A 144,179-nucleotide genomic window follows, 5' to 3' on the forward strand; every position below is an offset into this window, starting at 1 on the left:
TTACAATAAAAAAGAAAAAAAAGAAAGTATACTATATGAAAAAATAGGATACAGATACAGATTAGATAAGATATGACAAAATAAGATAAATAAAAGAAAAAATGCAATATGAAAAAAGATGTGATACGATATGATAAGAAACGTTTTTTAAAAATGCAATACGATATAAGTTACATTACATGATGAAAAGATGCGATAAGAAAAGAAACTGAAAAGAAAAGAAAAGACACAATACAATAAGATAAATAGGAAAAGAAAAGAAAGAAAAAAAAGATAAGAGAGGATAAATACGATACGATACGATATGAGAAGATACTTTATGGTGAGTACACACTGAAATTCATTTTGCATCCTCGGGCAGCCATTCAAGAGATTACACAAAAGTTAAACATACAGAACACACAATTTCCACAATTGTACAAAACACGTCCAACATGACAAATATACATATCACTTTTTATCATTTGGATTCAGAACTGAGTTAACAGTGGACTGACTTTGATTCAGTAACAGGATAGACTGAAGTATAAAAGATAATATAATTCTTTAGTTGTATTGCATTAATGACCGTGTATAACTGTTAAATCCCATTGTGTTAATTTGGGCATATTAAATTATGATCTTTACTGTGTAAAACAAATTAAATGATGCAGGACATAATAAAAAAAAAAAAGCCCAAATGAATACAACCCTATCCTCTACAACTCTGAAATTTCAACACAGCCAACCACACAAGCGTATTTAAGGGGCTCATGTTACTGCCTGACAGTTGGCATGACTGTAAAAAAAAGGCATGTGCCAAGTGGAGCTGCCAATGCTCAGCATGGCCGGTTTTAATATTTTAATGTGTTTCATTACAACAGTATGGGCCAGATAGCCTTTCTGACGTCCAGACAATTGTCTGCAAATGAACAAGATTACATGACAAGCCCTGAATGACAGAGCTACCCACTGCTGCCTACCCTCGCCACTTATCTGATGGTAGCCTAGCAACAGATCCCTGACCTGGCTTTGACCTCCACCCGATAAGGTCAACACCTGAAGGCTCTCCCATTGGAGGGCTGGCGAAGGGAGAGGTGGAGCTTGGGGATGTAGGGAGACAAAGGACTCACAGAGCAAGGGCAGCCTCCTCTGCATAGAGTTCCCTGCTCCCTGCTGACAAAAAAATGTTCGTACAAAAGCGTGCCAGACCTCTTTGGTTCGTTATACCTGTGTGCGTGCGTGTGTGTGCATGTGTGTGTTTGTGTGTGTGTATCAGAGGCAAGCCAATCATAAAAGAAAGCCGGTACAGAATCCCCCCGTAGCAAATTCAGATAGCAGTGCCTTATTTTACAAAGGGTCAAAAATGTTTCCTCCCTGAACGCAGCATCAATGAGAGGAAAAACAGCAGCTGTAACTGTTCATAATGAAAACTATTGTGGTGACAAATAGAAGAGACACATTATGAAGGAGGTGGTGAATGTAAAATTAATCGACCAGAGCAGCCCACCCTGATAGACATCCCCACTTCTCTATCATTTTGTGTGCGCACACACATACAAACCCTCACTTGGTTTAACAGCAGCGATATGGAAGTTAATCCAAATTGTGATCGTGGCAATATCCTATTAGACCATGGCAGTAAAATCAAGCTGAGACTGGTAACACATTACAGATATCAGAACATGTTCAGCACGCTCCATTACAATATGAAGTGACATTAATCAGCAGGGGTCCTCTTACACACACATAGAGGCATAAAACAAACATGCAAATCATACACACGGACGTGCACGAGCTTTAAAGTGCAGCGCAAAAGGACACACGTTCAAGTGTTGAACTGCTCTTTCATCTGATATTATTTTTAAATGGTGAAAAGAATTTATCACTGGCCTTTTGCAAGATAAATTCAGACATATTGTAAAGGAAAAAGATAGTCAAGCAGCCAAGGGCAGAGAGGTGGACAAATGAATGGCTGTTCATAACACTTTTTGTAATTATTTTTGCTCAGCCAGCCTCTGGAATAAAAAGTGATTTAGAGGCAGGTGACAGTGTTACTGTGCTTTGTGACTTTCTGTTGAAAAATGCACTGGATACATACTGCTTGATGATAAAAGCGGGCACTTTGTTTTAAGAACTGCTCTCACAAAGGGGTGTGACACTGATAAGCTCACTGATTCCTCTCAGTTTTTCAGTTTTTAATTTAATCGGCTTTATTGGCATGACATGATTTAGATCAAACATGTTGCCAATCCAGAAAGTCACACATACACAATACAATGTAAATAGTGAATAATACAACAAAAGTATCTTACACTGAAACATGTCTTGCTTTATGACATGCAATAGCATATTCCCCTGCCAGTTCTACTGTAGTGCTGTCAGAAGCCTGGGATTTTTTGGTTGCATTTGAAAAAGAAATCTCAAATTTCTTTGTATTTTTGGCAGCTTCTGAGAAAATGAATTCTCAACCTCTGCTGTTCCACACTGCATCTTTATCTATATCTACAAAACTCAACAAAAATATTAATGAAACACTTGTTTATGGTCCCATTTTTCATGAGTTGAAGTAAAAGATCTAAGACAAACTCTGTGCGCACAAAAGGTTTATTTCTCTCCGATTCTGTTGACAAATGTGTTAAAATCCGTGTTAGCGACCACCTCTCTTATGCCACGATAATCCGTCCACCTGACAGGTGTGGCATATAGAGATGCTGATTAAACAGCATGATTATGACACAGATGTGCCTAAAAGGACACGCTAAAATGTGCAGTCTTGTTTTGAAAAAAGACATTTATTAGGCCCTGACGTACAGCTATATCACATAAGGCTACAGTTACCACAGTTGTTCCAGGAGGGCAAAGTCATGACCTGCCCTACTCTTCCTCTGATTAGCTAGAACTGCATGTCTTTGTTGGCTGGGTTAGTTAGGTTTAGGCATGAAGAGTGACTGATCAGGGTTATGGTGAGAATGTCAGGGTAAACCAATCAGTTTGCTGGTGAGGCAGGTCATGACTTTGCCCTCCTGGGGAAAAAAATATCTGCAGCCGTATGACAAACAGCCATAGATTTTTTTCTAATTGGCTTACCCTGATACCCTGATATGCGTAAGCCCAACGAACCCAACCAGCAAATGCAACATGTACTAGCTAATCAGAGGCAGAATAGGATAGGTCATGAGTTTGCTCTTCTGGGAAAAAAAATATATCTGTAGCCCCTGAAATACCCCTAGTTCAGTGCCTAAAAATCTTTTTTCAAGCTAAAAGGGCTTAAGGTCTGCAGACACCAGTGATTCATTATGGTTACGGTAAGAATATCAAGGTATGATAGTTAGAGGCAGAGTAGGGCAGGTCATGGCTTTGCCCCTCTAAAGAAAAGTCTGTAGCCCTGTGTGAAATAGCCATGGTTCAGTGCCTCATAAATGCCTTTTTCTAGACAAACCTGCACATTTTAGAAGGTCTTTTTATTGTAACCAGTTCAAGACACACCAGTGCAGCGTTGATTTCTAGTCGGAAACTGGTTAATATTCGGTCTTAACATCTAAGATCCCTTTTCATAATTTGTTCAGTTGTAGGTTGAAAGAGAGACGATATTGATTAGTGTGAGGAAATTTCTTAAAAGCCACATTTCACTGGTAAACAAAGTGTGGTCTACACAAAGACATAATTTAAATGCATAAAATGTTTCATGTAAAATGTTACAGACTGGAACAATTTATGCTGTGTGCTGTCAACAAGAATCTTCCAGGACATTTCATTAGGGAAAGTTCTGAATGTAAAATACAGAAAATGCACTTACTGTTATAATCTAATAAGCATGCGCAAGTACAGGTGTGTTGGTTACACCTTCGACTGCTCAGAATATATAAGGAAGACATGGTAGATCAGTGGGTTGAATACAGTCAACTTTGGTTTGAATCTTGTGATCCCCTGTGTTTTTTTGTGGGGGGCTTTCAACTGAGAAATTTGGATATAGTTTCTCAGTGAGGGTCCAAAGTGATAAAAGGCTATTACACATTGTTGTATGACAACCTCTTCAAATAGTTGGTGAAAAAACTTTCACTTTTTAACTTATTCTGAATGTCTTTTCACCTGTAAACATGTTTTGTTTTTGTTTGTTTTTTTACTTATTTTCAATGGCATCTCTATATGCCCGACCTGTGGAAGGATTATCTTGGCAACAGAAAAGTGCACAATTTTTAACAAATTTATGAACACATTTTCTGAGAAATTTGGACCTTTTGTGTGCACAGAAGTCTTAGATCTTTTACTTCAGCTCATGAGAAATAAGAGCAAAAAAAGAGAGCTGCATTTATGTTTTTGTTGTGAGTAGTCAGGGTTTGTCTTTATAGGATGTTCTGTTTTTTTGGTTAAAAGTCAGTTTTAAGTCTTTTTTCTAAGTCACTTTTAGTAAGTTATTACTTAGACAGGGTGGCATTTCATTCTGTATGTCTCTCTTTTTTTGTCTAATGACGCATATTCACCGAGGTGTTGGCACGGCGGGGACGATCATTCAGCCTGTCAGGTTTGGCACTGCTAAAATAACTCTTGTCCATGAGTCGAAGGACCTTCACTTCCCTCCAGGGCCTTTTTGCAAGACCTCTGCCCCAGTTCACCCAGGGCAACCTAGGCTCCTCCTCTGACTATGTATGTATGTGTGTGTAAGCGTGTGTGTGTGTGTGTGCATGTGTGTGTTTGCACTGTCTCCTTACTGCGGGGAAACTGTTGAAGGTCAAAGGGCAGGAAGTTGGCCACCTGCCTCTGTCACACTAGTAAAAGTAGTAGAGCAGAGAGAGGAAGTGGTAGCAGGAGAGTAAGACATGGCAGAAAGAGACACAGTATGAGTTAATATACAGTATGTGTGCCTGCACATGAAGGTCAGATGGGTTGTTGCAGCATAAAATCCTTGAATAAGTGAAAAGCATTGTCATGTAAGTCACATCTGATGTTTTTTTTTTTCCACTGAGTTTTTTGTTGACCTTTGTGAAACTTAGTTTATCTGATCTGCAGACTTTATGCCTGATTAAAGGAAACGACTGCTATAGGCTTTTGAGCTCCCGAGGACCACCGCTGAACAACCTGGTGCAGAGATCTCTCCGTTGGTATTTGCTAGAGGCGACAACCCTTCTCGCTCCCTGCATAAATGTGCCAACCGAGGACGAGAGCATAGAAGGCCAGAGGGCAAAAAGGGAGTGAACCACCTGCTTCTGTCACACTGTCAGGATGAAGGCGGACGAGTGCAAATAGGGTGAAGTGTGTGTGTGCGTATGTGTACTGTAGGGGTTGGGTTGGGGATATTGTGTAGGAGGGGGGGACAGGTGGCACGCCGGACAGCGCTGGCACCAGCCACCCCAGGATTTATCACTCAGCGACAGTCACGGCTGGGCAGGGGACAGATGTTTCTGTTTACCCCAGGGCAACATCTGACTGGCCGAGCCTAACGTTAGCCCGACCAGCCTTGCCTCGCCCGCGCAGGACAGGGCCTGAGAGGATAGCGGAGGAGAGGAAGAAAAAAGAGACAGGGAAAAGAAGAAGAAGCTGGAGGATGTTCTGTTTGCCCCCAAGGCACATAAGCAAGTTAGCTCATTTCTCTCCAGTCTGTTCCATCCTCCACTGAAGCACCTGAAACTCATTTAGCCCCCACTAACTGTTGTGCCACTATAGGGAATCATTTTAATAAGTAGTAATAATGCCAACTGACAATATAAGCTGTTTTCAAAGTAGGGAATCTGCAACAGTTATTGGGAAGTGAAACCACTGTAATTGACCTCAAGTTTATTCTACATCTGAGCTGAATGATATTGCTTATAATACATATATTTTAGGCTATTCCACAATATTCAATATAAATGAACATTACATACATGACAAACACATGATAATCTTTTAGAATATGATACTATATATACTGTACTGCTGTAGATTAAATTACCACACAGTATGTAGAGTAGTTAAAATTAGCTTACCTTAAACATCACACACACACACATTAGTGCAGCAGTATTAATCCACAAACATCACATGCACTTTGACTACTAGTTGACTAGTGTGAAAGTGAGCTAGCTAGTTACAATCTGTGACTCAGGTTGAAGACAATTAAAGCTATATGTAATGTTTCCATGTTAAAATGTCTTTGTGTAGAAAGGTGTATTTACATGATCCCAAATGTTTCCAACAATGTTCAAATGAGAAATCTGTAATTTATTCAAGGTAACGGTGTGTTTCCCGTTAGTTGCTATAAATTCCATGAAAGACACTACATTTTAATGTAGAAATGTTACATATTCTAGCTTTAATTCATATGCAGATATACTGAATGTATTCAATATATCACACATGCCTACTACATCTTCACTTAGTTAGAAAGTCAGACACAAACGCACAGCACTTTTTGTGGCGTTATACTCAGTGAACACCTTTTTGCATTAATGTATAATGTACAGTGTGTGTTCCAGTGTGTGTTCAGGAAATCTGAGAGCTGTCACTGGTAATATAGCTGCAGCGCTCGTCCCCCGAGCAATGAGGAATGACCTTTAGGTTCAACCCTGAGTGAGGTCATGTCAGTGTTGCCATGGCTACTATCAGCAGACTGTACTGCTGCCAGCATTACCTCAGCTGCCTGGCATTGTCGGGGTCAGAGAACAGGCTGTGACCTCCCCGTGGTGACCAAACTCAACTGGGAACAAAAACACCACCAAGACAAACACTAGTCGTCTAGTATCACTTATTTATCTGTTAATGAAAATGTTAGCGGACATGATGGCAGCAGATGCAGAAGTTTTAAATCTCAACACTGAGGTATGTCTGGAATAAGTCAGCCTGGTAAAATGAGTTTAATATTACATGGAGTTTGCTATCATTAATTACCATGAATGTGGTGTGATAAGCAAGGGGTGGACACACAGAGCAAGACTTAGCACTGAGGAAGCCATACAGCATGAAGAAGCTTCAAGAATTTCAACCAGAACCAGAAATCTGCCGAACAAAGACATTTATCTGTGGTTTCATCAGTATGTACAATCCAGAGCTGCATTGTTTTGTGCTGCACTGCATTTTAAAGACATGGTAATTGATCTAAACCAAATGTCTATGTATGTGCTCAAATTCACCTTTTCCATCTTTTAAAACTTTTTTCCTAGCATATTTGTGCACTCACACAAAAAATCAAATATGTGTTGTACAAACTCTTTGTCGAAGTTGAATGTTTTACAAGCGGAACTATAGTATCTGAGTACTTTTTTCCCTGAGGTAGTTAGAGAAATCGTCTAGAGGTCTTGCCATATGGATATTTTGTGCTGTACACAAAAATATAAATAATGTGCTAGAAAAGCAGAAAACAAAAAGAATTTAACCTTTTCCTCGTAGCAGCTCATCCACTCTTTGGTCAGAGCACTTGTCCATTTGCAGGTGCAGGTAAGAAACACAGCTGTCTGCACACAATGAGTCTATTAAAATTGTAATGTAAACCATTATAATATTCAGCACTGCAACCCCACATTATCCCCTCCACAAATGAAAAACCTAATGGGATGTCTTAATCATTTCATGCAGGACATGCAATAATATATAACTCTTTTCTATTTGTGGAACATGTTTGTCCACTCTCCTCCTGATAGGCCCCATTTAATCATGTTGTTCTGTTTCCTAATTAGCAGAAATGCAAAGTGTCTTTGTCACCTGTGGACAGCCAAGAGGGCTAATTTGGGCTTTTCACTAATTGCCACGGTAACGAGCCTCCTGCGCCTCCGCTGGGGGTGGGTGGAAGGCATGGCAGGAGGAGGACTGGAGGATGGAAGGATGGAGGGATGAAGACACAGCTCTCCTCACACACGGCCGAGGTGTGAAAGAACGCGGCAGGCCAACAGAACGCAGCCTGGAGGAGTCCAACAGCAGGGAGTGGGGGACAGCCTGCGCTGTGAAAAAGCCCCAACACCCAGCTGAGAGGGAGGAGGATTCAGCTCTGGCCAGTTTTGGTCTCTCAACTTTGATGAGGAGATGACTACATTGGGTTGGATAATTGTTGGACATTTTTCTGACACTGACACCTGTTATTGCCCCCACCTGATTTAATACTGGTTCCCACACAATGTACCTTTTTTTTTTTCTGCTGTTCTTTTAATAGACAAATTTTTAGGTATAACTCAGCAGGCAGTTTTTAAATTAGCAGCCTGACATGTATGAAGCCTGTGTGTGGGTAATGGGGGTAGGAGGAGAGGATGATAGAAATAAAGCAAATTAAAATAAAGGATTTTTGATAAGGATGATCTTCATTGTTACTAACGTGTTGATTTGACTGTGAGTTTTATAGATTTTTTTTTTTTTTTTTAATGTATGTATGTTTTTAAATGTGGAGCCCAGGAAGACTAGCTTTGCTTCAGGGCACAGCTAATGGGAATTCTAACAAATAAACAAATAAATAAACCAATCTATACTTGGAGTTGCAGCTTTTAGTTGTTTTTTTCGTCATACAACTTTTATAAAGTTTTTAAATTATGGTGAAATGCCTAGTAGAAACTTTTCAGAGGAGAGAGTGGGTATAATAAGTCAAAGGCAAATGTCTTTCTCTTTGGGTATATAAATACGCTGTATGTACTATAGTGGTGCAACTAACAGTTATTTTCATTGTTGATTATTTTTTTTCAATCAACTAATTAGTTGTTGTAGATCTAGAAAAGGGTAAAAATGTCCATCACTGTTTCCAAAAGCCCAAGATGACGTCCTCAAATGTCCTGTTATGTCCACAACCCAAAGATATCCAGTTTACTGTCACAGAAGTGCCAAGAAAACAGAAAATATTCACACTTAAGCAGCTGAAATCAGAGAATTTTGAGTATTATTTCTTTAAAGAATTACTCAAACTGATTAATCAATTATCACATCATTAATCAGTTATCACAATAGTTGTTAATAGTTGACAACTAATGGATTATTTGTTGCAGTTTTCATGTACTTAATATTATTTATAGCCAGTTGGATAATGGATCACATGTAATTGGGATTATGTAATCAGATTACAGAAAATAACAATAATCAGACCAGATTATGTTTGAAAATGTGTAATTAGATTATAGTTTCATTGTCAATGATTACATTTTCATTACAAATATGATACATATGCTGAATATATTAATTATTAATGTTTTTATTCGTTTTTATTACTTATGATATATATAACAAATATTTACAGCTGTGTAACTAAGTTACTCCTCACAGGTTGCCAGTTTAATTAAATGTGACCTGACTAATTTTAAATTTTTTAAATAATGATTGAGTTTTTATTCCTTTTATTTACATTAAAAGTGGATGTTAAACATTTTGAGTAAGTCCTCCATGTGGCCTTTGATTAAAAAACATACACAAAAGAAACCAGAATTCACACTACACCTTTACTTTGTGGCAATACGGTTTTTGTGGGGGTTATTTAATTTGCAAACTGCATTTTATTTGCACTGAAAACATTTTGAGATGTTTAAAGAACAAAAAGAATATTTGTGGAACTCAAATGTTTGTGACTGTGACTTTTCTTTTTTTAGAATAAGGTGCAATATTTTCAGTGTTTGATTTTGAAGTAATTCTGATTAGATTATGTTTTTTGGATGGATTATGTTACTATTTACAAAAATAGCCATGTAATTTGCTTTTAGTATCTGACTGTATTTCAAAGTAATCTGACCCAAACGTGCCTACTAATATACTAAAAAGTTCTAAGTATCATTAGGATTAAACATACCAGATTTAATGCATAAATCAACATGTAAAAAAACATCCTCCAGTCAATATTAGCCTACTAATGTTCATTTTCAGAATTTAAATTGGACCATGCTGGAAATTATTAATATGTTTAATTATAATAAAGATTTGTAGAAGAACTGATGGTAATTCCTGTTATATGTGCCTCTGCTGTATGTATCTGATGTGTCTAAACTGATCAGTGCATTCATGTTTGCATCATTCACATAAATTATTATGGTCACTCACTGTTATATTACCTTTTCAACAAAATTAAATAGATTCTGTGAAGGCTTATAAATACCTTTGGTGTACTACAGGGTGCAACTAATAATAATAATAATAATAATTTCATTTTCAATTAATCTGTCGATTAATTTCTTGATTAACAGTTGTTTAGTCTATAAAATATCAATGACTGTTTTCCAAAGATGTCCTCAAATGTATTGTTTTGTCCACAACCCAAAGATATTCATTTTACTGTCACAGAGAAGTAAGGAAACCAGAAAGCATTCACATTTAAAGAGCTGAAATCAGAATTTTGACCTTTTCTTTTCTTAAAAAATACTCAAACCAATTAATCAAGTATCAAAATAGTTGACAACTAATTGGTTAATTGCTGCAGCTCTAAATAATATTAACCCTAGCCTAATGTCCTAAAAGTACAAAGTCCTAAACTAAGTCCTCCAGTCAATATTACAAAGCTAATATTAGTTTTCAGCATTTAAATATTATAATGCTGCAAATGGGATACCTATTTTTACTTTCAGTACAGGTTTGGTGGCAGTAAACTGTTTAAATTTATGTTTAACATGCCTCTTCTTTATGTATTCCATAGTGTCTAACTTGACATGTACATTCAAGTTTGCATAGTGGACAACTCATTGATTAAATTGTTGCAGCTCTAATGTACTATAATTCTATTCATAGTTTACTGCTATACTAAAAAGTCCAAAGTATTATTAGTATTGAAATGACATCGCAGCATATGGATTTAATACATCAATAAGTGTAAACTAAGTCCTCCAGTCAACATTTGCCTACTAATATTCATTTTCAACATTTAATTTTGACCATTCAGCAAATGGCACACTTATTTTTAATTACAATTACGATCGATATCGTTGAAGTGTTTAAATTCATGCTTAACGTGCATCTTCTTTATGTATTTCATAACGTCTGAAATTGACATATACATTCATGTTTGCATCACTCGCATAAATTATAACGATCCCTGACTATTATGCCTTTTATTTCTGAAAGAAATTTAAAACGGATTCCGTGAACGTGACTCGACTCCACCGATACGCTGAATTAAACCCTCTTTGCTTTTTTCTAATACATTTTCTTTTCAGTAATACACCCTGAAAAGCTCGGGGGCACCTTGTCCGTACGCTGCTCCTCTCGGGGGCGAGCTCCTCGAATGTGTGCGTGCGCGCCAAGAGCGTGTTTGAGTGTGTGCGTGAGTGTGTGTGAGAGCGTGTGTATGTGTGTGTGTGTGTGAGAGAGTGTGTGTGTGTGTGTATGAGTGTGTGTGTGTGTGAGTGCGTGTGAGTGTGCGTCTGCTCTGCTGTTGCTGCCCTTTGATCCCTGCATTAGTGTTAGTTAGGGGCTCGGAGACACACTTGCACCGAGAGCAGCCATAGTCAAGACACGGCAACAACAACAGCGGCACCTCCTCCGCCTGTGTTCCCATTCCCCAACAATACACTTTAAACCGAGCAAAGCCAGGTGCACGACCAAGTCCCTGCCATCACTGGCGCCTCCAGTCTCAATGGGAAAAACCTTTTTTCTTCTTATCCCTAAACAAGGACGAGAATGTGATTAAAAACGGGGGAAAATGCCAAGGAGGAAGCAGGAGCAACCCAAGCGCCTGCCTTCACGTAAGTCGTTCACTCGATTTGCTCAATTTTAACGGCTCTCCGTGTGTTTTGCGCAGTAGTTTAGGGTTAAAGAGGTGAAACAGACAAAAGACTCGGCGTAGGTTATTTCTCCCTTTTTAGGTCCGAGCGAGGCAGCCATGTTGTTGGCGATGGGTAACGTTAGCCAGGCAGAGAGTGGATAAATGATACGTGGCTTTATTAAAAGAGTATAATCGATAAAAGGTCCGATTCCGCTTTAAAGGTTGCGGTCAGTTGGCATATGTGTCGGTTGTGTGTGTGTGAGGGAATAACGGCCGAGCGTTTTCGGTTATGTGTTCGCCTCTGCTTAGGTCGCTTTTCGGGTAGAAAGGGGAGGATCTGGGAGTCTGGCCGCAATAAAATGAAGGGTCAGTCGGATCAGACAAGCCAGAGTCTGGCTACCCGTACCCTAGTGTTCCTAGTTAGCAATAGCGCTATCTAGCAACGCTCGGTAAACTTCATTTCCTCGGCGATAAACGGCTAACTTTCGCCTCATAGTTTAGTGCTTCCAAGCCGCGGAACCGAATTTGTTCGCGCTTGTTTGTCGTCGACTTTAAAAAGTGTGGAGAGATTTTTTTTTCCACAAGCCCCAGTGTAATTTTCTTCTACCCCTCCCAGTCTGCATGCAGGCAGGCAGGCAGGCAGGCTATGTCAGAGCCATGGTCGGTCACCTGAAGTTCAGGGTTTTCCCCCCCTTCCCTTTGCAGCCATTCATTGCAGACAGACTACGATCAATAACGCGGTTAGAGAAGGGAAACGACAGTTGTGCTCTCCTACACAGCTTCAAATAACACTACACTGCAGCAGAAACCTATTGTTAATCCCGTTGAGTTGATTTTTGGAAGGAGGTTGATTCACTTGTGTACATTTGACCCACCGTATCTTCTTGGATGTTCGTATTGTGCCTTTATCAGTCAGTCCAGATAATGAAAAGCTGCGATAACACACTCCGGCCACTAGAGGATTGCTTTAGATAGATGGTAGTGGGCAATGACAACCATTATTATTAAAGGAATTATCCCAGAGTGACATTTTTTTTTGCTCCTGATCCTTTTTGCTCAATACATGCGTAAGCAAACAGCTCAATTAGTCATATTGGTATGCAAATGTAATGAATAATTGAGTGATTCATCTTTAAATCAACCACCGGCTTGGTACATTTATCTTATGACACTATCTTCTTCATTTCTTAAATGTCACACCATGCCAGCTGTTCAGCACAACCAGCCACGATCACTTTAAGCCGTCTCTTTTACTCAGTTTACTGACATATAGTTTTCTTTTCAGTTGAAAAGGGGTTAGAAGAATGAATGAGCTCCTGCACCTGTCACAGCTTAAAGGCACACTATGTAGGATTTTCAAAAGAAAACCCAAAACAGTGTATAGATTCATAAATATAATCCCTCTCAATCATCACTTATGACCCACCAAAAGTGTGTGCTGGTGTCTGTGTCTGCAGAGACCCCACTCTTTGCCTGTATTTCATTTCTTTCTTTTTTTCTGTGTTCAGGACACTTTCCCAACCCAAAGCGTCACTATTTGACAACCTGGGAATGAGACTCAACAATGAAATATCTTTATGATGCATGTATAAACAGCAGTTAACAAATCCTGCATATTCTGCCTTTAACATTTCTGACATATAAATCAAATATGTATCAGAGTACTTCCTGCAGCTACACAACATATACATAAATGCAGTTTTTCATTTTTTAGTGCTAATATTCACTGATCTGCTGCTCAGTTGTTTGACCTAGGGTTGAACTTGGGAAATTGCAGCGGTTGGCTGGGAGGCATAGAGGTGGAGACTGGGTGACAGTGGTGACTGACTGTATCTCTGTGTGTGTGCGTGAGAGAGACTGAGTGACAGGGGGATATTTGGACAGTGAGCCCTCCCTGATATGCTGCATAAGGAGTATGTAAGCCACATGGCTGGACTGCACAGAACAGGGTCATGATGTATAACTGATGGTAACCCATTGCAGCTTTTTTCCTTAACACTCTGCATACCTTGGCTTCTTTAAGAGACCCTCGTGTCCACTGAATGCATTTTCCTCATCGTTAGCCAGAATCTGTCTCATGAAGTGTATAAAGTGTACAGTGTAATCAGTAGTTTGTCATTTCAACCCCTGAAACAGGTTGCCTTTTCCTGAATTTCCTTTCTTTGTTAGTGACATTCATCTCCTTGTTTCCAGGCTGCTTGTACTCTTGTTTATTATTAGGCTGTATTCAGGATACAGTATGCAGTACAGTGTGGCTCATTGATACTTTGATAAGTTGTACATTTTCCTTCCAAATAAGAAAAAGTGTCTTGTCTTGGGTAATTGGAGTGACTCATTGTGTAGGATTTTATCACATGTCACCCTGTTAACAGGGACACATTTGTATTAATAGTTTTTGAATATTTTTGTGATGTGAGTCAGTAGTCTCAAAATATAGCAGAATTGAAATAGATTTTATGTTTTTGTGCAGCAGACATAAAATCGTGTTTTAGCACCTACTGTAGTTGCTCAGGGAATAGCAATTGATTGTCCATTTCAACATCCAAATGTACCCTGGAGGTGAATTTTCACTACAACAGGATAGAGCCGCTTTGTAATGATTGGAATATTTAAGGACATGCTTTGTTAGTTTCAAATGTAAAATAAAAAACAGGGTAAACCAGTTTATGATTTTTTGAAAAATCATTGAAACATATTAGAAAAATTGTTGACAAATAATAAAATAGTAACAAACATCCAACAATTAAAACTAGGACTGTACCACCTCCAAACAGTTTGAAGCCTCATTCATAACATTGACAATCTAAATCAACATTTGAATGCTGCGTGCTTTTTTCGTCTGTTCGTTCTGTTTAAACCTGGTATTTCTGCAATTTCAGATTAAGATCAGGCTGCACTATTATTATTATTATTATTATTATTATTATTATTATTACACTATTTGTAAAATTAGATTCCAGTGGCTGCTGTGAGAGGTTTTTTGCGATTGTGATCCAGACTATTCCAATAACTCCAGAGTGTTGTGTGAGTGTGAGTCCAAAAGTCAACATTAAGTGAAAAAAGATCAGTGCAATCATTTCCAAAATTCTCAACATGTTTTTATCTAAGGAAATAATCTGCTTCAATCAATATTTGTTGGTGTTTATCCCTTAACTGCAATCACTTGCCACATACAAACATGGGCACGCACCTGTATTCATGGGGTGGTCTGGCAGCCATCTACCAGCACAAAAATGACACTTATGGTGACAAAACTGATAAATTATATTCTTTAAAGGATAATGATTAACCTAACTCATTTAATCCAATAAATCATTTTATTTGAATCGGGACTTTTGTTTGAGGATTTAACATTTCTTATTGGATGATGACGTCATAAAATATGACAAAAGAAATTTGTTTCTTTTGTTTCAAATGTAAAAAAAAGTCATTAGGTACAGTCCTAATTAAAACACATGAGGATGTGTTCACTAAAGCCCCCTGATATTCAACAACGTTTTTCAAAAGATGCACAGTTTATGTGTGAAAGCTGTATTTCCCACAGTGTCATCATTATATTGTTTGGATCAGTCAAACATGAGGTCCAATATTTTCCATCTTTTGGCCAACAAGACCAAAGTTAGCCAATGCCAACCTTTCAATTAAGCTTTGTAATTGGTCTGCAACAAAAATACTCTTCACCCACGTTTCTGAAATCATGTACTCCTGTGTAGGCACTGTACCGGAGCACTGCTGTGCCTGTGTTCCTGGGCTTAAATGAAAGCCTTTTCTGATTTAGGAGTTGTTTCCCTCCTCAGTCAACAAACTGTCACCGAAAAGTATGAATTTGTCAGAAGCTTTTTGCGCTTTGTTTTGGATCTTCCCACTCTAGAATGGAAGTGTCACCTCATGCCATTCGCTGTCAGTCTGTGTGTTTTCATTATTCAGCCAACAACACCCTGGTGGTGTGCCAGCCAACAAGCACAATATCGAGCTTCAAATCTCTTCATCTGTGGTGAAAAAGGGCAAGCTAATACACTGGCTTTAATGCTGGAGGTGCTTTATCTTAGCACAGACCCAGATATATGGGCTGTGCAGCCCAGTGTGCACTGTCCTATTGTCTGTGGCACAGCTTGTGAGAGGAGACTATTCTTTAAGTGTGTGTGCACGGCACGCACATGTGAAAGTGAACACGCAACCCTTGTGTGTTTGTGTCTGTCTGTCTGTGTGTGTGTGTGTGTGTCTGTGGGTACATAAGCTGGCTATGGAGGTCACAGTACAGTATGGCGCCTTCACTCTGACAAGTAAACATGACCTTTGGTGCCACAATGAAAACTGCCATTCTTTATGACCTTGCAGTGTGTTATTGTTTGTGTAATTTTGCTGCCTTATTACTCACTCTTTAAAGTTAGGGTTAGTTAAAATGCTTACAAGGTCTAATATTTTGTGCATGTGACTGTGATTTCAAGTGACATGTTGGATTAGTCAGAATAGGGTGAAATATTCTGTATTATTTGGCATATTCGATGCCAAAAATACACATTAAAGGCTACAGTGTTTGTTGTCATTGGATTGAACAGTTCCCCTTAACATTTCTCAGCCTGTCGTCATCCTCGTCTTTAAAGCCTTTTAAGGCAAATGGGTGAGTATGTTAAAAATACAGACTGACTGAGAGTCCATATCATAAAGAGCACAACCTTAAGTGTATTGGGAATAACATGGGTATTCTGCTCCATTCTCCCCTGGCTGTATCTACATTTGAAAAGGAGAGATTTTTAACATTTCTGGACAGATTTCTGCTCCTCTTCATCAGCCAATAGCTGACTGACTGGGTGGCTCTCTACCTTACTGTAATGGCGGGTCACTGGCTCCCTTCCACTTGCTATGATTATAATGACCTTGGTGGGGCTGGGGCTTGAAAACATTGGTTTAAGGGGAAAGGAAAATGAGAGGAGGTTTCCATTTTGCTCTTGGCATAAAATTTGTGGGGAATTTCTGCCAAGAATCCCCCACCTCACCACCACCACCACCACTACGTCGCCCCCCACCTCAACTTGATGGGGCTTGGGTGCTCTGGCGGTGTCGAGCGAGTGGAGCTCAAGCGAATAATGATACACAGGCTTTAACTTAGAAATGAATTAAAGGGCAGGGAAAAGGTGGTAGATGCCTCGCTCACCATCCACTGCCACAGAGAGCATAGAACCTGCTTTTAGTGAACATCCGCACTCAGCGACCAAACTGAATTCCGTTTTTGTGATTTACTGAAGAGTAAATGAAAACAGCGAGTCTAATTGGCGTGGTTTCAGAGAAGTGGCTAAGCCTCAGGGTGTGAATCTTATACGCAAATGTTAACTTTATTCTCTGCTACTTTAGACAATTGGCAAGGCTCATTTGCAGTATGGTTGTTTATCATGTCAGTGATAGGATTCAGGGTTAATACGACTTTAAAATAAATGTTTACTAAGAATTAAATGTCTGTTGGTGTGTATGTTCTCCAAGAATAATCATTTTCTCAAAATAACTTTTCACATAGTAATTGAATGATTCATTTGAATTTGTATTTCCATTTATTTCACATTTACATAGTACATCTAGAAATTAAAAAACCAACTCGCAACTCAAAAATAATGACTGAATATTTGTGAGTGTACTGATATCGATACTGATACTGCTTTTTGATACTGATACTTATTAGTACTCTAATTGATAGTACATGCTATACTTTGGTGCAAAAAATATATGTTTTAAGCAGTTATTTTATTTTTGTTGTAGAAATTACTTATTGTATTAAGTAATTTCTGAGTTATTGCATTCAGCTGCATTTTAATCAGATTTAATAAAGTAAGCCCACACTCGTGAACATATTGCCCTGTCAGATATTTAGCCTACGTAATGGTTCATAAATATTGATAGCAGCATCTTTTGTCCAGGAGCTTATTGATATTTCAGTACTGACATGTTAGGAACCAGTACTGCTTTAGCACTGGTTTCAGGACAATAAAACTGAAGATTAGCAACTGTATTGTTTCAGGGTGTACATTTAGTACAAGTGGTAACAGTATATGTCTTGATATCAAATTGTTCTGTGGAGAACTTCAGCCTCAGTATGCCCTGTTAAGTGATGAAGTGCAGCCTGTGATTTTTAAACGAATGAGCTGTGATGATTTTTTTCATGGAAGTGAAAATGATGGATTGATAGTCATTATGACGTCAGTTATACCAGCAACATTACATGTTGACTACAGTGTCAGTGGTCTATACCTGTAGAATGCAATACAATAGAATGTTTGACAGACATTTAAAAAATAGGTGAACACTTCCTCTATCCATATCAAATTAAAAACCCTCTAGCATTTCTCTGGACAAAATCTCTTAATTTGTTAAGGTTTTTTTTGACAAAGGCAAGAAAGATAAGGTTGGCAGAAGCAGTGGACATTCTGTCCAATACACTTAGGAGATGCAGCAGTTGAGCGAGGTAGCAGTCATGCACTAGTAGAGGTAGGCGGCAGGGTACTGGATGTTAGCTAAGCTATGCTAGTCAAGATAGCCTAGTGAAGGCTAGACTGTTGCAAAAGTAAATAAGAAGAGAGAGCTCGAGTACGTTCCTATTTCATTCAGATCTTTTGTCAAGAAGCATTGTGGTTTCCAAGTGAATTATAGACAAGTAGTGGATCAGACAAAACTTCTCTGTCTTCGTTGTTCAACCCAAGTTAGCATAAGATATGTCTCTGCAAAAAACAAAAAAGTACTGTTGGTTGTGTCCAGGCTGCCTTAATGTTGTATTTACGATCCAACATTTCACTATAATGTTCCTTCATGTGTGTGTGGTGTTGTAGTTAAGGTGTAGTAATACTGACATGTTTGTTTGTTTTTTAAAAAGTACTTATTGATCGTAATGCACATATTTGTGTGATTTATGTGATATTAAGTATCATTTCACAGCAGAATTCCCAAAAATTTCTACATTTTCTGCTAATTTTCATTTCATTAAAACACACAAATACATGTCTGGATTTTTTTCTTCAAACAAACCAAAAAAAGTTCTGAGACCTTAGCAAGAATTAAAGCACATGTCTTTGTTTTCTCTCTGTACTGAAAACATGTGTAACCTTGACCTGACACCATGTGACACTGTGGAATATTGCATACTGTTCCACCCCCAAATTGTTGCTCTTATCTTGTCTTATAAACCACAAATTTTCTTGATTAGAAAATGTTTGAGGTCACTGCAAGGAGACCAGAGTGTTTAATAATTTAGTATTCAGCAGAAGAGCTGATAAAGTGTTTACATGTGCATGTAAGAGGCTAGTTGTGCCCCAGAAGTCTAAAGTAGCTCACCCAAAGTTTTTTTAAGAAGCTCAAGTATTTAATGGCAATGCAACAACTTAGTGAAAGCATCTTTATTAAAAGAAAACTAACACTTCGGCTATTTTTAATATATGTATATGTATTTATTTGAAATTGATATTGTTATATTCTTATATTCCATAATAATGTGTATGTCAAAAAATAAATCGAGCAGGGAGTTTGAAGTTGGCGAATACCAACAAGATAACCAACAATTTCAGATTTTTGTATTTTAAAAAATAAGTGCATGTAACCTGTAATTTATGCACACCTGAGGGTAAGAAAGAATAATATGTAGTGAGCAAAACTGGATGATTCCATAAATCTGACCTAACCAGATCTAACTGACATCACTATTACAATTATAACAAAGTTCAGAAACAATCCCGACTCTTCAAATTTTCACGTTTTTCTTTAATTCAATTCGAATGAAATGCTTCAACATAATCTGTCAAATCAGACGTTATTATAGTCAATATTTATCAGCTATCATTTCAGTATTGAAATAATAAATAATCATATTAATTTTTCCATTATCAACTGACAATTTTTTGGCCCTGATAATTATCCTACTTTGAATGTCAACTGAAATTGTTTTGTGGCACCAGTTATCAAAGACTCTCAAACAAAAGTTGCTACTAAATGCTTAGTCAGATTCTCGATGCATTTTATTTGTTCTTTTATTCAAGATTTCAAGATTTAGTTTATTGTCATTTTCTTGTGCCCTTGTGTACATAAAAAAAGGAAATGCTGTTCTTCCTAGCCCAGCGCAGTTCATCAACTTTTCCCTAATGTAAAACATTAATTTTGGCAATTTTATACAAGCACATTATTCATTCAATAGTGTAAACACTATTGAATGAATAATAATGAAATAAATGTATGGGGCTGATAATATTGGTTGGCAGACTCGTATTTCTACTTAACCTTGGGTATTTTCAGTGCAACTAGCAAAAACTTTCACATGATCTTGTGTTTACCAGTGATGGTAGAAAAACATTGAAAAACTTGCTCTTTCCAGTTTGTGATTCATTACTTGTTTGCTGGCATCTTAAAAAAGTAAATCGTGGGACTCTACACCACAGTCTAACTCAAACTGTAGCAGTAAAAAAACTTGAATTGGTCAACTTTTAAAATGTTGAATCTGTGATGAAAACCTCTGATTCGTCTTGATCAGTATCTGTTTACAAATTACTTAGTTCTCTATCAATAACTAAGTTGAAATTCACTTCAGATGTTTGTTATCTAATAACTTGAAAGTGCCTTCTCTGAGCAGAGGATCTTCTGCAGCACAAAAGCAGGTAACAGTAGTTGTCCTAATACCTCCAGTACAGTACCTGCCTGTCTGCCTGGTCTCAATCAGACCCCCTCTGTGTGGAATGGAAGTGCCTCAGCCTTGGTAACGATTTTTCCCGTGTTGACAAGTCACAACATGGAGATCTACAGCTCGGAGAGCAGCCCTTTGGCTACGCAGAGCCCTGCTTGCACTGAGTAATAGCAATCTCACAGGAGTAGCAGGCTTTCAGCTGGCAGCAGTTCATACGGAACAGCTCGCCGGTGCAGCTGGGAAAGACAGAGCAGAGTGGAAAGGGAGAGAGGAGCTGGTGGTGGTGGTGGTGGTGGTGGTAGCAGTGGAGAGATGGAGGGAGGGAGGAAGTGGAGAGGAAGAGCTGTTAAGAGCTTTGGGCGGTTTCTCTGTTGTTGTACCACACAAGTGCATCCAGGCCCTGCAGGACAAGCCTTTAACAGGCATGAGGGATGGAGAGCATGAGAGGAGAGGAGGAGGAGGAGGTGGAGGCGGCGGTGGAGGAGGTGGTGGTCTGGGGAGCTGAAGCCGGCCAGTCGTGCCAGACGCCCGCTCTAAACAGGGATGTGATTTATTGTTGGACTCTGTCTCACGTTTCACTCCTAGAAAGACACTAAAATTACATTGTACAGATATAAAGAACTTCTGCAATTGTCTTAGAAGAAAGACCATTGCCTGTGGGCTGTGAAGAAATTTTGGAGCATGTGGTACATCTTTAACTAGCATGTGAAACTGGGAAGTTTTGGGCATGAGGGGGGATATGATTTAAGTTTTTTTTTTGGCTTTTTTGACTGTCCCTACACACTCACTGCTTTTAGCATTATACATTAACGCTCCATAAAGCTGCTTTTTGAAATGCAGTAATTCACTGTAGGTCATCAGTGGATGTATATTTTGCTAGGGGGCTTAAAATGGCTTTTGGCCAACACGTTGATCTTTGTCGCCCTCCCTGAATGCACTCTGCACGGCGCAGTGCTATGAGATGACCTCACTTCCTGTGTGGGTAGAGGAGGGCAGGAGGCCTCTTGCACACACATGCACACAGATATTCTCTCTCAAGCACAGCGTGGCTCTAGTTAGCCTTTAGTGCACTAGCCAGGCTAACCCCTCTCTCCTCTCGGTGTGGAAGTGTTTCCACATTGCACATTTAGGCAGTCAAGAGCAAGGCACAGGCTAATGTCTTTAACTAGCCGGGCTAACAGCTGTGTGTCTGCAGCTTTTTGGGCTGTAAGATCGGTTTTATAGGCAGATTAAAAGTACAGAGAAGGGGGGGGGCTGTTACAGACACAGGATAGTAGGACCATAAGGCAGTGACAGCTCTCTAGGGAAACAATATATCATCTCTAAAAGGAGAGTGGAAGTGTTTGGCTGCGGGACAAAAAATCCAGAGAAGTTAAAATCATTGATGTGATGTCATCTCTGAGAAAGCCATTGTCAGTGCAGTGTGAGGTTATTTATGACGCTGAAAATGCAGGTGAGCGTCTTGACTAATTCAGTGTTGTGGAGGAGGCTTCCCCATTTGCACAATGTAGTCATAGCATCCTCCTAATGCATTAAAAGAACAATGTGACTCAGGGCTCATCCTTTCATTGTTTACCAAGGGCATTTGGTCACTTGATTTTGCCCTTGTGGTGCTAATGAGATTAACCAATCAATGGATATTTCATTTTCAGTGAGGAGCTATGTAGTTTATAGCAGTGGTTCTCAAATAGGGGTCCAGGGACCCCCAGGGGTCCGTGGCACTCTATCACTAGTTCTGTGAAAGATTTTCTGATTCATTTAAATCATTTAAATTATCATGATATGAAAATTTATTTATTTACAAGAGTTGCAATTTAGTTACAGTTTTAAATGTAAAATAGTTCATAGATTATACTCTAATCTAACAATCTCTCTAATCAGGCTGCATGATTAATGGTAAACAAAATCGAGATTCAATTCATACATCTATGGGATTTCATTTCTAAATGACGATGATTCACTTGCTCCTAAAGGAGGAACAAACCACATCACAAAATCCTAGCCAACAGACTACACAAACCTTAATAATGCAAACATTACACAGTGCTTCTGCATTCAGTATTTTTATGTTCATCAGCATTTCAGTTAATCACTTTGATTAAATGTTTTAAAGTAAGAGAGGAAGTGTAGGTCCAGCACTTTGATGTGTCAAATCTGTTTAAAGCCCTGTCTAGACAGCAAGTGTCTCAGACTGTTTTTCTATGACTGCTATAAATATTTATGTTGAAAAAATCAGAATTGTGTTAGAGAATCGCAGTTTCAAAAAATTGCGATTCACACTTTAGCAAAAATCATGCATCATTTTCCTGTTCTGCAGGAAATTCTGATCATCAAACACTTATTTTCCTGCATTCTGGTGATTTTTATGCATTGAATTTAGTCTTTTCTACATCAATTTATCTTGGGAATGTTTTTATTTGTCTAAAAATGAGGCTTTCAGGCAAGATATTGAGGGGGACCTGTTCTGCACCCCCCCAAAATGTATGGTGTATGTATGTTACTGGTATTTTGTGTTGACATGGTGCAGGTGTTTTTAATATATTTCTAATACATTTATCTTGTGTTGTTCTTTCACACAACTAATTAGATGTTTAAAAAAATAGGAAATACATGAGCGGTCCCTGTTATATTTTCTGTCTTGTAAGGAATCCTTGCCTGAGTAAAAATTGAGAATCTCTGGTTTATGGCACCTGTAAGAACCATAACCATAAGTAGAAATGAATTAAGCAGGACAAATTAGCAGAGCAAGATAATGAATGAATGAATGAATGGATGTAGGTAGGAAGCTATTCTAAAAAGACCTCAATCAGATGGCTCAGTAACTCATGATTGCCCGTATGTTCCCACTGCCCACGAGTGTGTTGAATGGGGGCCATGTTGGTTCAGATTGCCATGTCATTAATCCCTCGTACTCTACAGGGGAGTGGTCAGCGGCAGATGTATTTGCACTTCCTCCAGAAGGTTTTCTAGATTAGCACAAATCCTCCCAGAAAAACCGTTTAAAAACCTCATTTGGCACGCACAGCCAGACTTTGTGCTCATACATTGCTGGCCAAAGACAGGCATCCCTCCCTCTACATCTCATTCTCTCTGACTCCCCTGATTTTTTTTTTTTTTTTTTATACCCCCCACCCCCACCTTGTGGTTCTCAGAGCTTAGCCCCGTGTCGTTTTTGGACAGGCCAGTGTAATTGTTTGGAAACTCGGTTCTGTCATTTGCATGTAGCAAGCAGCCACTTTGCCAGTTTCAGTGGTTTGACCTTGTTGTACCTGCCAGCCAGAAATGAGATCATCAGAAGAGTAGACGAGAAGCTGACATCTCTCCTCCACCTACCCGTGGCTTTAAGTGATGGTTGTCATAGCAATCATTATGCCACAGAACAGACTCAGTGGGTGAAGGATGGCTTTGAATGCGGCAGCCTCAGGTCACAACCTGGTTATGACAGAACAGATAGACCTATGAGGGTTGCAGTGCGTACACAATCTGCACAAAGTAAACAGCCGCATACATTGCACGTCAGGTTCATATAGATTTCAGGTGAAGATTGAAATTACTAAGGCAATGTCTCCTTTTTATACCTTGAAGAAAGCGAGGCAGGTATTGGTGTAACGGAGAGGGAAAGAGCAGCATGGGGCGAACAATGCCTCTCATTCCCATCAGCTGCCCTGGCCAGCATTTAACATGGAGATTGGAAACGGAATAAGCTCTCCCCCCATTCTCCCTGGACCTGCATGTAAATGAGGTTAGCGGTTAGCATTTCCTGCTGTGCCACAGCAATTCTTCCCCCTCTCTTGCTCCCTCTTTTTCCTTTTTTTTTTTTAAATAATGGCCTGAAAGTGCTCCCCCCTTTTCCTGGGGTAGGGACCGGGACCAATGCTGATTAGTGTCCCTGTCCTAAGTGACAGGCTAAAATCCAAGCAGGCACTGCCTTGGGCGCCTCTGCCAAACAGCCGTCAAAGCAATACCACCATAAAAAAAGGCATCTTCCCCACCGCCCATAGTTCTCAAGATTCCCTCCCTCTTTTCTTCTTCCTCGGCTCATTCTCCCTTGTCGTCCTTTCTGAGCATCTCTAATAGACACTGCCCAATTTCTCTAACACACTGTCTCCACACATACATACATACATACAAACATGCACATATAGAATTACCTCTCACTCTACCCCCACCTCCCACCGGACCTTGCTTTGTATCTCTGGGTGGACTGGCTGCTATAGAGCTGAGTGTCCCTTTTGCCAGTAGGGCGATTTACAAACAATACATGGACGCTGTACACACTCCCACCTTCCACCCTCCTACTCTCGCTCTCACTTCTCTTCCACAGACACACAATCACCTCTGTGAGGAGCTTCAGTATGCCAGAAAACTACACAGCGGGGTGATGGCCTGTTCTTTTCGCACTTGTTCCAAAGAATGTACCCTGTCTACTTGAGAATGCTAGCGCGACATCCACGTCTTGCTTGAACGAGGTTACTTTGTCAACCGGAAGGAAAAAAAATGACGGGATCTGACTTGTATGTCAGGTGGCTTATAATTAGCAGTTTTCAAAAGAACATGAAATGGTAATCTGAGCTGTATTCATGACAATTTTGCCTGATATAAAGCAAATACGCGAGGGAGTTAATGTTAGTTGAACAGCGGGCATATGCTAATTACTCTGTGTTTGAGAAGAGGAAATGATGAAAAGTAAAAAAAGCACTGAAAAAAATATTACTTTTATGTCTCCATAGCTGTATTAAACTGGTTATCATTGTGCTGTCTTCTGGAAACCCTGCACACACAATACCCTGCATAACAACCACTGCAGCATGGCAAATTAACCAGGTTATATCAATCAAAATGTAGTACCCCAAAGTACATTTTAAGTAAGTAATCCAGCATTGGGCATGTATAGAAAAACAATTTGTGTTTTTGTGAGCATCATTTCTTGCAGTTTTTCACACATGTGCATGGAAAAACACAAAAGTTTTTTTTTCTACCATATGTGGTGTTTTTAAAGTGTGCTGCATGTGTTTGCCTGTATTCAGTTTTTACAAAGAAGGATGCCACCCACATATGCCTATTCCTATGAGATGGAGCGGCTGAAGTCTTGATGAATATGAACAGCTCTTTCTCACAAAATCAAGAGATTGGTCTGTGTTGTTGTAGTCTAGCGTTTAGACACTGTGCTGGTCCCTTTTCAAGCAACCTATTATTAATTGTTTTCTCTTAATTTGTTTACAAAGATATGTTAATGTGCATCAGCAGCAGTTTCACATGTCCCCCAATATATGGCATAAATGAATCAGTTAAAAAAAGAAATTTAAAATCAAAGTGTTACCTTTTTAGTAATAACTTTATGAAAATGAAGGTCAGTAATTCTTAATTTGTCTGAGGGAGCATTCATGCCATCTCAACAGCATCTTCCTGAGTAGCCTACTTCTTTTTAAAAAATGAAAGGATTGTGTTTTGGCTGGTTGCAGACAGACTTGGCATCTGGCTTTTATCCACAATAAATGGAGTGTTATATTATGATTCATCATGAATAGCAATGCAAATCATTACAAATTTTGGATAGACTACGTCTGCACTGTATTGAAATTAAAGCCATGTTGTGTTGTGTATTTAGCCCACAAGCAATGTACAATAGAGCAATTAAAATTAAGCATGAAGGCTGAAAACATTTAACTAAAAGAGGTACTTAAATAGACTAAGGAAATTAAGATTCAATTGCACAAAATGATACAATGCAACATGAAAATACAAGAAACTAGATATTCTGAACCCATGTGACCAAATGACTTTTTTATGAGCAGAGTGGCTGGTCAGCAGTTTTAAATGCTGGGATTAAATTTCTGCTGCTGAGTAAAACCCCTCACAGACACCTCGCTGTTAAAGACCCCAACATGCTCATCTGTTTTGGGGTTATTCTCTTGCATTCCTTGAATGGAAACCTTTTGCCGCCAAACATTTTCTAAATACACAGGCAGTTGTAATTTTATGCCAAAAAAAATGTTCATTCACCTATCAACAAACCAATATATGATACCCAATGAATAAAGGACTCGCTGTGTGACGGTTGTCAATACTTTTTTGATACCATACAGGGCTGCAACTAGCAATTATTTTCATCATTGATTGTTTTCTGTTTTTAATGGATTTATTTATTGGTTAATGAAATGTCAGAAATGGTGAAAAATGTCAAGCATTGTTTTTGAAAACCCAACCTCTGTTATTGTTACAACTCTAGAAGGAAATACGTATTACATTTGACATGTAATTGAGTGTTCACTAAGCCCCGCGTCCAAAGCTTAGCAACCAAAACTAAAGTTGTCAAGCTTTCCATTTCTCTTCATGTTGAAGAGTTGTGCAGTATGCTCTGAGAACAGTAATACTTGGTTTTTCATGAATCTGGACGGTGGCATCTTTTTTTGTAGTCTCTCAAAAACATGACACATAAGAGCTTATATGTGGTGAATAGATTAAACTCTGTCTTCATCTGCTCTAACATCAGCTACGAATGTTAGCATGTCTGGCTAATGCTAGCTCGCGAGCTGCAGTAACTTTACCTCCAGCCAAAGTTAGATACCGCTGCATTTGCATTTGTTATGTGGAGGTTTGAGGGGGAGGATGTGTACTGATGCATAATCAAAGTGGGTGACAACAATGCATCTCACTCTGGTTTGCTATCTCAGGTTTAAGCCAGGTTAGCTTAGCTTTTATTTCAGCTCTCTTCCATGATCGTGGTCCGGCTGATCCTGCTGGGTGACCCGTCTCAAGGTCCGCTGCACTAATCGAGTCCCTGCGCTTCCTTTTTCCTTTTGCTTGCCCTTCCACATTAATGAGTGTATTTCTGTCATCTATCATGCAGATATTGTATTTCACCATCCGACCAGTGTTTGCTGAGATGTAAGATAGCTTTAGCCTGAGTCTTTTAGCATTAGCGTTATATCATGCTATGCAGCTGTAGGGCAACTTTACATGCACACTTTCACAGGGTTCTTGTTCTAAAATGTGTCAGTTCTAAACATTAAAACATCACCTGGAGTTAGCAATAGCTGACATCAGCCATCTCCACTTATGAAATCTGCTTGTGAGTCATTATTTTAGCCGACACAATCCACTGTCGTCAGCTACAAATGAGAGGCTGCTTTTGTTTACTTCTCTAAGTATTCAAAAACCTTGTATTTCAACAATTATTCCCAATTTCAATGTTAAATCTGCCACCGTTATCACTGTAAATTGCATAAATGCAGTGCAAGACTGGAACAACAGTAACTAAAGAGGGCGGTGCATAGCGGAGGGTCAATTCTTTTTAAATGATCTTTTCTGATTTTTAAAAAGGTATTATCAGTTTTGTAGTTGTGATTGTCAGTCTAATTGTATTTTTTCTTCTATGTTCATTAGAAAGCTGTACATAAACTTTCTTTCAAAGATAAGAGGAAATGTGTCCAGCATTGTCAGACATGAGGTCTTCTTTTCTAATGGCTGCTTAGATTTACCAGTTCTTGTAAAGCAGATTTAATATAAAAGCATGACTCATCATTACCAAAAACAGTGCACGCAGTGAATAAGTCATTCATAATAAAATAAAACATTTTGGCACAGATTTTGACAGTAAAATCATCCACTAACATGCCGACCCAGAGCCATTTGATTGTTCAAACCAGTGCCTTGGGAATACCAGAATGCTAGTTAGTGTTTCTCACTTTGTAATTAGCCAGTTAATCCTTGCCTCTTTGCGGTGGCACAGGTCCACTGTCATTTTGTGTTTTATGTACCCAGTCACAATCAGTGCCACCCCAGAGCTGGTCAGGGATCCAGCAGCTTGGAGAACTACTTAGTGGCTCATGTCATGAACACATGAATGGACTTGGGATTTATCATGCATATTATATGCATGACAGTGATATTAGTGAGTTTAATTTGGCTGTTTATTCAAACAGCACCTTCACTTACCACAAACGCTCACAATATCTGTGACCGGCGCTAGCATCAAATTCATCCAGTACACTAAGTGAGCCACCCTGTGTGTCAGTCATCTATTCAGTCAAAAAGTCAGAACAATGCTGACTTCCGGTTTGGCCTCCAAAAATACATCATCCCTGCAGTCCTGAAGGGATGAAGGGGTTTATCCTTGATATCGATATGTCCAGAAGTAACTACAGTTATCCCTGTGATTGACAGTTAGCATGTGCATCTTACATTCACAACTGAAATCAACTTACTACAAACTGCTGAAGGCTAAACAGAAGTGACACAAGGTGAGATGATACCTTCTCATGTATCAGTTCACTATCTTCCGTTTCACTTGCCACAAATGTAAATGACATGACCGGAGCTAGCAACACCAAGCCTGTTTGTTGGCAAAATGGCTTACAGTTTTGATCTGGTCCTAAAAAAAAATCAGAATTTTAATCATGTTGGGCTGCTGTTGATAATCTTTAGTGCAGTTGGGTATTTGTAGTCAAATTTGTAGACAAACTGTAGACTTTATCAATGGAAGTCACTTGAATAACATATGCAGAGGCTGGCCATGGTCACATCATCCTGAGTGACAGCCAGCTTTTTTCTTTTTACATTCATAAATTGGGTAGATTGTACAACCCAATTGAGAAAGAATTCAGGCATGCTATTAGAGGCTGCCAAAGGTGAAATAGAAGAGATGCACAGACCTTCACAGAGGCTGTATAACAACTAAGCACACCGATTTCTCAGTAAAACATAATAAAATAAAAATAGATTTTTACAAGTCTGTCCTCAGACAAGCAGAATCTATCTGTTGAAGTTATTTTTTTTGTTTTGGGCAAGCTGCTGTTGTCTATATGCCTCCAGGCTTTTTTGGCCAACATGTACACACCACTGACAGTCTATTACATTGGACAGACCATTGTTGATTCTTATAGCCTCTAGTTATTACTTTATTTTCCTGAGGTGTCGCAGTTCTCCCCATTTATAGAAGTTACAGCGTGCTTTGTCACTTGGGTAGCATGTGAAAAGGTGACATTTTTAGTCAACATTTTGAAGAAGAAAAATTGTGGTTTACAAATTAGAAACTGCCCTTTGAGTTTAGATGGAGAGTGGTAAACAGATGGGATTTGAAGACTTGCGTGTAAGAGATGTTTCAAACATTTTGATGCTGTTTTGGGGGCTGTGACAGTGAACATTGGCCCATTCTCACTCACCAATTAGTGTCATTAGCTGTGTAATGCAGTTTGCTTGAAGCCAGGGATGTAGATTATTGCTAGAATGATAATCCTAATCATTTAGTTAGATACTCTGCTCTCTGTGTTCAACTACAGAAGGTGCTCTAAACTTAGATGAAAAAATTCAAAAATTTTAATATACATGTCTCTTACTGGGTGATTAGTTACTCAGGCAGGGCTTGCTGTAACAGTCTCACACCATATTCACACATTTGCATCAGGATGCTGTTGTATGAATGGGGACTGACTGTCTTTTCAGGAATGAGGGAAAACTTTTAAATAGCTCACTGCAGTTAAACTAAATTCATACACTGTAACACATGGCAGCAAATAAATCTGAATTTAGAGAACAGGTCTGTTAGTCCAAGTCTTTAAAGGAATGCAGTACTTAATCTAACACTCATTTTCAGATGTCACAACAGCACACAATAAATTATATTTTAGTGATACAACTACTGGCCACTAATTTCCCTGCTGATAAAATAGAAATTTTCATTAAGATCTAATTTTGTTTACCCACAGCTAATGTTAGCTGCTACACAGTGTGGCTAATGTTAGCAGTGCTAGCAGCTGCAGCCTGCTCTCCTTCCAGGCTAACATCATTAATTAATAAAATATTGATAAATAGTTTAACCAGCTACGGCTGTAGTTAACCATGCAAAAACTTGGTTAGTTTAAATTCTACCTACTCTTCAACTATTCGATTGGTCAGCGGGGAAAAAAAATGCACATTATCTCTAGATTGATCAGCCACAGTGCAGCTTACAAAAACAGTAAAACAACATAAGAAATGTCAAAACTTAGTTTTTTAAGTTCGTAGTCAGGTCACAGACAGCTCAATGTTTATCCATTATTTTGCTTGAAATGTTACGGGCCCTTGTTGATAAAGCAGTCCAACGGAGTAAAATCCACACTCATGTTGTCATCAAAAATAAACTTTTTACCCACTCAGCTCTTCTGTCATCTGAGGCAGAGGGCCCACGTTGTGATTCGTACTGCTTCTCTGACGTGTTCTCAATTAGTTTGGAGTCAGTAAATATTCAGTAAAAAGCCTGTCACTCAGAATTACAATACATCAGGTCTGCATATATGTCTAATCCCCAACAGCAATTAAGAAGACTGATCTCCTCATTAAAATGATCTCCTTATTGAAATAATACCAATGACTGTCCGGCCAGTGAGAATTTTGTCAGATAAGATCATAACAACCAACCAATCGACCAACTAACTGCAAGGTTTCAGCCCTATAACCAACTAGTATTTCTGCTGCCAATTAGCGAGAGTGGTGACCCATAATTATTTAGTTGACTAATTACACACATCCCTAATACAAACACATGTATAACACAACATGTTCTGTCCAAAGCATGTTGAGAAGCACATAAGTTGCACATTAACTTCCAGTCCAGATTGAATCATTTCAGTGTTGGACAATAAAGTCACTAATCAGATTCAGTTTTCTTCTCTTATCACAATCTTTGTAATGTGTCAGTATATGCAACAAAGATGCAATAGACATAGCACTTCTCTCCCTCCAGCAGTTTAGATCCATAGCTTTGATGACACATTTGAGGTTATGAGCAAGTATTTTTTTTAACACAAGATGCTAAAAATGGAAGGGAAAAATAAACAAGGGGGTAAAGTGCACTTCATCTGCAATGAGGAATTTCAGAGGTCTGGGGCTCTCAGTCGTCTCATTCTCTTCCAAGAACACTTCTCCTTCCTGTTTCACCTCTGGCATGCCGCCCAAAGTACCCACAAACCACGGAGGCCAAGGCCGAAAATACACAGATGGTAATTTGCACTACATTTCAATACGACTCAACCGCCATTATATATAGCCCTGCTGCCTGAACCCTGATCCTCACTGAGAGTATCACCTCACCTCAGATTCCAGCTAAAAGATGGGCTCTTTATGTCTTTGTCACAGACTAGCAGTTGGACGGGGCAACAGAGATGGTTGGAGTAGAAATGGAGCAGCTGAATTTGAGTTTTCATAATGTTTGAATGTCTAACATGAACCTCGATCAATACACAGGAGGATTTTTTTTTCCCTGGATCAAGGCATCATGTCAACATAATTAATTGCTAGAGGGATGTTTAATGGCTTAGCTTACTCTTGCATAGAAGAAAAATAGGTGTCAGTTTTTCAAGCCACTAAAAGGAAAGGCCTTGTCAATGACTATATAATTGACTGCATATATAGTGTTGGGATGTGTAAGGAAGTACTGCTCCTTAGACTACAGTTTTCATTTGAATAGGTCAGTTTAAAGGTCCAGTGTGTGAGATTTATGGGGATTTATTGGCAGAATATAATTTGATAAGTGTGTTTTCATTGGTGTATAATCACCTGAAAATAAGAATTGTTCTGTTTTCGTTAACTTTAAATAAGGTTTTTATGGTGTCTACAGTCAGTTTATTGCTGCCACACAAAGCAACATAGATCTAATAAATTTGGGTATGACATCAGATTTGATGTACGACACCAACTAAATCAGAGGCTAGAATGCAAGTCAGTGTACAAGAAAACGTCATCAGTGTGTGTCATCCATCTGCACCACTATAGTGATAAACAGTGAAGCTCATCAAGAATTGGGCCCCTACATTAGTTGTATTTATGTGTATGGGGGAAAAAATCCAAAGAAGAGGAGGAAAAGAGAATGTGGACCCAATTGTGACTAGGGGAAAGAGTCTAATTTTGGACGCCAAATTTACAAAGGTTATGTTACGATTTTCGTTGTATGCTAATTACCTTAAAATAGCATAAACATATGTTTAAGCACTGTAGCGTCTACTAATATGATTTGTCTTTGTCCATCACAGTAGCGATGGGTGACATGTTAAAATTTTCCAAATGATCATCATCAGCCCATCAATCAGCAATTGGCGATGTCTTTGTCCCCCACACCCACCTCCTCCAGTCCTCTCAGCTGGGAGATGTGCGCAAGCAGCAAATTTGTTACATTATGTATGCTGTGTAGGTTCACTACGCCCAATAAACAAAATAAACTCACAAAGAGTGATGAAATTAAATATTCTCATGCTCATTTTCCTTTTTAAAGAAAGAAATACACCCTTTCACCTTTTGAATTATGAGCCTAATTAGCTCGTTAACTCCTTGGAAAATATACTTCATTCAAACTTGACAGAAAAACATGTAAAACTTACCATAACTGTCATTATTAGTCTGTCCACTCTTCCAACAACTACCAACTCTGGTTTGATTCAGCGTATAAGTTACACATTTTTACAATAGGAGAATGTATGAAGTTTTTTTTGTCAGACTCATAGGGAGTCACTGGAGAGGGGCTAAAGAGCTGCATGCAGCTGTAGAGCCACATGTTGCAGACCTCTGTCCTACACACATGGAAGGAGAGAGTGAGGCTAGGTGTTTGCAGTCTGCAGTAGCAGTAGTAGGTCAGTCACTTCAGATTAAATTGAAGAACGCTTGCTTTAATTGGCTATGAGTAAAACCATACAAATAACCATACAAAAAGGATTGACTGCAGGTATCATTTCACTGGAGAAGTTTTGACACTTGACGAAAGGGTCAGTAAGTAGATTTAGTCAGTTTTTGTCACATGAGTTAGTTTTGATTTAGTTATTGTCTTGTTTTCATCAGTGAAATGTAGTTGGTGAGAGCTATGATGAACATAATTCATCAACAAAATTGACACTGGGTCACAGGTCATCACACCAAGGTTTTCAAAAGTAAATAAGTTGCCTGCTCCACTGTATGACATTTTGCTTCAGTGATCACACGTCTTGCCCGTAACCTTGTTGGTTGTCATGTTTCATCAACTTCCTAATGGAAATAACATGATGGATAAACTTTGGAGCAATTATCATGTTGCTCCTGCAGAAGAACAACAGCATTTAACAGATTGATGGCGTATAATTTTATGTGAAGGAGGAGGGAGGGGAGTATATGTCTGTGAGCTCCCACACATCCAGCTGGATTTATTTAGAGCATCTGTGTTTTATTTATTTCTTTATTTTTAATATTTTCATTCCCAGTTATGAGGAAGGATGAAGGGAGACATATATAAAAGAAGAAAAAAGAGCATGTGGGTGTGAAAGAGATCAAGCAAGTGAGAGATTATGGAAAAGTGAAGGGAAGCGATCCTGATCCAGTGTGTCCCAATTAATGGAATTACCTTCCTCCTCGGGAGGACTGTTAGTCATTTGCAGAGACGTGAGCCCGCCAGTAGAGCGTCTCTCCCACCATATTGTCCAGCAGGCGCTAATAAGGCAGCCCTGACCGCCGGGCGTGCTCATTAGCATAGCCCGCGGCCGTGGCAACCCCCGCCAGGGCCCAGCCGGACACTTAATTACCGCCGTGGCTCCTTCCTCACTAAATCCATACTACTGCCTTCCTTCCTATGTCCTCACCCCCTGCTCTACCTCCTTAACCCACCCCCACACACCACCACTGTCTCCCCCTCCCAGTCATTGCAGGGAAAGATGTAAGACTAATCATTTTGGCGATGTGGATGTGATGGCTTTAGTCTTGGTATGTTGTGGCAGTCTTTTTATGTTATCTCTCTTTTTATGGCTTTGCGGTCAGCAATCTTTGAGATTTTTAGCGATTCCCCGACCTGCGCTACCTCTCTCCAGCTCCTGCTCCCTCTCTCTTGGCCTCTCTTACTCTCATTGCTATATTAGCTCATGGGCATGACTCTCATTTTGACATCAGCACAGTATCGATGCACCCCTGTCCAGCCTTAATCGGCTAATGGCCTCCTCTCCTTTCCTGCCTGGCCAAATCAACCCCTCCCTCAACCATCCCTCTATCTGTCCCTTCCTTTCCTTCGCCTTCCCGTCTCCTCTCCCCCTACCCTGTTCAGGCCTGGGGTCAGTGAGGCCAATTTTCATGCCTGGCTAAGTCACAGAATAGCTTTGTATGTGTGTGTCTGTGTGTGTGTGTGTGTGTATGAAAAAGAGGCAGAGATGTTAGTCAGCAGCCTCACACAAGTCATGTGGTGGCTGACCTCTTAACCTACCTTACTCCATTCCTTTGCTCTTCCCTTTACCAGCGATCATTCTGTGTGACAGGAAAATTTGGCTGACTCCTGTACTAAACTTGTATGTACAGTATGTGCACGCGCACACACATACATGCGCCCCTCTCTGACCTAGAAAAGCCACGGCCAAAATAATCCTGCCAAGTTCACAAATGGAGATTGTTGACAGCCCTGCGTGGTGAAACAATGAACAAGCACACTACCTGTAACATCCAACTGTTTTTAGCTGTAGTTACAGGCTGCAAAGCTCTTTTTTGTGACAGGTTAACACAACACACAAGGTTTCCAAACACTGTAAGTCACAGAGGTGATACATCAAAATATTTTTAGCTGCTCAGTGTACACGTCTGGTCAATCTCAAGGCAGTTTATTCAAGACTTCTCTTTATGTAGCCTCTGCTTGCACTTTGACTTGTTATGGCTCTCTCTTTGTCTATAATGTGGTGGCGCTATACATCTCCATGGCCCAGAGAGAAAATCCCCTGCCACTGCACCACTGAATCACCCATGTGTGAGTGATAACAGATCCAGACTGCTGAGCACCCCGCAGCTGTTTGTCTCAACATGCAAGTCATCCCCGCCATTACACCGCTAAATGGTTCCCTTTCAGTGGCAGACGCTTGCCGCCTCGGCCCGTATCTCCATGCCTCCATCACTTGGGGGTGGGGGGCGGGGGGGGGGGGGCTGCAGTTACTGTCGCCAAGCCAGCCACCATACCGGAGGCAAAGCAGTTGAATGCGTGTCAAAAAAAAAATGCAGTGTGGGGGGAGGACTCCAGCGTTAAATCACATTCTTGGCTGTGTAGTTTAAACATATGTGTGCACGTGCGTATGTTTGTCCCCATGCGTGTGTGTTGTGGGCATGCAGCGGCAGCCGTGAGTACAAAGCTCAGACGAAGCCCCCTTAGAGCTTGGGCCGGAGACCATGACCTTGGGAAATGTCATTCCGCCTACGGGGGTGGTTCGCCTGTGACACACAAAGCCCATGGTAGTGGAGTGTATCAGAGCACTGTAGCTCTCTTTGGCAGAAGCCTAGCGGTGTAGTGTTGCGTCCAGTTGCACCTAACCCTGAGGTTTAAGAGTGAACCTTGGAAGCAAGAGAGTTCAGCCTCAAAGCTGAGACCTTGGGTCAGCAATCTAGCGATTTCCCTCTAACCACATTACAGCCATTAGTGGCTCTCACTGCTTTTCGCATGTCACATGGAAATGGGTCAAGCCCTGCCCTGCATGACTCACTGGCTCTTTCTTCATCTCCCTCGCTTTCTTTCCTGTTAACCCTACTCAGGTGGCAAAATGGCTTCAAGGAGCATGGGAAAATTGGGTTCACAATCTGTGCATTATGGCGTTTTCATTCACCTTTGTAGCAATCATAACAAATAAGAAGGGTCATGTATGTTGTTTATGCTCATCAGTGTCTTACATCTTGCATTGTTTGTCTAGGTGAAGTCTATTAGACATGGGTTTACACTAGAGCCCAACAGATATAACGGTTGACAGATATTATGTGCCAATATGGGCCTATCACAAATATATTGGTATCTGCACATTTGTTTTACAGTATGACCTGATATGAAAACTTTTTTGTACAGAACCTATAATGCAGAAAACAATGCTTGAGGTGCTGTAGATTTAGCACAATGGGAAGCACTTAGGAACACAAGAGGCGCTCTCTTGCTGGTGTAAATGCTTAAATGCTTCTTGTTTTACAGTCTGCTCCTAATTGACTGACTTTATTAAAATAGTAAGAATTTCACTGATTCTGATAGTTATTCAGCTGTTTATTTTATTTTTATTTTCTCAGAGTTCATTGACAATGTATATTAAATTTGGGTTGTCACAATATCAGAAGGTTAAACTTTGATGTAATACTAGTATTAAAATAACGATAGTCAATACCCTTTGATACTATGGCAAAAAGAGGAAGGAAAACGTCACCGAACACTGTCTGGCTTTGCTGCAAGCCAAATTTCAGGCAGAGAAAAAGGCCTTGAACGAGCACTAAGATTTTTTCTTTTTTATATCTTAGATACGTTTGATACTATCAGATGTGAGTATTATGCTGTTTTAATTGAAAAGTATTATAAAGTATTGATACTTCTGACAACTTTACTCTGCAACATGCTGAAGAATATTTAACTTAAATGCTCTTCAATAAAGTAATTTGTGCAAGAAAGCAGCCTTCTGAGTACCTTCGCATAGTCATGTTGGTGCACAATTCACACAGAAAAGGTATAAAAATCCACTATATCAGCTGCCGTATCGGTAATCTGTGAATTTTTGGCAACTAAAATCTGCATCAGCATCCAAAATTTCATATCAGTTGGGCTCTAGTTTATAGACGGTTTGCAAAGCCCTGAGGACAACATTATAACATAATCGGCTGTGTTAGTTTTTGGCATCTGACATTTTCTGTCAGCTTTTTGTTATGTGTTACTGAAAAATGTAAGACCGGAGTGTGTGCGTGTGTGTGTGAGATGAGAGATGAGAAGATGTTGGGAAGTGTGTAAGCCCTGTTTGATATCTGTTGCAACAGGAGAGTAGCGGTCATAGCGGGTTGTGATCGTGGTCACCTTTGTGGACCACGGTGAGCCACGCTGGCCAGATGTCAGCCAACTCTAATGATCCCAACAGGTTGCTGGGCTGGGTTGCTTGGCAACCGTTTTGCCTTTGCCTGTAAACAGAGAGCAGACCCAACAGGCCTCTGTCAGGGTCGCGAGGGTGAAGACGGCTTTGGTGTGTGTGGATATATGTATGTTGGTGTGTGAGACACTTTAAATAATTCTTTCGTAGCTTCATGTTTTTGCAACTGTATGAGTGCTTATTTTTGTCAGAAATCTCAGCCAGTTCCTTTTTATTAGATGTTTTTGTGAGGTTGTGTACAGTAACCCAAAGTGGAAGGAAAAAAAAAGTCCATTTTGACATTTTGCTTTGCCCAGGCTTGGTGCTTTTGACATATTCTTATGGAGGTTTGTTAATATGTATCAGGAATATTCACTTTTCTTTGTTCGCCCTTGTCTGGCAAGCTGTAATGTTTTGCTTATGAATATTGATACATGAAGTGTATATTAATGACCCTTGGTGACCTTAACCCTATCCTTATTGGCTCCCCGGTGGTATCTGCAGGCTCATGAATATTAATCTAGTTCTGTAACCTCCATTACCCTAATCTTTGCTGTCTAGCCTCCCAGAAGGACCCGTTGTCATGGTAACCCCTTTACTAGACTCTTCCAGACCAAGGGTGGGAAAAATATGGTTAAAAAAGGACAGAAAAATCTAAATTACTCAAACATCTTGGATGTGCCTTGTGGAAAGCTGCCATTATATAAGAAAGAGGTTGAATTTGTGTTGGAAGTCATTTTAATGGTCTCCTTGCTGAGCATTTAACTTGGGTTTGGGCAGGCAATTGTGTTTTTGAATGTTCAAAATCGTAGTCTCAGTTAGGTTTCCACTTGGTACAGATAACCAATTGCTCATTCATCTGACAACCAAGGATGGGAAATAATAATAGTGAATAGTAAATCGTAATTTCCAATGTTAAAAGCTATCTACAGTCAGCCAGAGGCTACAACTATTCCCTCTGCTTAACTCTAAGTAGCCTAATAAGTGTTTGATGTGCAGAATTCCTGCTCGGCATTGGTGATTCACTACAGCAACATGCTGATATCTTTGCCCAAAATATTTGCACAGCATTTGTTTCTGTTCTTTCCTGTAAGGCTGCACCTGACCCAGAATTTTGTCAGTTGAATGGGATTTAGCTGTTCAATATAAAGATTCAGCAATTTGTTCCTTTTTTTCCAGTTCAGCACCCCACTAAACTCAGCCTACATGAGTGTGTTTTACCAGTAAGACTCATGTTTTAATGCCTGCCTGTCATTTGTGATGTTAAAACACTAGATTTCCACACAGTCAGAGAAAGGACAGGTGTGGATCCTCCAGCACATTGTTCAGGTATAGAATCCCAGCGCACAGCGGAGCATCCATTTCTATCACCATTTTTCACTTCCACCACAGTTAGTTTTGTGGTTTGTGGTGATCTAAAAGAACACGAGATGAAACTTGTTTACCAACCACTTGTTTCACTGTCTCTTATCAATTGATCACCAGTGCATGTTGTCACATGGATTTTTTTAAATAAGTGTGGCAGCTAGTAAAACTATATTTATGATACCCCATGTTTATAATTCCCCATTGAGGTGTTATCCATGTGCATTCTTGTAAGCTTAAATCTTTTTTATCCTGTTATTGTGATGAACACTCACTGACAAAAAAAACCCAGAAGGACTGCTCAACTTGAGGAATCTCAATAGACTGAGGTGTCTCTGACTGACTGGCTCGAATCTTCGACTTTCAGGTGCAGTCCTGCTCTCATGCTTAATGGTATGTTCTCTCTCCTCTTCCAGATGTGGACAGCAACGAAGAAGGAGGGCCTGATGACGGTCCTGTGGAGGAGGAAGGCTGGTTTGGGAATGCTTCTGACACACGCTCAGAGTCGTCGTCCTACGGAGACACCCAGGATGAGCTCCTTCTGCCCAGGGGCTCCTCTCCTGATGAACGGCCTGGGGTCAGCACTGGTTCCGGGGACCCCGACACCTGCGGGGGTGAGAGCTCATTGGGTTGCCCCACACCCGTCCATCATGCCTCTTTGGAACTTCTTGGACTGGATGGAGGTGCATTCTCGGCCCAGGACACGCTCTCGTCTGTGGTGTCATCGCTGTACGGTGAGGCAGCATCTCGTGCCCTGGGGAAACCCCTCAGCAGCAACTTACGGCGCCTCCTAGAGGCTGGGTCGCTGAAACTTGACACTGGGGAGCTCCTGGGTCGGTCATCCAGAGGAGGTGCTGGGGGAGAGTCTCCTCCAATAGGTCTAGCCCCACCTTTGACCCTCTCCCCGTCTTCCCACCATGCCCAGCAGTTAAGTGCTCTTGCCCGAAAACTGGCCAATAACAACAACAACAGCGGCTCAGCCTCACCAGCCTCCTTGGCACCCTCGGTCACCAACATTAAGCAAGAGCCCCTTGACCCCTTTAACTCTGTCACCCCTAGCAACGGCAGTGGCTTCGTATGGGCAGGTGTTGCAGATAAGTGGCCGCCGGCCAGCTGCTCCACGCCCTGCGGTTCCAGCCTGTCCCCGGACTCTGCAATCCAGAAGTTAAAAGCAGCAGCTAACGCTGTACTTCAAGACAAGAACGCTGTGGCCTCCTCCTCGACAACTTCCTCCTCCTCCTCCTCCACCTCTGCCTCATCTGCAGTGCCCGCTCTTGGAGGGGGTGGTCGGGGAGATGATGTGGTGCGCTTTGATGCCTTTAACTCTCCGTTCAGTCCACAGTCAGCTAGCTCCACTCTTGCTGCACTTTCCAAGAAAGTCAGTGAGCGGAGCCAAGCCTCGTCAACGGCCAGTGCCACCACTGACCACCAAGCCTCAGCCAGTTCCTTTCTCTCACTCGTGTCAATGACCTCCTCTGCTGCCTTGCTCAAAGAGGTGGCAGCCAGGGCAGCGGGAAACCTGCTAGCAGAGAAGAAGGATGGTTCCTCCTTGGCGACGGCCGGGGTCCTCCAAGAGGATGTGAAGCCCCTGCTGGACAAAAACCAGAAGGCTCCTACGCCCTCTACACCCACCCAGAGCCTGGAGTTGTTGTTGCCCTCTACTCCTAAGGGCAGAGGCAAACCCAACAGCCAAGCAGGTATTATTCATTAATAATTAAAGTATAGCAATCACTAGAGCTGCAACAATTAGTTGAATAATAGTTATAATAGTTGTTGTCGGCTAGTAAATTAATCTGCAACTATTTTTATAATCGATTACTCATGTCAATTCTCTAATTTCAGCTTCTCAAATGCAAATATTTTCTGGTTTCTTTGACCCTCTGTGACAATAAACTGAATACCTTTGAACTGTGAATAAAAAAGGATGGCAGCTTTGACTTTGGGAAACATTGATTGACATTTTTATCATTTTCTGACATCTATGGACCAAACAACTAATAGATTAATTGAGAAAATGATGATAATATTAATGTTAAAATGATTTTTAGTGATTTAAGAATGATTTTGTTGCTCTGCTGGAATCTGTGATCACAACTGCATCCAATAGCAATGGTTTGTTATTCACAGCAACAGTCTGTTATTTAGAAATAACAGACCTTAGAATGCTGTAATTGACCAATCAGAATCGAGTATTTAACAAAGCCCTGTGACAGAGTAGTAGTAATACTGCATTAGTCAAAATAATGTTTTCACCAATACAGATAATAAGAGCAGAGCATAGGTTGGGTACATGTTTGGACATTTTCCCAGTTAAAAGATGAAAGTGATGTTTCGATAAATGAAGATGTTTTTTCTTTAGTGAGACACAGTTACAAAACACCATCACACTCAATTGTTGCCTTGTGTTCAACAGTGAATCAGGCTACTTAAGCTCAAACAAGGTTGCTACAATGAAGTAAAGTGACCTTATGTCTGTGCAGAAGAAAGAGACTACGAAGGTTCAAGATCATCTCAGCTGCAATTTATTTATGTAAAGTTTTCTTTTTTCCTTCACCATGCCCCTTCCTTTTGAAAGATGTACCTGAAGTTCAAGTGAACTATTTCCCCTGTCATTATACCTCTTCCCATTCAGCATTTACAAAAAAGTAACAGCACTTATACAATGAAATGCAATTAGAACACTTAGCACTAATAAATTAAAACTAATATTGCTCCAAAAAGATTAAATGTCTTTGCTGTCATTGTGAGGGGGAGTAGCAGGTTTACTTGTCACTGAAATCAGAAAAAGCACATTTCTGAACTTCCATGGCATGTTTTCTCTAGTTTTGCAATGGTTTTGTTCTCACCTCACTGGCGCTGAAGTAGCGAGTAGCGCAGCCTCGGCTTAACTGTCAGCCGAGCAGAGAGCAGAGCCGAGAGAAAACAGCCCTGGCTGGCCTTCTAGTCTGGGAAATGGTCTGTGGGCTCGACGGGGGGTTCCGACTGAGACCTCACTGCCTTCCCAGACCAGCTCGTTTGTGCTCGGATGTGCGTGCTGCCAAAAGGGGGCCGTCAGTGTGTGCTCGGCACAGTGGGGAGCCCTGGAGTCCATATCCATCTCGGCAGCCTCCTCCTGGCTTCAACCCCCACTAACCAGAGCCCTCTGCACTGATCAGCACAGCAGACTTAAGGCCAAACACATCATACTTTCCACTGACTGGATACAGATGCGTGCACACAAACTCTCCCTCTCATGCTCTCTCTGTTACTCACAAATGGCCATGCAGTATATTCTGTAAGTGTGTACTCGGATGTAGACATATAACCCAAACAAGGGTGCACACACACAGATCTCACTCTTGCACAGGCAGAGAGAAAGCTTCAGAGTGCAGGCTCTCGCTAAGTAGCCTTTAGGGAGAACAGAATGTTTTCAGGGAGATGGATGGGCACTTTTGAGGGATTGTGTCGCAACCCCGCCAAATCTAAAATGGCTGGATCAAATTGACTTCAGACAGATGAGGCAGTCGATGTAATATTCTGTGATCTGCATGCTAAAAAGGGGGTCTGCTCTAACCCGAGAGCCGTCAAGGTCGAGCAGCGCTGTAAAAATGCAGGTAGTTGTTTGGTCGCCAGACTGAAAAATGTGACCTTGATTATTGACTGTCATGTCTTGTTTTATTGTCGTTCCTTGCCAGTTCTACTATAAAACTGTACTGCACTGGTATGTTGTGCATTTTGAATGTATACGGAAAGCGTACTCCCTTTCTCTAAAACACGGCTGTGATTACATGGGAAACAGATATGTTAAGTACTAAGACGAAGGCACTAAACTCGCACACATTTCCTCTCCCCTGTTTTATTTCCGCTTCACTCAGCTCAACTCCGAATAAGCAGAAGTCATTTTTGCATTGTGATCTCTGCTGTGCTTGGAGAGGTTGGGCCGCAGATGGCGGTTTATTGTTGCAAATAGGCAGTCTCGAGGTTTTACACCTCAGGTCAATGAATGGCTGAGCACAGTAATTTCACCAAACACTGATTACCAGATGTTTTTCAAGGAACGGCACTGGAATACTTATGAAGCCATCCTGACAGGCCCTTGTAGAATTTGTAATGCAATCATGCCTCTTTCTAATAAGACCAATTAAACAGTAATGGATGCCGGATATGAAGCCAACAACAATAATCGAGATACTAAAACATGCTTGAGTTTTTACTTCCATTGTTCCATTGCTTCCAGCTGGCATTTCCCTTGATAATTTTCACCATTAGGTGTGGAGTCGTTGTCTCTTCCAGATCTGTGAATACTGTACCCTTTCTTTTTGGAAGGGCACAATTTTTATGTTGTAACAGTAAGAAATGTGCATTTCAACAGCAAAGTACATATTTCCACACACTAAGGCTTTGCTCAAACTGAAAATCAGATTGGTTTATCAAATCAGACGTTTTAGACAGACTGGCCACACTATTTAGTTATATACAAGTGATCAGATGAGATTTGTGCTCAGACATCACCAACCTATCTCCATGGGTTGCTGTGGTAACAACGTAGGTGTCAGAAACTTTGGACGCTGGTGACGTGGCTTTCCAACACAGAAACAAAAGTGGAGATCTGTCACCTTGCCCTCCAAACAATTGTGCTGTCAAGTTAAGGTGCAGAACTTCTCAGCCAAGCATCTGTAGGGCTCAACGGTAATGTTATTTTCACTTACCCCGTCAGCCAAATGGGCCAGAAATCAACTTGCCCTAAGTCAATTTTACTTTCCTGAGTGCGAATTGTTTTATTTATGAGTGACTATCAAATACCAGCAAAGATGAAAATTAATTGTCATGTTTAATCCAGGGCTTCAACATCTATAAAATGTCAGAAAATAGTGAAAAATGTCCCTCCCAATTTCTCATAGTCTAAGGTGATGCATTTAAATGTCTTATTTTGTCAGTCCAAACTCTACATATTTAGTTTAGTATGATAACAGACTGAGAAAATCAGGACATGTCCATATTTGAAAACAGAATTTTCTGACATTTTGGAATGTAAAATTACTTTAAACATTAATTGATTATCAGAATAGTGTGATAGTTTAATTATTTTTTCCTATTTGAGCAAGTGATTTGCTCGATTCTCTAGCTTGATATGACATTTTACTTGTCCTGAGCAAATGGGCGATCGTTATTGTTGAGCCTTGGCCTGTCCACAGGCTGTGTACCGATACCTTGGCTTTGATACCAGTTCCTAAACAATACTTTTTCCCGTCCATTTCCTCCTCTCTGAGTGTAACAGTTTTTTTCACGCATGCCTCTAGGATGTCTAACGGTCGTTCACCTGCATTATTAGATGATGGTACAAACATGCTGTGTGTGTAATGGTTCACTGACGTGGAGATTTACTCTTTACGTATTGAAATGATCAAACCGGTATCAAATGATTTTTTTCAATACTCTACTGAAGCAATTTGGTTGGTGCCATTAAGGTATCATGGTTCAATATCCAACCCTAGTCCAGACTTTCTAAAATTAATCCAGATGCAGTCTGGATATGCCAAAAAATGGATTGGGCCTGGCAGTCTGAAAAAGGTCTAAAAGACTGATGACTGGCTTATAAAACTCTTGAATGTTCTTTTGTAAATGGTAACAATGCTCTCTGGTACCCTCAAGGCTCTCCTGAGGATGGTGGCAAACCATTCCAGTGTCCTGTGTGTGGACTGGTCATCAAACGCAAGAGCTACTGGAAGAGACATATGGTCATCCACACAGGCTTGAAAAGCCACCAGTGTCCCTTGTGTCCCTTCCGCTGTGCTCGCAAAGACAATCTCAAGTCCCACATGAAGGTGAGATGATATGGATTTTCTTCATCTTGTGACCCCGCAACCCCTGTCACCCTCAACCACATCATCTTTAATTAGTGCCTATTACGACTCTTGGATTTTAATTGTTAAGATTAAAGGATCTGCATGCTTTAGTTAAACTTGTAATGTATCGTCTAGATGGCATAATTAAGCATGACTGCATGTTTGTTGTAGCACCTCATGGATAAACTTAACTAAAATGAAGCAAAGAGTCCTGTCTTTCGTCTTGATTTCCTGTAGTGCTGGAGAGAAGCAGTGATTTGACACTTAAGCCTGTCCTCCTTTTCCAGGTACATCAGCACCAGGACCGGGGTGAGACGTTTCAGTGCGAACTTTGCCCCTTCACCTCCTCCCGTCACTTCAGCCTGAAGCTTCACATGCGCTGCCACCAGCACTTCCCCCGCACAGACGTCAAGGTGAAAGAGGAGCTCACCACCGACACGGAGGGCGAGGGCTCCCTGATGGGTGACAGCGGCTCCGCAGACCTGAGGGGGACAGAGGTGTCCCCGCTGCATTCAGACACTCAGCAGCAGACATCGCCTCCGGTCGAGGCCTCCTCCAATCACGTCCACATCAAGGAGGAGCCGCAGGAGAGAGATCTGTCAGTGCTCTCCCCGTTCAGCATGTGCAGGGACCGTCCCAGCAGCAGTGCCAACTCCCTGGACCTACCTGGAGTTGGGGTAGGAGTCGGAGTCCGGTCGAGTCCGAGTGGTCCAACCACAGCCTCCCTCTTCAGCCCTGACATCAGTACCAAGACAGCCACTGACCTGCTTATGAAGCTTTCAGGTTAGCATCATTATTTTTATGATATCAAAAATGCAGTTCACTTTAGAGCAGTAACTAATGATTATTTTCAAAATTGATTAAACTGGTAGACGTATGTCAGTATGTCAGCCACTGGCAAAAAATTACCATAATTGCTGAAAATAGTTTGGTATCATAGAAGACCAAGAAAAACAGAAAATATTAACATGTTTTATAAGTTAGAACCAGTGATTTATTTTGCCATTTTTGCAAAAAAAAAAACAAAACTTAAATGCTGAGTGTGTAACATTTATTATTTATTGATAAATATGACAGAAATGGAACATAATATTCAAAAATATGTTTTCGTTATTGTATTATCACTGGAAAATAAAAATCATCGAGTAGAATGAGCTTTTTTTAATCTATGTTAGAGCTTCTCACTACCTTTTTTTTAACCACCGTCCCTAAACTGTTCCAAAAATCAAAATGTTTGTTTACTATCATCTGTTTTTGTTAGTTGTTAAAGGCATAATAATTAAAAGGTTGAGGAAGTAATTACATTTATTTATTTTGAGTTCACAGCTGTTTCATACTATAAGTACTTTGTAATCAACAGCTGCAGACACTTTTCTGTTATCCATAAGTACCTCAGCTCCCGTACTTGAGTACAGAACTCGCATAAATATATCCTCTTACTTTCATCTCATCAAGTTTTGCAAACGTTTGTGATTCCAAACTCAAAGTACTTTTACATTCAAACTGCGCTCCATTGAAGTACTTCAGTACATTTATTCACTATAAATGTATTGTCTTTTCACATTAAAAGATAGTTCACTATTTAACACTCCATGTTACTCGCAACAGAAACTCTCTCCTGCTGTGTTAAGCTCTGTCAGCTGTTTGGTCCATTAGCTCCATTAGCTAAACACATCCTTTTAGCTAAATCCTACACACTGGTCCTTTAAATGATTAATTGATTATCTAAATAGTTGACATAATAAATTAATCGACTAATAGTTTAAGCTCAAATTTGGTCAATCCATAGATGTTTAGTTTTGCTAACTTGTCAGTGTGTGTATAATGGCAATAGCTTGTAAGAGCCTATAGAACTTAACAGCATAACACCAATGTTAAGTTTGTTTTCTTTATTGCCGTTATTGCTCATAAAAAGGATAAACACAGTGTCTTTTCAGTTAAAAGTTACTGCTCTCGAAATGCAAGACAGATTGCATCAAGTGATGTGGTTTTAAAAAATACATGGAGAAACAGCTTGCGCAGACACACTACCAGCTTGACTCCTGTAATCCATAATTGTTTTGTTTATTGTGCTGTTTTCTCAACTTGACTTTGTAACTCCAGTCAGTGCAGTTACACTTTTATCAAAAGCGTTTCGCTTCTTTTCAGACTTGAACGTGCAGACATTTGTTCTGATCTTCAGCTAGATGTTGTCTCCCCTTTGCCTTAAGTTTTGTTTTGATTCTTCGCTGTCACCAGAAATAACATTCGTAAGAAGTGTAAACAGTTTTATGTTTATCGTCTCAGGTCAAGGCTGCAGTGTGTCTCTGTGAGCTGTTTTTAATGGATTTTAAAACAATGGGAGCCTAAAATGTCTGAGAGTTGGTTCAAACCTTTAATGAATAGACAGGTTCAGCTTTTGACAGTGGCAAATACATTAATGTGTTTAGACATTTTATGGGTATTAAGGTATGGGGAAAAAGCAAAACTCACACTGGCGTTTCAATAGAAATAGTTTACAAAATATGTGCCGAGTGACGCTGTGAGGGTCTTAGGTCCATCTCTAGACACATACTATACGCTTGAGCTGTTGTTTTTCAGACTTTAACTATTATTGTGCACATTGAGAATATCAAGCATGCCTTCACTTGTACACAGGGTTATTCACAACCTTGGTGTCTCTGTTTTTCCCATGAGCAAGGTAGTGAAGTAGGCCATGGACTTTTAGCCTTTTCATAAGTACCACATGCCTTTTAAACTGGGTAGGACAACACCCTAATAATTCAAAACCTGTCCTCAGTACGGGAGACATAATACTGTATATTTGACTAAATAGATTTGGTATGTTTTCATTGTGGCTACAAGAAGCCTTTAGAACAACAAGATCAAATATAAATTGATGAGTTTCTTAATAAATAACTGTTTAACAAGTATTGAAATATTGAATTGACAGTAAAAATGATAAGTAGATCAGATGCACTCAGCACTCGAATTGTCCAGTAGTCAGTAGGGCTGCACACTATGGTAAAAAAAAAAATCATATTTCATTAATTTGATGATATTGTGATTGCGATATGGTTCATGATTAGTGACAATGATCATTTTTGCATCACAATTTTAATTTGAACTGGAAAAAAAAAGCTAAAATCATGACGATGTAACATTTGTCGAGGTCTGTTCCAATCAAACATGTTTTCATACATTTGCAGAAAAAGATTTGTAGGCCAGGGCATCTCTGCAGCACTACAGTGCATCAGCGTAACAGTGTTTTGACACACATTTTCCTTTATTAAAAAATTGCAGCTTTTGCAGTCTGGATATTGCACTTGGCCATATTTCAGTTTCAGTTATATTTCGATAAATTATGAAGCCCTAGTAACCAGGGTTCAACATTAATGTTTGTATTTGTTTTTCTGACTGGTCGGGCATGTGGGTCAGAAATCTACTTGCCCGAATACAATTTTTACTCACCCTTATACAAATTGTTTTATTTATTAGCAGTTATCAGGTGCCTTCAACAGGCCATGTTGGTGTGGCATGGAATACACAGGTCAGTCCCATGCTACTGCTGAGGAGCAATTGTACTGGAGTATGCAGTGCGTTTTTTGAAACATGATATCTTGTGGTTATCAGTTTTGTCATTACCTGACTCGCCTCAGCGTTCATCTTTCATAAGATTTTTCGTAAGTTCATGGAGATGCTGTCGGCTCTCGTTGTGGTACTCCAGCTGTGTTTTCAGAAACTTGACTTGCCTTGGAAAAACGTCCTGTTTTATCTGCCATCTTCTCATGCTTGCTGCAAACTGTGCAATACATAGTTGGAGTTTCATGCACATCCTCTAAAGCAACCCAACTAAACTCCCGTATCCAGGAAGATTAAATTGTTTGCTTGCACTTCAGCTTATAACCTTTGTCTTTACCCACTGTTCTATCAGTACTGCACATGCTCTCAATAGAGATGAGAAGGAAACAAAATGGCTCTGGAAAAAACAGTGTGTTTTTTTTAAATTCTTTTTACCACCTACCTCACCAGGCAAGTGAGTTGGCTCAACCCCAGTTCCAAAAAGGTTGGGACACTTTGTAAAACGTGAATAAAAACAGAATGCAATTATTTGCAATTCCTTTTCTATCTTTATTCAATTTAATATACAAGACAAGATGTTAAATGTTCAGACTGATGTATTGTTTTTTTGTAAATATACACTCTTAAAGAATTTAATTGCATTCTGTTTAACACAACATCACAACTTTTTGGAATGAGAATTGTAGATTTAGTAGCCAGATTCTGATCTTTAGGACAAAATTGTCAGTACACATATTGTGTGTATACAGCATTCTGAATATTCTTACCGGAAATTATAGTAGACTCTCACTGACATAAAGGCTTGAAATATTCCAATAACATCCCACAAAGCCTGCTTTGCTGAGATAAACACCAGACTTATGTCACCTGTGAGATCCAGTTTAGCATAAATATATTCAAAAGTTGACACATCTCAATGATTGAAGTTCAATCTATGTACAAGTGGTAGAATCTGTTTAGCATAGCACGTCTAACTGATTTACAGTAGTGACACCCTCCTTGTGTCATGTGACTTTTGTGTACGATGAAGGTGTGTTGGAAGAAGCAGAAGAGCAGAGACATTCTTCAAATAATAACAGAACATTCTCAGGTTTCTTACTCCTTCATGGAACGCTTGGAATCTGATATTGAGGTTTTTTTTCTTACTTTTTGAAAATAAGACTTGAGTGGCTTCATGCCTTTAAGCATTGCTCTGCGAAACGGTCAATGGGGATTTTTTTTTTAAGCTATTCATCACTGAAAGTGCACCTCATGTAGAAACAGTGTATTACTGTGTGTGCACCATTATGATTGGTAGCAGCAGAGTAGAACATGCACATAAAAATCATCTAAAGTACCACTGTGCAGCACTGAAGTCATGACCTAAATCAGAGCAGTACAGTATGTTCATATGTTATCTTATAGATAAATGGTCTCTTTTGATCTACATTACTATACCCACATAATATTACATTCTCTACCATTTTTTGTGGCTATTTATCCATCCAAGGATGAATCCTGTATGGTAGATTTCTTTTGCCCCCAGTTGAAATGACACTTGGCGGCTGCTCAGTAGCAAACCCTCTGTCCTCTGCGGTTGGCCACTGATTAGCTTAGTTCCCCAACAGCTTGAAGCCGTTGAGGAGCTAAGTTATTTGCTCAAGGGCACCTCGACAATAGTTGTTGGAGGGATTAATTTTTCTCACCCACATCTTGTCAGTTGTCAGGGGATTTAAGGATCTGTAACCTCTAGGCTTCTTTCCCCTGTGAACAATTCTCTTTCTGTGTGTGTAAGTGTTGTTATGACTGAGAAAACGGTGACAAATTTTATTCTGAAGGTGTTTATGAAACTGAAAATTACACACAAGTGGAAGAAGTTGGTCTGCATTAAAGAGGGTTTATATGGAGCTACTGTACTTTTGATAAAAAAAAGCCTAATTTAAAGGAATAGTTTGGATGATTTGAAGTGGGATTGTATGAGGTACTTATTGATAGTCGGTCTGTTACCTACAGCAGCAGAAGCAAAGAGGGGCACCAGCACGGAAGCTAAGAAATGTACTGCTGTGGACAAAGTCAACATCAAAAGTTATTTTAGCCACTTAAATATACAATCAATATCAGTTTAATTGTGTGCTATATTTGAATATTTTCACTGCTTTGCTTTACTGTCAAACAGTCTTTATCTGATGGGAAACAGATACAAAAGCCAAATATATCTCTCTCCAACCAACCAGACTTCATTGGCAATATCAGTAAACTTACCTCACAGAACATGGATTGCTTGTCTTGTCGACTGGGAAGGTAGTTTGTGTTACTGTGTGACTTCAGTGCTTGAAAAGGAGAATTAGGTGTCACGCAAAACCAAAACCACAACCACACAAAACAGGTCAAAGCAGCGGAAGACCAGCAACTCCTGCTCTGCGAAGTAAAAATTACTTCTTCTTTTTTTTTTATCAGTGGAGTCTGGTGGTTTTGGCGAGAGCTATATTTGGCTTATATAACAGCTCTTTCCTGTTAGAAAACGCTGTCTGACAGCAAGGTAAAGCAGGAAAAATATTCTAAATGTAGCATACGCTTAAACTGATAATGATATTTTCTTGCTGACCCAGTCCACAGCAGTACATTGCGTAGCTTCCATGCTGGTACTCCTCTCTGCTTCTTCAAACTGGGGGCATGTTGACTGGGATCCTCGGTAGCTAATACACTGACTTATGACAAGTTAGTCACCTCATGCAACCCCACATTAAATGATCCAAAATCCCTTTAAAAATTAATCTGTATCCCAATTCTTGCCTTTTTTTGCAGTTGATGTACTAGGTAGCCTACATTTCCATCCCTATGGCTTGAAACAGTAATATTTTCCATTCATGACACAATTTAAGACTTAAAACTTCTAATGTAATTCAGTATTTTCTGCCATTGGTAAAGGTTGCAATGTGACATATAATTTTCCTAAGCTTTATAACATAATGATACAGCAGTATTTGGGCAAACTTGACAAACATGCTGCTCTAAGGTAAATGAGGCCTGGACCGTGTTTAGATGCACTTCACCATGTTGCAAAATATCAAAGGATGAGCTCGGAGACGATGGCAAGATTGATGGAAAAAGGTTGACCGAGGTTCAGCGTCGGGGTCGAGGCTACGGCTGCCACTCTTCCACTTAATGCTGTGTAATTAGATTGAGATCTTGAGTGAGGATGGGAGGAAAAAACCCTGGGAACATTAGATTAATTAAAAATTTATGCATAATTCATAATTAAAAAGGAATTCATAATTTGAAATGATTAGCGCCCTCAGCGCCATCCTGTGACCCCACCAGGATGCACGGGGACTGGGCCGGCTTAGTTAACTCCCCCTCGATCTCGCACGCCCCAGCTCCACATGGATGCCCCCTGGGTGCCAGTTGCACTTCACTCCCAGACTGCACAATCAAGCCCAGGCAACTCCCAGAGGAGCCAAGATGGCTCCTCGCAATGTCAGTCCAGTGTCAAGTGGCGGACATCTTAGTCAGGGCATCATTCAAGGAGAATGAGGAAGGATATAAAAAGGCAGGGTGAGAGGATGTTGAACTTGAATGCGTGATGATGGGTTTTAATGAATACTGCCTCTTTGATCACCAAGTTCTCCCTTTGTTGGGGGGCGGAGTTAAAGATGGAGGTTTATGAAGCTGAGAGGAACCGGGCTCAGATCTTTGTGAGACTTACCCATGCCACGGAGCAGCCAGAGAGGGAGAGGTGAGGAAGTTCCTCCTGGGACCTCTAGACTCTATTTCTTTTGACCTCCCTGCCAACCCAGATTGAATGTGTACACGAGCAGCTCATCCCTCCTGCTTTTACACTGCTGTCTCAGTGCCTCAATCCCACAAGGCCTGGGAGAGGGAGAGAGGGTTGGGTGGTGGTAGGGGGATGGGGGGTGTATAAAAAGCTGGAGAGGGGAAGATAAAAAAAAAGAGAGACAGATAAAGTGACAGCAAGTGAGAGAGAGGGGAGAAAGAAGCAAAGAGGGAGTTGCATTGAGTTCCCCAGGCATTAAAAGCCAGTGAACTCTTCCTGACCTCTGACATAATAAGCATATCATTTTTTGGGCTGCCCTGCTTTCCATTGAGTGTTATACTGATACCCTTTGATTTTTATCCTTGCACGCTGACACAACCGTTAGCTATCCAGTGTGATCCACATTTTGATTCAGAGATGAAAGCCACTGAGGCACTTTGAAATGCACAGCCCCTACCCTGTGCCCAGTGGACCCTGAGTTAATAATGACAGTGGGCACTGCACACCCTCCAAACGCCACCCCCCACCCCCCGCTGCGGTGACACAGGCACAACGAGCTTGACCCTGGCTGGGTGTGAATAATTGGCATGCAGGGGGTTGTGGGAGGTGTTGCATCTGTCATGATGCTTCTGCAGTTGTCTTATTTATCTTTTTCCTGGGAGACTATCTTGCATGCAATGCTTTGCTACAGTGGAATGGTGCACAGGCAGAATATTAAAGGAAAAATATGTGATGCATTTACTGTACAAAATGATAAAATGGTTACAATATGTTATCAGAGATTAAGGAAAAATGCTAAGTTCAAATGCAGTCAGTGTGTTTTTCTTTGAAATTTTCATTCTGGGGCAGAAGGTTGGGGTTTTTGTTTTGACCCGTGTGATCCTGCTGATTGCCAGTTTAACATTTATTCACTTTACATGAAGCTAAAATTATTACTGAATGTTTGTCAAATGAGTTAGCGTCTGTTTATAAGTAGTGAGAATTTGTTAATAAGTTTGGGCCAATGTACAGTTCTATCGTCCCCCACCAATGGCTGACAGTCACGACCCACTGAGCCCTCTACCATCGTGATTGCAAAGCCTTCTGTATTTGGGGTTGTGTGTCCTCTGCTGTAAGGCAGGAGTTGTTGGTTCCCTTTTTAACATGAAGCAAAAAAAAAAAAAAAAAGCTGTTGCTGCTCGTCATTGTATTTAAGTTACGTCTCCTTGTCCTGTGTATTATTTTCTTATTAAATCTGGCCAATTAGGCAAACCCGAGACACCCAGCTACAGCTGTGTTTCTTTTTGCGGGCTGCTGCTAGTGTATTCCTTTTAATTGTGCCGTTGTTATTTTGCCGTAGTGTTCTTAGCTTATCCTCTTCAGTACAGCTAGCTGGCTAACTTTGTTTCAAGCTACATGTGGTGCAGAGACAAAGGCCCCTTTTGAATCCAGTACGGGGATGAAGGCTATGTTGGATGCTTGCCTGGCAGAGATGTTAGACTTTGGAGATTCTGTCAGTGCAACAGTGGGAAGCAGTGGTGAATATAGATGTCACCAGCTTACAAGATCATCGTCCATTGGTGACGTTTCACTGTAGACATCATCTTATGCCTATTTGGTCATCGCCCAACCCTAATCATTAATAACTTTTTTAAGGAATACGTATCTGTAATGGTTAAAGTCCGTGAACTCAAACTCCAGAGTGTGTATTTTTGGAGTAGTGGGCTTTTGTTTTTTGAATGATGGGCTTAGCTTTACATTGACAGACAATTGTCAAAGTTATAAATAGATGACCAACTTACAGTGTAGGACTCATCTTCACTTGTCAGTGTCAAAGTATAATGTTGTTTTGCGTTTGTGTAGGTTTTTGGCCTTGATTGCAAATGCACATGTGCATGGACTCCTGTGGACACCAAGTACACAGACTACCGTGGATACTATTTACACAGACTGTTATGGATACCACAGATGCCTGCCCCCACAGCCTATCAAGCCCCTAAATTTGGTGGCCAGTGTACAATTTTGGTGGTCCAAATGTAAAAACTCAACAGAAAAAAACACTACAACTCTAAAATGAAACTCAACACAGCCTTGTATTTCTTCTTTACTGTGACAACTGTGTTGTCCATTTTCCCCTTGAATTGTGATGCGCTGTTTTCTGAAAGCATTGTTCCCGATGAAAAATGAGCTATACTTAGCTAGACTAGTTGAAGAAGCTGGCGGCACCCCGGTACATCACCTACTTAGATGTGTCATATTTTAGCCAGATAAACTCTTGCTTCCATTCAGTCCTAAATTAAATGTTTCTGGTTCTTCTATAAGGACTGTGTTAGCAGTTTTAGGAAACTTATTGAACTCATACTCACTCACAACACTTCAGCGACGTGCTCTGTTCTCCTTTTTCATAAAATGCTGAATGAAAAGATAAAGGAATCGAGATGTTTGCTGAACTATAATGTTGAGTTGGGCTCAGAATATGGGGATAAAACCTGGTGGTCACAGAGGAATGTTTGGTGGCTACAGGGTAACTTTTTGTGGCCTTTGGCCATAGGGTCATGACCATTAATATCGAACCCTATTATTAGTTCTGTTTATACGACTTTCTAGAGTCTACTTAAGGGTCAGTGTCCCTGCAACCTGCAGGTAAGGAGGTAGGGAGAAACTACTAGCGGCAGTATTTTGAATTTGGGCTGCAGTGTCCATTTTTGAACACTATGGTGTTACAGACTTCACCTTTAATATTGTTCATGTATGTAATATTATACATTATTTGTCTGTTATGATATTTGAAAACATCATAAGGGCATCTTTTGTCCATTTAGGTGTAAAAATATTTGGGCTTTGATTCACCAGCTCTTAGTTGATACAGAGAATTTTGAATTTTGAAATGTCTTATGTTTAGTTTTGTCTCTTTTTCTAGATTTTATCTGCATGTCCCTTGCTTTCCAGCTCTGCATGAGCAGACACAGGCAAGCCTTTTGTGTGTGACCTCTGGTCCATACATCCCCACTGCAGCCATCAGTATCACTGTCCGGTGTCTAGCACACTGTCAGCTATTGTTGGGTTCTCAACCTGCCCCACGTAGCCCTGTGCTTCTTTTTTTTTTTCTCTGGGAGAAAACAGCAGCCAATTGTCAGAGGGGGAGCAGGCCGGCGTGACAGAGGTGGAAAGCTAATGAAGTTATTTGACGGCAGCCCTGGCCACGGAGCGAGAGGTGAGGCGGAGTGGACAAGCGCCTGGCAGCGAGACGGATGAGGCGCGAGAGAAAAGCGTGGCGAAGGGGGAGAGGAAACGGGCAAGAGAACGGCGATGGAAGTGGCATTGGTGGCAGGTGTCAGAAAGGTGCGATAACATGGAGACAAACTGATAGCGTCGTCAAACCCAGAGCTAGAACAAGCCGTACAGTATCATGTGCGGGGAGCTGACATTGGCCTGGGTACGCACCAGCACAGGCAGGAAGCTCACAGAAGAGATGCCCAGTCACCCAGAGATGCCCATCACCTCTTCAGATCTGTGTTCACTTCACAAGATGCTCTGCCAGAGACTCGATGCTCATGATGCTATTGTGATTGTGAAATTCTGACAGACAAAAGGCCAAAGTGTAAGCTGAATTTGTTCCTGTTGGTACTGTGCTCCAGCTTTTTTGTCATTGAGCCATCAGCTTGGAGGAATAAAAACGTGCCCATTGGATTAGGCTACTAAATAATTCATTGAGCTCTGTAACATAGATTCTTAGTGGAAATACACTCTATTTATAGCGACAATCCAAAAGGTCACTGGAGTGGTGTGACTTTGTGTGTGAGTGCACGTCCTGGGGTTGTTTTTGTTCTCATGAGGCCACAGAGGAGAAGAATTTGAGAATCTAAGTTTGTGTTGAGTCTAGATTTGTCAGTGGCTTTTGTGCAGCCCAGCATTTTTGTATCAAGCATTTCTCGGAAGATATAGATGAGTATGTGTCTGTGTGGGCCAATGGGATAGTGTATTTTTATGTGTGTTTGTAAGGCGGTGACCAAGTGTGCTGTCCCTGTCTGATCCGACATGGCCCAACACGCTTCTAATTAGAGGACGTCCTTCCAGGTGCTGACCAGGTTATACTTAGCCTGCCCGCTGACATCTGACGGTGTGACATTTCCAGCTGGTGCCGCGTGCGACCCTGCGCCACTGCCCCTGAACTTGAAGGTCACTGCCCCCCCCTTCTCCCCTCCTCTCCCACCACACAACCTCTTCCTTCTCCCCCCCTCTTAAACTGCAGCCCCAGCCCGCCATAGTGTGGCACTGTGGCATCGTGGCACCACACGGGTGGGCAAAACACCAGCACCTGTCCCCTTTTCCTGCCCCGTGTCCCTTGTCCCTGAGCCCTCTATCCCTCCGGCATAGATCATCATTAATCAGAGGGGCCGGAGCCGGCACAGATTGATGATGCGGGCAGGGGGCGGCGGGCCTGTGGCGGTTAGAGATGTTAGGTGAGACGGTAGGGTGAGAAGAGGAGCAGATCTCTGCTGGGGCCAGAGGAGACTGGACAGCAGTCTGGCCCAAGAGTGATGGCCTCTCTTATATCCATGCCCTGTGTGTGTGTGTGTGTGTGTGTGTGTGTGTGTGTGTGTGTGTGTATGAGTGAGTGTGAGTGTGAGAGACAGATAGTTGTGGTGGTGTACAAGTTGTTTGAAAACTGTTGATGTGTCAAGGGTTAGGAAGACCGTTGACAAGATGCTTAGATGTGTTTGTTGGTACCCTGCTCAGCCAGAATAAAACATACAACAAAACATACAACAAACACAAGTTTTAACATAAAGGAGCAATATGTAACAATTGTGCATCCAAAAATTTCCCCTGCCCCCTCCTCCCCAGACTTGAAGCTCAGACAGGCTGCAGGAACACTGCAGGAGCACAAGACGAGCGCCACATTATTATTTTACAATAACAAGCGAAGAAGAGTCCTACACTGTAAGTTGATCAGCTGTTTCTAACTGTCAGTTGACTGTCAATGTTAAGTTAAGCCTGTGTTTGTTGTAGGGTTCATGGGTACTGGAAATCCTTGAAAACACTTGACTTTGATGTAATGTTTTCAAGGTTTGAAAAGTGCTTGGAATTTGGAGTGAAGTCCTTGAAACTGCCTGTGACTGTAATTGTGTTTCTTGCATAATAGATCGCTCTCTGACTGCAAAGTTTGCTTTTTAGCTAAAGAAAGAAAATAAGATGGATATTGCCTCAACCAGGTTGTTATAGGATGCCAAGTCTACTTACAGACAGGTGTAGTGTTTAAATGATACAAATATTTCTAACTTTGATACAATACCTTAAAAAGTATTGATTTTCAATACCATAGGGAAAACTTGACATAAAATCATGAGGGTGTAAAAGCTTTTATTTGTATTAAAAGATAAATAAATAAGATAAATGAGTGATAAGATAAATTATCTGAGAAACCTAAACTTTTTAAAAACTTTTTTCTTCTTAGGTCAGACCTTCTAAAAATAAATAAATCATCTAATTAACAATAAACATTTTCATCCTGAGTAGAAAGCTGTCATGAAACATAATTTTGGTTGTTTATAGCACAGTGACATCTGATTTACTGTGATTTACTTATTTTGAGAATATATATATATATATATATATATATATATATGTACAGCTGTAAAGTGCTGGAAAAGCTGGAGTGCACCTTGAAAATAACCTGATATCAGGCTGAATTGTCAGCCTGTTAGAATTAATTTCCATATTCAGAGAATCAGTTTACTCACTGGAGTGGGTGGATTTGAAGGTCTGGACCCAGCCAACCTTGAAAATTCTTGAAAAGTGCTTGAATTTGACTTTTGAAAAGGTGTAGAAACCCTGCTGTTGGAGCATCAGCAAATGAATTTGCTTATTTCAATATGCATGACCGTTACTTTCCCACCAACATCACATTATAAATGTATTCTGCTGCAAGGAAAAATAACTCAGATATTTTTTAAAATTAACAAAGACAATTATAAGCCTAGAGACAGCAACCTCTGCCACATTTGGTTATCATTAGCATATGTGATGGCCTGCCTTTTAAACTTTTGCAGCAAAGCTCTGCTTCTTAACCCGTGTGTAAATCACACCAACACAGTTGCAGATAATGTTGTATCCAGATTGTTTTTACTCTTGGCCAACAAAAACATGGCAACATTGCAGAGAACATGAGATCCTACACACACTTCCTTCAAATTTCATGGTTGAATAAACTCAACACCACTACACACTTTGTTCTACAGTAGGTAGCAGGATCTTTATCGTCATACTCAGGTACAATGAAATTACACATGGCTTCTCTCTGTTGCATATCATTTGCATCTTTACAGATTTAGAAATTTACAGAGAAGCGACTCGTAAAAAAAAAAAAAGTAAATAGATGCTCAGCTCCTGTATTAATGAATTGTGCCTGGTTGCAGTCTGAGGGTGGGGTGTGTGTGCATGTGTGTGTCTCACTCACAGTCCTCGATGTGTGTGATTTAACCATAAAAGTCAAAATTTACATGTAAAATTACTATTGACTCATAAAACCAGAAAGGAAAAAAGAAAATTTCAATAATGTGGCAAATTGTAAAACTATTTATATTGCAATAAACACAACAAATGGCTCTAACAGCATGACTTACACACACATTCATGTAACAGTTTCAGGTTTCCTGTATTCAGATATGTACTGCCAACAGCCAATCCCCTTAATTAAATACTTAACTACCGTAATTGCTTCAGAAAAATGGCATGCTGCACCCGTACTAAATCAGGTTACAGTAGTGGACAATAGTATCCTTTAACCTTCACTATGGTTCCCATAGCTGCACTGAACGACACAAAGATATCAAGTAACTTTGTACAGACAAACAGAACGTGTTTTAAAACACATTTCTGCCGTTTCTCTCTGTATTTTATAGCCATTTTAAATTTCAACAATGTTGTAAGCTATAGCCTGTGTAAACCTTGGTTTTAATTCAGAGTGTAGTGGAACGTGCTGAGAGACACAAAGAGAGGCTCTTGCCCCGCTGTTCTTTTCTTGGCGGCTATCGGAAGTTGCTCCATGTCTAATTATTAATTATTCATCTTAGGCGGATTAGATGTGGCCCAGTTTCTCTTGAAGATGACTTTAGAGCAGAGGGATCCATGTGACAGTTCACTCCCCAACCTGGGCTGCCATCGCTGCAGAGATGGCAGATAAAGCTTCAGCAGATTGTTATCACCCTCTACAGAAGTACAAGAATAATTTCATGTCTTTACACCTGAAGAGGATTCAGACGACATCCGGAGCGAGATGAGATGAAGAAACCAGACTTAAAGTAGAATAAAGTGTAGAGAAATTAATGTGGTGGTGAGGGGGGCAGTGTGAAGGAGAAAAGAAGAGGAAAATGAACTGTGAATTTGTTATGGATGCCCTAAAGACCAAGAGAGGACAGTCATGAGGTTGCACCCTTGTGTTGGTCCACAGCACGCCAACTGTGGTGTCTGTTGCAGCGACAGGACTGTGAAAATCTGCTGTGGGCCACTTTGTTGTTCAATTTTTATTTCACTTTTGCTTTCACGTATTATTTCATGTATGTGTGTCCATCAGTCAGTCAAATTTCATTTCATATCTGTCATTACTTTCTTGATCTTTCGCTACAGCATTTTTTATAGGTACATGTTAAAATCATGGCAATATTCAATTCATTTCTACATAAAAATTCTATCAAAAAAGAAATCTTATCAAGTTTTATCAGCAAACTCCACTATATTCTTGTACAACAGGTCCCCAACTAACTCTGTGATAAGTTTCAAGTTTTACTGCAGCATTTTTAATAAATAGATGCTTAAATCATAACACTCTTCCATTCATTTGTGCAAAGGCATATTTATAAAATTCTAAAGAAGCAAACAAAAAATGAAATCAGATGTTTTTAGCAGTTGCAAAAAATAAATTGCAGTGTGCAAAAATGTGCAGATCAACAATTACTGACAACTTCCAACTTAAAGAAAGATAAAACAAGGCTATATTGATAAAATTACATACATTTGGTGAAGATCACAGCATGACTTATTTAAGAATTACGCGGGACTGGCTTGTCTTGACTTTGGACTTGACTTCAGTGCAGAGACTTGAGACTTACTTGTGACTTGCAAAACAATGACTTGGTTCCATCTCTGTGGTATTCTGAATGCATTATGTGACTCTTGGGTGCATGCAGGTGTTAAGATACCTTTTGACCCTCAGCTGCTGTGATAGCGTACAGAGTGTCCATGTGACCTTCACGTAACTCAACAAACCTCACTTGTTTGGTCGCAAACAGTATTTGGTCTCCGTTTTCCTACTCACCTAAAATTCTCTGTCTCAGTTTCTTCTCATTCCTTCAATTTCTTTTCCTTCCGTCTGCAGCGGCTAACCAGAGGGAGACACTCAAGTCTCCTTTCCACCTGAAGGAAGAGCCCAAAGCGGAGGAAGCTTTGAGTCCTAGACCATCCTCCCAGTCCCAGAGCCAGGTCCAGCCAAGCTTCCCTGCGACTTTCTGCCAGGACGGATCAGCGGGGGCTACAGCAGCCACAGAGCGCCCAGGGCCACTGAAACCAAGGGAAGGAAGCCCCATGGCGAAGAACAGCTTGCTGAGCCAGGATATCAACGTTAAGGTGGCCTCTGAGCTGCTCATTAAGCTTTCAGGTAACTCTTTTAAATCTAAGTCAAACATTAAATTGAAATTGAATGTATATATTGTATTTCTTAAGAAAAACTTTATGCAGTGTCTCCTCTAGGCAGAAGTATTTCTAGGACAGGGCAGTCTATGCACTGTGATATAAATATTTGTGGGCTGGTTGGCTGTTTGGTTTTTTCCAATCAGCCAATAGCAGCTCAGCAGGTTAGCTATAGGTTAAAAGTTATGACACTGACTGCCATAAAAGGGTTGTGTTGTTTTCTGCCTTGGCACACCTAACCAAGCTGAAATTGGGGGCTTCTCAAAGGTGAGCAAAGTGTACATGTCTGGAAAAAGCACATGTAGTGAAAAATGTCTCAGAGGCCTCGGCTCTAGATTGTGGCTGCAAAAGCCTTTGTATCTTCTGTGAATGACATTTGGGTAAGTTCTCCTCACCCTTCATTCTCTTTCTGCTGTACCACACTGTGAATCTACAGTTCATTCCAAGTTTTTGCGAACAAGAAATTGTACATTTAGGATTAGATCAGCTTTGTTTCCTACAATAGTTTTCTAATATCCCTCTGGTATGCATTGATGGTAGTTGGTACTTTTTATTTATTCGTGTATTTATTTATTTATTCTAGATTGTAGAGATTGTAGAATAACAAAAAAAACATTTTCAAACCATTTATTGTGGAAAGATATGATGGACTTGAACCATGTGAGGAAGACTGCAAAAGCAGGATTCAACATGAACATCTAGAGAGTGTGACAGATTTCCGCAGGGTCTTGCCTCTTTTTTTTAAGTATTTCACTATAATTGAAGCTGTATTGTGTGAGGGTAAAGGGCCAAAAATGGGTATGTTACATAGAGCCAACACTGTACCACAGAGGACTAACACAATGCCATCAAATGGCAGAAGATTCTGTGTATCTGCTTGATATATTGAACTTAAAACTCAACCCTGACTTGCCCCTTGTTCTATGACATACAGTTAAATACTAAGACATTTGACACGTAGCATGTTTCAACTTGTGTGGACCACTCTGACATCATTCAGTCCAGCATGCTTTAGCCTTTACAGCTTCTGGTTTGAGCTCAGCAAGAATGTTGCTAACAAGTCCTCGGGCAGGGACTCAAACCAGTTATTTATTTTGTAGTACATTGCGTGCGCTGCTGCACTGCTGTTTTTCAATCACTACACGCTTTTAGTGTCAATGCTGGATAAAGTTTAGAGTTGCTGCTTGTTTTAGCCTACATCCAAAATCACTACTAAACACCAGGTCCAGTTCAAGTGTGTTATGGACAGGTGTTTGTCCACTGTGGGCTGCTGGAGTGTATCTCTCAGGCAGTCAAGAATGGAATTTGGTGAATTATGTATCAGTATGCACCAACACAGCTGGTTTTACTAGTGATAGGATAGATAGGATTTTTTATTTATTTTTTTAATAATTCATTGCATTATGTATTTTCCTGAATTAACAAAAAAAATTCAAACTTTGGTTAAAGGAGCAGTATGTACTGCAGACCAAATAGTGAGGAGGAGCCATAGATGGTAAATTAATTAGTGTGAAATCCTTTTTAAGATGCCGTGTATGGTGTAGTGTTTTTTCCTCCACTCCTCCCCAGACTTGAGGAAGCTCAGGCAGGCTGCAAGAACACTGCAGGAGTGCTAGACGAGTGAAACAATATAACAATAACAAGCAATGACGAGTTTTCACTGCAAGTTGATCAGCTGTATATAACTGTTAATTGTCTGTCAATGCAAAGCTGAGCCCGTTATCCTAAAAACAAAAGCCCACTGTCTGAAAATACACACTCTCCACTGTGATTTCAGTGACTGGCTGTCTCACTGCTTGCCAGACGCCATTAACATATTGCTGAGTGTAACCATTATAAATATCTACTTCTTCTAAAAGATTATTGATTTCTTAAGACTCATAAACTGACATTAACTAATTCTGAGAACATTCTGTGTAAAAACGGCAAACAAAAACACAAGTTACAGGCCGGAATAAAAATTTCAAAGGAGAACGTTGCAATTGTAGTGTTGTCAAAGAAGCCAGCATTTCAACATGGCATGTTTCCTTAATCTCTGACACTTCATGTATATTTTATGATTTATTACAGTAAATATATTATGGATTTCTCCTTTAATCCAATGCGAAGCAGGCCTCATGAACTACTTTTCCCTTCAAAAAAGATTGGAATGATTAGTATGCCAGAAATGCGCGGCCATAAAATTTACAATGTGACACACTTGTGAAAATATGCATCCGGGGTGTTAAAAACCACAAAGCAAATGGCAGTCTGATGGTGGCGCAGTGGGGCGTTGCTCCATCCACGCCTCTTCATCCTGTGCCAGAGTGTGTGTGCTTGACAGACACCTCACACACCGGTTGCCATTGTTCTCTCTGGGTTGACTGGTGTTCAGAGTGACTCATGCTGGCTGGAAGCTCTGTGGTACTACACGTGTGCTGCTCCACTGCCTGCCCCCAGGTCACGTTTCCCCGTGTGTATGTGTGTGTGCGCTTTTGTGTGTGAGTGGTTGAAAAAGACAAAGATTGCATGATTAATACTTTAAAACAACAGAAAATCCTAATTTAAGATATCGGCCTTTGTGTTAAATCAGCGAGAGAAGCTACGAGAATGATGTGGGCAGTATATAATTCCTCCGCTGTACTGCCTCCACCTATGTTCTTTGTTTCATCTTTGTTATCCCTCTTCCTCTCCCATCATTTTTGCCATTTCCAATCCTCTGCACTGATGTTATCCTGCCAGTTTATTTGGTCCTCAAGCAGCACGGCCGGCGTTTATCCCCTCCCATCACTTACACCAGCTCTGCAAGGTTGACCTAGGTTAGGGAAAGATGCTGCAGCGTTCATCCGTCCGCTGGCTCCCTCTGCCCCCTCACACAGTCCTCGGAGCGCAGTGCCGTCCATTGCCATGGCAACAGCGGGGGCGGTAGATGGAGAGGGCTGTCTAGAGTGACAGCCTTGACAAGAGTCTGGACCCTCAAATGACCCTGGGGGGAAGGGAAAGAGAAAAAAGATGGCGAGGAGGAAAGCAGGGAGCCAGGGAAAGGTCAATGCCGTTACAGTCACGTGTGATTACGGTCGTGAGGTTCAAGGGCATCTACACTGTAACCTCTCTCTATCCCCTGTTAAAGGTCAGCCCTGGAACACAATAACCCAGTAAGGATACTTGAATAGGGAAATCACATTGGGGAGTTTAGCCTAAGCAGTTTCTTTGTTCCAAACGTCGCTATTTGTCTGCTAAAAAGTGCTTATTTTCTCAGTCTTGCTTGTCGTACAGCAAATGGACACAGCCTAATTAGATTTCCGCTGCTCATCCTTCCTCGACCATGGCATTGGACAGTCAGAGCAAGTGGGGTTGTCATCATTACTGCCCATTGTGCTGTAACATGAGTTGCATCATCCCTTTAACTAGGTCACTTCTTCTTCTCTTCTCCCCCCCCTCTCTCCTCTCTTCCTTATCAAACATTGGTTGGTCATGTTGAGTCGCCTTGCTAGCGCTACCTCCCCCACATCTGTTTAAAACCAGGCTGCTGGTGTCTGGGGGCTAATTACGCTGGGCTAAATAGTCCCTGGCGCCAGCGGCTAACGTGTCCTAGCAGATGGGCACTGGTGTTGCAGGGCAAGGGGAACATGGCGTCACAGGAAGGGAGGGAGGGGGGAAGGGGAGGGGAGGGGGTTGCAGGGCCCTAGGTGGTGCCCTGGCAGACTGGCATCGTGTGGGTAACAGCCGTGCCACCCACTCACCATCCAGCCACCCTCACCATAGGTGTGAAATCACACTTTGTACTCGCTTAACTCATTCCTCATTCCTTAGGAACAGGCCTTCCATCTCTGAGGACATTTTACAGGCCCTCTCCCCTCTGCAGTGCTCGTTACCTTGCTAATAAAAGTTGCATTAAGCAATTTTGACCACGAAGGTGCAGAAAGACTTCAAGCCAAACTGACAACAACAAACTGACAGCAACCTACTTCCACATCCAGCAGGAACAAAGCAATACCAGTCAAATGTAGGTTTAATATTAACTGGTGTTTATCGCCGGTTTGCTCCACCAGTTCTATTGATAGTTGATGCTTTTATAAGAAACTGTATTGTTTTGGTTTTCGTCTGTGCGTCAGAGCAATTAGCCACAGGCAGCAAGAAGCTAGAAAGTGGGTGTTGATTTCCAGAGGCATTGGCAGGTCTTGCAGCAGTGGCCAAAGCTGATTGATTGAGTGATAATTAACGCTGTTTATAATCAAAGGATGCCAGCTCCACCTGGCTTCCCCTCAAAAGATTTCACATGATTGCCTCTGCTGTAGGAGCCACAACTGACTGACTGACATACCACATGTTGTCGGCCTACTGTGTGGATATTGTCACTGTCAGCTGGATAATCTGACAGCTACATGACTCTCCATCAAGAGTTTCATGTTTTTTTTCCCCCTCTCTTACCACTTTTAAATTTAACTGAAACATTCCCTGTTTTAATTCTGCTGCACTGCCTCATTTTGCTCTTAAAATGCATTAATTAGAATGCAACAGATAAAGTGGCAGAATACCATCTATGCTGTAACAGAGCAGTCTGATAAGTGCAGATGCACAGAGATCTGTGTGATGTTTTTGGCAAACACCCTGGTTGATGGTGCAGGATTTCCTCGATGTAACCACGGTGGATCATGGTGTGGAATGGCTCTGCACTTTGGCGCGGCACTTGATACGTATAAAACACACACTGTACATCCCCTGCTGCCTTCAGGTGACTGTAGGGATTTAGTCAACCAAAGTGGAACATTGTCCTTAAGACTATAAGCAGTTTGCAGTGACACATGCAGACTGACATTCTTGCTACTACGTGGATTTTTAACTGGTCACCAAGCAATCTCAATTTATTACTGATGCCTCTATATGACCTACATAAACAAACAAGACCATCATGAGAAGATTGGTTGTTTCTGTATAGTTGTTCTTAATACCTGCCACTGGTTCAGATTCTCCTTGAAATCAAATGAATCAAGCCTGTGTTCACTTTTTCCAGGCAACGTTACAACAAGTAGTACATGAGCCAGTTAAAAAGAACCAGGTATATGTTATAGTTTGTGGATATTAAGATGGAAATGCTATGAAAATTCCTTTGAGTAGATTGCATTTAATGTGTGTGGGTTTTTTAAAATCTTTTTACAGTTATTCAATATTATATATTCAAATAGCCAACTTTGACCGAAACACTAAAAACTTGCCTTACACTATCTTGAAGACCTGCTTATATGTGCTGAATAATCAGTTAGTAGATCGATATAAAATTAGTTGCCATCTGTTTTGTTAATCGATTCCTCTTTTCAGTCCTTTATCAAGCATAAGTTTTACTGGTTCCAGCTTCTTAAATGTAAGGTTTACTGTTTTTCTTGGTTATTTATGCCAGTAAATGATAAGTCTTTGGATTTTGGTCTGTTGGTTGGACAAAGAAGCAATTTGAGGATGTCACTTTGGGCTCTGGGAAATTGTAATGAGCATTTTTTTCCCCTTTTTTTGACATTTTATAGACTGTTTGCGAAAATAATCAGATAAATCAATAATGAAAATAATAGGTAGTTGCAGCACTAATTGTTGGTGTCATGTCATTGCACTACTTCTGCAGCACAGTTGAAAGGTAGGAAAAATATATTGCACTGGTCAGCAACTGTTGGGTGACAAAGAAAACAATTTCATCTTGAATTGAATTGAAATGACAGAAATCAGGGGTTTTCAAATAGGGGTCCAAAGACCCGCAAGGTCCATGAAAAGTTTTCTGATTCATTCATTTAATTTATCATGATGTAAAACTTATTTTATAAAAGTCCTCATACTTCATCGAATAACTGATAGTGGAAACTGGCTCTCTCTACATGGATGTACATGAGGGGGTTCTCAGTATATTTTCTATTTTGTTAGGTGTTCTCGACTGAGAAAAAAAAATGAGAACCTCAGGTGTAGACAATACAGGAAGCCTCAATTTCTTTGGCTTCCAGGAGACAATGCCACCAAGCAAGATTGGGAATGAACCAGAAACTGAGCAAGGGGAGAACTTAAATAATATATTGTATAAAACACATTTCTATGTAAAAAATACATATACCCTTTCCCCTTTTAGTTTGTCAGTGAATGTTGCTTATTATTTATCTTGCTTCACATGCCTTATGCATTACTGAGTATAGCTTATTACAGTGGAGAGTGTAAGCAGTTCACCATCTAAATCACAACAGTGGCATTACTGTACAGTATTACTTTATGTTAAGCTCTTTGCTGCTCTGACAGTGTCCTCATCATGCCCCCTCAGTGTGGCCGCTCGCTGACCTCTCATACTCCCACCCTCCCTACCTCCACATCTTTCCTTCTGTCTCACTGGCTTCTCATCACTGCCTATAGCTCTATTTACAGAAATGCAGAGTTGATTCTTTATCTGGCTGTTTGTTTCCTGGGTGGGTAGCTTCATAAGCAGAAGTGATTGATTGAATGACTGAGGCAATCACTTGTCATCTTTTGTCTTGACCTTGCATGATAAAGCTTTACCAGCCTTGGCTTTGCTCTGGCTTGTGCCAAATGTTTTTGTTTAGGGCAGCTTTATACGGGCCATATCTGCTTTCTGATGGGCTGTTTATCAAGCACACACCGCTCCAGAGTCAGATGTAGCTGCAGTCTGTGACCATTGGAAGGCTGAACTAGCGAGAGCTAGCTGGTCGAGGATCAATTGTAGCAGCAGCTGTCTGTGAAGTCTGCAGGCGAGGCTGCTGTGGCTCCCACATGACATGCAGTCTCCACACTGCAGCCTTTGAAGCGCCTGAACTCTTCACCCCTGTCTGAGCAGGTCGGCTAGAGAGCAGCAGAATAGAGAGATTGAGAGGGAGAGAGGGATGGGGGCAGGGAAGGATGGAGAGATGTGGAATAACAGAGCAGGGAGAAGGCTAGACTAGGATAACGGGAGGAGGGAGAGGTGGAGAGGTTGTCATTTAGGCTCTAGCCATTCTTCACCCTTCTTTCCTCCCCCAGCTTGTCTCTCTCATCCCACTTTCTTCTTCCCTCTCTTACCCTCGGGTGTTCTTTTCCTGGCACTGTTTGACAATTTCTTCCCCGTCTTTACCCTTCCTCTTTGCCTCTCCCACTGTCTGTCTGTCTCCCTGTGTCTGTCTGTGTGTCTAAGTTTTTGTTCCTCTGCTGTCGATGCATCACAGACAGTGCTAGAATAGATTGACTTTGCATGCATTAAATCACTAATGGTATGTGACTTTTTTTTTTGTCTAAGTGTAGTTAGAAATCCATCCTGATTCTGTACCCTCCTACTGTATATTCTCAGTGAAAACAGGCTGTCACGTCCACGCAGATTCAAGTAGACACCTGAGGTCAAAGTTGATCACTAAAAACAGAACATCGCACAAACCCCAGTCACTTTCATTCTGACTCAAAACTTGAGCAGTGCTGCAGCAGAGGGACCATTGAATGTATAGTGCATTTAGGGTAATTTGGCATGCAGATCACACACAGATGCATTGTAAAACTGTGCAACATGGCTGCCATTACAAACCACATGGAGCTGGAAGAATCTTTCATTAGCAGTATTTACTTCCTTGAAGGTTCCATCTGGTCAAAAGTTTTAACCCATCTAATCCAGACAGACTGCAATCAAAAAGTTTTTCAGTTGCTGCTATCTGTCACAAATGGTGCATCTTGGTCTATTTTTATCTACAGGTGACAAGTAACACCACACCACATTGTGTTTCCTTTCTGCCACTGTCACAAGTTTGATGTGAAAGTGGTTGGCTGTTCACTTGGTTCCTACATCTCATAGGTTTCTGCAGTCATGAGACAGGGCCCAGCTAAATGAAAATGTTAATACCATTTATTGGCACAAATATACTGAAGACTTTTGGAAGTGATGCGGTCACCCATGTTTTGTATTTATATCATTAAATTGTCAATAGTTTCCTAAAGGAATTGATATTGGTTACAATTTATGAGAATCAATATATTGATCATGCAGAATCAAACGGATCATCTCTAGTGTACAAGTGTACTTAATAGTTACACCTGCTCTTAAATTCATAAAAAGTTTAAGCAATTCAGTGTTGAAACTATGAAATTGGTATTAAAGGTTGTAAAGTTTTGGATTTAAAGTAAATAGAAAAAGAGAAAAGCGATGTGACAAATTTATCATTTTAATTCTGTTTTGCTCTCCTCTCTAAAGTGTTGACTTTGAAATTGAAAATGACATTGGTAAATTAAATGATTGGACAATGTTGTCCCTGTCCAATGTCCAGGCAACAGGACAGCCAGCCAAACTCTGCAAAGGACTTTGTGCATTCGGCTGCAAAATTAATATTCTTCTAGATCTAGGCCAAACTTTTTAAATGTGAAGCTATAATAAATTAGATTGTTTGTTATGAGAAAATACTTTAGAAGTCAGTTATCCTGTTTTTTAATGTTTTAAAAACATTACTACAAAATGGCTACCATGTATACCATTACTGTTTTTTAATATCACTATATAAACCATGAAATGACAGTTTTAATTTTTGAGTTGTGCAGCTATTATGCAAATTTGTGAAACTCGCATTTAAACACACAATATGTAAAATTCTGTAGCAAGGGGTCGCTTTCACATTAAAACAATAACAAAGGACATAAGCTGATGATGTTGTGAAGCAGCATGGGATCATGGGAGTTGTTGTTTTGTTGTTAATCAACCACAGCTGCAGATAAAAATGTGACATGAGTCAGGCAGAAAGTTTTATTACGTTACGTTTAGTCATGTTTGCTGACTTCCTTCCTCACTCTCTGACGTATCTGACATATGCTGTGTTTTCACTGAAGTTATAGCAACCAGATGCTAGTAGAAATTGCACTGTTACCTCGAATAAATTATAGATTTCTTTGGGTTTGAACATTGTGGGAAACATTTGGGCTAATCTAAGTGTAAGTAATGTTACATATTATATCTTCAGCTTAATCATGTGTAGGTTAGCCCCATTTATCTTCCATAGTTCATAAAAATATCTATATATTTATAGTTTTACTGGCACACTTTGAAGTAATATTAGAAAGAACTAGAGCAACAGACACTAAAGAAAAGCTGTAATATTTATTTTGTAGAAAGGGCACAGGCAGTTTTGTACCCACACACACACACACACACACACACACACACACACACACACACACACACACACAAACTCTTCCAGACCTGATTCTGTGGCCTAATGGCAGCTGGTGTATCACAGAGGAGGCTTCTGCACCAGAGGGGATGACACACACACACATAGACACACAGGGCTCACACACACTCTCACTGACAAATACACACACACACACACACACACACACACACACACACACACACTGGATTCAGGCAGACTGAGGGTTGCTTTTTATGGCTTCAGAACATTAGGTCATGACCCCGACCAAAAAGCCACAGCTATTATCAGTGTGAGAGAGAGAGGCCACATTTTCATCTTTTTTTTATTTTGTGACAGGTAGAGTTCTGATCTGGCCCGCTGTGATGTGATGCTTTCAGTGTGGTGTTTACAATCAAATATTTCCTCCTTGTGTCACGTGATCTCTCTGTAATGGCTGTTTGTGTTGCGAGTGTGTGTGTGTTGTTTGTGCCAGCTCAAGTACATATGGTGCCCTTTAGTACATAACATGGGTGTGTTTTTGTGTGCGCAACAGTGTGTGTTTTTGCAGCACAGCAGTCCACTCAGCCTCTGTCGTTAGGGTGCTGATCCAATGATGGAAGCTCGTGTGTCCCCTGGTTGACCCTTACAGAGCAGTGCCCCCTACCCCCTCCGCCCTCCCGCCTCTCTCCTCCTCTGCTCTGCCCCTCCATCAGCCTCTCCTAGGTTACTCTTGGCCAACTCCGGCCACCTGATTAAGGGATTAGTGCGGCTGATGGTTGTCAGTGTCCCCCACATGCTGGTTACTACCACTAAACCAGACACCTGGACCTCAGGGAGGAGGCAGAGGGGGAGTTTACTCTTTAATTCAGCCATATAAACACACAAGTGTACACATAGATGTTCACACGTGCACACAATGAACTGTAGGTCCAGTCTTCATGTCTCACACTGGCCTCGTTCAGCAGAGGAGGGGAGAATGTGAGGGGAGGGGTGGAGTGGCAGGGGTTAGCACAGGGTTACTGTCTTCTATCTCACCCTCCCTCCCTTCTCCTTCTTCTCCAGCTCTTCTAACCTCCCCCTAACCCTCCCACCGCTGCCGATGCCCTGCCAAATTCATATATCCCATAATCGTGCTGAGTCGCCATGTCAGCAGCAGTGTATCAACCCCACTGCTTTGTCGTGCTCTTGCTTGTCACCACACTGAGACACTGCCTCCTGCCATCGCTGCAGTCAAAAGATCAGATACCTTGGATATCACTCATTCTTGAGAAATGGAATGAAACTGTATTTTGAGGGAATTTTGATTTATACTCCGCAATCATGCTGGGACAATGTATTTTCAAAGATCGAACTCGTGGCTATTAAACCTTGTAACAGGTCTTAATGTCATAGTATAAAACATGTAGGAAGTATTTAACTTTTTTCTTGCATTAAATACAAAATGATTTAATTAGCTGTATAATCAAAATGTTTTTTAGTCAAGAAATAAATACCATTATGTCGCCCACTTACAATTTCTGCTGGTAATGTAATTTGTCTCTGTGATGTAAACATATAATATCCATCCATGTACCATGAAATTCTTTTGCTAAACTCATTTTATAAATCCTTATGATTGTATATATTTAATGCATATAACAGAAAAATTGATCAGTGATGGTGCTGATGTCACATATGGGGGCGTGTCTTGAGATTTATGTCACTGCCATCACCATAGATGTCTCTGTCTCCATCGAGTTAATGTCTTACTAAGTTGACAAAATGTTGTATTTTTTCTGTTTCACAGCATAGTCATTGTGAGTAGCTATTTTTCTTAAAGCTTAAAGCAGTCTTAATCCTTACAAAATACACATTTTTAAACCATTTAGCTTTGAAAGGGTCATGGAGTTGACTTGTTATGGTTGAGACACATCTGATAGCCATATTATTAAATGAATTTGAAAAATAGAAAGTTTACCAGCGCTTAAGCAGTATTCCTGGATTTCTTTAAAACCCGGAAGGAAGGAACTTTTTATTTCTTGTTTTTGTAAAAATCTGACCAAACTGAGGTAAATGTGGGACGCAACTTTAAAGGGACAACTTATTCACAGAAAATGTATTTTAAAACAAAGATGGTTACAATAGTACGTTTTTACACCTATGTTATCAGTAGGTATTGCTAATTTTAGATTTTGAAGGCTTTTAACACATTTTTAATTGTTTAAAGTTGTGAAAGCTCATTTGGGACGTGGGTGTTTTCTTGCACAGAGCAAGGTTAGAAATTTTAAAAAATTAAAGCAGACCAAAACATTTTATAAATGACATATATTTAATATATATAAATCCATAAAACATACATTTTAAGCAAAAATATTGGTAACAATAATGCTAAGTTATTTTGGTAGGACATGATTTGTCCTAATCCTCAAGAATGGGTGCTGTACAAGATAGTAAGGGGTGTCTCTAGCAAGGTTTTTTCCACTTCATACAGCTGCACAGTGTATACTCACTGTAGGCCTACATTTAAACAAGTAGATTTAGCCATAGAGACCATTAGAGAGTGGCTTTCTAACAATGGAATAGCTCCGCACTAAGAAAATATAGCCTGCCTCAGTTTCCTTTTAATAGTTTCCAATATTTTTTTTATGGCGGCCTATAGTCTTTTGTTTAATATCCGTAGAGAGAGGAGAGAGTCAGTGTTTGATTCTGCAGATCGGCTCGGGACATTCCTAACAGATGCCATCTCTCAACTATTTTTAGCCTGCTTTCCTCGCCTCACCTTTTGAACTCGCATGAGAAGTGAGTCAACAGCTGTTTTCACCATTTCAGGCCATTGTTTATGTGCTGAAAAACTACCTTCTATCAGAGACTCTTAAATCCGACGTCTGTAGGTATTATAAACAGACATTCGTTGTTGTTGTTTTTTCAGTTAGCATTTAGAGTGTTTTGGTGTCTTTGCTGTTTGTTACAGTGAACCTACATGAGCTGCTGGAGCCCTCCCCCAAGCAAGAGTGTGACCTCCCGATGCCCTCGTGCCCTAATAATTACACAGCAAGATGCTAACCGGCTCAGCTCAGCTTTAGCTGCAATGCTCATGTTTTGGCTGATATTTAGATTTTTCTATTTTAGCTTCAGTTCTATTCATATATCATCTTTAATGCTTTTGTGCTGGATGCTTAATTTATTGTTACATTGGGATGAAATGAATGAGAACAGTGGTGTATATGAATTATCTAATCACACTTATTATGTGAAAATTATCTGTCCAAACTTTAAGGAAAGAAATTAGTTATCACCTTTTCTGACCTCAGTATGTACTACATCTTTGCTCATCTGTCTGTCCTAAAAGGGGAATTCCTCTTTTGTTGTTCTTCCTGAGAGGTTTTGTGGATTTTTTTCCTGATCCATGTCATATTATGGTAGAGAGCGTCGTAGATCATACAACCTTTGAGGCAGTTGTGGGATTTGTGAGTTTGGGCCATGTGAATAAGATAGACTTGACTTGTACAGGATAAGCACACCTGAGTGGTGATTTAACAGAAAAACTGTTCTGAAGTCAAAGTTATGTGCAAGACATGCTGTATACATATTTACACATTTCACTGCAACTCATCATGCCTTGATACTTTTATTTTAGAAACAAATAAATAACAAAAGTTTAACGTTTTGATGCATATAATTTATGTTTTGAGATCACCCATTTTTGCCAGGTGGTTGTTTTCTGAGTTATTCTGAGATCTGAATATACAGTTTGATGACCTAGTTAATACATGATTTGGCCAATCCACCCCAATACATTGTAATGTAATTCAGTACAATCTTACTGGTTTTCTTTTTTTTCTATTAATTGTTCCTAGTTTTTCTGCTCCTTCATATAGGTAATTAAAGTGGATAAATCAGCACAATCCAGAAAGTAATGCCTGGTATAAAGTTATGCAGACAACCAAAAGACCCTAATGAAGACCCAGAGTTGATATGTCTAAGTCTATTTGTTTGCCTGTGCTTTAAGGTTACATTTATAGCATTATTTCATCAGAAGACAGAATGCCTTAACATTTTTTCATGGTTGTCTGCTTAACTTTATATTAAGCAAGACTTCTTGGATCGTGTAGTCTTTTTGTACTTTTACCTGCCTCACTAAAGAACACCTGTCAGCTCAGCCATCTAAGCCGTACAGAGCTTCCTTCACCCATGATCACATTTTAGCATAGTTCCAATAAAAATAAAATAGAAGTATTATAGTAATGATTTACCAAGAACCTTAACTAAAAGTGCCAATAACAAAATGTTAAATCACTCCATTATAAGTAAAGGTCATGCATCAAAATCCTACAACAGAGTATTAGGTGGAGCCAGGGGCAGGGGGTAATATTCCAGGATTAAAATAGCAGCTTTATGAGATAAAACTTGAATATTCTGGGATTATAAAGTCAAAATTTTGCAAGAACAATATAATTCTTTTTGTCACTTTGCAAGGTTTTGATTCAGGCTTATATCACCTCATCCAAATTGTTGTTACATAAAGTCACGTTTATAACATGGGGCAAGAAAGTAGACAAAAAGTTCTGCTTCAAAAATCTCTATTTTTTTGGACTTTTCTCTAATCTTTGCTTTTTTTTTGTAAAAATATTGGGAGTATTTGACCTCTTTTGGGCCCTGAACACTTTTCATCGTCACTTGTTGGTGGAACTAATCAGTAACATGCAGCAAGTGACTCCAACCTGACACTGCTTTTTTGGAAAGGGTCACACCTTTCAAATAAATGTGGTGGAGTCAAAAGTGCAAGATTTCACATTGAAATGTTGTGAAGTAGAAGCCCTTGAGAAACTGTACTGTACACCATTTATAATAATAAAAATGTTTATTAACAGTTGAATCTCTTAAATGAAAGTCTAACCAGTAGTTGTTTTGTTGTTCCATCATCTGCTGCAGAGAACAACAAAGATGCCCAGTACCAGAAGGTGAAGGTAAAGGCAGAGCCCATGGAGGTGGACCCACCTCCTGCAGAACTCACCCCGCCTGCCTCTCACATGCTGGGCTTCAGCACTTTAGGGGCAAGTGAGAAGAGTGAGCCGATGAGTAACCTCCCTGACACGTTGGCCCGCCCCCAGAAAGACCTCTTCTCCCAGGACATATCGGTCAAAATGGCCTCTGAACTACTGTTCAAATTGTCAGGTATGTTCCTTCAACGTATGTCAGGCTAACGCTGCAACTTCTCTTTTTTTTTTTTTTTTTCACCCACAGTGTAAATCTTGGACAGTCTCTGATACTCCACCGTAAAACCTACATGTTTCCATTGCCATCCTCTGGTGGCTCTGTAGTAAAGTCAAGGATATATGACATGTAATGACATCCTGCTTTTTACCTGTGTGGCCATGAAAGTGACATTGAAGCAGCAGACAGCTGTTTGTATTGCTAGATTAAGACAGAGCTTTGAGCTTGAACCATCGTCCCCCAGAGAAAAGGTCTAAATGTGAGCGTATACGAGTGTGTATCTGTCTGTGTGCGTGTGGGGGGTCAGGCTCGTCGTCCTGGGCTGTCACCCCGGCTCTATCCAGCCTGTGATTGCTTTGCTTAAATGCCATATAGAGAAACAAGATTGTGTAAAAATCTTTTTTTCCTCCTCTTGCTCTCACACATATTCACAAATTCACACATTGACAGTCTTTCTTTCCCACACAGTCTTGCATGCACACCTTTACACACTCACACACGGCCCCATGGGGAGTGGTGTCTGCACAAATGCCCCCCTCTTCCCTCCTCCCTCGCCTCCTTTCTCTCATTCTCTCCCTCCCTTGACTCGTTTTCAGACATGCCGGCTCAAGCACACTTGGCTGCACACGCCCCCCCCCGCCCCCCCCCCCCCCTGCACTTCCCCTCCCTCCCACCCTCCCTCCCTTTACATTTCTCCCGTGCGGCATCTCCATGGCAACGTGGAAAGAGACCTCTGTCCTTGGCGAGCAGTGTGACGGAGTGGGGTGTTTAGGGTGGGTTTCGGGGGGTGGCGGGGGGGGAGGATAAGGAGGGTAGAGAGGGCAGTGGGGGTACACAGTGTGCCCACCCAAGGAGGCCAGGGCATCGCTAGCCTGGCAACAGCGACAACAGCCGCCCCCTTAGAACTGGGTTTGAATGTGAGGGGGACTGGAACAGAGTGGGCTGCTGTCACACAATGAGCAATCAATATGAATTACCCAGAGCAGTAGGACCTCAGAGACACATCAGTAGCAAGGTCGCTCTGAACACTGAGATGGTTGCAGCTTTGAAATTCACTTCAGTGCATCGCCTTGAAACTCACACATATGGCTCCATTCTCAGGCAGTTTGTATAGCCCTCTTTACCACTGAATGCTGAAAACCCATGGTCTGTGCTCAGATTGGCTCCCCAAGTAGTGGTATTAGCTGATTTTACAACTCTCGCTTTAGTTACCGCTTAGAAAGCTCTCAAAATCATTTGTATTTAAAACTCAGCCACTCTGTGATTAACTAGCAAATATTGAGCAAATATCCAGCTTCAGCCATGTTGGACTCAAAGTAAGACATTAACTTTGATTCGCTAATACAGAGAGGTGGAGTTGGACGCCCTGTGTTTTCTTCTTACATGTGTGTCACTACAGGTGCATAGAACAGAAACTTGCCTTGCATGTGAACGGATAATAGAGACTTCAGGGTTCTTGTGCAGTATGGAAAACTTTGGAGTTTGATTTTAGTAATGTCCAGGTGTCAACTATTATGATAGTCGATCAATCATTTCAAATATTTTTTATTTATTGTATAGACCAAACAATTAAACACATCCTACGTAGTGCTGCCTCTACACCTGTACATCACAGCCTTCTGACTTTCTCTGCCCCGGGTATTTTATAGCTGTGTGTAATCCAGACATCAACAAACAAGTTAGTACAGCAGTATCTTTGAATTGCATATACACATGACATTACTGATAACCAAATATTAAGCTTGTATGAATATTTGTAAGTTATGCAGTGATGTAGTTATCAGAAAAGTGAACACTACCCTCTTCTGTGCAATAAAACCAAACCTTTATGGCTGCATTCATCGTCATTTTAATGGTCACAATGAATAAGTAATAATATAATATTATTTATTCAGTATGTTCAGAGAAAATAATATGAGTATAGGTAGCACTGGTTAGCTAACTTCTTTTTTGGGCAGATGTGTTTGACAGTAAACCATCATCCAACTTTCTGTGTAGACTGAACGGCCACTGTGGGTAAATGCATGTTTTCCAAGGGCTGGCTTTACAATCTCAAAAATAAAACTTTTATAAATCTTAAAAAAAGTTTTTAATATCTCCATGGGGGAGGGTTAGGGATCTACAGCAGTACCCAGCTACAATCTTCTTCTGGCAATTATTTGGCCACATTATAGCCTCATATAGAAAGTAACACATGTTTGTAGTAGTTTTTTTTTTTTAAAACCATTTATTTACATAATAAACATGAGCTGTTTGTACTCAAATATCAATATGGTCTGAAAACTTTACAGAGTAGTCTGGAAAAGCCTGGTACTTTGAAAAAAGCCTGGTACTTTGGAAATGGAACATGTGCTTAGCTTCATGTGTGATCATGACACTAAAACAGGTGTGATCTAAGGTGTCAGAAGGACACGTATGAACAACGCCGAGACTGTTGCAGGAGTTGCTGGAACCTCAAAGGCATCAAGCCAGTGATAGACACTTTTTACTCTTTATATTAATATTTATATTATATTTATATATTTTTTATATTAATGTCTATTCACAGAATTTCCTGCAGCCTCACCTGTAATAAAGCACCTCCACTGATGTCAGAAGAAATGATTAAATTTTGAAATAAAATATTAGGCTTGTTAAGCATCAGGAGCTGTCAGAATCTGCTCAGCAGGTGATTGATTGATCGATCACCCTGTATGGTGTAATTAATCTGAGCAGCATGTTTCTGTGCGGTTGGAAAAAAAAAAAGGCTTCAGAGTTTTTACAAGTTGGGAAAAGTAGACACAAACAGCCCAGCAAGTTACAATCAGGTGCTGATGTGAGATCAGACACCAGTTTGAAATTAGTTTGATGATCACCAGTTGGATGCATATTTTGTATTTATTCCTCCATGAATTATGAGAATATATTTACCCTGATAAATAGCCCTCAACAGACTTTTCCATTTACATACGAGCGTAACAGTACAGCGTATGGGCCATCTGGGTAGTCTAATGCAGATCTGACGAGCCAGGCACATTGTTATTTTTTAAATTCTTTTTGTATTGGTGTTGTTGGGCTTACTTTCGGCTTGCAGGTCGGCAGGCCCACCACAGAGACTCCCACTTGTCCAGATGGCCAGTACACCCCTGCTGGCATGGCCAACCTGTGCTTTACTAGCCGAGTTTAACTTCAAGGGATCAGGACCATATAGTGTTTGTTTCTCTGCTCTATAACAGCCAATGTGCAGGAAGATTTTAGGAAAGTTTTGGGAGTAATTTATAGCAGCAGCTTGTTACATCTTAATATGTGTTCTTCACAGTAGACTCAGACCTTTAAAATATAAACATAAATTGGCGTGATAATTCATTCTTGACCTTTGAAACACTAGTTTATAAACTTTCAATCCACTTACTAGCTTTTTTTCCAAGTTCAGTCACATCAGAACAGGTGGTAATGTTTGGGAAATAGATTGTAACCTTGGATTTGGTTATATGGTAAAATGAGTATATGGAAATTGTGTAAAATATAATTATACAAATATAATATTGTATTAACTTTAATATAAGGGTTTGTTGTTTTTCAGAAAAAGTCAGCAAATCCAACAACCACAAAGACAGTAACATGGTGGGAATAAACAGGTGAGTAAATAATAAATGAAGTGAACTGTTTTCTCTCCAACATTTTCTTCTCAGTTTAGTTTGAATATGTGTTTAATTTAGTGTCCATGTAACTGTATTATGTATCATCATGTTTCAGTCCGTTCCTGGACGAGTGCTTCAGACAATCACCCTTTAACTCGCGCTCCAAGAGCTCTTCCCCCGCAGAGGCCAGCTCTTCTACCAGAGCACCATTTCATGGTAAGACACATGTAAAACACACACACACACACACACACACACACACACACACACACACACACACAGGAACATGACTAGAGTAGAGGAAATTAGATATATCACCAGCAGGCAGTAGATGGAGGGCATTATTTTTGCTCATACTGTGTCTTTTTGTGTCTATCAACATTTCAAGGGATTGCACTCTATTTTTTGATGCTACACTGATCGATGTTAAAATGTTAAAATTAATATGTTCACAGTATCAATCATTGTGACTTGACACTCAGATTTCATTTAATCAATCAGGGCTACAAACTGTTTAGTTAAAAAAAAAAAAACTGATGGTCATTGTCAAAAATGATCAACTCTAATTGAAGCTGTATTCACTCATGTTGATAATGGCCAATGATTTATGGTCCACGGGTCCACGCTGTGTTGAAACTGTAGAAATAAATCAAACAGATGTGTCAAATTTTTTTTTTTACTGTCTGTGCATTGTTTAATTTTCAGATACATTTTCAGCATACATGAATATAACCATAATTATATAGTTATGAAATGACATCAAACAAGTTTAACACATAAATTTGTCAAAAAATAGAAATTTTATTAGGAACCACTCAAATGACCACCTGTGGGCGTTGGGGACTCACTACCTTGAGTCCCATCAAGATCACTGGGTCCTGGACTGTTGGTCAGACAAAGCAAGCAAAATGCAGACATCATCCTGAACTCTGAGATGTTGTGAACGGCATTTTTTCACTATTTTTCAATACTTCATAGAGTAATTAATCAAGAAAATAATCTGCAGATTAATTTATAATGATAATAATCAATAGCTGCAGTCACAGTGTATTTATGTTTGTCCATGTTTGCTGTTTTACTAATATACACAAAGATTATCCCCAATAGATAGAAATAACAAACAGAAGAGTAATCTGCAGAAGGCCAAAACAAGGGCATAATTAATTGCCAACTGTCAGTGCTGCTGCATCATTCATACTACAGTATCTTCAAAGACGTCCAAGGCTTCATGTTATTCTCACTGTAGCTTGTAGAAATAATTGATGATGCAGAGATGCTCATTATACACATACTGTACATACATGTGCATGCAAACAACACTCTCACAGAGAAGCTTTATGGCCTTGCCAGCCACTCAACATCTGAGTACACCTTTTAAATCTGAGTTATATGGCCACAAGGACACATCACAATTAACCACCTCCAACTTTACATGATCCCCCCTCCTCTCTGGTAAACCCCTCCCTCTTCTCCTTTCATATTCAGAGCTCCGTCCAGCCTTTCTGCACTCTCACACATTTCCCCAACCTGAAGGCCTCTGCCCGGGGCATCCCCCCGTCTCCCTCTCCTCCCCTCTTCCCTGGCATCCCAGAACTTCCCTCCATGTTCCTTTGGCAGTGAGAGATCCAGAGGTTAATTAGCTTGTGCCAGCTTTGCCTGTCCCTCTGCCAGTTAATGAAAATCTGATTGGCTTCTGGGTGTCAAGAGTGTCCTGAAAGTTAATTCGCCCAGCCCACCTCCCCTTTCCCTTGTGTGTTTAAGCTTCAGATCCAGCCTCTGCCACTCGCTCCTTTACTGGTGTACAGTTTGACTCTTTTCTCTTTTCGATGTTTCTATCTACACCTGTTCTTTTTCTTTAGTGTGTTTTCATTTGCTTTTTTCTGTGTTTATTTCCTCCCTGCTCCAATTATTGGCAAGATTCTCTAGTTTGTTTGTGAACTTAACTGTCTTTTTCTGTTAGTTCACCTTTCTTACAGCACCCAGCATTAAGATACTCAGGTTTAATTTATTGTGGTATTATTAGTTCATATAATTTTCTAGTTTTAAAATTATTTGAGGATGATGAGTTTTAATTGGCTGTACAGAATTTTGGTTAAACCTAGTATTTCTGAACAGTTGCAGCTAAAGATTAGGCTACACTAATATTATTAGTGTTATTTGTAGAGTAAAGCCCCTTTTATACTGGACAAATAACCCACTAACACCCACAAAGATCTGGCCTTTGTCTGCAGTGGGAAAGGGTGTCAGCACAGTACAGACAGAGTTTGCACCGGCTTGAAAGTGTATAATTAACACCCCTCATGTTTAGTCGAGCAACTGAGTAGTGGGTAAATATTTTATTTCCTATAAATTCTTCACAATAAAAAATCCATTATTTTGTTATCTAACAGCTTTTATTAAGGACCAGCAAAATCGGGGCTTTCATCGGCAGTAACACAAATTCTATCCAGCTGAAAGCAAACATGAATCAGTAAAATAAAGAAAGCAGATACCTGAAAGTACAGACAGTGACGGTGGAGAGAAACTTAACTTCAAACCCCAGAGATTCAGTTAGCAGCTATAAACGTACTGCGTGCTGAACACACAGACACTTTTAAAAATATCTTTCTCTTCTCTCCTGCACACATGAGTTGAGTTTCTGCTCTCCCACAAACATCAGGGAAAAAAAAAGACAGAAAGGCAAACTTGTCTACTGGCAATGGCAAAAGGTTCAATTGCCTACTTTACGGGTTTGGCCATGTTTAAAAAAAAAATGCATATTTGCACTAATTTTGGTGTAAAAATGGTAATAAAATTCAGTGGCGGCTGTGTAGGATTGTCCAACAGTCAGAATTTATTGAAAATTTTGGATAGAAATATTTTTGCTTCAACCTGTATTTGTTTGTCTTTCAAAAACATTTTTACTGTGCTCAAAAAACTGTTTTCTCTCACCAATGCCTCTCATAAAGGGAGACACGCTCTTGTAATAATAGGTCTAACAGCAGTCTAACAACAGCACCATATAGGGTTCATACAGGTACTGCAAATCCTTGAATTTTAATGTAGTGTTTTCAAAGTTTGAAAATTGCTTGGATATTGGATAGAATACTTGAAACAGCTTGAAACTGTAATTACATTACTTTCATAATAAATCTCTTACTGACTGAGCGATTAGCTATTTTAGAGATAACAGGATATAAGGGACGCAGATGTATACCCTCCTGGACAGTGATTTCCATCTACAGCTATTTCTCTGCGTACAACAATTATTGATATAAAACTAAAAATTTTGAGCTTTTCCCTTAAAGCGGGAAAGAAAGAATAAGTGAGTAGGAGTTTGAGTGATGCCAGAATGACCTGAAGAGTTTGCCGTCTCCTCCCTTCAGTCTGGGATTTAGCACAATCCTTCATTTCTTGTTTGTGTCCCTCTCTCTCCAGCTCTAATAGCGCTAATTAAACCATTAACCACTTGAAGGCCCACGCCACTCCCTAACTGGCTTAATCATCAGTGTGTTTGCCGGGTCGTGGCCTCGAGCTGCTGCCCTGACCAGGCCATCCTCTAGTCTCACTCGTGAGTCAGGACAAGTTAATGCTTTTATGTGCTAAGCTTCAGCTACAAGCCCCATAAGAAGGTCCAGGATTCTCAGAATAAGCCACACACAGACAATGAGTTTGGAGAAAGGAAGTGTGAATAACCCATCAAAGTCGGATATCGGGGTCATCAAGCTAAGAGGAAGATTCCAGCTAATGCAGGAGGCCAGGGAGTCCGTGACCTACGGGTCGGTTCAGGTCACTGTAGCTCGTATCCGTGTGAGGAACCACCAACATAGACACTGTGTTTGCTTATTGTTTTCATAGTTTCATCCAAATGTTACTTTACACTGGTCTACTCTAATGCATTTATCATCACACACACACACACACACACGTGCCCTCACTTACCTTTATTACAGTGGTGAGTCACACACCTACAGTAGAAAGGAGATAAAGATGTTCAGTTTACAGTCATGAAACTGAGAAAAGCAGCAAATTCTCACATGTGGGGTGTCATGATTTCAATTCTAAATTGAAAATTAATCAAAATCAAAAGTAGGATCGGCAATCCTCCCAGTATTTTTTTTCTCTTCAGCTGCATCTTCTTGTATGCATCCTGTGTGTCTGAAGGGGAGAAAAAAATTCCAGCCCTTCAAAGACAACACACCGTAGCTTACTTTTAGCCTGCAGTTTCACTTTTTACTGGAGGAGAGATGTGCCCAATTCTTGGATTGCCTCTCACTGTCCATTATTGCTACAGTTATCAGCAGCTAGCTGAGTTAATCTGCTTGTTACATTTATCTATTTATTTTTTTAAAAGAATTCATAAATGTATATAACAGATGTCAGGGGATAAACCAATGATCGTTTGATCTTAAATCAAGACTTGAGATGGCATAGCTGTGAGTAAAAAAAAAAAAAAGTTTAAATGTTCATATCAAAAGTTGAATCAAATTGTGACCTAATTGCTTAAAAATCAACTTAAATGATTACTTTAAGGTTTGTACAGAATAAAATGTATCATACCTAAACTAGTTCTATAAATGCAGTTGCAAATTCCTTTATGCCCACAGCAATCAATGTATGTTGTCACTTAATTTATTTTACCAGTTATTCTTATTAACTTTTGATTGTATGTTTTGGTCATGTTTATTTAATGCACAAGAGTAAAGGATCAACAGAGGACTTATCTAGCTATGAATGACAAATATGACAATGAGCATGGCAGGAGTTTCATGGTGGCCACGATGGCCATGGCCGCCGTGCCCCCTCAATTTGGTCTCATTCCCCTCAAAAAATGATCTGGCCTGCAGCGGCCTTGTTGCCTCGCCTGCACTGCCCCAGCTGATTTTGCTGTTTTTCTCCTCTGCCTCTTTCCCTGATACGAATTGACAAAACAAATATTGGCGTTTAAATTTGCTGTGTGCTGTAGTGTAAATATTCAAAATTGTTGTGAAATGTTTGTTTCTTATAAGTATTAGATATAAGGTATCCTGGCTATTCATATTAATACAAAAAACAAAATGGTCCACCATTTAGTATGACATCGTCTCATCAGTTTCCCTGTACTTAGTGGTAACAAATTAGGAATAAATTGAATACAATAAAATCATCTTTTACCCTGAAGTAGACTTCATATCATTGATGATTTAATTCATGGCCTTGCTGCCCTGTCATTTGGCCTTTATGCCCTCAAAAAAGCCAACTGGCCTTACCCCTAAAATGATGAAATCCCAGGCCTGATGATGGGAATGTTTAATTTCAAATATTAAAATTACTAATAAACCTTAATATTAAGATTTCTGCTTTACATGAACGATTGTGTCGAAGAAACACCAAATCATGTTGAAAGTCAAGCATTTTTCAAGAAATATACTAAAATTCAAGCATACTTCTAACCTTGCAAACATAATGGTTAAAATTAAGCATTGGTACAAGCCTTTAACTGATTATCAAAATAGTTGGCAATTATATTTCTGCAACTGACTATGCATTTAAGCTCTTGATAAAACTGTTCTACATGTCACAGCAGTCTCTGTCCATTGCTTATATCTTGGAAAATACATTTCCTAGAACACTATCCTCACTTAATCGAAATGTAGTTAGAACTTGCTGTATCTCTTCTCAGAGTTGACTTCATAAAAATGTTCTTTCACTACTCCAAGTTATCATAGCTGCGTCATTTCCCTCAGAACATATTTAGCATTTCGTAGAATGTTCTGTGATATAGGCCTGATTTGTTTTTTTTAAATCAAGATAATATGAGACATGCAGTGCAAGAAAATTTGACAGTGTTTGATTAATGATAGAGCACTCCTTTTGTAGTTTTCATATTATATTACATATACTTTGCATATGTAACTACACTAGCCATTCTCCTTAAAAAGGGATTTAAATATATTTCTATGCTTGAATCAAACAGAATGTGCTGCATTTTGCTTTGACAGTTCAAAAAAGATGTGTGAGGGATTGTGTGACTCAAATAAAAGCATGTAAACAAAGGCACACAAGGTAAATTCACTAGAGGGGCAAAGAGGGGATTAAATATGTGAGACTTATGGAGGAAAAAAATGCTCCAAGGTTTGTGAGTCAGTGCAACAATAGTAAAATGTCCTTTCACACCACCTTCCAAAGCCAGTGCATCTGTTCTGTAACATTTGGTTAGCACAATACCTACCCCTGAAATGAGAAAACATTCTGTATCCTCACCACCACAAAGAGCTTCATCTTACATTTTTTAAAAGGCCATTTTAATTGTAAAATATGGCTTCGGAAGCTGCCACAATTTGCTGTTTAAGATTAACTGTACATTATGTGACTTAACAATTCTTTTTCATTTTTCTTTTCTCGTGTAAAATCAGAACTATTAAGCCGATGTGCACTGATTTCCATCTGCAAAGAATTAAAACATTTAATGGGAGGAAGAGTTTTTCATCCTTTATTAACATTGAAAATGTCAAGAGTAACTAAAGAATAATTTCCCTTTTCTAATGTCTTGCAAATACAAATGATTTGACCAAGGTCAGGCTGTGTAGCATTTTCTATGAACAACATAGATAAGTAAAAATCATGCCCCCATCTGCACAAGTTGTGTAGCACATAGAAAAAAGTACTATACGTTTTTACACTTGTGAATTACTATGTGCCCTTTTTAATTCAAAGCAGAAACGTCCAATTCTTCAGATTCTATCAACACTTCAGAATAATGTCGTCACTCTTTTGATTTCTTTTGATTTCTTTGATTAAGGGGTGGAGGGAATGGGGGTGACACCCAGCAGGGAGAGCTACAGTGATATGTGTGTGCTGCAGGCTTTAGAGCAAAGGACTGGTGCTTGTGTTGACATTAAGAATGCATTTGCACTGCATCCCAGCCGCAGGCAAGACAAGGAGCATCTGTCAAATGGTAGCAGACAGGTTTCAGTCTTGTGGGTTAGCAAATTAGCCCACAGTGTATCAGTCGTTCTGTTGCTTCACCGACACTGTAAGGAATGATACGTTTTCTGATTACATGTCAGGAAAAGCTATTGGGCTGGAAAAAAGGAATAGATTTATGGCATATTTTTATAGATTATCTTATAATAATGATATGATAATAATCGTTATTTATAGACCACTGTTCAAAATTCACATTACAAAGTGCTTTACAACGGCAGCACAATAAAATAACATGCTTGTTTCATTTTCATCTTGACCTATTTAATATACTGTCCATGGCTCCAACCCACTATTTGGACTGCTTTACTCACTTTTGCAAGCGCAGTTTCTACATATTGCTCCTTTAATACAGATAAAATAAGTAAATATAATGTTACACTTTTGTATGTGACTCATAATCCTTAAGGAAGAACCATTCATTAACTACAGATAAATGGAGTTTTCTTGCACTTGTAAAATGGTATTTGAATGCACTGTCTTGTTCACTGTCATATTTCCCGTCGCCAGTTGCCCTCCAGCCTCTCCTGCCTGTCTGTGTAGTCGGGGGGAGGCCAGTTTATAGTACGCAGGTTGATTAGCATGGAAAACCACACAGTCTCCATAGGAGGGATTAGGACTGATGGGTGGTGGGAGGGCACATGGGCACAGAAAGAGAATACCATATAAGATTATTATAGCTGGATAGAACATGTCTCATTTTATGAATTCATTTTCTTTCTTTTTTTTAATGGAATAGTTTGACATTTTGGGGAAAGAAGCTTAATTAACGCAGTTGGTTAACTTAAAAACTGGGAGGGACCTTCATGCACCTTTTTTAAAGCTCGCTGAGTAACACATGCAAAACCAAAATGTAAAAACATGTGGTTTTATTGGGGGTTATGTGGCAGACTATTTCTTGGCCAGATACAGCCACTTCCTGGTGTCTCGGCTGACCTGCTGTTTCCCCTCAGTTGTAGCCTTTGCGCTAAGTTAAAGGGATAGTTCAAGTTTTTTGAAGTGGGGTTGTATGAGTCAGTATGTATGTAGTCAGTGTATTACTTACAGCAGACAGTGGTTGGCACAGCCCTGGCTTGGAGAGGCAGCAGGAGTACCAGTATAGGAAGCTAAGAAATGTACTGCAGTGGACAAGGTCACGGCAAAATCTACTTAAGCTACAAAATCAATATTAATTAGTTAAGTGTATGCTGTACTGATAATATTTTTAGTGCTGTACTTTGCTGTCAGACAGCTTTTGCCAATGGGTTAGCTGCTAGCTGTGGCTTCATATTTAGTGGACAGACATAAGAGTGGTATCAATCTTTTCATCTGACTAGCCTCTTTTTCACTCCCAAAGTGTCAAAGTATTCCTTCAAGAATATACAAATGGAATAAACAAGACACTGTCCTGTAGTGTGGCTGCTTTACTAATGTTTAATCTCATCAAAGACTGATATAATATGGTCATCCGAGTGCTTAGTTTCTGAACTTTATTGCATTTATTTCCTGTCACCTCTCAACTTTCTTGTATTGAATGAAAGCAGAATGCCCCGGATATACTGAAAAAATCAGGGCATCAGCACATTACCATGGCTGTGTGTTATGGTTTGGTGGTTACAGTTTCAACATCAATACATATAGAACTGAATTTACTTTGTTTGATTAATAGCAGCATGACTTCACAGCCTTCAGTCCACCTGCAGATGCCTTTGTGGCTGATTGTGTCAGCAGTGAATGATGAGTATGGTTTTCTGTCTGTGTGTGTGTATGTGTGTGTGTGTTACAGACTCAGAAAAGGATGATGGGGAGCCAGGAAACGGGATTGCTCAGTGGAGAGTAAATGAACAACTCTTCCCCTGTCCCGTATGTGGCAAGGTGTTCGGCAGACAGCAGACTCTTTCTAGACATCTGTCTCTACACACAGGTAAATAAACACAGGCACACAGTAACATCATCGTGTGTTCTCACTGCCCTACATTGACTTGTACATTAGACTCTCTTTGAGCCTGTTCAGATCTGGTATTAAAATGCATCCTGGGTGATCTTAGTACATGCGTTCCTACCTGTCATTACAATGTGTCTTGAGTGATCGGATTTCAATTCCTAGCTTTATATTCTAATAAATACCCCGGCGATTTTGTCAGTTTGAATGTCCATTACTGTCCATTTGGCCATTCAATATGAAGAGTCGACCATTTGTTTTTTAGTTCTGTGTCACGCTAAACTCCGAACAGCTGGGGTTTTATACCTGAACCGTGCGGGATGCACAATTTTACATTCTGTGTGTGAAAATTTTAAGTTTCCACTCATCACAGATAATAAAAAAGGCATTAATGACAGAGTCAGAGAGTCAGTCAGAGTGTCTCTCCTGCATGCTCTTCACAACACCATGATTTGGAAGGAAAAAAACTACTTATTACATATACGTATAACATTTAATGCCAATTTGCAAGAAGGCATGAATGAATGATTAAGAATTTGCTTTAGCCGTTTCACTTCCCCACTCTGTATGTGAATAAACACGTTTGTAAAATGCATTTTCAACCTGTGGCCCAATAGTAGTAGCCAACACACCGGGACAAGCGGACACAATGTTTTTCCACAGAGTAAGAAATAACTTGATGTATATTTGCCGACTTCACAAGAAGGCCCAAATAATTAAGACTCTGTCATGACAGCATTTCACAAAGTTTATAAGGTTTCTCCTCACTCAGCAACTCTAAAAAATGGTGCAGTTTTTTAAGGGAGTCTGGGGATATTGTAGTTACTAGTGTGTTCATAGACATCCCAGAGCCTAGATAATGTCATTTGCATTAGACTTAACTAAATGACGGACTTGCAGGATGTCAGCTGAGTTGGCGGCCCTTCAGTGTGGCCTAGGACACATTGCGTTCAAATTGCTAAAAGAATGTGGTCACATGCAGCCCAGACCACCTGTGAATGTGGTCTGAGCGATCAGATCTCAAATGCGTTCACACCTGTACTTAAAGGTGTCCACTCATAATGGGATCACCCAGAACGCATGTTGAGACCAGGTGTGAACAGGGCCTCTGTTAATGTATAGATGTTGGCTGTGTTGCATGTGTGCTTAGGGTTGCGCTGCCCACAGTAAGTAAATAAGGCTTACTAGACTAGATTACCCTTCCTTTAAAGAGATTACTACCATGATTAGTCTCACTGGGAAAACTGCCCGTCTAATTACCCAGCTAGAGGGATGCCTCACAGAGTATCCACACATACACATACGCGCACACACACACACACCAACCAGTTATTCTGATGCAGCCACGATTGGTTCCCTCTTTCACTTTCTCTCTCACACTCACAGACACGGGAGACTTCCTCAGGATGAAGCTGTTCACTCCCTTGTGTCCTGATTACACTGTGTTTTCAAACTTGGCCCTTCTTTGCTCAAAATTGATCCATTCTAGCCCGTCACTGTCTCCTGCAATCCCTCTCTGTCCTTATTAGGAAAAAAAAAAGATTGAATATCCTGCTCACACAGTTTTATTTAAAGCAAATTAACACTGGATTAGAAATTAATGCAACCTACTTGAGATTGCAGGCTAAATCACTGGGTGCACAAATGGAGACTCGTGTACAAAATGCCCCCACACAATTGGACATGCTCTCACATTTTGCGTGCACACACTACACGACACACACACACACCATCTGAGAGTGTTGGCTGTGAACAGCTTGGCCACACCACAGAGAGCAGAAGCAGGGGCATATGTCAGTGTGATGGTCTTTTTGGTTTCCCCGGCGACATAAAGGTTGCCTGGCTTCATGTCCTTGGGGCAAATGGTGTGTGTGAGCGGGTGTGTGTGTTTGTTTGAGGGGGAGCTAGAGGGAGAAGATGTGTTTTTATGTTGGTTTGTTTGGGTATAAAAATAAAGACTGTGTTTTATTTCTTTTTTTTTTCCAAATTGATTTCATATTTCTCACAAATAAGTTAAAGTTATGTGTGTGCGTGCGTCATATTTTCACCATCTTGTGGTGTCTGCAGGAATATTCAGGCTCTTCCCTGAAAGGTTGATTTTGTCAGACATCACAAGGTTTTTTTTCCTCCTCTTCCCAATCAGAGTTACATTTGGGGTCAGTCAGAGGTGAGGTGGGGTTAGGCATTAAGTAATTAGGTTTAAGCTTGCTTTAAAGGCTCAGAGTCTGAGCACAACTTAATGAAATATCATCTGTGGTAATGTTTACAGTAACCTGGGGTCTTGTGTCTGTGTGCGTTTCGTTGCAGAAGAGAGGAAGTACAAGTGTCACCTGTGTCCTTACGCAGCCAAGTGCAGGGCTAACCTCAATCAGCACCTGACCATCCACTCTGTCAAGCTGGTCAACACAGATGCTGAGCAGATCGTCAGCGCTGTTACAGCTGACTCCACCGAGCGCAAGAACTGCCCCTATTACTACAGGTAGTGCTAACAGACACAATGTCTCGACCCAATATCAGAGGATGGAATCAAGGCATTTTTTGATCTGTATCTGCTTCTTGATGCCCAATTATAAGTATAATACACACTGTTTTGTTAATTTGTTTTAAGTTTTCTGTGGATGCACAATATGAATTCTTTTCAGCTGATAGAATAACTGATAATTACCTGTTTATCACGGCTGATACCAAGGGGATAACTGTTAAATTCACATTTTTTAAATTTAAAAAGAATTTAATGTAACCTGTAGTTTATCCACACCTGAATGTAAGAAAGGCTAAGATGTAGTAACATTTATCGGCTATAATTTCAGTAAAGCAATAATAAAAAATTATATGAATCATAAAAAAATATTTAGCATGCATCCTTACAATTACTCAATTTTCTGGGTAATTTATCTGAAAATTACACTTATTTGCTTTCTTGTAAAGTGCTAGATGAGAAAATCTCAAAAATCTGTTTGTAAAATATCTGTTTGTTAAAGTCAGTGTGTACTCTACAGCCCGGAGACTGACAGCCAACGATTCTGATAATCGATTAATCGTTAGTCATTTTTCAAGCAAAAATGTCAAATATTTCGTGGTGTCGGCCTCTTAAATGAAAGGATTGGCTCCTTTTGTCTGTCATAAATAAATCATAAATAGACAACATAAATAGTTGTTAGTTGCAGCCCTAATCTAAAACTAGAAAAAATCTACTTACCAGCACATCTGAAGCTCACCAATTGACATATTACATCTTTTTTGTTTAAAGGTACACTTGACCCAGAATGAAAAATAAATTATACATGTTATACATAAATATAGATATTTTGCCTCTTACTTGTAGTGCTGTTTATCCATCTAGATTATTTAAGTGTGAGCTTTGGAGTTTTGGAGAGATCGGCTGTAGAGATGTCTGTCTTCTCTCAAATATTATGTAAGTAGATGGCACCCGGCTTGTGGTGCTCCAAGCCCCCAGAATACATTTGAAAAACTCAACAGTGATGTCCTTTTAGAGAAGTCATGACCAGGTTACTCAGTTCAACTCAAAATATCTCCAAAACATGGTAACTCACATCCGAACAAAATGATGGATAAATAGCTCCGCAGGCAGGAAAAAAAAATGTAGTTTTGATTTTGGGGCAAACTGTCCCTTTAATCTGTACAAAAACTCTGTTTATTTGTGGTTTTACGGGGTGTTATGTGCTGAACTATTTCTTGTTCAGGTGTCTTGACTTCCTGAGTCTGTGCAGGTTGTGTGTGGCATCCTCACGGTGACGACAGCACTCCTCAGTGGGTGTTATACGTGTTGCTATATGAATATTTCAGCTTAAAACAGAGCCAGGCTAGCTGTTTGCCCATACTTACAGTCTCTGTGCTAAGCTCACTGACTCCTGGCTTTAACTTCATATTTACCGTACAGATAAGTGAGTGTTGTCAATCTTTTCATCCAGCTCTCAGCAAGAAAGCAAATGAATGTATTTCCCAAAATGCTCTTCTACTGCTTTAATATGTTCATGCGGCAAAAGATCTGGGAAAAAAATGAAAACAGCAGCATGTACGCAGGGTAGAAGAAATGTATTTTCAGTCATTGAACAAATTCAAAGAAATGCATCCACACTGTACCACTTACCAATTTATGCAGACATAATATAACACTAAAGCTGACTGTCTCCCCCCGTTATTCTCGCCATCTTCCTTCCTTTTCCTCTCTGTTCTCTGTCCAGCTGCCATGTGTGTGATTTCCAGACGGAGCTGAACGCCCAGTTTGTCAGCCACATGTCGCTCCATGTGGACAAGGAGCAGTGGATGTTCTCACTCTGCTGCAGCGTCTGCGACTACGTCTGTATGGAGGAGAACGACATGAAGAACCACATTAGTACTGGACATGCAGGTACGCAATCCCTGATGATCCACTGGTACTGAATGACAGCATTAATACGATTATAGAGTAGAGTAATGTAGGGATGGAACTAACATTCTTACTTATTCTGTATGATTTATTCAGTGAATCAGTTACTTGTCTTGACATCCTCAAATGGATGATTTTTTTTCCAACATATGCAATTAATTACGGTTATAAAACACAAAGAAATACAGCAAATCCTCATAACTGAGAAGCTGACACTACATCAATAGATCAATATAGCTCCTGATTTCAACTTTTCTGTGGATTGACTGATCGATTAATCAACCAGTCATCATTTCAGGGGTAAGGTTCTCGTTTCTCCTGTTCATGCAGGGGTCTCAAACATGCACTGGATAGTAGCAGCAAAGTACATGATTCAACCCCGAGAAAGATGATTTATGGAGTTATTTTCAAAATTACTCTCACATGTTAGAGTGGGTGGTAGCTTACACATTGTGGCTCTTGTTCACAGCTCAGAATAGAAATACAGTGCAGTACTTGGACAGTGACACATTTTCTATTGTTTTGGCTCCGTACACCAACACATGGAGTTTAAATTTAAACAATGGCTAAGGTTAAAGAGCTGACTTCCAGCTTTTAGGGTTGTAAGACAAGTCGTGTTTTATATACATGGTCTCCTTTGTTTCTGACAATGATGAAGTTACAATTCCTACACTATTAATCTGTATGTTTATGAAAACTCCACCAAATTAAAGCTCAAACTCTGTATTGCACCCTGATAGTCAATGTTTCATATTGGGCTACAGCTAATTATTATTGCCATTATAAATTAATGTGATAGTTAGTTTTACAGTTAATTGTTTGGTCTGTAAAATGTCAGACAACAGTGAGGAATGACTGAACACATGTAAATCCCTTGTCCTGTCCAACCTACAGTCAAAAAAAGGGATATTCAGTTTCAAAGAAACAGCAAAAAGCCACATTTGAAAACCTTTTTTTTGCATTTTGCTTTTTGCTTGCAATATGTCTTTAAAGGGACAGTTTAAATTATTTGAAGTAGGATCAGATGTTGTATGAGGTGTTCAGTGTATTACCTACAGTAGATGTACTGCTGTGTACAGGGTCAGCAGCAATATGTAGCCATTTAAAGAAATCAATATCAGTTTAAGTGTACGCTATATTTAGAATATTTTCACCACTTTACCTTGTTGTCAGACATTCTTTCTCGACAGGAAACCACTGCTATACTGGCGAAATATAAGTTTATTGCTGAAATCAGTAATTTTACTTCACAGAAAATGTGTGTTGCTGGTCTACCATTACCTCGATCTGTTTGTTTGTGTTGTTGTGTGATTTCAACGAATCTGAACAAACCTGTTAGAACACCAAACAAACTAACAGATTTGGGCAGCGATAGATCAGCTACACCCATTTTCTATGAGGTAAAATTTCTGATTTCACCAGTGGAGTCTGGTTGAGCGAGAGAGAGCGATATTTGTATGTTCCCCTTTTTATGAGTGCTGTTCTCATTTTAGTCTTTACCATTACAAAGTCTTTGCTGTGTGTGTGTGTGTGTGTGTGTGTGTGTGTGTGTGTGTGTGTGTGTGTGTGTGTGTGTGTGTGTATGTGTGTGTGTGTGTGTGTGTGTTTTGTTGTTTTTATTGTGTGAAGCACTTTGTGTTGCACTCTGCAGTTATACATCAATCAAACTTTATTTATATGGCACTTTTCATACAGTTTCACATCGCAAAAGACTGTCTGACTAGTCTCTGCTTCTCCAAACTAGCGGGGAGTCAACCGCCATCTACTGGAGGTGATGCACAGGATGCATACAACTCCACTTCAAATAATTTGAACTATCCCTTTAATGATTAATCAATTAGCAAAAACAGTGCCAATTAATTGATCAAATAAATGACAGTTTCAGCTCTACTTTAATGTCAAATACAAACACTTATGGACTGCATTGTGTCTTCCTGCCTTTTACTGTACATAAAAAAGGAATCAGAAAAATTTGTTTCAAGTCAAAACATCCTAACGTAACAGTAATTTACTCTTCATAAACACACAGTCCTGTATCAGTTCAGAGGGCACAGAGAAAGACAAGCAGCAGAATTGGGTTTCACACACCAGCCTCCTCCAGTCGACCTTCTCTGGACTTTTAAAGCTGCTGGTGTGAACCCCTGGTGGTCGATATGAGTGTTTTTGTCTAAAACAGCTTTGTCCAGTTTATTGCTGACGTTTTGCTCCTCCACCGGTCTCATCAATGTGTGTGTCTGTGTCTGTGTGTGTGTGCTTGCTGTGCTTATGTGTGGGTGGGTGGGATTGTCCGGCCTAGACAGCTGAGGGGTCTTTCAGAGGCCACAGTGGCCTTGTTTATCTGAGAAGGTTGGCCCTTATCGTGCCTGAGGGGAAAAAATCAATAGGCCTTGGGTCCTTTGGAGACGAGCTGGGTTTACGATGCCACTGTGGCCATCTTTTAAGTCTCTCAGCCTGGCTTGGCATTTATCTCAGTCGCACACAAGATGGACACCACCACCAGACACACGAATGTACAGGAGCATGACTGTTAGTCACCTCACACCTTCTATATGTGGAGATTTTAATAATTTGTCAAGGTGCAGCCCTGTTTGTTAAAGTGTCTGTACTTCAGAGGGCAAGGCAGATAGAGCACCACTTAGAGTGAACTGTAAAAGGCTAGTTATCTGGTCAACTGTGTGGACACGCCCAGGCAGGAGACGGCTGAGCTCAGCAGGTGTCACAGTTCAAGCTGACCCCCCGTGAAGACTGGAGTCTACACGGGTAAAGGGTTGGTTGGGTGCCCTCCTCTGTAGGGGGGAAGATGATGGATTATGTGACAGTATTCCTTGATATCTACCCTGGATGGATTTTTTTCCTTTGCTTCTTTATTTCTCATGAATGTTGAAGCTATTCGGTAAAAGAGAAAATGGAATATTTTTCTGTTAAGGTGTGTTTCTGGTCGAGGACCTCTGGCTCCTTTTTTCCATTTTTGCTTACATTCTGTGGCATTAGCCTTTTGGATGTTGTAAAAGAAGGCAAGTGTATGTTAAATACTGCAGCAGAGGAGATAAAAGCTTCCTCACGCTGGTTCAATACTGTATTCAAAATGCTGCTAAGACTGTGCTGTGAATGACCCTGGTATATTTAGATTTGATTGAAGGCAATTTATCACATCTTCTTTTGCTGTATAATTCCTCATGTGTGCGCTGCATGCATGCATTCCTGTATGTTTTAGACTCTCGTGTGTGTGTGTGTGTGTGTGTGTGTGCGTGCGTGTGTCTGTATTCAAAAGATAGGTCAACCATTTCAGGATCCGTGCAGCCTTTTCTCCCTCCTTTCACTCCCTCCTGAGTGAATGCCCTTTGTTGAGCTGTGCCCCGAGATGCTCCCGCCATCTTAGCTCCTTCGGCCATGACCCGCGTTCCTCACCCCTCCTTTCCCTCCCTCCTTCCGTCTCGCCCCCTCCTCTTCTAATTCCCTCTCTCTTCCCAGTGAATTGCAGACTTAGAGAGAGGGGATCAATAAAAGCACACTGCATCTTGATTTGACTGGCAGCAGGGCCTCAGCCAGAGCTCAGGACTGCCGAGGCTGCCTGCTTCTTTTCTGTGTGTGTGTACAGTATGCATGTACAAGACCATGGGGGTTTTGAAGCTGATTTTTCAGCATGAAAAATGTGAGTTTTCATCTAATACAATAGTTTTTTTCCCTCAACAATGATTTCATTAGCAATATCTTACTTTCTGCCATCTGTCCAGGTCTGAACTCAAGGAGTCCCCTCAGCGAGACCAAGAGCACCTCCTCGTCTCTCTCGGCCCTCAGCGATTCACTCAACAGCTCAGAGGGCGGAGACCTCACCCACGGTAACGAAGAACTCAGGGGCCTGCTCGCCCTGCCCTCCTCCGCGGGCAGCCAGTCCAGCTCTGGAAGTCACTCGGGATCAGGAACAGAGGACAAGTCTGACAAAGGCAAGGAATTGTGGGAATTATTTTAACCAGACACGCTTCATTATTTTTTAAAGGCCCTGAAAATGATTACTTCTCTACAACAGTATATAAACTCACCTACTGTCACCAAATTATGATTAAAATGTTGATCAATCAAGATTGGTGCATGCAAGAGTGCGACATCACCTTTTTGTAACCAGCCTCACCCACTTCAAACCAATTAGATCAGGCCTATTCAATAACTTTCTTAAAACAGTCAGTTTAAAAAAAAAAAAAAAAAGTACATCATTAACATTTCCTATGTCTGACCTGTAATGTTTGGAATTTAAAGGTGTAAAACAAACATGTTTTTATTTTTACTCCTCTTTATTAGATCTCATAATTAGAAAAGAAATGTTATGTACAACAGTACAGGAAAAATTTGTTGTTTCAATGAACCAAACATTGCATTTAACATAATTGTTCATTCAATTTCAGCATTCTGAAGTTCTAACGCTTTAAAATACATGACTCTGTCTTTAACAACAGACATAACCAACAATGGACTAATTCACCGACTAATAAAATAATGATATTCTAATAAATAATGCAAACACCCATAAATGTAGAATGTTAGCAGATTACTTAAATAAAATCACACTTGTGTGTCCATGTTTAATAGTATGAAGCTGATCAGTTATAGGTGCCATTAAAGTATAATTACCTTCACCTTTTGGAGCTTTACTAAGACTAAACACTTCCTGTCTTTGATCAGAAAGCTGCTGGTACTTGGTTAAGACCAAATATAGGTGTTAAAGGAGACAAGCAGCCATTCACTTGTACTTTTGTCGTTCATAAATCCACCCATTTATCTAGAACAATTGCATAATATTGCAAACAAATTCTGAAGTGATGAAATTACATGGTGACTTCATTCACTTAATTGTGTTCATATGTGGCCTAATCCAGGCTGTTTTTAATTATTTTTCTTCCTTGATTAAGCAACTTAACAGTGCAGTCTACCAGTTTCCCATATGAAGATCAGTTTACTAGCCATAAAGAGTATTAATCATCCTGTGAAAACAGATGCATGGTGTCTTCCAGCTTTCAAAAAGTTTGAAAGAAAAAACAAAACAGAAGATGTCATTAGGATTATCTAGATGTACATTGTTATATTTATAACAATTTTTGTCATAAACTAAGGGTGTGGAGTTTAAAAGATGTGTGCATTTACTAGGCTGGAAACAAAAACAAAAATATGAGTGCATTATGGGAGGTGTAGGGTTCATTGTTTTTGAAGTAGGAGCTTAAAGGTGTGGTAACCAATTCTGGAGAAAGAAGGTTGATTGTTGAGTCTCATCTCCAGGTTGTGAAGTACTTGAATTTCACTTACCCACCTGCGAGATGCCAAAGTCTCCTGTCACAGGCTAGATTTTCTAAAGCCTGAAAACAGAGCCAAGAGGAGGAGCAGACGTCTGTTTTCTCTAAGACTACTTGAATTACATTATTTTCAGTGTCACTGGGCAAAAGTTCAGTAATAACCTTTAAGCATGAACTGCCAGCCCTAGCTTAAAGTCAGGACATCTCAGCTCCTGTTGCCTCACCTCCATTTATACTCTAACAGCTGGTAATCTTGTGTATATATTCTATTTATGTGAGTAGGCTTTGTCAAACCTAACTCTTCCTTGTATGTGAACTCTTTTTGTTCCTCTTTTTAGGATCACTGACCATTTACATGCACAAAATATTATTTTTCTTGCCCCTATGCCAAAAACAGATAGTATTCCCGCTAAGCTTACATTGCTTATGAAAAAGAATATTCCACTAATATTCCTGTTTACATGCAGCCATGCAGACTCCCATTAACATAATGACGTACATCCTACAGCTTATACAGTATAACATATCCAAAACATACCACAGCATATCAAAAAACCTGCTAATATCCAAGTCTTTCATGTTTAAAAGTAGTAGGTGTGTTTCTACTTCCTCTTCTTTTGTGTGTGCATCTATACCCCAGATGTGCAAACTGTTGGCTAGTTGGTTTATTTACAACACACGGAGCTCACGTACACAGGCAAAAGGCAGTGTGTTGCAAACTGCGGTAAAAACCCCAATTGAGACCCATATTCTGGATGTGCTGTATACATGTCCAAAAAATGCTCCTAAAACCCAAGTAATATTGGCTGATCCCACATCCTAATCAGAAAATACTCAATTCAGAGTAAGGCTTAATTAGGATTGTGCAAACAAAATAAGCTATTTACATGACTCAGATCAAATTCAGAATAATAATGGAAAATTAATGTGCATATAAACTTATTCATTCTGAGTTTTCTATCATGCTGAGTCTAAAGAGCAACAACCATACTCAGCAACAAAATGATCAAATTTAAAATAATTTCACAACAATCTCTCACCATCTCCTCTTTCCTTCTCTACAGGCTTCGAGTGTGTCTTCTGCAATTTTGTGTGCAAGACACGTAGCATGTATGAACGGCACCTCCAGATCCACCTCATCACGCGAATGTTCGAGTGCGACGTCTGCCACAAATTCCTCAAGACGCCCGAGCAGCTGCTGGAGCACAAGAAGTGCCACACCGTCCCCTCCGGAGGGCTCAAGTAAGGAAAGCAAGTACAGACAGAGGTTCCTAACTCCGCCCGTCCTCCCCCTCCCTCACCCCCTCACCCTTTCAATTCACTGCACACAAAAACCCACATACAGTACATAGCCATTCATAGGCGAGCGCTAGGGGTGTGCTAGTACTTAAATTTGGCTTCAGTTCGATCAAATCAAAAGCTGTTTTCAAATGTCTCAGTGGTTACAGTTATTATTTTCCATGCATCATTTCATGTATGTAAAATAGGTTAAATGATGCATGGAAAATAATGTAAGTATACAGAAATATGTATAATTTAATTTGCATAAAGCTGGCCGACATTATCATGGTTCTTTCTAATAAGAGCCAGTTGTGACAGCAACACAGATAACACCTGTAAACTTTTGTTAATAAGATAGAAACACAAATTTGTGGTCTATCTGAAGATCGTTCCAGCCATGTGTCCCTAATCAGTTAACCTCACTTTAATGTTCATCATCTGCAGCCAGCAAATGAAATGATACAAGCTGTAGTTTTGCTCGACAGCCTCTCTTGGCAAGTAGAACTTATTAGACAGTGGTCTGTGGGTCTGCAGTGGCTGCTATGAACAGAAGGGAGAGTGGAAAGGAGATGGAAATGGGCTTCGCCTCAGGGTCTGTTGTTCCACTGCCCACAGCTAACAGCCATGCCAAAGAAGAATATCTGATGAAACCTGCATTCCAGGAAGCTACTTTTTTCCCCACAAACAGACACGAACTGTGTGTTATATAAAATTAGCTGGCACACCCCGAGAAGATAATCATTTAGAAGTGCACACACTCCATAAATGTCAGATCACTTACATTTGTAACATCATAGACTGAACACTGACACAAGTCGATCCAAATGTAACAAAACTGATGCATGCTTTCAAGCATACTCACTCAAACGTCTGATGCACAGCATGCATTTTATGGAATGATCCTAATGAAAAGCTATAAAGGGACAGTTCACCCAAAAATGGAAAAAAAAACCTCTTACATGTAGTTCTGTTTATACATTGAGATCTTTTGGTATGAGTTGTCAGGCTTTAGAGATATCAGCCATAGAGATGTTTCTTTCTCTTCAATATAATGGAACTAGATGGCACTTGTGGTACTCAAAGCAGGGAAAAAAAAAAAAACTTTAGAAAAACTCAACAGCAATGTCTCTTTCCAGAAATCATGACTCAGTTAGCAGCAGTTTCAAGTGGGTCATTATTACAGAGAGAGTTTTTCAAAAGTATTTTCAGGGTGTCTAAAATCCTAAAAAGACTAAAATCCAGTCATTAGGATTTTGTCTTAAAAACTGATTTTATTAATGAGGTTAATGTTACTTTTCTAAAGTTGCATGTTCAGTCTCATTTTTAAATGTGTTTCTGAGAAACATTTGTGATCACGCTCTAACAAAACTACAATTCGAAAGCAAGGTGGAACCAATAAACACTAATGCAACATGTGCAACCCGGACAGAATTTATCAAGCACGCCCAGCCCAAAAAATGGGACTTCTAACACTAATTAGTAAAAATGGTTTCTGTTAAAGTTACTTTAATCTAATATGGGTAAGTGCAAGTTCAGCAAGATCTGGCTCAGTAACAGTGCATCTAGTTTTAAGTGCTCAGTTGAAGCCTGTTGAATAAAGCTAAATGAAAGCCTGCCACATCTTGTGCAAGAAAATTGTCAAATGAAGAAATTTGGTTTTAAGGCATTGGAAGTAAGAAAAAAAACACCACCACCAGCAAAAGTCTGCCATCACCTATTATTGTTCTGTATTCACATCGGGAGCATCGCCAGTCTGGCCCCAGCACATTTTACACACTGTAGCTTAACTACAGTCATATAAAATGATATCCTTGAAATATTTTGTTTAGTAGTAGACATGACTTTAAATTGCATATACAATGGTCTTACAAGGTCTTAAACTTAACGTAAACTAATTTTCAAACCTGCATAAACCCTGTTTTGTTTTGTTTTTTATCACTTTGAGGACTTCAAGTCAAGTGCCATCTAGTTCCAATGTATTGGAGAGCAGGCAGACATCTCTGTCTGATATCTCCAAAATTCGGCAACTCACACCAGCACAATCTAGATGAATAAACAGCACCACAAGAAAGAGGAAAGAGATGTATTTTTCATTTTTGGATGAGCTGTCCTTTTAAAATACAATTTCCAAACCTAACTCACACTGTAGTTTGCATCACAAACACTTCAGCCCATACATTCATATATACTTTATACAAATATATGAACAAGCACTCAAGCACACGCTTATTGAATACAATTATCTTACTGTAACATATCCTGACAGGGCAGTCTTGTTTTCCTAATATCGACTGTTTATGTAGCTCTAGTCTCCTCACATGCTTCCCTCTCCATCTCCATACTCCAGTCCCACAGGAGCCTTTGTTGTACTGTGACACATTTATGTCTCATTTCAGGCCTGTCAGGCTGACATAAAGCCCATCTGTTGATCTCAACATCCACAACACACACTGATGAGTTTAGGCTAATCATAATAATGTACTTTCACGCACAATGAGTTCTAGGGAGGCTTTTAACAGCATTTGGGATTCAAAAAAAGCTTCAACACATGACAATATTTGCCTAAATATTTAGGAAAATATGCAGATTCATTTCAAGTAACACAAGCCATTTTTTTTTGTTTTTCAGTTGTGCTCATAACTCCAGTCTGTGCATGTGCAGAACCATTGAGTATCATTATGATTCTCGCCTCATCTTGTCATAAACAAAGATTTGTATTTACATATTTTTTTCTGTGGAGTTAGGATGTTGTCAACATTGCCACATGGTAGCATTTCACTAAATGTAAACTAGGAAGCTGCCAACATGGTTACATTGACTTTATACTTGAGACAAATCCTGAGGATAACAGAACACAAACACACAAAAAGCCCCTTCATAGCTCAAAGATCTACACACAGCATCTTTAGTCACCAACTTGAGGATTTGTTGTTAGCTGTAGTGTGTGAGTGAATACATGTAAAGGAGTTTTTAAATGTTTCTTCTGTCTGGTGTTAATGTTTTTGAAGCCAGATTTCTCTAATCTAGCATTCAAAAGGGAACGAAAGAGGCTATTTTAGATCGTTTCTATTCAAGGGAGAAAAAAGAAATAGAAGATTTGAGCTCCTTTGATATTTTTTTATAGCTAGATTTATCAAATTCCACTTCTGTACTGTACTGTTTATATCTACACATGTGTGTTATATTTTCAGCTCTTCAAGGTTTACACAGTTTCTGCATGTATGTAAACGCAGGCAGGATTTAGCCAGACAGGTGTACAATGAGTTAACGGACCTTAAGGGTGAACAGGTTTTGGATAAACACCTATTACCTACATTTTCTGACCCTCAAGGTCCAGATAAAGATTTTTTTTTAGACCAGTGTGTACATGTGTATACACTCGAGCAATGTGAAGTGTTTGTAGAATTGTAGGAGTATGTAGAAAAGGGAGAGAGGGCCTTGACCATTTCGAGGTTTTTCTGAGGTGATTCTGTTCTGCAGGGTTTGTGAAGCGCTTTGGGGCCCAGAGCAGATGAAAGGTGCTATTTAAATGTAAGTGCCACTCCATTCCTTCATTTCCCTTCATGTCCTACTGCTCCAATCTTTTCTCCAGCCTGTCAGACCCCCTCCACCTCCCTCCTCCTCCTCCACACACATACATATACCTGATCACCTCAATTTTTCCACCATTAAACTGCCACACATACCACCATGAGCACACACAACTCCACATGACACACACTTTTCCTTTACCTGTCCTTCTCCTCTTCATCATTTTGTGTTATTAAATTTGAAGGTGTGTTGCGTGGTTTTCAATGTGCACATCCTCTTCAACTGTCTTTTGCTTTTGTGTGTCGTGTCCTCCCTCCCTCCCTGCTTCCCCTCCTGTTGCTTTACCCAGGTGCCCTTTCTGCATCTACTCCACCAATCGTCCAGCGGCCATGGAGTGCCACCTTAAGACGCACTGTAAGATGGAGTACCGCTGCCGCATCTGCCAGGGACTGTGGCCCGACCAGGCCTCATTGGAGGCACACATGCGCGGGCACCGCCTGGGCAACCACTACAAGTGTGAGCAGTGTGGCTACTTGTCCAAGACGGCCAATAAGCTGATCGAGCATGTGCGTGTGCACACGGGCGAGCGGCCCTTCCACTGCGACCGCTGCTCTTATAGCTGCAAGCGCAAGGACAACCTCAACCTGCACAAGAAGCTGAAGCACGCGCCGCGCCAGACTTTCGGCTGCCAAGAGTGCCCTTTCACCACCACACACCCCTTCGTCTTCAGCCGCCACCTCAAGAAACACCAGAGTGGAGGGGCGGGGGGACCGGGCGGAGGCGTGGGAGGAGGAGAAGAAGAGGAGGACGATGAGGAGGCAGGAGAAGAGGAGCTGCCACTCCAGGGAACATCACCGCCGGGGGGCTCGTCGCTGCGGAAGAGCCAGGAGAACTTTCTGTTCAGTGGCGGAGGAGGGAGCAGCGGAGGGAGTGGGAGTAACAGCCCGCTCATGAGTCTGACGGCATCCCAGGCGCTCCAGTCTGTCGCTCTGTCCCTAACACTGGGCAAGTCCCACCAGCTGGACGCCACCGGTCCTCTGCACTGCTTGGTCAGCACTAACGGCAACAATGTCGCCAAAAACCCCGGTGGCATGAGCAGCGGCGGCCCCTCCCTCTTCCTCCCTTCCTCCCGCCACGTGTTCGAGCAGTACAGGAACTGCGACCGGGCGCACCTGATCCCCCTCACCACCTTGTTCACCCACAACAGCCGCTTCACATTCCACTCGCACCTCCACTCCAGATGGCGGCCCGCCACATCTCCTCTCCTCTTCTCCTCCAACTCGGCGTCCCCCTCCCGCTCTCCACCCTCACCCACCTCCCACAAACACTCCTTCCTGGCCTACCTGGGACTGATGGAGAGGGCCAAGACTGTTTGACCTCGCCCACCTCCTCTCCGCCTCCTCTCCTCGCTCTTTCCCTCACTCCTCGGACGGTGGTGTGAATGACACTTGACCACTGCAGTGGGAGCAACGTCTTTTCCAATCAGACCAGCAGAATAAGCTGGACCAGACAAACATATTGAAGAAAAGAAAAAAAAACATTTATAAGAGAAAAAGGCTGTACATGCTAAAAATGCATTTATATCAAAAAGCTGCTTTTCTTATCAGTTCTATCAATTGAATTATTACTACTTCAACTACTACTCTCTATTACCTTTTTTTTCTGTTTTTAAATGTCTGAATGACCTGGACCCAGTTGCATTATCTGAGGAAACTAACGTATCTCAGTTTTATAGATATTTTTCTTTAGTCGTTTGACGAGATAAAAAGTTGAAAAAGACGAAACAAAACTTGCAAGTGCTATATTTTAGTGCATTTTTGTCTCTTGCTATTATGCATCGAAATAGCATGCCTGTTTCTGTGTTTCAACTAGCTTTGACGTCATTAGGAAGCTAAATTCGAGATATCCTGAAGTGTTAGCGGTGCAACGTGGACAAGAACCAATGAAACGGAATGCTTTTCATTGAAAAAGTCACGTTTCCAAAGCAACGCCTCAAACCACGCACTTACTTATTTATCAGTCTTGTACATAGTTTTGTAGCCCTTCCCCTTCCCATCTTTTTGATTTCTGTTGGTTTTTTGTATAATGGTGAAACCATATTATGCATAGCTGCTGCCTGATAGCACCTCTGTGTCAGAAGAAATGTCAAATGAGTTACTAGCTAATTTAAAAGGGACAGTTCACACCAAAATCAAAAACACAGATTTTTCCCTCGACCTGTAGTGCTGTTTATCAGTCTAGATTGTTTTGGTGTGAGTTGTTTTGGCTGTAGAGATACCTGCCTCCTCTTGAATATTATGTAACTAAATGGCAATTCACAACTCAGCAGCAAAGTCTCTTTTCAGAAAACATGATCCGGTTACTCAGAATAATCCTCAGACCTCGTTGTGGCAGCTTCATGTAGGAGCTGTTTTCTTCCTACCGATCTACACCTGCCAACCACATCACTGTGCTAGCTAAGTCAGTGAGGTTAACGCTATAACACAACCGCAGGAACTTTCTTCCAGGAACATGCATTTACACTACAGGGACCAGGGTCTAAATAGAGGTCCAGACATTATTTAACCCCCCAAAAAGTCCCCAACAATTGTCACTTTTTCATACGGTAGGGAGGAAACAATTGATTTGCCAATAAACCACGATAAAATTCCTGACAATTAGTATTACTGTGTTAGACATAACTATTGTGACAACCATATTTGATTACTGTGTTTGAAAAACTCACAGTAAGTACTGTCCTGAGTTAGCAACAGTCACAGTTTTTCAATATAAAACTGATTTCACTGTGTATCAATTCATTTTGAACATTTTCAGCACATTGTGACAATACTGTGACAATAATGATAACTGATCATTTTGGTCACTATAATTGTGGTACGAATTTTTCGTGCCGTTTCATCTGTGCCGTCTGTTAATATGTCAGCGGACTAAAGACAACACAGCTGAAGAAACCTTTGAGTTGCTTGAAAAGTAGTTCCTGTGACAAAAAGTTTAAAGTATTTTGAGTTGAAATGCAGCGTCCCACACTGTGTTGAGCATGAACCTCTCATCCGTGAGTAGTTGCTTTCTGCTGGGCGTTAGTATGGTTGACAAGCGTAGTTCAATTTAGAGAAAATAATTCCTACATGTGACTGCTCACAACTCGGTCTGTGGATCATCTTGAGAAAATGGGTCGTGATTTCTGGAAAGAGACATTCCTGTTTTGCTGAGTTTTTGTTTTTCTTTTGTCTTTTTTTGTGGTGTTTTGAGCACCATCAAGAGTCATCTAGTTGCATTATATTCGAGAGAAGGCAGACATCTCTACAGGCGATATCTCGAAAATTCTGCAACTCTCATCAAAACAATTGAGATGGATAAATAGTACTACAGGCAAGAGGAAAAATATGTATTCTTGATTCTGTCCCTCTACAGGTTTTTGTAAGCTCACACAACAGAAGAATAAGCTGTGATAATGTAAATAAGGAAATCTGACCCATCATGACGAGAAACTTACATTTATCACAAATAATTTGTACAAATGTAAAATGTTGCTGATGAATTTGCACTCACAGGTGAATAAGCAGTGAAACGAGACTCAAAGTAAACGCGCTCATTCTTTCTGAGACCAGGTGGATATCAGTGCAGCTTCATATGCACAACTATGTATAACGCACCTATACTTAGAAGAGATATATGAGATAACTGTTTTGTGGAGGTGACCGGCTCTGGGTTAGCGAGCTACACTCACAGCCACGGTCACCACAGGCCGATTCAATGGTGCTTTTTGGAGCTTTTTGTAATTTTTTGTGTACAAAAAAAAAAGAAAAAAACTGTTCCAAAATGACTTGAATGAATGTATTTTTGTTTATGTACATGAAAATGAAGTGATACAGAAGTTTGAACAGGGACGTCTTCTGTTGCTGGAAAAGACGGGAAAGTTAAAAGTGTGTTTGGTGGCCTTCTGTGTCTTTTTTTTTTTCTTTTGGGTTTTATTTTGTCTTTTTTTTTTTTTTTTCTTTTTTTTTTACTTTTTTACTGAGCCTTTTACATCATAATAAAACATTTTCTACTAACATTCATAGAGAACCCATTGTGAGGAAAAAAGCTCCTGTAGGTGCAATGATGATGAAGCAAAGCCATTCACTTGTACAGCATTGTGTTCAATGGCACTGGCTTCTGTTAGGCCGGCAGACATGGTACTGCTTTTTGCCCCCTCCTCCTCCTCCTCCTGTCAACCTTTTGAGTTTTAATTGCACTTAATGTAGTTACACTTCAAGCCAAAAGCACTTAAACCTTTAATTTTCCTTTTTTTTTAAGTGCAAACTTAGATCCACCGAGTTACCATAATGTGAAGTGCACAGTAGTTGCTGGAAATGACTCAATCATCACCCCTTAGTTTCACATGTAGACATTTCTAACGGTGCAAAAGGGTCTGCCTCTGTGAAATCGGAGAAAGTAAATGAATACAAATTGCATGAATTAGACAGTAGAGGTCAAGCTCTCCCTGGGAACTAAAGGTCCCAGGCTAAATTGTGATGAGCCAATTTTGCACAGTGCTGCACTTTTTGATTAAGAGAATATGTATTTATCCGTAAAATGCTCAAAAAGAGGTTTGTTTGCAAGGTAGGGCAGCATAGTACAAGCATTTTATTTTGAAAAAAAGAAAAAGCTTTACCCGTTATTGATAGCACTTGTGTTTGTAAGTGGTCTTCAAGCCAAAATCCCTTATTTGTAAAGGGATTGTTTTTATTTTCCTTATGTTTTCCTTTTGTCTATTTTACTCATGTGTTTCCTTGTAATGAATCTTTGTTGCTTTTTTTTTTATTTTTCTACTTGATTGGACAGAGAACATGACTCGTCAAGACCAAAATGTTAACTCGCCGCAAGAAGTGATGTTAGGATTGAATCCGTCACGTCCTGCTCTGGAGCGATGCCTCGATTGTCCCCCTTTACACTGCTGTTTGTTTGTTCCTTCTTTTTTTTTTTTTTGCTCTGTCAATGTCTGGCATGCTGTCTCTGGAGTGAAAGGAGCATCCCTCCAACACACACACACACACACACACACACACTCTCCTTGTACTATCTACGTTATCTTTTATACTCTAGTGCCACTTGGTGGAAGGAATCCACCTGAGACTTCTGAGAATGAGTCAAACTAATTGTCAGGGTCCAAGAGAAAAAAGATCAAGAGATAAAAAAAGAGCGTGTCCACTCTTGACACCTTTTTAAAATGTCTGCCTTTTATTACAGCGTAATCATGAATGGCTGCACTTCTTTATGCCCCCCCCCCCCCCCCCCATCCAGTTTGAGTGTAATGTTTAAAAAGGCAACAGGGCTCTATCCTTTTGAAATCCAGTATTCTTAAGCACTTATCTGTTTATCCTTTTTTTTTCGAAGCTTGATACCTTTTCAGCACTTCAGAGTATGCATGACATTGCCCTCTCTCTAGTTCTTTAGCACTTAATTGTGTTTAAAACTAACTCCCTCGGTTGCATTTAGTTAGCATCACACTGCACTGTCTACAATCAGTTAGCTTTACGTTTGGCTGTATTTTATGATTAGAAAAAGGCTCAACTATCTTATCTTTTTGGCACTCGGTAAAGATTGGTATGTGCTGTACAAAGCTTTTTTTTATTACTCCATTGTTAAGGCTGTACAGGGTTGTGACAATAACTGGTAAATAGATCATTTGTACTTTTTTGGTTTTGTATTTGTTTTCTTTATTTGGCATTATTTTATGTTCAAACTTGCCAGATCTAAATGTAACAGGATTTGAAAGTAAAGCTTACATCAGATATTACATCAGTTGTTCGTCTCGTTTCTCTGTTCGTGATGCCGCATACATCACATTCATCCACCGACTCAAACAGTTTCACTCTTCTGCATTTTGCTAAACGTAAACAAAAACAAAAGTGTTTTCTTCATCTTCCTATCTGGCTGGTTTCTTCACTGAATACTTAGGCGACCAAAATGCTCAATATCACTTTTGCATAAATACAGAGTATGGAAGAGTAGTAGGGCAGAAATGAGGAGGAAGATTTTTCTTTAGTTTGAATTTTGAGAAAGTCGAGAATGTTGACATTATAGTAGAACTTGGAGAACTAGTCTCAGGCACAAGAAAACAATCAGAAGAGGTCGTTTTCTTATAGAATAAAGCCAAAATACTATTTACAGAAAAGTCAAAATGGCATTTCAACCTTTTTCTCAATATTTCAACTTTATTCTCAAAATACAAAATTTAAAAATCTGCCTCGTATTTTTCCTAAACCCAGACTGATATATCAGTTAGCCAATATTATTGACCCAGTAATGGACCAGCACAGCTACATCACTATCAGCTAAATGTTGTCCAATACTTTTTTACAGAACAATGCAAGCTAGTTTTATTTTTACAGATGTATTTTAAGTATATTTGATCCTTTTCCTTCATTCAATTCACATTGTTCTATTTGTGTTTTTTTTAATTCATAATTACTCAAAATACCAGTGAAAGTTAACTGTTTCAGTACCCTGATGTCATATCCGATATATATCAATACCAGAAGTTTTTTATTCCCTAACATTGATATCAACCCCAAAAATCCTGTGTTGGGAGAACCCTATTTTTCCCCTATGCCTGGCCACATTTCATGTGGAGTTCTGCAGTATAGTTTATGAATATAAAGGCTGTACTTTATGTTGTTATTGCGGGTGAACAAACATTACCCAGCCTATAAAAGTTAAAAAGAAATAAACACTGCTAAATAAGGTTTAAACCAATACTGTATCCATTAATTGTAGTATTGAAAGTACCAAGGCTATTAAAAATTATTAAAGTGCTCAGATCGTCTTTATTGTCTTGCCTGAAATTTGGCTCTCAGTAAAACCAGGCAGTGTTCAGTGACTTTTTCTGTAACGACATTATGTGCAGGTTGTTAATTTAGAAAATGAAAGGAAAAACATTATCATATTTTGTGCGCCTTTTGTTTCTCTTTTTACTGTGGTATCAAAAGAGGTATCAAGTATCATTTTTTTAAACTAGTATTAAAGTGTAAAATTCTAATACTGTGACGACCCTGCTGCTAAAAAAATGTTTCTATCACTATCATCAAATAAATTGAAAAATAAAAAAAAAGAAATATCAGATTGATGCCAACTGTAATGAACTGTAGCATTCTGTGTCATGCAGACAATATCTTTAAACTTAATTATGTAAAACAAAGACTTTAATATATAATAAGGATGTAATAATATATTGAATATTGGAATGTCGCAACAACAAAGAGTCTCAATACCACACCAGACTGTGAAAATATCTACCCTGAAATTACTTATCATACTTATCATTTCATTTACTCCTCCTCCTCCTCCTGACTGCTGCTTTGTTTTTGTTTCATAATTTTACATACATAATTCAAACATTCACTGCCTAAGACAATTCATGCCAACTCTTAACGCATGCACTTAGGTCATGTTTTGATAGTTTTATTTAATTTTATTTAAGATGGGAAGCAGAGGCACTTTAAATTAAAAGGAAAAAAAAATATAGGAACAAAAAGATGCTGTGAACATCAGATTAATTATTTATAAAAGGACTTTTTAAAGCCACTATTTTCCGTTGTTTTTAAGAATGCAATAAATATATATTGGACATTGTCTTGTGATAGTGTTATATCCCTAATATATTTTTAAGTAATATTATTTTTCCTGAAATGTATATGGTCAGAAATATGAAATAATTACAAAAAATGACACTTCCACTGGAGGTCAACGCACTTCTATTCTAAACACCATATTGAATATTGCCCAGTCTTAACAAGGTTGCTCACATTCAGATCCACTTACAAACATGAAATAAGCTCATTGCCACCATTCACTAAGAGAGCAGCATGTGAAGACATAAAAATAAAGGCTGAGAGGAGATCAAAAGCATGTTTCAGAGCAATAAGAACGGCAGAGAAGAGCAGATATCATTCAGCTGGGAGACAGGGGACGTGAGTTAAGGAAAAGCACTGATCATCTTTGAGGGACACGGCATTCTCTAATTTATAACGGTGGCGTGCCATCATAATAATAAGGAATAGGATCTGTCATGGTGTCTAGCTGGTGTTTTTATTAGACCGATGGGAGGTCTCTCTCCCTCTCCTTTCTGTGTTGTAGTAATGAAAGTTACAGCACGTTCTCGCCCAGCCAAAGGTTGGCCCTGCCTAATGAAAACAGATGAAGCAGAGATAAAGTGTTTGCCGACATTAAGGGACTCATTTATCACCGTTAGCCCTCGAGCTATAGAACACCTTGGTCTGGAGCTCTCCTTTAACAGGCCCTGCCTCACAGCACCCTGGTGGCACACTGCAGCCTTCCAGCCACATGAACACCTCCATCTTTACCTCTCTTTCTCTTTCATTCAGTGCAGATTCGTGCCTTGCTTTCACAGATAATATCATTGTTTGCGTCTTTATGCGCAAAATGTCTCAATCACGTCGTTTTTATAAGTAAGAGTGAGGTTTCATCTGTCTGAAAAGAAGTTTATTTAGAGGAACCTTTATCAAATCTAAAGAATGTGGCAGTCCTTGCGGGACCTCCATCGCCGCGCCCTCTGCGTTGACCCATGTGGGTTCAACAGCCATCCGAAGCCGAATCTCTTCTGTTGAAGGGCCATGTTCTCATCTAGCTGCTCATCTTGCCTGTGTAATAATGAATCTTTTCGGCTGTGTTTAAAGCTGCTTAATTAAGTTCAAAGCAGCGCTTGGGGCACTGTGCGCCTGCTCGTCTGACCTCCCTATGAGTGGAAGTGTTGATTAGGAAGTGAAGAGACATGCAGGCACTGCAGGGGATGGCTATTGATTGAAAGGATAGAAAACCTCATTTGGATTTTAGTGATTGGAATATCACACTGTACACGGGGGCTGTTTTTCTTCATTTTGGAGAATAACAATAACTCCATTCCTGAGCTGACAGTTTGGCGAAAATTGTCAACTAAGTGAGGAATTTTCTGTGATAAGACTAAACGCCGCAGTTTTCCCTCATCCCAATAATAGCCCTTCACCCCGGCCCGAGCTGTCTGCACAATGTCGACCTTTCGACACCACCTCGCGAAAGTTGGCCGCTGTCGATCGATAGCGTGTTAGCTTTTTGTTTGAAGGTTCAGGCTGCCTTGGCTTTATTACAGCTGCTGAGAGTCATGGGGGAGTCGTGCACGGCTTTGTGAGAGAGGAGCTCCCTCTTGTTTGCCAAAAGTGTAATCCCGCCGTGACCTGCCGTGACCCTGCCCTGAGAGGAAAGCTGCTTAGACAGAAGTGCGTGTCTGTGGGAGCTCCCAGCTGCCTGGCCTCTCTCTCTGTCTCTCTTTTTCTCTCTATTTTGCTCACTACATCTACCTCACTCCTTTTTTTTCACCCCCTCTTTATAGCTCCATATACCATACATGTTTCTATCACACAGAATCTCCCCTTTTGCCCCCCAGTCTCCTGTTTACCTCCTCATTCCTCTCTGCCCTTTCATTTTCTCCTCCTTTTACAGTGAACTCCATGCATGCTTCACTCAGCATCAATACTTCCAAGACTCCCCCTTCCTCACCCACCACCATGGAGGTTTTTACCCTGTGAAGGAGCCGAGGCTTTGCTAAGTGGAGACAGATCTCCTCTTCTTTCTTTTTTTTTTTTTTTGCTCCGACAGAGAAAATAAACACACAAAGTCCTGCCATAGACAGCCTTCAGTACGGGCTGCAGAGCAGGACCACTGGCACATGGGAGAAAGAGAAAATGAAGGAAGAAAATGACCTCTGGAATCGATTTGGCATGGGTTGAAGCCAGGGCTAAAACTGCGCAGAATGAGACTCCGCTGAGGCTGCTTGTTGATTCATAAATCTATTCATCTTTGAAAAAAAAAAAATTAGGCACCGAAAATGAATCGGTGAATATGAAATTCCATGTTTATTCAGTCTTTAATGGTGTGTAGACGTCCACACAAATCTGCACAGGCTGCTGGCAGAAGTGGCAAAAGTACACACATTCTGTACTCAAGTAGAAGTACAGATGCTTATGTAAAAACACTCGGGTAAAAGTACTGATTCAACTTCTTTAGTTAAGTAAAATAAAGTCAAGAAAAAGACCAGGCTCTGAAATGTGCTTTAAGTATAAAAGTAAAAAAAGTAACCCTCTGAAGGATGTTTCTACCAGCTGTTTCTGTGCAAAGCTAAATGAACTTCAAATTTCCAATTTCAAGTTTCCCTCTCTTCTCTGTCTCATCTTTTTGTTTTCATCTTGTTGTGTCTTTTACAAAGTTTTTAGTGTGATTACATCTTTTTCATCCATATCTTTCATGTTGTTCGCATTTTGTGTGTTTTTTTTGTCTTGCTGAGTCTTTTACATTGTTTTTCGTCTTGTTGTTTTCAACCTTTAATATCTCTTACATAGTTTTTACTGTCGTAACATCTTTTTTTGTCACTGTCATTATGTCTTTTCTTATGTCTTTAATACATTGTTTTTCACCTTGTTACTTTGTATTCATCTTATGTCTTTTGTGTTAGTATGTCCTTTTTGTCTTTTTTTTTGTCTTGTGACATCTTTTATGTTGTTTTTCGTCTTATGTCTTTTATGTTGTTTTTATTCTTGTTATGTCTTTCATGTCTTTAATGTCATCTGTTTTGTCTTGTTGCATCCTTTCAATCTTGTTACGATGCTTTTATTTCTTTACATCTTTTTCATCTGGTTACGTCTTTAACATCGTTTTGCATCCTGTGACATCTTCTTTTATTTCTAAACTTGCTCTGTGACAGAAGACACCCTTGTCCCAGATAGGAATTCACAACAATTTAAAAATGTGTTAAAGTGTTAATGAAAATGAAAGTTGTATCCCAGATTTTCATCAACTCAGTGAGATTTTTATAAAAATATGTTCTAATTGTCATAAAGACGGTTAGCTATACCCTAAGAACCCCTGTCTCACTTCCCAGTTTAAAAGAAGGTGGGAATACAGCTTAAGAACTGGTAACCTTTCTATTTTTCAACAAATTCAATAAATATTACTATCAGACCATACCATAATATGACGACTCCAAATTCTGGTTTAAAAATGTGCAATTTGATTAGCATTACTCTTGAAAACTTTAAAAAATAAAACAGCTACTCACTACGACTGTGCTGTGAAATGAAAAGATTTAACATTTTGTCAACTCCATAAGACATCATCTCTGTCAGATTTTTCATCTGACGGACTTAACATCTCCTTTTTCTTTAATCACTGGGAGGTTGGCCCATTACAGGGTTTAATATCTAAGAGTTTGATCTTTTAAAATATATTTCCCCAGCATGATTGAAGAGCACAAATTCTCAAGATTGACTACAATAATTCTCCTTAAAGTAAAAAGTAAAGTTTTGAAAATGAATGAAAATGTAAGGAGTGGAAAGTACAGATATTTTGTGTTCAAGTGTAGGGAGTAAAAGTAAGAAGCTGCCACAATAATAGATACTTAACTAAACTACAAAACTCCACTCAAGCAAAGTGACGAAGTATTTGTACTTAGTTACTTCCCACCTCTGGCTGCTGGAAATACAAAGTGCCAGCAAAAAAACAAAGACATCAGGTTGAAGACAATCTACACCTGAGGCACACCTGGGAGAGATGATCCGCAGGCTCATGCGGTGTGTCGCTCACCCTCCGCTCTCCGAGTTGGGCTGGACACGCATGGCGGGACATGTATTTACATGCATGTTTGGTGCCCAGCCCAGGGGCATAGCATCACTGCCTGCCCAGCCCCCCCGCTGCGCCCGTTCCCCATTCTCTGGGGTGAGACATCACTCAGCGGGGGTCAGCAGCAATCTGATTCAGGAAGCACTGCAGGGGGTGTTTTTTTGGGGAGGGAGGGAGAATTACCCACAAGTCTCTGGGCCTGGCATATCCAGACTTAGGGCGGCCTGAATCAGCAGGGGGGGGCAGATCATACTCCCCTGCTGGGTGCTGCCTCAAATATAAAGCTACTGCTTGGCCACTCCAACTGGATGACAAACACATTATAGAAGAGAGGAAGGGGAGGAGGAGGAGGATGGTAATGGGCAGAGGGAGAGCAGCTCTACTTAAGTATGATCATGTCTTTGAAATAGATAGGACACAAGCCAGCCAACTCCCCTGTTGTTAGGCTCTGCTGTTACCATGGCATTCTATGACAGTCACCAGCCATAGGTTACTCCGTTTCTATGGGTAACAGTTGGCGCTGCACTTCCTTCACATCGCCTGTGACATTAAAGCTAAAGATCTTACCCGCTGCTTTCTCAGCAGCCTCTGACTGAAACGCGAGATTTTTAAACATCTGCACAAACACGGCCTTGGTTTTTTTTTTATTTTTTTAACCATTTTCGCCTGCGAGATGCAATGATTTCAATGATTCACGTCTGCTGAGATCTGAAGTGAGGAGATTTGGTTAGAGAGAGCTTAACAGAATAGCCCAAGGTCAAGCCCAAACTAATCAGGCTCCTCATTTCCCTGGATGGAGTAATGAAGTAGAACGCTGACCTCCGGCTGACCCTGGGAATCTGTAGCCGGGAAAACTGGCCTGGAGACCAATTAGCCAAAAGTAAACGGAAATATTAAAACAAAGCAGTCATTTATTAATAAATACGATCCGAGTCATCCAAAAAAAGCAGCTTCAAAGCACCTTTATGTGAAGAGAACGGTTTGATGTTTTACACCAGCTGTCGTGAAAGCTTAAATACTGCAGGATAACAAGCAGCTCCTTTAAGATGATTTGTACTGAGGGTTGATTACAACCTGGTTAGCTCTCCTAATTATCTCATGCACTTGAGCTTTTAATGATTTCCATGATTCAATTATCCCTAACTGAATTCCTGTCTTCAATCAATTAAAGCCATAGCTGCACACTCATCCATCTTCCAATCAGGACATCGGGAATCCCTCCATCCATTCTCATTTGAGAAGAGAGTGGGTCAAACAAATTAACAGAGATCGCATCCATCCATGTCTTTCCATCTTTTTTTTTTTTTAGCACATTTTCATACCTTTTCTGTTACTTTTACTTTGTTAGTCTTCCTTGTGGTGAGGACCTGCCATCGGAATAAGAAGAGAACTGAACTTGCTAAATATTTTTAACTTTATTATAAATAGGATCAATATCAGTTTCCTACTACCCTGACCCTACATCAGCACAAAAGACCGCTGTGCTTGTGATTACAATATATTCTTCCTGAAACCTTGAATAAATACAGTACAGTCTTTTATCTAAAACCCCTTTGTCCTGCTCCTCTGTGCTGGTTTATTGTGATACCTGTTGTGAAGGTGAGTGACAGTGACTCTCTTCATCTCTCAAGAACGCTTTTACACAAAGACACACACGCACGCACTTCTTAACACTAGCACACACAGTTTGGCACCATCTGCTGGAACCTTGAGAAACATGTAGGAGAGATATAAAGCTTCTGAGAGTATATTTGTAAGAAAGTAAACAATAAGGCTGTGTTACACCAACAAGTATTAATTTTTAAACCTGATTAAATGATTCAACTTCAAATTGTGTTATACAAAACTTTTAAACCAACTTAATATCTCACTTTATACCTCAGTTTAGTTTTTACTCTAAACACAGGTTAAATTAAAATCTGTTGCACCAAAACTTTAAATTCCAATTTGAAATGTGATCCAGTATTAACCTACCTCTGAGATTTAACTTTTAAAGTTTTGCTAAACTCTGATTAGAACTAATCTTGGACTAAATTAATCTTTTTTTAAAGCATTTTTGCCTTTATTTGATAGAGACAGCTGAGGATATGACAGGAAATTGGCCATGCAGAGAGTGGGGATGACATGCAGCAAATGGGCTGCAGGTGGGAGTTGAACCAGAAGCCGCTGCAGAGGACTGACAGCCCTAATACATGGGGCACACGCTCCACCAACGGATTAAATTAATCTTTGTTGGTGCTACCCAGTCTTAAAAGACCAGTGTGAGGGATTTAGTGGCATCTAGAGGTGATCTTGCAGATTGCAAACATCTCACCTCAGCCTTCCCACAAGTAGGAGAACCTATGGTGACTTCTGTAGACACAGAAGGCTCATTCTGAGGTGTTGAAAGCACAACAACTATAATTTTCAGGTGATTATAAACAAATGAAAAAACAAACCCACTTATAAATATTATATTTCATTTCTGCCATATTCTGCCAAAAAATACATGTAAATCTTACACACTGGACCTTTAAAATATTGGTGAAAAAAAAATCTAAATACCTGAAACAAAAATCACAAATTGCTCCAGTGAGATCAAATGTGTACAGGCATATTTAAAGATTCCTTAATATTAGATTGGTCATTTTTGACAGAAAAGAAAAGGCATGTTTGACTGATGAATGCAGCCTGTTCAGCCAGTTCACAGCTAAATTAGAGGAAGAAGACGAAGAAGAACAGAAGTGGTTGCCAAGGTGCCCAGATAGTCATTTAACCCTCATTGGTTGAGAGGGAAGCCGAGGGCAGGGCAGCCTTTTCACATGCTGCTCTTTCCATCCCCATTTTATCTCCCTTGTCTCATCCCTGCAACCACCAATATGGTTTCCTTGAAAGGGTTGAGCATTCTTTTAAATGTAAATACCAAATTGTGCTCTTTCTGCGCAGACGCACAGGATGGAGCTGAAGATTAGGTTTGATGTTTTATCACGGCGGTGGCTTTCTCTTGAGCAAAATTGTTTAACAGCAGCGCCAGCAGCAGAGCAGAGCATTAGGGGCGTTATGGTCACATTTAACATTGTGGAAGATCAAACACAAAGACAGGCCGACCACACTGCAGCGGCCTTGTCCGAGCATCCCACTATGATGGACTCTGCGGCAGCAACATGGCTGCAAACTTCAATCTCATCACTCTCAGCAGTGTTCATCATGTTACTGAGTAGCTTCAGATGTCTTCATTCAGAGGGCAGCCTCGGCTATATCTTTTCTCAGAGCCCTTGCATTTTTTGGATGGCGGCGAGTGTGCATTCCCTGGCACAATTTTCAATAGAGCTCCCCCTGGAGTAGCCGGGGAATGGCTATCACAACAATTACACTGACAGCTCTTTTCTAAAGTGCACTTGATTTATTTGATTTAGCTAAGATTAATGGCCCTCCCTCCAAGCAGGCCTGGCTGAGATGTGCAGCAAAACACAGGCTCACTCTTGCACAAGCACAGGTGTATGCATGCTAACACAGATAATGGAATTGCATCGGTTGTATGCACAAAACCAAACATATGAGTACATTTACACACAAATAATCTGTGACCATAATGCTTATGCCTGTACCCTTTTTGTTTTCTAGTTAGCCCTGAACTGACAGATATATTCCTCCTCGTTATACATTAAGATGAATACAGTGGACACACACTAAAAAATAAGACATGATATGGAAGTCAAGGCCTGCCAGTATTAACCCTCTATGGTACCATGTTGCCCTCAGGCAACAAACCCATTTTTGCCCTGTCACATCTCCACAATGCATCCCTTTAAATGATGCGATACTTTAAAAAAGAGGTAAAACAATAGGGAACCATTAACAATGCTTTAAGTTGTCACATGACCTCCAGGAAGCGATTTTGAAACCCTTCTTGGCGGGCTTTTTCTAAGGAGACAGCTCTGCTATCTTGCTGCAAAAAAAAGACTCTCAAAAAGTTATTTTTTGTCCCTTTTCCACCTGGAAAAAAATGTCTTCACACCAATAGGTGACTAAACTTTAAGTTTTGATAGTTTCATGCAACTTATTTACTAATTTAATAGTGGATACGTGTTAAAATGCAGCTGTTGCCCTGAGGCAACAATGTGCCATCATGGAAAGTTGCAATGTTGCCTGCAACAGTGAACCATTATGGAATCACTATAGCAAACACAACACTGACCACTGGCCTATTTGGGTGGAGAAAAAGGGCAGATGCAGATACCCTGGATGTAAGGGTATAGTGGAATCACAGTGCACAAAATGTGTCACCTGCCTGTGCTTCACTCCTGAAAAAAACTGCTTCATGGAGTTCCATAAGCACTGAGCAGCAACACCACAAGTGATGGCAACACATGTCAGGAAAGACACAGGGGACTGACAGAAAACATGCACTGAAATGAAGCAGTGATGATCAAACACTGGAATTTGTTGTTTTTGTTTTTCAAATGGTTATGGTAATGGTTATCTTTGTTGATTTAAGTAGTTTAAAGTTTTATACTTTACACATTTATTTCAATCGGTTGTTCCTAAATGGTACAACGTTGCCTACAGGCAACATTTAGCCAAAGAACTTTTAAAATTCTTTTTAAAATTCTTTTTAATTTAAAATTTAAAATGAATTGTGACTTCTTGATGTTATTGAATATTTTTGCATATGTTTATGAAATAAACAATGTTCAAATTGGAAAAGGAACGTTCTTTTTCACTTATGCACCATTATGGTACAATGTTGCCTACAGGCAACGAACCCCAAAAACTTCCAAAAATAAAAATAAAAATAAAATTTCTTCAGATTATGTTTATTTAGTCTATTTTGAGACATAAAAACACATTTCCCTCACTGGCATCATAATGTGTACCATAGAGGGATATGACCATACATACATACATACATACATACATACATACATACATACATACATATGAGCATACATACATACATACATATGAGCATACATACATATGAGCATACATACATATGAGCATACATTCATACATATGGCCAAACATATGAACATGCATACAAACATACATACATATGACCATACATACATACATACATACATATGACCATACATACATACATACATACATACATACTTATGACCATACATGCATACATATGACCATACATACATACATACATACATACATACATACATACATACATACATACATACATACATACATGTGACCATACATACATACATACATATGAGCATATATACATAAATACATATGATCATACATACATACATACATACATACATATGAGAATACATACATACATATGACCATGAATACATACATATGAGCATACATACATACATATGACTATGCATACAAACATATGAGCATAGATAAATACATATGACCATACATACATACATACATACATATGACCATACATACATACATACTTACATACATACATACATACATACATATATATGACCATACATACATACATACATACATACATATATATATAAAATCTTTTTATAATTCTTTTTAATTTAAAATTTAAAATGAATTGTGACTTCTTGATGTTATTGAATATTTTTGCATATGTTTATGAAATAAACAATGTTCAAATTGGAAAAGGAACGTTCTTTTTCACTTATGCACCATTATGGTACAATGTTGCCTACAGGCAACGGACCCCAAAAACTTCCAAAAATAAAAATAAAATTTCTACATACATATGAGCATATATACATACATACATATGACCATACATACATACATACATACATACATATGAGAATACATACATACATATGACCATGCATACATACATATGAGCATACATACATACATATGACCATGCATACATACATATGAGCATACATACATACATACATATGACCATACATACATACATACATACATACATACATATATATGACCATACATACATACATACATACATATATAAATTCTTTTTATAATTCTTTTTAATTTAAAATTTAAAATGAATTGTGACTTCTTGATGTTATTGAATATTTTTGCATATGTTTATGAAATAAACAATGTTCAAATTGGAAAAGGAACGTTCTTTTTCACTTACGCACCATTATGGTACAATGTTGCCTACAGGCAATGAACCCCAAAAACTTCCAAAAATAAAAATAAAAATAAGAATAAAATTTCTTCAGATTATGTTTATTTAGTCTATTTTGAGACATAAAAACACATTTCCCTCACTGGCATCATAATGTGTACCATAGAGGGATATGACCATACATACATACACACATACATACATACATACATACATACATATGAACGTACATACATACATACACATACATACATATGAGCATACATACATACATACATACATATGACCATACATGCATACATACATACATACATACATACATACATACATATGCGCATACATACATACATACATATGAGCATAAATACATACATATGAGCATACATACATATGAGCATACATACATATGAGCATACATACATACGTACATACATATGAGCATACATACATATGAGCATACATTCATACATATGGCCAAACATATGACCATGCATACAAAATACATACATATGAGCATACATACATACATACATACATACATACATACTTATGACCATACATACATACATACATACATATATAAATTCTTTTTATAATTCTTTTTAATTTAAAATTTAAAATGAATTGTGACTTCTTGATGTTATTGAATATTTTTGCATATGTTTATGAAATAAACAATGTTCAAATTGGAAAAGGAATGTTTTTTTTCACTTACGCACCATTATGGTACAATGTTGCCTACAGGCAACGGACCCCAAAAACTTCCAAAAATAAAAATAAAAATAAAAATAAAATTTCTTCAGATTATGTTTATTTAGTCTATTTTGAGACATAAAAACACATTTCCCTCACTGGCATCATAATGTGTACCATAGAGGGATATGACCATACATACATACATACATACATACATACATATGACCGTACATACATACATACACATACATACATATGAGCATACATACATATGACCATACATGCATACATACATACATACATACATACATACATACATACATACATACATACATATGAGCATACATACATACATACATATGAGCATAAATACATACATACATACATATGAGCATACATACATACGTACATACATATGAGCATACATTCATACATATGGCCAAACATATGACCATGCATACAAAATACATACATATGAGCATACATACATACATACATACATACATACATACTTATGACCATACATGCATACATACATACATACATACATACATACATACATACATATGACCATGCATACATTCATATGACCATACATACATACACACATACATACATACATATGGTCATACATATGACCATGCATACATACAAACATACATACATACATATGAGCATACATGCATACATACATACATACATACATATGACCATGCATACATACATATGACCATACATACATACATATGACCATGCATACATACATATGAGCATACATCCATACATATGACCATACATACATACATACATACATACATATGACCATACATACACACATACATACATACATATGGTCATACATATGACCATGCATACATACATACATACATACATACATATGAGCATACATGCATACATACATATGACCATGCATACATACATATGAGCATACATACATATATATGACCATGCAAACATACATATGAGCATACATCCATACATATGACCATACATACATACATACATACATACATACATACATATGACCATACATACACACATACATACATACATATGGTCATACATATGACCATGCATACATACATACATACATACATACATACATATGAGCATACATGCATACATACATATGACCATGCATACATACATATGAGCATACATACATATATATGACCATGCAAACATACATATGAGCATACATACATACATATGACCATACATACATACATACATACATATGACCATACATACATACATACATACATACATACAGACATACATATATATGACCATACATACATACATACATACATACATACATATATGTATATAAATTCTTTTTATAATTCTTTTTAATTTAAAATTTAAAATGAATTGTGACTTCTTGATGTTATTGAATATTTTTGCATATGTTTATGAAATAAACAATGTTCAAATAGGAAAAGGAACGTTCTTTTTCACTTATGCACCATTATGGTACAATGTTGCCTACAGGCAACGAACCCCAAAAACTTCCAAAAATAAAAATAAAATTTCTTCAGATTATGTTTATTTAGTCTATTTTGAGACATAAAAACACATTTCCCTCACTGGCATCATAATGTGTACCATAGAGGGATATGACCACAGATACATACATACATACATACATACGAGCGTACATACATACATACATATGACCATACATGCATACATACATACATACATACATACGAGCATACATACATACATACATATGAGCATACATACATACATACATATGAGCATAAATACATACATACATACATATGAGCATACATACATACATACATATGAGCATACATACATATGAGCATACATACATACATACGTACATACATATGAGCATACATACATATGAGCATACATTCATACATATGGCCAAACATATGACCATGCATACAAACATACATACATATGACCATACATACATACATACATATATACATACATATGACCATACATACATATGACCATGCATGCATACATACATACATACATACATACATACATATGACCATACATACATACATACATGCATACATACATACATACATACATATGACCATACATACATATATACATACATATGAGCATACATACATATGAGCATACATACATACATACATACATACATACATACATACATACATATGAGAATACATACATACATATGACCATGCATACATACATATGACCATACATAAATACATACATATGACCATACATACATACATACAGACATCCATATATATGACCATACATACATACATACATATATAAATTCTTTTTATAATTCTTTTTAATTTAAAATTTAAAATGAATTGTGACTTCTTGATGTTATTGAATATTTTTGCATATGTTTATGAAATAAACAATGTTCAAATTGGAAAAGGAACGTTCTTTTTCACTTATGCACCATTATGGTACAATGTTGCCTACAGGCAACGGACCCCAAAAACTTCCAAAAATAAAAATAAAATTTCTACATACATATGAGCATATATACATACATACATACATATGACCATACATACATACATACATACATACATACATACATACATATGAGAATACATACATACATATGACCATGCATACATACATATGAGCATACATACATACATATGACCATGCATACATACCTATGAGCATACATACATACATACATATGACCATACATACATACATACATACATACATACATATATATGACCATACATACATACATACATACATATATAAATTCTTTTTATAATTCTTTTTAATTTAAAATTTAAAATGAATTGTGACTTCTTGATGTTATTGAATATTTTTGCATATGTTTATGAAATAAACAATGTTCAAATTGGAAAAGGAACGTTCTTTTTCACTTATGCACCATTATGGTACAATGTTGCCTACAGGCAACGAACCCCAAAAACTTCCAAAAATAAAAATAAAAATAAAATTTCCTCAGAGCATGTTTATTTAGTATATTTTGAGACATAAAAACACATTTCCCTCACTGGCATCATAATGTGTACCATAGAGGGATATGAGCATACATACATACATACATACATATGACCATACATGCATACATACATACATACATACATACATATGAGCATACATACATACATATATATGAGCATACATACATACATACATATGAACATACATACATATGAGCATACATACATACATACATACATACATACATACATATGTAGCTCAGCGTAAGTTCAATCAGGAAGACCTTCTATTACGCTGCCTTCATTCACAACTTTCCTTTACTCCGCCTCTGTCCTCCTATTTCCTCTAATCAGCTGTTTGTGGGCGTTCACCTTCGTCTTTACCATCCATTCAGATTTTGCCACGGTCGCGACAGCCAGTCAATTTGCTGCTGCCAAATCTTTAAATCGCCTCTGTCTTTGCTCCATCAGTTGTCATTCAGTCAATCGTGCGACCCTCCTCCACCCCTCTCTCCTCCAGTCACTGGACCCAGGTAGCAGAAGATGTTCACCTCGATCCTCCCTGACGCCCTCTCCTCCAGCCTTCAGGTCCAGGCAGCAGGAGTCCAGAGCCACTTCACCTCACCAGTCTCTGCTTTGCACCTCATCATCACCACCACCACCAGTGTCTAGACCCCGGGGGGGTTCTCTTCACTACAGCTTCATCACCCCCATTTATATATACATATTGTTTCACCTCATTGGGGTCTAACCGCCAAAGACTGTTCATGTTTCATATATCATGCATGTGCCAATAAACCATTTCTCTTTTACTCTTAGTCTCTCCTGATTGAAATGAGCATACATACATATGAGCATACATTCATACATATGGCCAAACATATGACCATGCATACAAACATACATACATATGACCATACATACATACATACATACATACATATGACCATATATACATATGACCATGCATACATACATACATATGACCATACATACATACATACATACATACTTATGATCATACATGCAAACATATGACCATACATACATATGACCATGCATACATTCATATGACCATACATACATATACACATACATACATACATATGGTCATACATATGACCATGCATACATACTTACATACATACATATGAGCATACATGCATACATACATACATACATATGACCATGCATACATACATACATGTGACCATACATACATACATACATACATACATACATACATATGAGCATACATACATATGAGCATATATACATACATACATATGACGATACATACATACATACATACATACATACATATGAGAATACATACATACATATGACCATGCATACATACATATGAGCATACATACATACATATGACCATACATACATACATACATGTATACATATGACCATACATACATACATATGACCATACATACATATGACCATGCATACATTCATATGACCATACATACATACACACATACATACATACATATGGTCATACATATGTCCATGCATACATACATACATACATACATATGAGCATACATGCATACATACATACATACATACATACATACATATGACCATGCATACATACATACATGTGACCATACATACATACATACATACATATAACCATACATACATATGAGCATATATACATACATACATATGACCATACATACATACATACATACATACATATGAGAATACATACATACATATGACCATGCATACATACATATGAGCATACATACATACAACCATACATACATACATATGACCATACATATATACATACATACATACATACATATATATGACCATACATACATACATACATACAAATATATATGAATTTTTTATAATTCTTTTTAATTTAAAATTTAAAATGAATTGTGACTTCTTGATGTTATTGAATATTTTTGCATATGTTTATGAAATAAACAATGTTGAAATTGGAAAAGGAACGTTCTTTTTCACTTATGCACTATTATGGTACAATGTTGCCTACAGGCAACGAACCCCAAAAACTTCCAAAAATAAAAATAAAAATAAAATTTCTTCAGATTATGTTTATTTAGTCTATTTTGAGACGTAAAAACACATTTCCCTCACTGGCATCATAATGTGTACCATAGAGGGATATGACCATACATACATACATACATACATATGACCGTACATACATACATACACATACATACATACATACATACATATGAGCATACAAACATACATACATACATATGAGCATATACGTACATATATACATACATACATACATACATACATACATACATACATACATATGAGCATACATACATACATACATACTTATGACCATACATGCATACATATGACATACATACATACATACATACATACATACATACATATGACCATACATACATATGACCATGCATACATTCATATGACCATACATACATACACACATACATACATACATATGGTCATATATACATATGACCATGCATACATACATACATATGACCATACATACATACATACATACTTATGACCATACATGCATACATATGACATACATACATACATACATACATACATACATACATATGACCATACATACATATGACCATGCATACATTCATATGACCATACATACATACACACATACATACATACATATGGTCATACATATGACCATGCATACATACATACATATGAGCATACATGCATAAATACATACATACATATGACCATGCATACATACATACATACATACATACATATGAGCATACATACATATGAGCATATATACATACATACATATGACCATACATACATACATACATATGAGAATACATACATACATATGACCATGCATACATACATATGACCATACATACATACATACATACATATGACCATGCATACATACATACATATGACCATACATACATACATACATACATACTTATGATCATACATGCAAACATATGACCATACATACATATGACCATGCATACATTCATATGACCATACATACATATACACATACATACATACATATGGTCATACATATGACCATGCATACATACTTACATACATACATACATATGAGCATACATGCATACATACATACATACATATGACCATGCATACATACATACATGTGACCATACATACATACATACATACATACATACATATGAGCATACATACATATGAGCATATATACATACATACATATGACCATACATACATACATACATACATACATATGAGAATACATACATACATATGACCATGCATACATACATATGAGCATACATACATACATATGACCATACATACATACATACATGTATACATATGACCATACATACATACATATGACCATACATACATATGACCATGCATACATTCATATGACCATACATACATACACACATACATACATACATATGGTCATACATATGACCATGCATACATACATACATGTGACCATACATACATACATATGACCATACATACATATGAGCATATATACATACATACATATGACCATACATACATACATACATATGAGAATACATACATACATATGACCATACATACATACATACATACATATGAGAATACATACATACATATGACCATGCATACATACATATGACCATGCATACATACATATGAGCATACATACATACATATGACCATACATACATACATATGACCATACATACATACATACATATATATGACCATACATACATACATATATATAAATTCTTTTTATAATTCTTTTTAATTTAAAATTTAAAATTAATTGTGACTTCTTGATGTTATTGAATATTTTTGCATATGTTTATGAAATAAACAATGTTCAAATTGGAAAAGGAATGTTCTTTTTCACTTATGCACCATTATGGTACAATGTTGCCTACAGGCAACGAACCCCAAAAACTTCCAAAAATAAAAATAAAAATAAAAATAAAATTTCTTCAGATTATGTTTATTTAGTCTATTTTGAGACATAAAAACACATTTCCCTCACTGGTATCATAATGTGTACCATAGAGGGATATGACCATACATACATACATACATACATACATACATGCATACATGTGACCATGCATACATACATACATATGAGCATACATACATACATATATACATACATACATACATACGAGCATACATACATACATACATACGAGCATACATACATACATACATACATACATACATACATACATACATATGAGCATACATACATATGACCATGCATACATTCATATGACCATACATACATACACACATACATACATATATACATACATACATATGGCCATGCATACATACATACATACATATGAGCATACATACATACATATGACCATGCATACATACATACATACATGTGACCATACATACATACATACATACATACATATGACCATGCATACATACATACATATATATGAGCATACATACATACATATGGCCATGTATACATACATACATACATACATATGAGAATACATACATACATACATATGGCCATACATATGACCATGCATACATACATACATATGACCATACATACATACATACATACATACATACATATGACCATACATACATATGAGTATACATACATACATATATATGAGCATACATACATATGAGCATACATACATACATACATACATATGACCATGCAACCATACATACATACATACATACATACATACAGCCATACATATGACCATGCATACATACATATGACCATACATACATACATACTTATGACCATACATACATACATACGTACATACATACATACATGACCATACATACATATGACCATACATACATACATACATACATATGACCATGCATACATACATACATATGAGTATAAATACATACATATATACTTATGACCATACATACATACATACATATGACCATACATACATATGACCATACATACATATGACCATGCATACATACATACATATGAACATGCATACATACATACTTATGACCATACATACATACATACATATGACCATACATACATATGAGTATACATACATACATATGGCCATACATATGGCCATGCATACATACATACATATGAGTATACATACATACATACATATGGCCATACATATGACCATACATACATACATATATATGAGCATACATACATATGAGCATACATTCATACATATGGCCAAACATATGACCATGCATACAAACATACATACATATGACCATACATACATACATACATACATACATACATACATATGACCATACATACATATGACCATGCATACATACATACATATGACCATACATATATACATACATACTTATGACCATACATACATACATACATACATACATATGACCATACATACATATGACCATGCATACATTCATATAACCATACATACATATACACATACATACATACATATGGTCATACATATGACCATGCATACATACATACATACATATGAGCATACATGCATACATACATACATACATATTACCATGCATACATACATACATGTGACCATACATACATACATATGAGCATACATACATATGAGCATATATACATACATACGACCATACATACATACATATGAGAATACATACATACATATGACCATGCATACATACATATGAGCATACATACATACATATATACATACATACATACATACGAGCATACATACATACATACATACGAGCATACATACATACATACATACATACATACATACATACATACATATGAGCATACATACATATGACCATGCATACATTCATATGACCATACATACATACACACATACATACATATATACATACATACATATGGCCATGCATACATACATACATACATATGAGCATACATACATACATATGACCATGCATACATACATACATACATGTGACCATACATACATACATACATACATACATATGACCATGCATACATACATACATATATATGAGCATACATACATACATATGGCCATGTATACATACATACATACATATGAGAATACATACATACATACATATGGCCATACATATGACCATGCATACATACATACATATGACCATACATACATACATACATACATACATACATATGACCATACATACATATGAGTATACATACATACATATATATGAGCATACATACATATGAGCATACATACATACATACATACATATGACCATGCAACCATACATACATACATACATACATATGACCATGCAACCATACATACATACATACATACATACATACATACATACATACAGCCATACATATGACCATGCATACATACATATGACCATACATACATACATACTTATGACCATACATACATACATACGTACATACATACATACATGACCATACATACATATGACCATACATACATACATACATACATATGACCATGCATACATACATACATATGAGTATAAATACATACATATATACTTATGACCATACATACATACATACATATGACCATACATACATATGACCATACATACATATGACCATGCATACATACATACATATGAACATGCATACATACATACTTATGACCATACATACATACATACATATGACCATACATACATATGAGTATACATACATACATATGGCCATACATATGGCCATGCATACATACATACATATGAGTATACATACATACATACATATGGCCATACATATGACCATACATACATACATATATATGAGCATACATACATATGAGCATACATTCATACATATGGCCAAACATATGACCATGCATACAAACATACATACATATGACCATACATACATACATACATACATACATACATACATATGACCATACATACATATGACCATGCATACATACATACATATGACCATACATATATACATACATACTTATGACCATACATACATACATACATACATATGACCATACATACATATGACCATGCATACATTCATATAACCATACATACATATACACATACATACATACATATGGTCATACATATGACCATGCATACATACATACATACATATGAGCATACATGCATACATACATACATACATATTACCATGCATACATACATACATGTGACCATACATACATACATATGAGCATACATACATATGAGCATATATACATACATACGACCATACATACATACATATGAGAATACATACATACATATGAGCATGCATACATACATATGACCATACATACATACATATGACCATGCATACATACATATGACCATACATACATACATATGACCATACATACATTCATACATATGACCATACATACATACATACATACATACATACATACATACATATATATGACCATACATACATACATACATATATATGACCATACATACATACATACAAATATATGACCATACATACATACATACATACATAAATACATACATACATATATATTTAAATTCTTTTCATAATTGTTTTTAATTTAAAATTTAAAATGAATTGTGACTTCTTGATGTTATTGAATATTTTTGCATATGTTTATGAAACAAACAATGTTCAAATTGGAAAAGGAACGTTCTTTTTCACTTATGCACCATTATGGTACAATGTTGCCTACAGGCAACGAACCCCCAAAACTTGCAAAAATAAAAATAAAAATAAAATTTCTTCAGATTATGTTTATTTAGTCTATTTTGAGACATAAAAACACTCCAAACATTTTTCCCTCACTGGCATCATAATGTGTACCATAGAGGGTTAAAGTCTAATAATCTAATGAAGTTTTATTTCCATATTTGTGTGCACAATGCATAACAGAATAAAAAAATGAAATATAATTTCTATTATTTATTTTAATTCCTGCCAAAGTGTAAACACCACTATCAACGGTCTGTTTACTCCAAAGCACACCGTCACAATTATGGGGTTCAAAGATAATGTTTTTTTCCACTTGCCTGGTCAGACAAGTGGGTCAGAAATCTATTTGCCCAGAGTAAATTTTTACTTGTGCCCATACAAATCGTTTTATCTATTAGCATTTTTCAAATGATAACAAATTAACAGGTTTAATCTAGGACTGCCATGTCAGAAAATAGCCATTTTCCATCTCAGTTTTTAAAGTCAAAGTTCAAAGTCAGTGCTACACTGACCACAAACTCCTGCCTACATGTACCAATATACATTGCAGGCGAGCTTCTGACACCAACACCCATGTTGCCATGTATCACCACCCTAGCCTATAACTGTAATTTTGTAGGCCAAAACATAGCGTTAAGTGACAAAGATACTCATCTAGCACGCCCCCTGGCTACCCAGACGAGACCAATGACATCATTGTGACATCACTGGATGCAGGAAGAACAACAGATTTTGCAGCAGGAGAACTCTGCTTTCTCTGTCAGTATAGCATCACTGAGGAATTTACTACCTCGACTGATCACATTTACTATCAACAGTGAATGGACATCCACATGAAACGTGACAAATTTTCCCTTTAATGCTGGGATTCTTTCACACTCGTATTATAAAATCTGCCAAAGTCAATCATCAAAATAACTGGGTGTGATACTTGCAACATCCAAAACGAACCAATCAGAGTACACCATTCTGCTGCTATATTGAAGTCACAGTTGTCACATCTGTATAATAGAAGCAAATCTGGGCTTGTTTCTCCAGAGAAGTACACTTTCTCTCCATTCTACGTTTGCTTTAGTCTAAGGTGGTTGTATGGATGTTATTTTTTGTTCTTTATTCATGTATGATGAAATTATAAGATTCAGATTTATGACTAATATTGACACTTTTTCCCCACAGTCATTGTTGTATAGATTGATTAAATGGCACACTATTTTTTGTGGTCCTCTTGCAGGATAATTTACCCAAGATCTATGTGTATAACAGGAATTGTAGCAGGTAGTGAAGGGTGTGTGGATCAAAATATTGTGAATAAATATATCAGCAGTACGTGGAGAGAAAAGGACATTATATTAGAGTGCTTTATTTATGTAATAAAAGTATGTATTATGTAATTTATAAGAGTTGTGCTGCCCTCCAACTCACTTGTCATCACAATTCAAGAGTGCAGAGATATTTTTCAGTGTGAAGAGTTGCTTAAAAATAAATACGTGGCAGTCTGGTTATAGCTTTTTTTTCTGGATTTCATCTTAGTATTGGCAGCCCTAAGCTAAAGTTTCATAATATCAAACTCAGAGAGTTGCTTGAAAATTAAGGTAGAGTGGTCTTTCAGTTTGTTTGTTTTTTACCTTTCCATGCTATGCTTGCATCACCAGGTTTGTTTAATTAAACAAGTAGTGCTATTTGTCCATCTAAATCCAGTTTTTGGCAATATTGACAGAAGAAATTTTTGCCTTCTCTTGAATACAATGGACCTGAATGGCACTCTGTTTGTTGGGCTCAATGTACAAATAATAATAATAATAATAATAATAATAATAATAATAATAATAATAATAATAATAAAGATGAATACATTTTAAAAATATTAAAGCCTATGTCTCTTTCCAGAAATCATGACTCAAGATAATCCACACACTTTGTTGTGAGTAATTTCTAGTAGAAAGTAAGTCACCGGGCCATCTAGAAGGAGACAGAGGTTTAGATTTTTTCAAATGTATTTTTTTGGTGCTTTGAGCACAACAAATGAGGTGCCATTTAGGCCCCCATAGTATTCAAGAGAAGGAACACATTTCTTTGACCAATATCTCCAAAACTCTGCAACCAAAATCAAAGCAATCTAGATGGATAAATAGCACTACAAGTAAGAGGAAAAATATGAATATTTGATTTCAGGGCGACCTGTCTCTTTAAATTTTCATTTTTTTTGTGTTGCAATAAGTTATATGGTTTGATATATTCTTTACAGTATCACACACACAGTCATATTAAACTGTATGCAGTCACACGTTCCCAGAGCTTGCTGCTAGAGGGAGACACCTGCCCCTCCACTATGTGCCAGGAAGCGCTACGTCTGGCTGGCTGGCCAACAGTTGCCAGGCCAGCGGTCCAGTACGGTCCAGTGCGGTTGGCACTGACGCCTGCCCATCTGCCCGAGTTGACACGTTCGCTCCCACACCACTTGTCCAGGAGGACGAAATGTGCTGTGGTGTCCTGGCAAAGCTCCCCGAAATGTCAACCTGGCGTGACAAACCCATGCCGGGCCCTTGGCCCTCACAGGCCTGGTAGTGTGGGGCACTGCCCTGGATCAGACAGGGAGCCAGGAACATGCCACGGTAACAACAACCGCTGATCGACTACCGGGGTGCTACCATCTTGTCCAGGGTGGATAGAGCTTGTTCGGCCGGGTAGAGGATGACTGTTCTCATTACCGGCCCTGAACCTTACAAAACTTGGCTATTCACTAGTTGATAGAGGGCAGCTGGACTGAAATGAGACATCATGAGTAGGAAATGCATTCAGGGAACATGCTTGGACCCTCTGCTGAAGCAATCCTATCCCATTAAAAACTGTTATGAATGAAACAAACCGAAACTCGCCATCTCTTCTTACAGGCCAAAAACAATGGACGCAGAAGACAAATAACATGTGGAACATATTTTCTGTTGTTTGAGCAGATGGTCTTGGAGGTGCTGTGAGGGTCTGATGTTGGCTGACTCCGTCCTGCAGCCCCCTCAGGGCGGCAACTGTGAGTGGTCATTAACACGGGGAGCAGGCCATGCCAGGAGAGAGACGAGTCGAGCGGTAGTTAACAGCCACTATCCAGTTAAATCCTCCTCCTCTGCGCTGCTAAACAGGAACAACTACAACATTCCTGCTGGTTGCCAAGGCTGTAAAAGCAACACATCATGTAAAGACCTTTAGAAAAAAAGACATTGTTTTGCAAGCACAAAGGAGCAGAATGGGGAAAGGTGTATTTCTACTCCACTGCACCTCATCGCTCACTTTTGCTGAATCTAAGGTTACAGCCAGGGCTGTCTGGCAGTTATCCATACACAGTGAATCATGGCATTTGTGTGTGTGCGCACATGTGCGTGTGCGTGCATGGTGGAGCTGTGGACAGGTATGACAGGCTGACCTCCACATGTTACCAGAGAGAGTGTGCGGCCCAGTGTTACCTGTCATAACACGGGCTGCCTGGAGCCTCGGAGCAGCAGCCTGACCAGGCCACTGGGCAGCCAGAAATAATAGAGACTGGCAAGAGGGCAATGAGGGGTCACACGGAGGGAGAGAGGAGGTGGAGGAGGGGGGGGGGGGGGGACAGGGACATATGACAGCAGGACTGGTGGAAGGATGAAGGCAGGAGAGTGAGAGGGGAGAAGAAGACAGCAAAGAGAAATTTACTGCGGTGAGGAGAGCGGTGAGGATAATGATGTGGGAGCAAGTGGGTCAATCAAGGAGCAAAGAAAGGAAGATAAAAGAGAGGGAAGGTAAGGAAGGTTGCTGCTGTTCTCCCTGCACATTACCTCCTCCAGCCTCTGAAGAGAGCTCAGAAATTATGCGTAAAGGCAGGGAGGGAAGAGAGGAGAGAATCTGACTGAGTTCTCAGTCTCTGTGTGACACCCTCAAACCAGAAAAATAAGCCTCGGCTTTAACAAGACGGACCACCTCGCATCACTTCCCATTTGTTTTGAAGCCCAGTTTATCTTTGAGAGTATGATGTCGGAGCATTCTCGAGGTGCAGCCACTCACTCGCCTGCAGAGATGGAACAGCTGAATTCACTTAGGCAGGCTTGGCCAGCAATTAAAGTGCTGGATTAAGAGTGATTGCATTTTGTGTCCTGAGGAGGCGCTGCCTGCCATCTTGAGAGGTCTCATTAACATGGCTGCCGTGGGCTGTGCTGAGCACTGCCACAGGCAGTTAAAAAATAATGGAGACATTATCAGCCTTAATGTCTTGTACCTGGAGTGGAGAAGATTTTATAATCACTATTGTGATGGGCCACAGGCTGGCGCTTGTGCGAAAGGGAAAGGTTGGATGAAGATAACCCTTTTTCTGACCAGACCCCTGTGTGTTTTTTTGATCAGCCACTACACGTGGGGAGTCTGAGCAGCTGGATTTCATTAATTGAGTGCTGGCAGCGTTCTGCTCTGGCGGCAGGGGTGAGTCACACTGGTGGGATTGGTCTCTCTCTCCCTGATATCATCTTCCAACCATAACTACAAATAATTATTCACTCAAATCCATTACCGGGGGTCAATCAAGTTCCCCAATCAGTTCTAAAGTCCAATTACTGGCGCCAAGGCTCTATTCGCGCCTTCCTGCAGATGAAGGCCTGGCCCACAGGCTGCCCAGTAAATTACACATAGCAAACAGTGCAGTGTGCATGTGTGGGAGAGCCAAGCCTCCTCAGGTGGGTAATAAAGCAGAGGTACATACCGGCCTCCCCAGGGCATTCTGACCGTACCATCTCGCAGACTTCACCGGGTTAAATAGAATTAGCCCATGCAATGAGACGCGCTCCGAATACCAACCACGTCTCATCACTCTACAGGCTAGAGAGCACGCAGCATGCACAGCGCAGCCTGGTATTAACATCCATCTCAGCAGTTGATATAATAAGACATGTCGCCATAAGGGTCTTCTTATAAAGAGGCTGCACGGTGACCCATCAGAGCAGCATAATGAGTGGGGTGTTACATCTACAAGCACGCACACACACACTCAGGGCTTCAGCTGCAGCTCTCCAACCCCATTAGCGTGTGGCTCCTTGTATCGTTTTGCAGCCGTCTTGAAAGTGAGCCCCGAGCCTAGAGGAAATGCTTCTCACACACTCATCTGTCACTACAGAGAGACAGCAGTGCAGCCAGCCGAGTCGGAGCGGCCGACTGGGCAACAAGGCAGGCAAGGCAGCGTGTGTGGGTGCATGTGTGTGTGACAGGGGATGGATGGCTTGTATGTATGTACAAGATGTGTAGGAGGTGAGCAGGACGGGTGTTCGTGTGTGAGGGGAGGGTGTGTGTGTGAGGAGGAGAGCAAACATAGCAGGGACCGGGTGAAGCTTTGTGGATCAGCAGCCCATGACCAGTTGTCACACACTACGCACACACACACACACACACACACACACTCCCGAACCAGCCTGCATGGTAGGAGGGCCAGTCTGACATTTCCCTCAGTGTCAGGCCTCCCTCACGCTCTGATCTGACCAGAAAACAACCCAACTATAACACTGACACAACCAACAAGAAGAAAAACATAGATGTCTGTCAGTGCTACGAAATGCTCACTTTGTTTACTGACATTTGTAGTGGCCTCATTGTTCAGACTTTGAGGTTTTCAAAAGGGGAAAAGCTGAGTTTTTGGATGGCAATTACAACAGCATGAGGGCACCGTTTTGTTTTGTCCTGAGCCAGGAAAGCATTCTGACTTCAGACTGCTGACACAAAGAAAGGCTGTCAATGTAAGCCCCCCCCCCCCCCTTCCATTAAACATGAAAAAACCTCATCAAAGACCCAGTGTCTGTCCGCTGCTTACATTCAAGAGATCCAGCGAAATGCCAAACACATGTGGATGATTCTCTGTGTTTAGGCTAAGATGGCCGAACACGATCCGGCAGCATTTGAGTTAATCTTCCTTAGTGGAACCGCATGGTGTTGTTTACACTGGAGACAACTGTGTGTGTACATATATGCATGTGTGTGTGTGTGGACAGCGTCCAGAGCTGCAGAACTCACTGTTCCCGTTTCGCAAAGCCAGAGCAGAGTTACAGTGTGTGTGTGTGTTTGTGTCAGCATGATGGAGGAGAAGGGTGTTACTCAGACCTAATGAATCCATCTGCATTCAAGGGGCATTCTTCCTCTTGTACGCAGGCGGGAGCAAACGAGCAGCGACCTGGGAGTACGTCCAGCGGTTGGGGGGCTCAGGCTCGGTATTACCGAAGCAGACCAGCAAGGACAAGCGTGGATTAGTATTGAATTCACCTAATTTTTTTTCACCCTTGAAATATAGGATATTTTCAAAGAGAGGGTTGAAGTTGAAAGCAGCCACACACTCGACCCTCCTGCTCTGCTCTGTACTGTACTGAGCAGTGCGACTTTTCTGTTTTTCAACGAGGACTGAGAATCGCCAAGGAGGGTTTGGCACCGAGGGCGAAGACTACAGTACAGCCTGTGCTCCAGGAGAGTGGCAGCTGCTGATGTCCTCACCTCGGAGTGACCTGGCACCCTAGGCAACCTCAATGAAGAATGGATGGAGGGCAGGAGGCGGGGGCGTTATGAAGAGGAGGGTGGTTGGCACTGAGGGCCCAGTCATTAGGATAATGAATCCACAACTGAGTGGAATTTGGGAGACCTCTAGTGGCAGAAGAAAGGAGAATCTCACACCCACAAGGGGTCAATATACAGTACCATTAACACTATACATACTTTCCAATCATTGCTGTCTGTCGCTGGCGTGGAGAAAGTTAATCAAAGCTTCATATTTCATCTAATCTTAAATTTTATAACACTTTATGATCTGCATTTCACTTCTGCACGTTGCTGTCCTGTGCGACAGCCTGACAGTTACTCTTCATCGTCTTGCGTACTTTGTTTTAAAAAACGTTTTTATTTTACCTTTATTTAACCAGTCAATTGAGAATCAATTCTCATTTAAAATAAAAACCTGACCATGAGGCAGTGACAGGAGGGTAAGTTAATAGAAGACAATAAGACAATCTTGTCTGTAATTAGTTATTAAATATTAGTAACAGAATGAGGGTTTCGAGCTTCTTTTGCAGTTTGTTCCAGTCACAAGGAGCAGCAAACTGGAATGAGAAATGGCCAAAGGAGGTGCAGTCTTTTGGGATGACCATGTTAATGAAATTGCTGGAGCATAAATTGCGAAATTGCAACTGCTGTTTGAGATATTGAGTAGTGAGCGGAGATGAAGGGGGGTTTTGTAAGTTTTGTAAGTGAACTGATAACAGTTGCCGGGTGTGAAGTGATGACCATTTGACTACAGAATACATGCTACAGTTAAACAGAAGAGTAAGCTACACTTTTGGCCAATCATTCTAACTTTTCATTATTGTTATCATCATCATCATGTACAAAACACTGTTTATATTGTGCAATATCATGTGCAATATTACTTTTATTGCCACTATTACAGTATTACTTTCTCTGTCCAGTACTACTTTTCTATTTTGATTTATTTGACCTTACTTATTTTATTTAATTAATTTCTGTTACTTCTATTGTTATTGTATTAGGCATTGTTGCTATGGTTGTTTATTTTCATTTTGTTTTTGTTTATATTTGTTTTCAATTCAGTATAGTTTCAGTAAATTTCCTGACTAGGTTTGCTTGTTTTAGTTTATTTATTTATTTATTTTTTTTATTGTTTATTGTTTTTGTTGTTGTTAACTAAAATGTTTTTTTTTTCACATGTACTTTTAGTTTAGTTTTAGTTGAGAGTTATTTAGACTGAAAACTGAAATTTATTCACACCTTCATGTCTCATTTCATCTTAATTTTTGTAAGCTTTTCTAATAATAACCTGTAGTTAATTTAAAATGTGGTAAAATGTCTGTAGATGGTACGAAATACAGTACAGTACAGAATTAGCTAGAACTAAGAAACATGGACAAATTACCCCAGTTTTATTATACCTCCAAATAAGCCTTGGCTTCCGGTTACTTTTCTAAAATTGGAGATTCTATTTATCTCTTATGACGCATTAAATGGATTGAAGTTTTATTTGCAGCATTGCATTGAAAGTACAGAAGGTTCAGGACTGCAACTTAATTGCTTGACTGGGTTTTATTGCGCCCACACTTTTGGAGAAATATCTCCTTCGTCACATTTTCCAAGTATTGAGCTCTTCAGCTGTTGGATGAAGAAAGTTTTGTATGACTGGAACACAAGTTAGTTTTAGATTTTCAACATATTAAGCCCATATGTACAAGGGTGCATAATTAGACCAACAGAAAAAGCTCTACCCTCAGTTCTCCATCGTGTGAATAATTTTCTCTCAGTATTTTCTTTTTTAAAACGCCTAAATAAAAATTTACACTGATTTTAAAAGGGACACTTCACCCCACAATCAAAAATACATGTTGAGTTTTTCAAAATGTATTTTGAAATTAGCTGGGTGCCATAAAGCTTCACTAAATTTGTGAGAAAGCAGACACCTGTACAGCTGATATCTTCAAAACTCAACAACTCACACCAACACAATCTACATGGCTAAATAACCCTACAGGTAACAGGAAAAAGTAATTTTATTATGAGGTGAACTGTATCTTTTAACCAGCTTGAATTAAACAAATTGAATTAGTTTATATACCTGTACTATACTATTTGTACTCTATTTGATGCATGAATTTTTCTATTACTGTCTTCTTTATTCTTTGTCAAGGTACTTTTTAATTAGATTTTCAAAATGTCATACAGGAAAAAAAAAAAAACGTATTATGCAGTCCAGGACAAAAACACCAAAAGATTGCATCATAAAATTATGACAGAGTTGACTCAACACTTCTGACAATTGCTTTCAAAATTGATTATGTGCTTCATAAAAGGTACGATTTTGTGGCCATTGTAGTGGCTTCCATTATATTGTACTTATTACCTATTCTGTCCCCTGACGATTGGTAAGTTGCTGGCTCACTGGAAGAACATCAAAAAACATGAAAAGAGAATAGCATGACCATAACTCCTGAAAAAACATGTTCAATAATCAATTATCCAGCCATCATTTAAGTCAATTATCGTGCAAAAATGCCAACAATTTGCTAGTTTTCTCTATTTTGCTGAATATTTCTGGCTTATTGGACTGCTGGTCAGACAAAAACAAGCAATTTTCAGGTGTCGTCTTGAGAACTATGAGGGGTATTTTTCAGTTATTTTACTTTTTTTTGTTGAACTTTATATATTAGACAGATTAATAGTAAAATACTAGTTAGCTGCAGCCCTAGCATGCAATGACATTTAGAGCAAGAGGCTGGGATACATAAGAGAAACCCTTTGGATTATACACGCAAGTGTCAGTGACACAGAAGTCTACCCTGAATAAAACAGCAAGTCTGTTTAAGTTAATAAAGTAGCTGCAGCGCAGTTATGAGAGTGTGACTTCTCTTTGTCTGTAGTTCTCTGGTGGTGTCCAGGAGTGCACTGCATTATGAAGGTAATTCTGAAAATATTAAAGTGTGTTTTGACTGAATTAGAAGCAACTGTGCAGCTGACTCGTTCAGGGGATACCTAACACTGACATTTCTGGCTCCAGAGTGCAGTAAAAAATTTCATTACATCTCTGACAAATCTCAGGACTAATATTCGTAGAGGTAGCATTAATCATTCCCCCTTTCTTCATATCATGAGCAAACACAAAGAGAGAGAAAAGCTTGGCCAGCTGTACTGACAGATTTAATGTTATTCACTTATCCATTTAAGATTCACACCATTCTTTTATTATAATATTCAACTCAGAAACAAATCTTATGAATAAATCATATATTGAAACACCAGCTGGTTTTCCAAGGTAAATTTGTGTTTGTTATTAAAGGAACAGTTCACCCAAAAATCAAAAACATTTTTTTCCCTCTCATCTGCAATACTATTTATCCATCTAGATATTTTTGGGTGGGAGCTGCCAAAGAGATGTCTGCAAAAAAATGCATTTGAAAAACTCAACAGAAATGTCTCTTTCAAGAAATCATAACCACAGACCCTGTTGTGGGCAGTTGTAGAAACTATATTCATAGATGGAGGCTACAGCTCAGCTGAGGAAGACGCCATTATTGTTGACATCCAGTGCTGTCAAAGAGCCTGACCCTGCTTCGTTCTACACAGTGATACAGTTGTCGGATGGGAAAAGAAAATAGTTCCTCCTACATGAAACTGCTCACAACAAGGTCTGTGGATTATCGTGAGTAACTGGATCATGATTTCTGGAAAGAGACATTATCCCTCAAACCACAAAGTGTTACTTGAAAAGGTTTGCAGCAGACCGTACACGCTTACTCGGTTGGGCAATTGGACGAACAGATCAAGTCCATCACCAGTTGTTTTTTTGAGCAATATCCCTCTATCTGCTTTACAAAACCAGGCTGTTGGCAGCAGAATATTTCATATCTCACAAACTTTTCAACACAACTAAAACAGTTCATTTTGCTGTCCAACGTTCCATATATAGATGTGTCTTGCAGCTGTGGGCAAGAAGTGACAGTTGTCATCACTATCAGCTCTCTCCTGGTTTGGATTAAAGCATGCAGAAACTGAAGTTTCTGTGGAGGGGTGACTTCTATCTTAGGTGTTTCAAATTTCAAATCAAGTGTAAAAAGTGCAAGACTGCTTCTTTTTGTGCAGACAGAGAGTCAAGGTGACATATTCTCGCCCTGCCCTGGCTTTCATTGGCACAGAGTGGCCCTGATGAGCCATGAGGCATCCATCCTTCTCCAGCAGTGCAGTCCCACTGATACTATGATGATGAGAAGGCTTTGAGAAGCAGGTCAGCAGCCAGGCCTGGGGAGATGGCTCCTGTGGTGACCCTCTCCTCGAGGTGGGGAAGAGCATCTCTGACACTGGGGTGATTCTGGAAATGCAGGAGGACGTTCTCCTGGATCAAGCTCCACATCCAGACCTTTTGCTGTGCCCTCCGTCGGCCCTGCAACTCACCGCTGGCTAACATGGCGTCCCGGAATGACTCCATCTTGGCCCAGACCTCCGGGATGCCCTCACTGGTGTGTGAGGAGGCACGCACCACCTGAGGAGGGAGTTTGTGGGGGAGGGGTGCAGGATGCATGTGTAAATTTAAAGTGTCTTTTTGTTTTGTTTTTTTTCTCCCAACACCAGGAGTTAGTCTGGACCACTTGGCTGTTCAGCCTGAGGATGTCACCAAATGTACAGCAAACTGCCTTCCATAACTTATTCAGGATGGAAAGATATAAACGATGTGTCTCATATTTAAGATTGTGTATGTAATAGCGTATCTTCCTTTAAGCCACTTTGTCAAACTCCAGGAAAACAAAGCCAGTTGCCAGAGACAACTGCACTGTCTCACTCAGCAAAATTAGACAATCAGCCTTTTCTGTCAGAGCAGAAAATCTTTGGCACAATCTACTAATGAAATCCACGGTATACAGATTTAACATAAAATATGGTTAAACTTGGCTTGGCAGCCCAGTGGTTGGAGCAAATAGCATATAACTACAGTGTCCCCAAGTTTGATTACAACCGAGGAAACTTGTACGATGTCAAACCATTCTCATTCTCCCCTTATTTCCTGTTCGTCTCTGTACTATAAGCTGATTCAATCCATTAGACTGAATCCCTGTAACATCATCACTAAAAACAACACTGACTACCAGGAAGACAACTGGTAGTTAATTTGAAATGTGGAGCGATATAGAATCAGCAAATTTGTTGATTTTTGTTGTCATTTTTAGACATAACTGCAACATTTACAGATATACAGTCTTCTGATTCTGGGAAAACTCAAGCTGTCATTTTCTTTAGTCCTGCGCTGAACAGGTGAATTAGGTCTCCAACCTGATGTTAGTGAAAGCAGAACATGCAGTGTAGATGAATGAGATGTATAAACTTTGAAATAACATCATGAAAAAACAAAACATCAACATGCCACTGAAAATAACTTGTATATACATGATGCAGGAACGTTCTACCTAGCACTTACTGTAAACAAACACTATGATTCGTTCTATAACGGCAAAAATGCCTAATATGTACTTCTGAATGATATGAATTTTATGTAGATTAACTTAAAATTGTTTTTATTCTCATTTGGTAGTAGTTTGTTTAAAAACGTCAGAACAAAGGTTTTGTTCTTATATTTATTGTGATTTCACTTTGTAGTGTTTTTTAAAAGTATTTGTCAGTTTTAAGTTGTGTTGGGACTTAACTCTTAAACTAACCCCGTCACATTTACATTCATTTTGAATTTGTCTGTGTTGATTAATGTGCACTGTGTATAAGTAAACAGTAAAAAGTCCTGCGTATGTCTTATTTTCAGAGTAGGGGTTTCTGATACAACAACACATATTTCAAAAGGAGCATAAAGATGGGAGAAGAGACTAAAGAAGTCCAAACTCCATCAACACTTGTAACATATAGAACAACTGCATTGTTAGCCCAACGGTTTTGGCTTGAGGCCCTCATCAGGGTCACCATGAAACACATTACAAACAACATTTAAACTGTGTAGGTATGAAGCAGAAAAAAATTCAAAAGGGCAAAAAAAATGCCACACACAACCAATCATACGCATCCTAATACATATCAGCAAATATAGCACTTGAATATGGTCACATGGCCAATGGTATACTGTTTTTTTTGTTTTTGTTTTTTTCGAATCACACACACCTACTCAATTTAAATGTTGTTTGTAATGTGTTTCATGATGACTCTGATGAAGGCCACAAGCCGAAATGCATTGGTTTGACAATAAAGTTGTATTTTCTTGAAGTGTTGCTGGAGTTTGAACTCTCTGGGTCTTCGTTTCAGCAACAAGCCAAAAATAATTAAAGATTATTTTATAATCATTATTTTTCTACATTGCAAAACAAAACCATGAGGGATCTTTTAACAAACACATCATTTAAAGGTGCATTAAGCTTTGTTTTTAACAATGAAAGAGAACTTTTTTCTAGGTTTAAGATGCTTTTTTGTGATGCACTGCCATCCTGTAAGAAGCTGTCATGTCACTTTACAAACAGTGCGAGTATTTGCCTCCCCATAACACCTTGTTCACACAAGTAACCTGAGGATAAATGTCACTTATGTGTTTAGTACGAGTGACTGCACGTCTCTTGTCAGAGCTTGCTACAGATTCAAGAGCACATGATGAAATTCAGGGTAACGTTCAGATTCAAAGCAGACACAGAAGTGAAAATACCTCAGATTTGATTTACGAATACAAAAAGAGTCAGGGTATGTACTCAGATATGCATTTAGGACCCATGAAACTACTTATATAAAAGTTAACCATCTGTTTTTAATCACTTCATTACACACTTAAGAATAAAAATGGGAAAAATGAGTTTGGAGGAGGAGGAGGAGACAGGAGAAGACCTCAGTGTAGATGTCAAGTAAACCCCACAAATACTCAACAATCTCCAGACTGCAAAGTGTAATGAAATTACATGTATCATTTGGAGATAATTTGACATCAACTGGCAATCGGCAAAGTTGAATGTGACAAGCCTGATAAATATTGGAGGCCTGTGATCAACAGCCAATTATGAATCCT

General features: G+C 39.3%; 2 protein-coding genes across 4 annotated transcripts in view; one reads left to right on the forward strand and one right to left on the reverse strand.

Annotated features, from left to right (window-relative positions):
- Window positions 1-11,230: 11,230 nt before the first annotated feature.
- On the forward strand, window positions 11,231-103,847 carry znf827 (zinc finger protein 827). Of its 2 annotated transcripts, XM_084715143.1 has the most exons (15): window positions 11,231-11,591; window positions 38,872-40,152; window positions 44,087-44,259; window positions 44,568-45,063; window positions 59,952-60,230; window positions 74,275-74,517; window positions 78,119-78,173; window positions 78,292-78,392; window positions 86,887-87,024; window positions 89,350-89,521; window positions 91,248-91,414; window positions 95,167-95,376; window positions 97,779-97,956; window positions 101,476-101,526; window positions 101,876-102,015. In XM_084715143.1, exons 1-14 carry the CDS (start codon window positions 11,549-11,551, stop codon window positions 101,522-101,524), a joined length of 3,585 nt encoding a protein of 1,194 aa, XP_084571269.1. In that variant the 5' UTR covers window positions 11,231-11,548; the 3' UTR covers window positions 101,525-101,526; window positions 101,876-102,015. The 2 variants fall into 2 exon arrangements, with proteins under 2 accessions (XP_084571269.1, XP_084571268.1); XM_084715142.1 differs by lacking the exon at window positions 101,476-101,526 and having other exon boundaries at window positions 101,876-103,847.
- A 37,148-nt stretch (window positions 103,848-140,995) lies between these two features.
- The window catches only part of mmaa (metabolism of cobalamin associated A), a 12,449-nt gene continuing 9,265 nt past the window's right edge, over window positions 140,996-144,179 (reverse strand). For both annotated transcript variants that reach the window (XM_084715144.1, XM_084715145.1), the window contains exon 7: window positions 140,996-141,677. In XM_084715144.1, the coding sequence (XP_084571270.1) occupies window positions 141,393-141,677 (285 nt within the window). In that variant the 3' untranslated portion in view covers window positions 140,996-141,392. The remainder of the gene's footprint in view (window positions 141,678-144,179) is intronic.

Source organism: Lutjanus erythropterus, chromosome 3, assembly GCF_056507025.1.
Source record: "Lutjanus erythropterus isolate fLutEry1 chromosome 3, fLutEry1.hap2, whole genome shotgun sequence".
NCBI lineage: Eukaryota > Metazoa > Chordata > Actinopteri > Lutjaniformes > Lutjanidae > Lutjanus > Lutjanus erythropterus.

Bases quoted from the DNA above. Each gene is read 5' to 3' on its own strand.
- znf827 (XM_084715142.1), top strand. From the start codon at position 11,549: ATGCCAAGGAGGAAGCAGGAGCAACCCAAGCGCCTGCCTTCAC. The intron at 11,592-38,871 runs GTAAGTCGTTCA...CTCCTCTTCCAG, and splicing joins ACCCAAGCGCCTGCCTTCAC to ATGTGGACAGCAACGAAGAA. The intron at 97,957-101,875 runs GTAAGGAAAGCA...TGCTTTACCCAG, and splicing joins GTCCCCTCCGGAGGGCTCAA to GTGCCCTTTCTGCATCTACT.